General features: G+C 39.0%; 2 pseudogenes; one reads left to right on the forward strand and one right to left on the reverse strand.

The window, feature by feature from the left end:
- The first annotated feature begins 22,779 nt into the window (after nt 1–22,779).
- Nucleotides 22,780–100,793, forward strand: LOC149154577 (galactinol synthase 4-like; annotated as a pseudogene).
- On the reverse strand, nt 73,109–73,203 carry LOC149154578 (U6 spliceosomal RNA; annotated as a pseudogene).
- Nucleotides 100,794–135,578: the final 34,785 nt, after the last annotated feature.

Raw genomic sequence — 135,578 nt, forward strand, 5'->3', positions numbered from 1 at the left:
TTCCCTTTGTCACCATACTTCTTAAGCTTCAACTCTATATGGAGTTTCCAACAATTCTCCTCATCATTCCCTTCTTCATTGCAATGAGCATAAGATGGATTTTCTTCCTTTTTCTTTGTTGTCGTCATCTTCTTTGCATGGTCATTGTGTTCATTCTTTCCCCCGCTTTCAAGATGAAAATATTTCACACTAGCTTCATCAAGAGTAGTGGGATCAAACAACAACAATGAATTTCGAAGATAATTGTGTAAAGCGACAATATATTTCATCAAAATAGCAAGTGAGTCTAAAGGAATATTTAATTCCAATGCTTGCTTCCTAAAATCCTTTGTAAAACTTTGAACATCTTGACATTTTCTTTGTCTCAGATTTTTTCATTCCATGATGGCTTTCTCTTGGTAACCCAATGGATAAAATTTCCCTCTTAATGCATAAACAAATCCACACCGAGAAGAAAGGAGTTTACCCATATTCTTGCTACATTTCTAAAGTTTTCTCTCCCGCCATATAAGAGTTATGCCTCTCAGTCAAAGAGTTGTCAAGTGGATCTTCGCCTTATCCTCTTCGATATGTTGTGTTCAGTAATATACTTCAACCTGTATGATCTAATTGTTTAGCCTTTCTACATAATATTATCCATTAAACATGGGAAAATCAAATTTTACATCCAACTTAGAAAAATGGTTTTTAGAAGCATCTCTATGTTGCCTATTAGAATGATGAGAAGAATATGAAGAAGTAAAACATTCACTTGAATATGGAGAAGGAGGTTCTTGAGGGTCTCCTCCATTTCTTTGATTTACCAAAGCATTATCCTCTGATCTCTCTTTCTTCTTCTTTTACTTCTTTGCTATTCTCTTCTTATAATCTGCAAATAATTTATCTACCTTATTTTCCATGTTGTAGAAGCTTTATGGAAATCTTACTCATTCTTAGTATGAGCATTGTCATCTTCCATTTTACTTCTTCGTGTTGAACCTCCAATCTCTAGGTCAAAAGGCTTAAGCTTTCCTTCACCCTTTTTGAGTTTGGCCTTGGTTTACATCTACACTCATAATTCACATCAGCAAGAATGCTGCTCTAATACCAACATAATCTAGGATCTTTTCTTTAGTTGATGTTAGCATAATTGCATGAAAGAGCATGTAAATAACCATATATGCAAACATTTAAAGAAGAATCAACATAAAGGAGACCATAAAGATAATGCACCCAATGTTTCATAATGGAGTTCGTCCCATGTAGACTACATCTCTAAACCCTGCTTTAATAGTGGAGAGATCGCTTCATTCACCTCAACAAAAATGAAAATTATTACATGGAAAAATACATCAATATACCTCCATTTTTTACGATGACCTGAAAATGGTCTTCTCATATCCAAAAACAGACTGCACCAGCGAAATCATAGTGAAATTGTGGTTAAAATGAATATAAATGCAGCTACATTCTGCAATCATCAACTTGGACCCCCCGGAGAATATTTTAGATTCCACAATAGATTCCTTTGGAATATTTTGCAAATATTCTAGGGAATATACCCCTATGAATATTCCCTTGGGAATCATACCCATAGGGTTCCACCTTAGAGTTCTGCCCCTACTTCCAGGTTTTGTTCTGACCTCCAATTTCCTCTGCTCGATGTTATGTTGGCCCTGCCGCGTTTTTTTTTCTCCCCTCGTTGAATCAATGGGAAATAGTTTATATGAAATGTGTTGGTGGGCTTATGAACATCTAGTCATTGGCACATTGGTTGGAATATTATAAAAGTGGCATCGGTTGGGTGGGGATCGTGAGTTCCAACTCCGTGGACCCTTGTTTTAATATACTGTTGGTTGATATAATATAATCGTTGACTATAATTAAACTGTCCACTAACAATTGTTGAACCAGTCATCGTTAAACACTATATTTTGTAAAGTTCTTTTAACCACTTACTGAATAAACCAAAATTCCACTAGTTAGGTCAGTTGGGGACCAATTTACTCACCCCTTGTGTTCCACATGGCACCATTTGATTGGACTACATGGCCGCATTTTATTGGGCCACTTAATCTGCCTCCAATCTTTGTGGGGTGTCGCCATATGTGGTGGTTCCGCCAAATTTATCCATGACTAAAACCTCCTCCAATTTGATCAAATTTCCCCTAATTTTACCGCCAGTTTGGTCAGACCACCAACTTGGTGACAACCCAAATTTATCTGGTGCCAACTAAGTCTTTGTCATTTTTGCTAAGTTTGACTAGAACTTTAACTGGGCATAATTTTCGCATACGAACTCGGATTGATGCGTTGTTTGCACCATTGGATTCCATGTGATGAGCTCTTCGACTTGGCCTTGGTTTTGTTGAGTTTTGAAGACTTTTATTTTCAAGCCATTAGGGATCCTCCTGGATCACTATGGCTAATGATTATGAGCTGATTGCAGACTATGTCATGGTGGCTAGCCTTGGTAAAAGGATGACTTTAAAATTTTATGATGCTAGTATTGGTAAACGACTTATTTTAAATTTGATGATGTTATTCTTGGTAAAAGAATGATTTTAATTTGATGATTCTAGTCATGGTAAAAGGTTGATTTCAAACTAATATAAATGATGACTTGATCCTTGGAACATTGAATTGACATGTGTGAATAGTTGTAGTGAAACATTCTTGGTATTAGCATGGAAAGGTAACAATTGATTTATTTATGTTGATATAACTAATAGATAGGTGAGTGTGATTGCACATAACAAGACTCAGTCGCATCAAGGTAAAAAGGTAAAAGAAAGGAATTCGGTGTGAATTCCTTTGGCTATGTTTGGAAACTGTTGTTCGAAATGAATTTTTGCTTTGCACAAATACAAGAGGTTTTCTTAACCTTGATTTTGTCTGACATTATGTGAATATGTGTTATATTCGTGAACATGTAGATGATTAAATGAGTATATGCAATGCCATTGTATTTGACATGTTGTTGCCATTCTTGTGGAAGAATGATTGATTATGCTTATAAATATACATGAGTATATGAATGTCATGTTTGGGATAACACAATGAGGTTATCCAATGACATTCCATATTTTGTGAGGAATCCAATGAGCAAGTGGGAATTCTTGTTGTTAATTATTTCTATTATCATGTGATTATGGAATTCATGTGCCTATGTTTGTATTATGTTTATGACCAGAAAAATATTGATTGTGATGTCAACAAGTATACTAATTACCAATTAGAATCCTTGGTCAAATAATTGGACATATATTCCATTGAGTGTTATGCCTTGGGGTTGATAAACCACTTAGAAGGTTGGTTGGGTCCATGGGAAATAATGGATAGCTTAATGGCAGTCATGGAAATGGAACAAACTAGGTTCTCTAAACCTTGACCCTACTTGATATGTATATGAATATGTGTTATATTCATGAACATGATTCATTACTAAGGTTATGTTAATCCATTTTTATTGACAGGTTCTTATTAGGGATAATTCTCATAGGAGAATGATGGTATAGATGGCATGAAAAGATCCTTGGGTGTATGGGGAATCAATTGGGCAAGAGATAGCCCTATTTGATTTATGATTTTGATATCATGTGCTTATAATTATGCCCATGTTTATTCCATGAAAAGGGAATGTTAAAGGATACATCAACATAATGAAAACATTGTGACTTGTGGCATGTTGGGACAAGCATGGATATTGGAAGAAACCACAGATTAGGGATTTGGATTATGGATGCATGCGGTAAGGTGTGAGAAATACATTGGAGGTAGGGTTTCTTTTTGTCTATGGATAGAGGCAGTGTGGTCTTTGGATGCACACAGTAAGGTGTGGGAAAGACACTAGAGGCAAGGTTGCCTAGTAGAGACAGTGTGGTCTTTGGTTGCATGCAATAAGGTGTGGAAAAGAGACTAGAGGCAAGGTTTCCTGGTAAGACAGTGTGGTCTCTAGATGCACATAGTAAGGCATGGGAAAGACACTAGAGGAAAGGTTTCCTGGTTGAGATAGTGTGGTCTCTGAATCTACAATACTATTGTGTACATGTTTTATTGTGACGTGCATTGTGTATGCATTTTGTTGTAACGTGTATTCATTATGATGTAACATGTGTATTTGTTCTGTTGTATCATGTGTATATGTAAATGTGTTTTGTTGTACACTGTGCATATGTGCATGTGATGTGTAATTAGTTAGGATAGATAGCTATGTGACTGTCTTGGCCTATGTAATGTGTAATGTGTGGGACAGGCAAGTATGGGAGTCCCCGAGCCCATGTGTTGTGAAATAAGTTTAGAAAAGGAAGGTATGGGACCATTTGGGCATGTGTTGATTAGGACAGGTAGATCACTCATAATTGGGATTTCTCGGGCCTTTGAAGGTGCATGATAAACCTATATTCGAGTTTACAAAAGACTATTGAGTTGGTAGTACCCATATTTATGAGGTAGCAAATGAGAATTTATATCCCTATATCCCATATACATCCACCACTAGATGATTGCAGAGTGGGGCAACTGATATAGTTTGTGGGAATATATTTTCCATGTCACTAAGAGTGTTTTTTTATCTGTAAGACCCTCACGTGAGCTAGAATTGGTGAAAAGAGGAGAAGGAAATGAATGCTTGCCAGAGTTGGACAATCAATCATGTGTGTGTATGAGGTCAAAGAGAAGAGAAGGGATCAAATGTTTTCCAAAGTTGGGAAAACAAACCAGTGTGTGTACGAGGTCAAAGAGAAGAGAAGGAAACATATGCTTCCATACTTGGGCAACCAATCCAATGTGTGTACGAGACGAAAGAAGGCCACTGGGTACTTGATGAGTTTGGAAATTAACCCTGTGTGCGTAAAGTAAAGAGAAATCCAAATATAAGTATCAACATTTCATTACTTATTATTAATTTCCAAATTATGAAAATTAATAGATATTCTAATTTATGATAGTTGGTTTCTGAGCTAACTTGACTTGTTATGATAGGAAGCAAAATGAAATTACAAGGTTCACATCATGAATAAGTTTTTAATGAGGTATGATTTAAATGATTGTAATTTCCTTATGATCAAACTCATGGAGATTTATGTGCTATGATGTAGGAAATCATGGAATTTCCTAGTTTGGGTGGATGGACTTGGCTACAAGGTGAATAACAACAGCTTGTAGATATCATAGCGCACAATGGCATGCTAATTAAATATTTTAGGAACAGGGCCATTGTAGGACAACTAGCACCCAATGGTGTCTACTAATTTCCATGAAGCATGATATGACATATATGAAAATGTTGAGGCAGGGATATGCCTTGGTTATGAGACTCTTTTGATGCAAGGAAGCCTTTCCAAGGAATGTATCGCCTAAGGGACTGAGAAGTGGAGAAGGGGATACCTAAACTTGGAAGGTGAGTGACTGCATAGAAGGGGGATCCGATCGCCTGAGGGATTGGGAAGCAAAGAAGGGGATGCTAGAAAATGATTTTGGTTATAAAGGGTCATAAGCATAGCTGATTGGAATCAAAAGCACATTGGGGGTGCTCCAAGAAGAAATGGGTTGGGAATTGTTCGCTAAAGGAGCAAGAAGCGCAAGGATAGTAGTGTTGGATATTATAGGAAGGAAGCACTCTATAAAAAACCAAGTTATCAAGCCAAACTAGGTGCAATGGAAGCACTTTGGACCTGATGAGACCACCTGGGAGATGGTTGAGAAAATAAGGGTGATGTTGGGACAAGAAAAAGGTATGATTTCTCTTCATAAAATGCTTCATTTACCATTCATCCTTATACAATTATCTTTGTTTATAGATTAAAATGAGGAAAATATCGGCTAAAGTTGGATGAAATCATTTGGTGATAGAATAGGCAAATCTAGTACAAGAAACTAATTTTTTGCTATCTTTGTTTGCAGAGATGCGGACCAGGCAAATTCCGTTTAGTTGACATAACAACACGAGGCCATAAAAGGGAAAAGCTACAGCATCTTGGGTAGACAAGGAAGTGGGACATCAGCTCGAACAATGCTATTTTATCACATGATTAGATTATGTATGGTGAAATCTTCAGGATCCCTTGATCTTGAGGATTCACTTTTATCCAGTTACTCTTTTATGTTATATATAGGGCCGAAAGGCAATTAGATATAGTTCAGACTTGGATAATCTGTAATTATTCTTTTTGAAAATATACATGTTGTTATATCAGTGACTCTGTAAGCTGTTACTTGCAATTAATGAAAGAAGGTTGCGTTTGATACATCTTCATATTATGAGTTTTTATTAAGCAGAGGCTTAGGACGACTCTGGGCCCAGTCACGAGAAGTTCTACTGCTCCCTTGTGTTACAGTTTTTATATTTAGTCTTTGCTATTGATTTAATGTTCAGTCATTGGTTATTTCATTTATCATAAAGATTTGTGATATTGATTCATACTGTTGTTCAATTAGATTCAGAGTGAAGTCGTGTGACATACTTAAGTAGCGCTTTGATTGAATGAGTGAATTAGTGTTAATAGAAGATTATTGTTCATTTGAATTAATGTTTTCATAGATCCTATAGATAATACTGATTAACTTCTACAGATTGCAATATAGATCGTTTGCTATTTAGGAATCCTTTATTGTTAGTTGTTGTTCAATTGTCGATTGCTGTTCAATTATTTTTGTTGTTCAATTGGGAATTGCAAGTTGATTTGGGTTGCTATAGATTAACAGTGTTGTTAAATAGTTATAGTTTCTTTCCTTGATTGAGTAAGTTAGCCTTAAGTCTATTTGAGCAATTCTAAGTATGATTCTTATTTGCATTCAGTTTCAATTGATTTCGGAACAAGTTGCATAGAATTGCATAGTGTGTTAAGAGTATTTCTTCCATAGATAGTTCTTTCCAGAATTGTGTGAATTGAATTGAAGAATTAACCATTAGTGATTGCAACAATTCATCATTAGATAACCTCTAGATTCACTGCATATACTATGCTGGCACTCTTGAGATAAAAAGACTAACCTCGGGTTGACAACTAATGTAGGGATTAAGATTGCCTGTAAAAAGACATCTTAGTGAGCCAACATTTTGGCGATGTTGCCGGGGAGAGTGTTTCAAGTGATTATTTTCATTTTTGTTGTGGATGAATTGGGTTTTAAAAATGGAAGGTAAGAACCTGTGTACCTAGCAAGTAAAATGCTTGCTTACCTGCCCGCTTTACAACAAAACCTTAGAGGTTAAATAGGAATTTGTTTTTGTGAATGACTAGAAATTGAAATAGAAAACGAGTAGAATCCTCCACCAAAGCCCACAAAACCCAAAGGATCGGTGAACCTTGGGAGAACAACCTCTATAGACAAAATTGTAAGAAGAGCAAAGTCTCAAGCATCAGTGGGATTCCAGGTTATACCTGGAAAAAGTTCTACTGTTAGCCCTCAAGAAGTAGGCTCACCATATGCAACTTATACTGAGATTCAAAGCCAAGTAGGAGGATCGTAACAGAGTCTTCAAGCTACAATAAGTTTATACTCTGATCCTCTACAGGAGGGACAATCTTGTAACTTAAGAGAAGGAAAAGGAGAAACTAGTGGGGCTGCTAAAGTAGAACCACAACTATCTGAACTGTAGGTTTTAACCTCATACAGAAATTACCTGCATATGAATGCTAAAACATAGAAAATAAACAAAGAGAGAGCATAACAAATAAAACACATATACAGAGAGATTTTCCCCTGGATCCCAAAACTGGGACTACTAGATTGAGTTTTCATTATGTTCCTTTCAATGTTACAATACATATTTATACATGTCGAAGCATCAAATACCACGGACCAAAAAAAACCCTCGTGTCCAAAACCATGGATCGAAAACCATTGCATCCAAAACCATGTGTGTAAACCATGCATAAAACCATAGGTAGGTCCGCCCAACCTAATATAGGGTCCAAAAAAAAAATTTCCCCGGGGCGCCGCCCCTGACCCTGTAGAGGGGGGCTACTCCCCCCCCTCAAACCCCCTGGACAAGGGGGCCTGCCACCCCCGCTACGCAGTAGGCACAACGAAGGGGGGGCTCTGCCCCCCTCTAACCCCCCGGTTAACTACGTGGGCTAGTCGTGGAAAGAATATAACACAACCCAACATTCTCCCACTTGTTGTTTTCTTTCCACAGGGGGCCACAGGAGAGCTTAGTCATTTATCTAGCCCTGAAATGCCCATTGTTTCTCTACACCAAGAGAACTTCTTAGAGCTCACATATTTTGTCAATGCATCTGCAATATTCTTCAAAGTGTCCACCTTTACCAGCAACACCTTTTTGTCTTCTATCATATCCCTCACAAAGTGATACTGAACATCAATATACTTTGTCTTTGAAAGATAAGCAAGGTTCTTTGCCAAGAATATTGCACTTTGGCTGTCACAGCCTATCCTTATAGCTCCCTATACTAACTCCATACTTCAACACAATCTCTACAACCAAACTGATTCCTTGCTTGCATGAGTGGTTGCCATGTATTCTGCCTCTGTAGTTGATAATGCCACTACAGATTGTTTCTCACTCATCCAAGTAACTACACCTCCAAATAGGTTAAACACATACCCACTTGTAGATCTTCTTTGATCTAGATCTCCAGCCCAGTCTGCATCAAAAAAGCCACAGATATCAAAAACTCTGTCCAATCCTAGTCTTCCTTGGTAGCACAAACCACAATCACTAATGCCACACAAATACCTGAAAACCCGCTTCATTGCTATCCAGTGCTCCTTTCCTAGTTTTGAAATAAACCTGCTCAATACTCCCATTGCATGTGCAATGTCTGGTCTAGTATAGACCATTTCATACATCAGGCTACCGAATGCACTTGCATATGGAACATGGGACGTGTCCTCTTCCTCTTCTTTTGTATTGGGACACTGTTCAGCAGATAACTTTACACCTACAGGAATAGGAACCTTCACCGGTTTACTATCCTACATATTAAACCTCTCTAATATTGTCTCAACATACTTCCTCTGATTTAACCATAACTTCGTCTTTGCCCGATCTCTTTTAATTTCCATTCCCAAAATATAGTTTGCAGCACCAAGATCTTTCATGTCGAATTTGGAGGACAATTTGGTCTTCAAATCCTGGATAATTTATTTGTCATTTCCAACCAGCAACATGTCATCCAAATACAAGACCAGATAAATAACACAGTCACCAATTAATTTAAAATACACACAGTGATCTTCTTTGCTTCTTGTGAAGCCAAATCCCCGTATAATTGTATGAAATTTCTGATACCACATCCTTGGTGACTATTTTAGCCCATACAGGGACTTCTTTAACTTGCATACCAGTTATTTCTTATCCTTCACCGCAAAGCCTTAATTGATTCATGTAGATCTCCTCTTCCACATCGCTGTGAAGAAATGTTGTCTTCACATCCATTTGTTTTACCTCAAAATCAAAAGCAGCAACAACAAATAACAGTAATCTAATAGAAGCTATCTTGGAAACATGAGAAAAAATATCACCAAAATCAATTCCCGATACTTGGGAATAACCTTTTGCTACCAACCAAGCTTTGTATTTCTCCACCTTTCCTTTTGCATTTGTCTTCTTCTTGAACACCCATTTTCTGCCAATGGGTTTCCTTCTAGCCGGCAACTCCACTAGATCCCAAGCCTCATTTTTGTGCAAAGATGTCATTTCATAAACCATGGCCTCTTTCCAGAGTTTTCCATCCTCTGAATCTACTGCTTCCTTCATAGTTCTAGGATCATCATCAGTGATAGATAAAGAAAAATTTGAACAGAAAGTAGATGGCCTTTCTGGTTGCCTTCTTTCTTGAACTGATCTTCTCACACCCGGCGTTTGTGGCTCTTCATTTTTTGATTCCTCTTCTACTGTAGAGTCTGATTATTCCTCCTTACGCTCAAACTCTATCTTCTCAGGTTCCGTTGATGGGGCTTCATGTTTAATAACATCTTTCAACTCTTTGAACACCACATCTCGGCTGTACACAACCTTCCTTGTTACTGGGTTCCAAAGCTTATAACCCTTTAAACCATCCTTATACCTAGTAAATATGCACTTTTCATATTTACTATCCAACTTGGTTCTTTTCTCCTTTGGAACATGTACATATTCATCACATCCAAATACCCTCAGATGTGAAAGAGAGGTTTTCTTACCATTCCATACCTCTTGTGGAGTCTTATCCTCCAACGCTGATGAAGGTGATCTATTGACCAGGTAACATGTTGTCTCCAATGCCTCTGCCCAGAATTCCTGTCCTAACCCGGCACCACTGAGCATGCTTCTTGCCCTTTCCATCAATGCCTTGTTCATTCTTTCTATAACTCCATTTTACTTAGGTGTGTATGGAGTAGTCTTCTGTTGTGCTATACCACACTTCTTATAGAATTCTTCAAATTCCTTACTACAAAACTCCCCACCATTATCTGACCTCAACACCTTTATCTTATTCTCTGTTTGGTTTTCCACTAGAGCCTTAAATTCTTTAAACCTGTCAAAGACTTCAGATTTCTTCTTAAGGAAATATATCCATGAATTCCTTGAGAATTCATCTGTAAATGATACATAGTACACAGACTTACCCAGTGATTGAACCTTCACACGTCCAAACACATCACTGTGCACAAGCTCTAATATCTGTTTTGCCCTCTTACCACCAGAGGGGAAACTCACCCAATTCTACTTCCCATACACACAATTTTCACATAAATCAAAATCTAGAGAGATATTACTCATACTTTCTACCATACCTTTACCATGAAGTATTTGAAGGCCCTTCTCTCCAATATGTCCAAGCCTTTGATTCCACATCATGGTCTTCTCTCCAAAGACCACTAGATTTTCTGCTCCACTTTCAGGAACCACATAACTGTTGCACCCATCAACAACAGTGCTACCTTGCAGCTTGTACAGAGTTCCAATTTGAACTCCCCGCATCAATACCAGTGCTCCCTGAACCATCTTGGAGGTATCCTTCTCGAACACTGTTTTTACACCTACATCATCCAACTTTCTTATAGAAATCAGATTTCTGGCTAATGCAGGAATATGCAGAACACCCGAAAGTGTTCGAACCCTTCCACCTTGCAACTTCAACTTTACTTTTCTGCGACCAACGATTCTAGCCTTCCTGTCATCCCCCAAGAAGACATCACCACCAACATATTTCTCATACTCGCAAAACCACTCTATATGGGGAGTGAAGTGAAAGGATGCACCTGAGTCAATTAACCATGCCTCATGATTTACATGTGTACTTGAAGAAGCCAAGTACACATCCCCACCTTCATCTGAGGTGGTTTTCACCTCTACAGAAGGAGCATCATCAGATCCCTTTCCTTTTTCAAGAGCTTTAGATTTACAGTCCCTTTTGTAGTACCCTTCCTTTCTGCATTTCTAGCAAACCACCTTTACAAGTTTTCTTGGAGATTTAGATCTCCCTCTAGATTTAGATCTCCCACTCGATGACTTATTTTTGTTTCTGTTGTGGGACCATCCTCGTACAAACAAGGCATCACCATTCTGGCTCTCCATATTTTTCGGTCTCATCTCCTTTGTTAGCAAGGATGAGACTATTTCATCAAACTGTGAGGTAGTTGCATTGCTACCTATTGCAATAACCAGACTATCCCATGAATCTGGTAGAGAACACAGAAAACTGATGCAATTATCTTTATCTAAAATTTTAATATCAACAGACAATAACTGACTTACCACAGTATTAAATGTGTTCAGATTCTTTGTCACCGAGTCTCCATATTTCATCCTCAGGTTATACAACTTTTTCCGCAGGAACAGATTATTCACCAAAGACTTAGATTGGTACAAAGTCCCTAACTTGTCCCACAAAGCCTTCGTCGTAGCGTCCCCTAATACATTCAGCAATACTGAATCTGAGACACATAATCGTATTGTGCTCTTTGACTTTCGATCCAACTTATTCCATTCTTCATCGGATACTCCCATTGGTTTAGTACCTGGATCTACTGCAATCCACTAATCTTTAACCACCAACAAATCCTCCATCTTGAGTTTCCAAAACTCAAAACTCTGACCATTAAATTTCTCAATCTCTATATTTCCACTACTCGCCATCTTCTTTCACCACTAGAATCGATCTTGCAGATCTCCCACTAAATAGGGTCTACCATAGGCTCGAGCAAAACCCCTCAGCTACAAAGGCGTCCCCTTGAAGCCAAAACAGCTCTGATACCAAATGTAGGTTTTAACCCTGTACATAAATTACCTACATACGAATTCTAAAACGTAGAAAATAAACAATGCGAGAGCATAACACATAAAACACATATACACAGGGATTTTCCCCTGGATCCGAAAACTGGGACTACCATATTGATTTTTCATTATGTTCCTTTCAATGTTACAATACATATTTATACATGTCGAAGCATCCAATACCATGGACCAAAGAAAACCATCGCGTCCAAAACCTTGGACCGAAAGCCATCGCATCCAAAACCATGTGTGTAAACCATGCACAAAACCATAGGTAGGTCCGCCCAACCTAATATAGGGTCCAAATTTTTTTTTCTCCAGGGCGCTGCCTCAAACCCTGTAGAGGGGGGCTACCCACCCCCTTCAAACCCACTGGACTGCGAGGGCTCCGCCCCCCCCTAACCCCCCAGTTAACTACGTGGGCTAGTTGTGGAAAGAATATGAACAAGGATCTCCTGAGATCCCAGACCTAGGTAGTGTTGTAAAGCCAACTCAGGTTGCTAACTCTCTGCTTACTCCAGAAGCACCCCTTGAAATCCTCGAAGATTATTGGCACATCTTTGATCAAATGGCATATCAGCCACCCCAAGGTCAAACCTCAACATTAGAGTACCCCATAGTCGACCAGGTGGCCAATGCTCCTATGAAGGCTATTCCTCTGCAGAGCATCCCAACCTTCCATGGGATGATCACAGAGGATCCTGATGCTTTCCTGTTTGAGTTTGATGTCCTCTGTAGAGGGTATGACTATACCACCGACCCCCAAAAGCTAAAACTATTCCCTTCCACTCTGAAAGGGGCAGCTCTAAGATGGTTTATGGGTCTAGGTGGGCGAACCATCAATTCTTGGGATGAAATGAAAACCTCCTTCCTCAAAAGATACCAGGACTTTTGTAAAACTAGGGAACTGAAAGATGAGATTTTCAAGATGACTACAAAATATAATGAAACACTAGAAGAATATGTAGAACGATTTAATTATAATTTGCAGAGGTCTCCACACACTGCCCTACCAAAAGAAGTCCTAAGAGCTATCTTAATTAAAGGAATGAAAGAGGAATGGGTAGAAACTCTAAACTTAATGGGAAAAGGAGATATTTCTCAAGAAGATTATGATGAAATTATTCGTTTGTGTATCAGGTGTTCGCGGGGAAGCACACGCACAGGAGCAGCTAGCCAAGATCCCATGAGCAGAGGAAGCAAACCACATAGTGGAGGTGTAACACGGATGGAGATCGGTAACCTCCTAGAAGATTTTAAGACAGACATCCTGGGCACTCTTACAACACAATTGGACGTCCTACAGGCTAAACAAAAATAGGCTTTAGCAGAACAAAATTTGGCCATCTTCTGCCCACGTTGTCGAAAGAAGCACAACCAACGGGAATGCCCGTTAGACATGGTTCAGACGTGCGCCATCTGTACTAAAGATCACGACACTGAACAATGTCCATCATTACCCAGGCTGAAAGCAGTATTCAAAGAAGCAGAGGAAGAAACATAACTAGTATATCTGATGAACCAGCGTCGAAAATGGCAAGCTAAACCTACAGGTATGTCACAAGATGCACCCCAATTCTTTCCTTCCTCGCAGTTTAATCAACAATAGAACCTTGGGGCAGCTTGGCAAGGCCAATCACCCTACCCAAATTGGCAGAGCCTGCCATTTCCTATGACATCTTCACCAACACAATCGTTTCCAGGAAATGGTTGACCGAATTCTCCTTTTACTCCTATTTGGCAAGGCAATCCCTATCAATCCCAGTGGCCTACTTCCACCTCTCAAAATTTGAATTGGTCTAAAAATTGGCAGTGACCTCTGGGGATATCTAATGTACCCATGGGGATAGGCCCTCAGCCTCAACCTGCATTGTCAGCTCCTTATACATTACAATAGAATTCTCAACCTCCTCTACAGTCGCAATTACCAGCTCAGCCGAACCTGAATCCTAATAACAAATCAGTCCAGTTGGTACAGATTATTGAAAACCCAAACTATGAGATTGAGTAGAAAGAATGTAATGATCTCATATTGAGGTCAGGACGTGTCATCACCCTTGAGGAAAATAGGGACCAACCTTCAATTGAAAATGTAACTCCACCTGTACATATTCCACCGCCTGTAAATAATACTGAACCAAAGCAAGGGGAAGAAACAGATCAACATGATGACCCTAAAAAACTTATAGTCACTTCTCCTCCGTTCCCTGAAAGACTAACGATACCTAAACCGATCGCCTACCCTAATTTCGATCTTGTAGGGGAACTAAAAAAATTGTGTATTAAGATCCCTCTCCTCCAGGCCATTCAAGACATTCCCATCTATGCCAAAACAATCAAAGAATTGTGTGTAAGGAAGCCTGTGAGGAAGGTAAAAACCTCACCCACTATCCATGTTGTAGGAACCTTATCTGATTTACTCTTGGGAGAGGAAACTCCAATAAAGTATGAAGATCTTGGAAACCCCATAGTAACAGTTCAGATATATGGTCGCTCTTTTCAAAATACACTAGTTGATCTAGGAGCTGCCATTAACATATTAACAACAGAAACTTGTCAAGCACTTGGTATTACAGCCCTAGAACTGACCACCACTTTATTAGAACTTGCTGACCAATCGGAGATAAGACCGTAAGGGACTTTACAAGACGTCATAGTTTCTGTTGACTCATGAGAATATCCTGTAGATTTCTTGGTTATAAACCCAAGGAGCAGGTTGGATGGGCATCCTTTGATTTTGGGCCGACCTTGGTTGGAAACAGTTGATGCTATATTGGCTATCGAGAAGGCAACATGACTATTACAAAGGCGGATGCTGTAAAAAATATGGTGTTATATACTCCTGCCAAGCCAAGTTTGCCCATTGTAAAAATATGTAAGCAACCACCAGCATACCTGGAAGAGAGCATCCATTCACCACTCACAGTAGCGGAGGCACTGGAATTTAAAGATCAGACTGAAGATGATGTTATCAACAATTTTATAAATCAGCCAGCTAATGTGAGTAATGTACAGTGTCAGATGTTGAAAGCAATCCTTGATAACGAAGCCATGGAAGATCCCCTGAAGGATATAGACGACAACATATTCAGATGACTATTGTTCATAACAGCAAACCCATTGAGATCAAGCCAGGAAAAGTTCTAAATATCAATGACAATCTAGATAGCAAACAACAACAAAATCTTATCCAGGTATTATAGAAAAATAAAGGGGCTTTTGCCTAGGATTATCCTAATATGAAAGGGATAGACCCACAACTATGTACACACCACATTTATATAGAGAAGGATGCTCGACCCATCTGGCAGCCTCAACAGAGGTTGAACCCACACCTCAAGGATATCGTGAAAGAGGAATTGCAGAAGCTATTGGATGTAAATTTTATTTATCCTATCTCGGACAGTAAATGGGTCTCTCCATTAGTGGTCGTCCCTAAGAAAAATGGGAAGTGGCGTATTTGTGTGGACTATCAAGAGCCAAACAAGGCAACACAGAAATATCACTTCCCCTTCCCATTCATTGATCAAGTCCTCGATACGTTGGTAGGGAAGAAGTTCTTCTCCTTTTTAGACGGCTTCGGCGGTTACAATCAAATTCAGATTACCCCTGAAGACCAGGATAAAACAACCTTCACCTTTCCCTGGGGCACATTCACATACAGGGTATTTCCATTTGGCTTGTGTAATGCCCCAGCCATGTTCCAGAGAGCTATACTCAACATCTTTGCTGACCTAATAAATGAAGGACTTGAGGTATATATGGATGACTTTACTCCATATGGGGATGACTTTGATCAAGCATTGCAAACACTAGAAAAGGTCTTGGAACGATTCATTGCTACCAAGTTATGTTTAAGCAATGTCAAGTGTCACATGATATGACTGAGGGTGTGATCTTGGGACATTATATCTCTGCAGGAGGAATACGGGTAGATCCAGCAAAAATACTAGAAATTCTTTTACTGCCTACCCCCTGCACTCAAACAGAGGTACGTAGCTTCTTAGGATATGCAAGTTATTATTGTAGGTTTATTAAAAAAAAATCACAGATTACGGCACCCTTATATCCTCTAACTGGAAATGTTGATTTCAATTGGTTTGACAAGTGTGACACAACTTTTACAGGTTTAAAGAAACTAGTCTCAACAGCACCGGTATTACGTGGACCAAACTGGGAGCTACCTTTCCACATCTCCACGGACGCATCAGATGTAGCTATAGGCGTTGTCCTTGGCCAGGAGGAGGACAAGAAACCTTATGCTATATATTATATTAGCAAAAATCTCACTTCTGTAGAACTTAATTATACAGTGACAGAAAAAGAATTCTTAGTTGTTATTTATGCAATAAACAAATTTAGACACTATATAACTGGCTACCAAGTCTTTTTGTACACTGATCACTCTGCCATTCGGTATCTAGCTAATAAACCAATCACAAATGGTCAAGTAACACGGTGGCTATTGCTTTTGCAGGAGTTCGACATTACCATTAAAGATCATTCGGGGAAGGAAAACCTAGTTGCTGATTTTCTATCTCAAATCCTGAAGGTGAATGATCCACTGGCGGTAGATGACCAATTTCCGGATGAACACCTATTTTCCATGGTAGTTAGAACGCTGTGGTACGTAGATGTGGCAAATTATTTGGCAATAGGGAAGCTACCTAAACATTTAACGACAAGAGAAAGAAAATTGATTGTTCAGTGCAATGCCCAGTTCTCTTGGATAGGTGGATATCTTTTTCATACAGGGGCCAACATGTGTATACACAGATGTATCCACGAGGATGAGATCCATGACATTCTGAAGGCTTGCCATGATGAACCCTGTGGGGGACATTTCGTAGATCGAAGGACAGGACATAAGGTATTACAAATGGGCTATTATTGGCCCACTATTTTTAAGGATGCTAAAAAATATGCCCAGGCCTGTAATAGTTGCCAAAGGATGGGCCGACCTGGCCAATCTGATGAAATGCCTCTATAGCCCCAATTAGTCATAGAACCCTTCGAGCATTGGGCATTAGACTTCGTAGGTCCATTCCATCCATCATCTAATCAGAAGGCCTACATACTGGTAGCCACAGATTATGTGACAAAATGGGTGGAAACAATAGATTTACCAAGAGCCACAGAGGAAGCAGTGATTAACTTCCTTTTTGGGCTATTTGTGCGATATGGATTACCGCAAGAAGTGATCACAGATGGGGGAAAGCAATTCACAGGGCACAAGATTACTGCCACTCTCAGAAACCATCATATTATGCACAGGATCACTTCTCCATATCACCTGCAAGCGAATGGGTAGGTCGAAAGCACCAATAAGGTTATAGAAGCGATTCTAACCAAGACAGTCTCAACACACCGGTGAGATTGGGCTACTAGACTGCCAGAGGCCTTGTGGGCCTATCATATGACTTGGAGGAATACTATTGGATACTCTCCATACCAGCTTGTGTTCGGTAAAGAACCAATTTTTCCAATCGAATTCGAAATAAAGACTCTAAGAACAGCCTAGGAAGTGGGGCTGGATTTAACAAAAGCCCAAACCAAGCGTCTTCAACAGATTAATGAACTAGATGAGGCTCGATTGCTTGCTTTGCAATGAACTACAATAATCCATTAGCAATGGGCAAAATCAAATGATAGCCTTATCAAGAAGAAAATGTTTCAAAAATGGGATTGGGAACTTCTGTATGATTCCAGATTCCAGGACTTCCTGGGCAAGTTGCAAACAAGATGGCTCGGCCCTTATGAGATTCAAGAAGTGCATAATAATGGTACTCTTACCTTGACTACCATAGATGGATCTGACCATTCTTTTAAGGTAAATGGGCATCGAGTGCGCCTCTATCATCAACCGCTTACCAAGGAGTCTTTCTGCGAGTAGGTACGTGAGGACCCCTCCATGCAACTTCTCACTGTAGGGAATGAGAACCCATCAGCTTTTCCTTAAAAAAATTGAAATTGCTTGAGAAATTGTAAATAATGTACATACATTTTTAGGCATTTCCATGTAAATATGTTTTTTTAAGGAAGTTTCACAAAGTTTGGAAGTTTTATTTTCCTCTTTTTGTTTTTGTTTTTTGATGTTCAAACAATTGAATTTCCACCGTTCAATTGATTGAACAACACATTTTCTTCTTTTTTGTTTTTTGTTGTTCAAACAATTGAATGTTTTCCGTTCAATTGATTGAACAACACATTTTGTTCTTCTTCTTCTTTTTTTCGCTGTTCAAACAATTGCACATTTTCCGTTCAATTGATTGAATAACACATTTTCCTTTAGTTTTACTTTTCCGTTGTTCAAACAATTGAATGACTGCTGTTCAATTGATTGAACAACACATTTTGTTCTTCTTTTGTTTTTTGTTGTTCAAACAATTACACGTCTGTCGTTCAATTGATTGAACAACACATTTTCCTCTCATTTTGTATTTCGTTGTTAAAACAATTGAGCGTTTGTCGTTCAATTGATTGAACAACACATTTTCCTTTTTTTGTTTTTCATTATTCAAATTATTGAATGACTATCGTTCAATTGATTGAACAACGCATTTTCCTTATTTTGTTTTTGTTGTTCAAACAATTGAATGATTGCCATTCAATTGATTGAACAACACACTTTCCTTTTTGTTTTTCACGTTCAAACAATTGAGCGTTTTCTGTTCAATTGATTGAACAACACATTTTCCATTCATTTTGCTTTTTGTTGTTCAAACTATTGAACAATTGTCTTTCAATTGATTAAACAACACAATTTGTTTTCATTTTGTTTTCGCTATTCAAACTATTGAACGATTGTCGTTCAATTGAGTGAACAACACGATTTGTTTTCATTTTCTTTTCTATGTTAAAAATATTGAATGACTGCCATTCAATTGATTGAACAACACAATTCATTTTTTGATTTTATCATTCAAACAATTGAACGACTGTCATTCAACTGATTGAACAACACTTTTTTTTAATTGATTTCGTTGTGCAAATGATTGAACAATTGTCATTCAATTGATTGAACTTGATTTTTCCGTTCAAACGATTGAATGATTTCCTTTCAATCGATTGAACAACACCATTTTAAGAAGATAAATTGTGAATTTTCCTCATTTCTTTGATCATTATGCCATTCTCTCTTCTTCTTTTGTATTGCAAATAAGCACCATTTGAATTGATGTGTGCCTCTTCTAAAGAAAAATGGTAATAATAATATCATTATGACTTCTAAAAGCCTTTTGATCATTATCTTTATTCATAATCTAATATGGTGCATCTTTAGAATGACTGCCTAAACATCTTTTCTTCTGGACACATCATGAAATGATTCATTATTCTTAATCCATGTTGGCTTATGCTTATACTCCCAAATGGATAAAATTCATTGATATAATGATAAGAGGATAAGAGTATAACACTTTCATTGGCATCTTTTTACTTCTTACACCATCCCTGACTCTTAAGGAGCAAATGAGCCTCCCTTTTTCTACAATAAGAATTCCAAAAGAAAAATAAAATATCAAAATGCTTAAAACATTGTCTAAAGAGGATAGGGGGTCTCATCATGAGCTAGCCTACCATGATCATAAGGATGTAACAAGTGACATTCCAATTTGGCTACCAAACCAAGGCAATGACCTTCTTAATAATTAATATGTCAGAAGAATAGGGGGTCTCATCACGAGCCAGCCTGATCACTTTGTTACACCCTAGTGAGTGGCACTATGGTTATCTAGTCACCATGCCAGCATAGTGGTCTCTTTATGACAAATAAAAGAAGAATTAACTGTAAGAAGGACTCTGGCTCATTTGGGGGGGTTAAAAAGCAACCCTGCTGAGGCTATGAATGCCTGCTGGTAGCAGTGGCTCTGCTTGTGGTATTGGAGTATCATCTTATATTGCCATATGTCATCTAGCTCTTATCACCTATGGATTTATTTCTAATGAGAATTTCCATTTGAGTAGCACTTTTACAAGCCGAATAACATGGTGACTTTAATCTATATTCATTATATTCCATACGTCCAATCATTAAATGACAGTCATTAAACACATACCACTGATTATGCTGATGTGATTAATTCCACTCACAGTGAAGATCTTTGACATAATGAATTAACATTGATGTTTTTATTTGATTTGGCCAATTCACGTCTGACGACGAATATTGCTTAAATGCTTTACTGATTTGCATGTTGTGTTTTTTTAGATTGGTTGTCGGCATTTATTTCGCATTAGTATATTTTCTTGCTTTTCGCGTGCTGAAAGGACATGGATGCCCTTTTCTTGTCAGAGGGGGGATGGTCTGCGTATGCATGACATATATCACAGTTATGGATAATTGTATGACAATCATTCGGATTACCTCTGGAGTAAGAACTGCATGATGAGTATGAATGTGTAATAATTAGCTGGAAATTCTGATTGGACGAAGAATGGAAACCGTTATGGCGGGCATGTGCACTTACGATTTTGCGTTAAGTATGGCTGACAAGATAAATGACTTAACTAAAAATGATAATAATTGTCCAAACAACGTCATTTCCCTGTTAATTATTGTAACATACATTGCTACTATTTTGAATTACAGGGGTAAAACACAATTGTATACAGGTGAACTAGCCTCAGGTGTAGTAGCCATGGGTGGAAGAGCTATCTGGAGTGAACCTCCAATGCTGATGATGGCAGACCAAGTTCGCGAAATCCTTGAACGCGCTAGCTGGCTGCAGTATTTAAACAAATTGCAGGGATTTCATGAGGAGTTAACGCTGGAATTTCTGTAGAATCTGCAGAATGGTAGCACAGTAGTAAAAGGTATAAGCATGATGGTTTCTGATGAAGTCCTAGCTGAAGTAACTGGACTTCTAGTGGAAGGGGCAAAATGGACAGATAAAAGCATCCTTTTATACAACGGAATTGAAGTATTCCAGGACCCGGGCGAGCGGCTAGTACGAGCAGGAAAAGGAATTCATCCTTCGGCGTTATAGCAACCGTGGCAAGAACTGACAGTCATCATTCAAATATACATTACCTACGATGGCCGACATGATGTGGTAAAGACCCGAAAACTGAAACTTCTAGCCATTTTAAAGCAAAGAATTTTAGTTGATTTACTGTTTTATCTTAATTCCCTGTTACACGATGTCGCCTGATGGGTAAGGATAGCCAAATACCCACATAGTGTAGTCAACCATCATGGGTTAATTAAATTAATTATCACAAATAGATTGGCCCAGCAACAATTAACATGGGACAGTATCATAAATCCTACCTTGGCTCCACCCCTGGAAAATGCGGAAACATAGCAGCAAGGGCCAAGAACCCCAGGCCCAAAGAGAACACTAAAGAGAAAGAATCCCTCTACACCCTTAGAATCAGCAAAGTATAGGCGCTCTGTGCGAGTGAAAGCCCAGCGGCACATCCCAATCCAAGCAGAGGAAGCCAGACCATCCCGCACACCTCCTCTTAGTCCGCAAGACCCTCCTTTGCAAGACTATGAGGAGGAAGTGGCCAAGGTATTGGGAAGCATGGGAATGTTTGCTGAAGGTAGAGAATAGCCAGGGAGCATTGAAACACATAATTGTACCCCTGACCGATCATTCCCTATTGACAACCCTAGTCATGAGCAAACCTAGCCATGCACTGATGCCATGGACGAATAGAGGGAGTCAATTCCTTCTATAGAAACACCCCTGGAAGATGAGGTACATGAAGGAGAAGCTAATAGAAAAGAAACTCAGATAGTAGGCACCGGTCCAGTGGACCCCCCAGCAAAAGGAAACCCTGAAGATGAAAACTTGAGAGATGCTAATCAACTAGGTGATACTCCCTTTTCGAAGTCCCCTGCAGATGAGGCCTACCAAGGAGAAGACCCTGAAAATGATAATTATTCAGGAGATACCATTGCATTGGGATCTCCTGAAAATGAAATACATAATAACAATGAGTTAGAAGGAGACATTCCACCAGAAGACACAATTCCAATTGGGAACATCCCTGATGTTGACATAGTACAGCCTGTACAAGAAGCAGAAGATAACGCAGCTAACCCACCATCAGATGAAGGCCCTAGAGTAGAAAATTCCTACAGAGATAGGCTTAGAAAGATGCTCAGAAAGTATAGAAAACAGAAACAAGTAATCAGGCAGCTGAAACATTGGTTAAAAGAGGCAACCAGAACCAGGAAATTGAAAGTGGAAATGGAAATTGCAGGAACACAAACAGAACAATGTTCTAGGAAGGATGCTGAGACTCAGACAAAGTTTCTTGTGGTCTGTCCGAAAGAAACCCAAACTAAGCCAGCTATGATAGAAGACACTGCCATGCAAACTGAGGGCCCTTGTATCTTTTCGCAGGGAACCCAAATAGACCACCCCACTATGGATACTACTGTCCAAACAGATGTTGAAGAAGATGTCTGAGTTGATTGTATAATTCAAGAAGCAGTTGAAGCTGCTATGTAGACTGACCCTACGGAGACCCAGGATGGAGAGGCCCAAATAGATGAGACACCCCTTTACACCCCCTTGGTAAGAGAGGCCGTCATCAGAAAATTACAGAATGAGCTACTGATGGTTCAACAGGAACTAGCTCAGCACAAGGAAAAGGTGGTCCCTCTGCATGAACATCAAGGGTTAAGGAAGAAGTTTGAAGCACTTACCAGGATTGAAGATGAGATCTTTGCTCATTATAAGGTTGAGCAAAGAAGGTTGAAAGATTAAAGGGTCAATTGCAAAAATCTAGAGAGAAAATGGAGACCGTCTGCTCTCTTTATTCAGACACCCTATCTTGCTGAGCCCCCGCCACAAATTATGCTTTATTTCTCATGGAAATATACCTCCTGTTAAAAGTTAAGGCCACTAAGGCTGGAAAACCAGCAGAGATCAAAACCACTCTTGACTTTATCAAATGATTCAGAGAGCATGATGAGAAGATTCAATGCCTCCTTTGTGAACTCTATATGCATAATTTTGTTTTAAAAGATGACAGGGATAACCACCCTGGCCCTTTTATAGGAGACATCCAATTTCAGGCATTCCTCTCATTTGCTGCCAACTAACTAAAGTGGGCTAAGGCTCACAACACTTTCAGAAAACGTGAGTATCACATTGACCTATGGGTAAGAGGGGAGCCTACACAACCATTACTCATATCTATTAAGCATAAGCAGTTTATGCAGTGAGCAAGTGTTGTAGGAAAATTGGGGCCACTTAGGACATTAAGGAAGACGCCTTGTCTACATCAAGGCAGAGGTGGGAAGTCTCCAATAACACTGTGAGGAGCTGAGAGCCATTTGGATATCGAAACTTCCAAGCCACCTATTCTTGTTTCTACAAATATAGTAATATGATTTTAATGATGGGGCCAGATTGGATAGGATGTCATTACAGAACTCCAATCATATGGTATCCTCCTAATAAATACTGCAGTGGCTATAACTTGAAGGATCAGGAGGTAACCCAAGATTTCACTGTCCTTAAGTAGAAAAATGGTTTTAGAAAGTACAAGGAGGAAGTATATACTGCTTATTCCCTAACACAGTTGCATCTAAACTATTCTCTTGTACGAGGACGTACAACAAGGTAAGTTGGGGAGTATGTTGGGACAGGAAAAAGGTATGATTTCTCTTCATAAAATGCTTCATTTACCATTCATCCTTATACGATTATCTCTGTTTATAGATTAAAATGAGGAAAATATCGGCTAAAGTTGGATGAAAGCATTTGGTGATAGAATAGGCAAATCTAGTACAAGAAATTGATTTTTTGCTATCTTTGTGTGTAGAGATGCAAACTGAGCAAAAGTCGTTCAGTTGACAGGACAACACGAGGCCATAAAAGGGAAAAGCTACAGCGTCTTGGGCAGTGTTATAGACATATTTGGACACTACAACCCCAAACTCATATGTCCATAAACCAATGGCTCTTTAGTCCCTAAAAGTGTTGTTTCATACCCTAAAGGATCATGGTTAATTGATTACATCATTTCCCAGAAGTTCCACCTGAAAAAGCACTCAGAATTGGCCAAAACTGGATCATACTGACTGCTCCACGGTCAAAGTGCGATGCATACTGGCTGCCACACTAGCCAGGTGCGATGCATACTGAAATGGCCTTCTGTAGGGTGCGATGAGCGAGAATAGACAAATGGTAGAGACAATTTGCTAAGTGGATGAACATGGAATCCTCCAGAAACTTCCCCTGTGACACTTGCCTCTCTGAATTCGCCCGGGGATGAGTAAGAGATCAATGAAATCTCCAAGTGGAACCAAGAACTATCAGTGGAATGACACTAATCAAAAACCCAGAGCTGACTCACACCCTTGCAAGGCATCTATAAATGGATCCCTCATCTGAGAGATCTAGAGGCTGGAATTTTGTAATTTGTAAGGAAGTGTTGTTGGTTTATCTGTGAGAAAAGACATTGTATTGTTGGGTGATCTTGCTTTTCATGAGGTGAAGAGGGCTTCTATGCTGGGAGGATGATGTTGGATCAGACAACTGGGTTGTAATCCTCTCTTCTACTATTAATAAAGTTCTTTGAGTTTTCCTCCATATAATCGTTTATTTGTGAATCTTATTGTTTATGAATGCAATTGTATGGTTAATGTGTTTCTGATTCTGCATTTTTTATGATGTTTTATATAGAGATGCTTTGATGGTTTTCTGTTACTTTGACTCTACAGGTACTCTTTGAAGCGGGACAAGTAGGAGAGAAGTGGAAAATTCTATCAAGGGAAAGAGAAATCAAGCAAGGATCCAAGTGGAAGATCCAGGTTGGTCCTCTTTTCTTCCCTCTTATCTATTACACTTAAAGGAAATCTCAAATTGCTTTGATTGTTTGTTTCTAAGATATCTACCCATCTTAGTGGGACTAACAGTTCGAATCGACACTAGTTTTCCCTGAAACAGGCAGACAAGGAAGTGGGAGATCAGCTTGAACAATGCTATTTTATCACATGATCAAATTATGTATGGCGAAATCCTCAGGATCCCCTGATCTTGAGGATTCGCTTTTATCCAGTTACTCTTTTATGTTATATATAGGGCCGAAAGGCAATTAGATTAAAAACTTGGATAATCTGTAATTATTCTTTTTGAAAACATATGCGTTGTTATATCAGTGACTCTATAAGATGTTACTTTCAATTAATGAAAGAAGGTTGTGTTTGATACATCTTCATATTCTAAGTTTTTATTAAGCGGAGGCTTTTGGCGACTCTGGGCCTAGTCACGAGAAGTTCTATTGTTCCCTTGTGTTATAGTTTTTATATTTAGTCTTTGCTATTGATTTAATGTCCAGTCATTGGTTATTTCATTTATCATAAAGATTTGTGATATTGATTCATACTGTTGTTCAATTAGATTCAGAGTGAAGCCGTGTGACATACTTAAGTAGCACTTTGATTGAATGAGTGAATTAGTGTTAATAGCAGTTTGTTGTTCTTTTGAATTAATGTTATCATAGATCCTGAAGATAAGATTGATTAACTTCTACAGATTTCAATATAGATCGTTTGCTATTTAGGAATCCTTTATCGCTAGTTGTTGTTCAATTACTGATTGTTATTCAATTACCAATTGCTGTTCAATTATTGTTGTTGTTCAATTGGGAATTGCAAGGTTATTTGGGTTGCTATAGATTAACGGTGTTGTTCAATAGTTATAGTTTCTTTCCTTGATTGAGTAAGTTAGTCTTAAGTCTATTTGAGCAATTCTAAGTGTGATTCTTATTTTCATTCAGTTTCAATTGATTTCGGAACAAGTTGCATAGAATTGCATAGTGTGTTAAGAGTATTTCTTCCATAGATAGTTCTTTCCAGAATTGTGTGAATTGAATTGAAGAATTAACCATTAATGATTGCAACGATTCATCGTTAACCTCTAGATTCACTGCATATACTGTGCTAGTACTTTTGAGATAAAAAGACTTACCCCAGGTTGACAACTAATGTAAGGATTTAGATTGCCTGGAAAAAGACATCTTAGTGAGCCAACAGGTGAAATTCCCATATTTTGTTTGTTGAATAAGTGGACCTAAGTGCCATGTGTGAAGCTCAATTTTTTTTGGTTTATGCTAATAAGAACACCCAAGACGGTGTTCCCTTTAAGGAGGTGGGGTTTGTGACACCCCTAGTACTATAATTCCCCTGAATTTCATAATAATTTAATAATGTAATGACTTGAAGTATGGGACCATAGATACATGATCTAAGATGGAAGAGGAAAGATGAACCCAAGTGGGGTTAGTTGGCACCTTAAATTATTTTTAATGAGAAAAAGAAGAGGAAGATTCCAAGAGGAATATGAAGGGACCCCTGGGGAAATGATAAAAAGGAGAATGCAAAACAATATGGGGTTGGACCTTTTCTTGGTGGAGCTCATGATCAAAGTTAGATTAAGTTATGAGATGAGGGAATGAGATTTCCCAGAGAGAAATAAGTGTGACTAATGGGAATGGGATGTAGTTCGTTCTATGGGATAATAAACCACTCATGGAGTGCTTCAGACAACTGTAAACCACATAGGGTGCTTGACTAAATGAAAAACCACACACTATCACAATTTCCCATCCTTTATGTTTTGAAGAAGACTTTCTGCACAAGGATGCTGAGAAAGAAATTCCCCTTAGATCGTGGATCTGGCTCAGGGGTCACTGCTATAAATAATCTTGGCTATACTAGGTCTATGGTTGGATGGAAAATCAAAGTCCCATTTTCAAATGCATTTCTTTTCTAAATTGTAAATGAAAAAGATCAGAGTTGAAAGTTGTGAATTTAAAGAAAATCCTTTGTAAAATATTGCATGATATTGTTGCATGAGTCTTTCTATTGGAAATACTTGAATATTGTTATGATTTTTTTTATGATCCTTTTCCATGCAACTGTGTGAATCGTTCACGGTTCATTGTGATTAGAATGGGCAATTATGATGAATTTGTGCTCTGATGCTATAGTGTTTCCCTAACACTCTTGATGGAGGAAATACATAAGTACAACTATCTTTACGAGTGTCGTGTGCACTGAGTAGCATCTTTGTGTGTGGTATGAGCATTGGATTCTCATCATGCGGTTTTCGACCTATGTTAATGTTCTTTTATGCTCACTATGTGGCTCTTGTCTAAAAAATAAATACTTGTAAGGCTAGAGGAAATGTTTATTTATGCATCTGCATATATGGTTTATATTTGTAGTAGGAATATAAAGAGGTATTCCCTTGTTATTTCATGGAATGTTGATGTTCTAGTGGTCTTCTTGGCACCACATGCCTTCCACCTACTGTTACAAGCTTTCTATGCTTAATTATTTTCCAAAGGGAACCTATACAACTCTAAGAGTTTGAATGGACAAATCCTTGGTTTGTATAGACAACTCCCTGTGTCATGTTTTGTATTTCTATCATCAAGAACCCTAAGAAGGCATTCTTGCTAGAAGCTCAAGAGGGATAGCACTATGTGTGCTTCATCAGATTTTGAGGGCATGAACCAGATTTTGTTGCAAGTACACACTCTTATTGAATCCACCATGGTCAAGCCATGGTCAAATCCAATTTTTAATGGAACAAGCACGGACCTTTTACTTAGCCCCTTCAAACCTCATCCATGGTCACAGTGGTATTTATCGAGATGAGTATGGGTTGGTTCCAAGGCAGGATCGCTAAGTCATATGACTACAAGACATGAACATGCAGGGAGTTTGTATAAGGGTTGGCATAGAATTAGAAAGAGAGATCAATGGACGAGATTTATTGGGAGAGATTAATCATCGAAGGGACACTCAGGATGACATCAGCCCAAAGGTCTTGTTTTCGGATGCATGGAGCAGGGTGCTCATTAATGAGGAGACGGGGTAATGGGGCTGGGGTGGCCGAACAAAATATCCATCCCAAAGATTTTTCCCCAGATGAATGAAGTGGGAGCACCAGAGGTTTCGTTCCTGAATTAATGAAGCGAGCGCACTAGAGGCTATTCCCCATATGAATGAAGTGATTGCACCGAAGGTTATTCCCAAGATGAATGAAGTGGGTGCACCCAAGGTTATTTCCCAAGATGAATGAAGAGGGAGCACCAAAGGCCTCAATCCTGGATGAATTAAGCGGAAGCACCATAATTTAATCCCCAGACATTTGGAGTGGGGTGCATCAGAAGTTACTCCCCATACATTTGAAGTGGGTTGCACTAGAGGATACTCCCCAGATGTTTGAATCAGGGTGCACCGGAGGTTACTCCCCGGATGTATGAAGCAAAGCTTCCGAGAAGCATAATTCGGGGTCGTGGAACCTAAACCCATGAATGGGTCAACATCCAACCATTAATTTCCAAGTGGTGCTAGGATATTAACTAGGTGGGTATAGCTACATGGTTGCCATGTGGCCAAGATATTGATGTGGCAATCCCTAATTCACTAGAATTATAATGGTCATATCTCTTGTTCTGAAGGATGGATTGAGGTAAATTTTTATATCATTGGAGTCATCTTGACGAGGCGAACACAATGGTGATGTCAAACAAGGGTCTAAGTGAGTTGAAAGGATCAAAATTTTAGACCCCATTTCCATAATGACATCTTGGATATTAGGTCAGCATAGTAACCACCTCCTCTTAAGTTATGTTATGATGAGGATTAGGATGGGGTGTGTTATAAAAGAATTGATATCTCTTCAATGATGGGAGATCTTATGTCCCTTAGAGGTAAGCTAGAATGTTGGCCCTCAATTTATGAAAGTGTAAGTTGAAAGTGTGATGTTGGTAGTTTGCAGTCCAAAGGAGTGAGAGTATTTCATCTTAATTGGACCGAGTTGAGAAGAATGGTATACTGTGCATCCCTATAAAATCATAAAATTTGAGACCACCTTAGTATGAGTTGTAAACCTTATATTTTATGAGGTTTTCTCATGATCCACCGAATAGTTGTCAATAATATCTAGATCTAGAATGGTCCAATTTATGTACTAAAAATTCACATCATAAGGTCCATACAATGAGTTAAGAGAATAGCTTAAGGATTTTTCTACCATTTTCCTGTCTTGTCTTTCTTGCTCCAATTCTTAACATAGAATTGTAGCTATGGTTAAAAGAGCCATTACTTTGATATGGTTAATGAAACCTACATTACCAGAGGATCCAATAATCTTCAAGAAGGCATAGAATACCATAAATTCAATTTGTCTATTATAGATGAGATCTAGTTAATATGAGTGAGAGTTGGTTGATAATTCAATCTTCTATTTCAAATCAATTATCAAATCCACACTTCTTCAAACCTCAAGTGTAATAAATTTATCCATTTCAAGTGTCTTATTCAAATACATCTCTCTACAATGCTTGGAAAATTAGAATGGATGAAAATTATAAAAGCGAAAGGTGGCAAGTGCAAGATCTTGAATTACATTAGCATTGATTCAACAATATATTATACAAAATCTATAGTTTTTATTGTATTTTGTAAGGATCCATAAATACCATATGGAAAAGACATTGAATACGTTCTAATTTTTGCATTGAATGATTTTGGGCATTGATATGATAAAAAAATCTGAAGACATTTTGAGTTTATCAGGATTGTTTTACTACAAGTTGGGTATTTTCATTAAAGAATTTGGAAAAGAGTAAAATTGATTGGCTTATAGAAATCCAACTTTTTCTTTTCTCGTTTCCATCTATTTTACTCTTTCAAAATAAAATAAAATAAACTTGTGTGATGTACCATCACTTTTAGACGTACCTTACCACTTTTTGCAATCACTTTGATCATTATTCCCATGGACCAACAAATGAGAATCATATCGGGCACATTCTCTCTGGATATAAAAGAATCTCGCACACATCTAGAATACAAACAAAACTACGAGATATGAAATTAGTGTTGTAATATATGGGAAAATTTGAATGATTTTCCTGTACAAACTTCCTAAATACTTTGTGCGGACTTACAGTCTTTCCAACACACCCTACATTTTTTAATTTTTGGAGAAGTAAAGACCGGCCTTTTCCTTTACAAGCATGATATTTTCCCAAAAGAAACCACATTTAAGTGTTTTAGGACTATGTGGATTGAATGTGTGACCTTCATCCCATCTCTAAAATCATTCTAGTTACTTTGCATTAGTGATCCTAACGCAAGAGTCCCACATGAAAGCCTGAATAATTAATTTTATTTTACGTTCTCCACATCCAATTATCTATTGTTCATTGGTAGACCACTTAATATCATCAATCCTTCTAGAGAGATCTTTGTACTCATATTTTAGAGTATGATCTGAACCTTATCCCAAGTTTCAACCTATGACAAAAGTGTTTGTGGATGCAACCTACTCTCCATTTGATGAGAAACAAGCCACAACTACAAGAATTGTGGCCTAGAATTTTGGAAGTTACAAAACACATGTCCACAAAGAGAAAGCCACACATCCATTGAAATATTATGCTCATTGATTGATCAAATGCATTGGCATCCAATTGCTAGAGAAACAATGATTCCCATATTTCTTGAGAAGACAAACAATGAGTAGGAGATTTTAGATTTGGATTTTTTTTCTATACCAACAAAACACATATAGGTCCCATGCGCAACATTTTATCTCTAATATTCAAATCATCCAATCACCCCCATGCCATATTTAAATCATGAATGTGGGATCTCACGGGATAAACCAATCCATAAACAACCAAGGGAATACAGAGGTTAAACCACCTCCAAACTCACCCTAACATGATCTCACTTAAACCAGTCCTGAGATCACAAAAGCAAACCAAGCTTGGAGACCTCAGAATTCCTTCACCATCCCTTGAGGAATTTTCCTGTCTCCAACCACCTATTGAGAGCTTCCCAGAGAAAACCATCTCCAGCCCAACACTTGGGATTTTCCTGAGACACGTCACCCAAATAAAAAACCTTCTAGCAATCCAAAGCTCAACCAAGAATGAATCCCATCACACCATGGTTATCTGGAAATGGAAAGGCAAGGTTGAAACCACTGTCAAACTTGGCAAAACCCATGCCAATGACAACAAATGAAACAAATACACACATGCATGTACCATGCATGCCAAAACGAGCTAGGAAATCATACATGAAACCTGTTACCTAAAATTATTCCCGTTGAAGTCGCTTGATCCAACTTTTCCTTGCTTGATACTTGCTATCCTTTGCTTTATTATCCTTCCTTTGCTTTCCTTGTCCTTCCTTTGCTTTTTTTCTTTCCTTCTGCTCTTGGTGCTATTTTTCCTCTCTGAAACCAATTTTGAAACTCAACTGAAAAAAGGCCCCAAACTGACTCTCTGATGCATTTTTATTATTGATACCTCTAATTTCTTGATTTTTCCTTAAATTTCCTCCTCATGCAATCTGTGACCTTTTACCTTCATTTTCTCCTAATTTCCTTTATTTTCATCAATAAAATGTTGATAATTCCTTTCTTCCTTTTCAAATCCTTTTCCAGTGCCTTTTCCAATTTCCCTTTATCCATAATAAATAACAAGTGACTCCCACAAGGATACTTTTCCCAACATTCAGCTTCGAATATGTGTCCCATGACCTTGGTCTTATTTTTTCCTTTATTAACTTTATTACATGAACTTTTAACTTGAGGTTATTACAGGTCATGACAAAGAGATTAGCTAAACAAAGCCAAGTTCCAATGGATGGTATGTAAGGTTGTTGGTTGGGTGTCAATAATACATTGAACAACTATATTACAAAGCCTCGATACTAATAGATCCCAAATGTATATTGATTAATGGACACAATTATTATTGGTTGGTGTTCATTAATCAGATCGGGAAAGCGTCATGAAGTGAAATTTTTGTTTTTTTTCTCAATGGTCGAAGGCTTGATGGCCCAATGGCCCAGTGGATAGAATTCCAATTGACAAAAAAAATTGGAGTTGTGATAGTTGATGATCCATTGTCAAATTGAGTGAGATTTGTTGAAGGCTCTTTTAGTCTTTCCCGAATGATTCGATTAATAGGAAATCTTGGTAACTGATAGAGAAATTCCCATCAAGTAACTATTGGTTTATCAATTTTTTTAATGATCAGGTATTGTGTGTTAGAATATTGGGATGTAGGGTATCAATTTATCAATATATAAACTTTCGATATATCTAGAGATTAAGATACCGATTATTGGGTTTTCCTCTCAATATTGATGGAACTTGATATTTCCTTGACATGGCATGCCAACATGGAAAGTCAATGTGGTGAGATGATGTGGCATGGTGTTGTATAATGGTGACAAGTGGGAAAAAGGACCCCCACATGTATAGCATGTGGTAATGTTATGGATGTTAGCGTGGCACCTCGAAATAGACTTGCAAATTAATAAGCATAACCTTGTGTCCAAAGTTCAGATTTGGATGAAATTTACCCAGTCCCTTAATGCCCAATTAAGGATATAAGTTACTTGAAGTATCTAAGTTAAAATTTTAAAATCCCTTTATATTGTAATATACCTGCCATTTCTATGTTATCCTATTATAATTCTACTCTTCAAGAATAGAAGTCTACATTCCCATTGGCTAATTTTGTTAGTTATTTTATGTAATTTTGTCACAATAAATTCTTTATTTGAATCCTAACGGCAAGGTTCACTAGTCTACACATAAATGGTGAAGAAAGATGGACAAGGAGGAAAATTTAGGCTATGTGGAGGACCCATGTGAAATATATTTTTTTAGATACAATATTGTGTATTAGATTAGGCACAAACCTTCTCCTACATTCTTGTCTCCTCAAAGGACCTTGTACTTGGCTATTGATAATTGAAGACATGACAAGGGTATCATTTCTAGAACCAGGGCGTTAGAGGCATGTAATTCCATGTTACCCCCCACCCCCATGCAAGGAATCATATCTTTGGGGAACTGCCTTCCTTGCTAATGAAATCTAGTAGATGGATGGGGTAGTTAAGCCATACAAACACATAGTTATGTCAACACAATGAACTTATGACATGATCCACATGAAGGAGACTTTGCATCATTGGCACACGCAAGGTATAAATCTTGCATTCAAGTTTATCTTCAAGTTTCCATCATTGGTAGACCTACCTTAGACTTCCCTGAATGTTCACCTAGTAGGAAAAATTTCTTTGCGGAAAAGGTAGCATTCATTTGAGAAATATTTGCAAGAAGTTAAAATTATCTCCACATCTTAGAAGAGAGGGCCTCTCCTTTGAATAATATGTCGGAAATCTAGTGTATGGAGATAGATCTTCAACTTCTATAAATCATGGTGCTAGGGAAAAGAAGAAGAATATAAATCTAAGCATGAAAATAATGTAATTGGAGGTGGGAGAGGATATCATGTTTAGTTGAAAACCCTAGTAGAAGAAAATATATAGTTGGTAAATGTTGGCTTGTATGGGCCTGACCCAAGTTCAGAGGTGATTTAGCTAAGCAAATCCTGGTACTATTGGCCCTTTCGGCAATAGTCCGTGGAGCGCAGACTGAAGTCTCACGCGAAGTAATATGGGAGGGTGCTAGAACCAGGTTTCCGCACCCTGGGGATGTCTAATGAGCTTCTGGAGGTCCGCGGTTTGACCTTGTGCGCACGTCACTATGCACACTTGTTATTCCTTCGCAACCTATGATGTTGCTTCCGCGCAACCCGTATTATACCCAATTTCCTTGCTATTTAATCCATTAGTACCCGATTACTTAACTTATTTGTGTAAGACTAATGATTATTACAGCATATTCAGCAATCATATCAGTGTGCACGATATATAAAACAGTATAAATTTAAAGAAGGCAATGCACAAGCAGATACACAGAAATAGGAATCAACTTCTCTTTATTATTCTTCAATCAAGATTACAAACTCGACACCATGTTGCGCACTCAGCTGCAGGGGTTCGTGCACTCAGCTGTAGACTCTACTAGGCCTCTGTGCACTCAGCTGCAGAGCCTCTTCCTCCTACTACAACCCAATACACTTAGACTCCTACTCTATGCTCGAACCATTCGTATTCTTCTCTCCTATTTGCTATCTTTACCACTTAGAGCCTCACTCTATTTATACAATCCCATGGTCCACGAACCATGGGTAGGCCAACATGGCTTTACATTTCATTACAATACTTTAGGGCGGATAACCTTATGACTTAACCTATACTTCGCGCTCCGCGCCCGCAACTTGCGTAGTTTTACAAAACCTTTGACCAAAACTTGGGCTTTGAGCCCCAAAACATGTTGTGGGGGGATTCCATGCCCAACAGGCCCCCAACACAATCATCATGACTCGTCCCAAGTCACTTTGCTAGTGCAGCGACCTTGGCACGGAGCCCCTCCAACTGGTCCCATACTGCTCGGAGGTCCGCGGCGCACTGTTCTGTGATTTACTGGATCTATTGCATGCACTCTTTCGATGCTTCTTTCTGAGGATCAACTACTTGCCTTAGCGCATACAGTCCTTGCATCTGTGTGATCTTGCCCTCAATATCTGCCGTAATGGTGAAGGCCTCATCAATCCATTGCTGGACGCGTGCCTTGAGAAGTGCCTCTTTCTATCTTGCGGCATCGACCTTCTCTTTTAGTGCCCTTGCCTGCTGCATCTTTGCTAGCCGTTGGGTGGGGATGATTGTCTGCGTAGTTCCCCTTACATTATCATACTACTCCTGAAGCTCGCACGCCTCTGTTTCCAAGCGCTGTATGTTGGGGTCCTCCTGTAAGGATGTGAGGATGTCAAAGGCTTGGTCCAACATACCGGTACAATCCTGCACTACCCATCCAATTTCTTCCAGTCCTATTTGAATCATGCTAACGCGCTGCTCTCTAACTTCCGGAGGAGTGGAAGGCTGTGCCTTCAGCCGCAGCTCAGTAATCTGGAGGTTCAACTCCAGCTGCACTCACGTTGTTTCCTCGCACGTGCTTCGGACTCCACTTGCCAGATAGTGGATCCACATCTTTGTTGGTAGGCCTGCAGCGATCGACAACTCTAGGACTCGCCGGCATGCGTCGTCAACTATCTTCACGATCTGCTGATTCTGTGACACTAGTTCGTCATGTTACAGGCTGAGCTGTTAAATGTTGATCTTTTTCTCACTCATCACTTGGATCACGAGGCCCTCCCTGACGCAGAGCTTTGCTGTTATGCCATCCTACAGTTGACACAATGTGTCTCGCAGAAGGGCGGCCAAATTAAGGCCAAGTCCCTCGATCCTGCTCACCGCGGCTTTGTCGTCCTCATTCTCTGTTGTTAGCACTCCTTTTGGTAGCACTATGGTGTTGGCCATCTTTGCACGTAGCAACTGCTCCATTTCTAATGTGCCTATTGTGCCATAGGTGGCTACGGTTCCTTCCTGTGGGGGCCACAACTGTAGTTCCTGCAGCTGTGCCCTTAGGGTCCCCAAAACAATCTACTGCTCTGACATGGCTTCCTAGAGTGCTTCTTTGGTGACCTCACGAACCGTGTCGCTGATGTCGTAGAGGTCGCCTTCTGTTAGCGTGATCGGGTCAATGGCCAATTTGGATGCCTTGACCTTTTTTCCTGGGCCCGATCTCTCTATGATGCGCAGCCTTTTCAGCTGGGTGGAATTTGTGCTTGGGTCTGTGCCTTCTTCTGTGTCCTCTACTTCCTATCCTAAAGACAAGTCCTAGCCCTCCTCATCCTGCATTTTGGTGGCCCTTGTTGCCTACACTGTTGTTGCTTCTTTGGCGGACTTTGCCTGCTCCGCGACTTCCCTTGCTGCTTCGTGGAGAGCCCTTACCTCCACGGCTGCTTTTTCATTGTGCCTTTTCTTGGCCAACTTCGTGACCTGCAACTTGGCTTCATCATTTTGCTTCTGTGTTGTTGTTCTATCCAGCTCCGCCAGATTCAGGGCACACCATTCAGGGGGTCATGATTCTAGCACTGAAAAGATCGCATCATCAATGGCGAGGAAGGGGAGCTTGGTCCATTACTGCGTCAGATCCTTACACGCCTTGATGTAAACATTATCCATGTCTACCTTGAAGTCTGCAAAGCTCTACAGACAGTTGTGCAATGTGGGGGATAGGCGCGGTCATCTATTGATCCACATTCGGATGCTCGCCTCCATGAACACCCAGAAGATTTTTGTCTCGCGAATCTGCTTTGTGTCCTTGGTGGCCCAGAGCGACACATACTTTGCGGCCTCTTGTGAGTCCTTTTCAATGCTAGGGAATTGACTATCCTCAGGTGGTTCCCCTGTTACCAGTAAAATGGACAAGAGCAACCACACGTAGTGTAAGGTCTTGCCCTGCTCTTGGGCTTCCTTGCAGTTGGTCAAGAACTCCTCACAAAGGAACTCGGCCTAGTTGAATTGGACCCCCTCTGTGCATTGTTCGGCCAGCATAACTACCGGTGCTGATACCTCATCGTCGCGACATTTTCTCATTACCTTCCTAGCCAGGAGTTGGGTGGCTACACACACCCCTTTATCTTTGATGCTACTAATTGCGTAACCCCTCTTTTTCTTCTCAATCTTGTATTTTTTCTTCATGGCCTCCACAAGCGCCAAATCTCTGCTTTTTCCTACTATCGCCGCGGGGTGCTTTCCCTTACAAGGGAGCCAGGAAATCTTATGGATGAGATCCGTCGTGATGGGAATAGACTCCTCCAGCCATAAGTACCTATCGTGCACCAGTCAAAGCAGCTGCCTGATGATGAAAATAGTGATAGGCAAGTGGTGAAAGTGTGGAATCCACAACAGATGAAGTAATCCGGCCTTCTCCACATCGTGCAGTGATTTCCGCGGCTCTAGTGTTTTGTTTGGCCCCTCCATGCTCTGCTTCATGAGGCTCTCCATCTCTAAGTGTGGGAACTTCTCACTGTCCGCAAGGTCCCAGTCTTCAAAATTCATTGTGGGTACACGACCCATGTGCAAGCCTTCAAACACAATTCCATCGGGGAGGAGTGGTGTCTAGAGTACGCTCTTAGTGGCATCTAGGTCCTTTGGTATCTTAGCTTTCCCTTTTCGCGAAGGGACGTACTCGGGAAATTTCGCTACAGAGTGCACCAGCTAGATGTCCTCTTCCATATCTTCTACTTCCTCTATCTCATCGACGAGGGCCTGTAGGTCCTCCTCCTTGTCATCTGTCTCAATGGTGACAGCCTTTCCCTTTTCTTCCATTGAGAGTTTATCGAACTGCAGATTCCTCGGGGACATGTGAACTGGTCTCGCTGCCTGCTTATCTTTCTTGGGCCTCGACGTCTGAGGCGATTTCGGGATTTACAGCATGACCCCAATGTCTCTGGGAACATCATGTATCATGGGATTCTGCATGGTCTCGTCAGTGGTTCCTTTTGCAGAGCCCAAACCTCTCCTGGTAGTCGTCATCTTGTTTGAGCTATCTGTGGTCGTTCGTGAACTTCGAGGCTCAAATCTTGCTCGATGCTCAACACTTTGTGCTCTAATCGACTGCTTAAATCTCAAATGAACAAGTGTTGTCTTGTGGTTAGCCCCTGGAGTTTTATAGAACTTTTTGAAGTCAAATTCGACCATTCCCCCTAAATCTGGGCCATCAATGCTTTTTTGGCCGCAGATTGCCCCAAATATTACCCTTAATTTGTGTCTTAAATGCCCATTGCACGCTCCTTTTTTCCTTAAATCAGACATCTTGTCACGATTAATGACACCGACGGTCACTTCCCAGCCTACCCGCGCGGCAGTGCAACCCCCCGTGTGCGGGCGCAAACCTTGTGACATGTCGATTCTGCGCGCACCTCCCTCATCGCACACCTCCCAAACAGACTCTTTTATAGTCCCGCACTCTCTTTCAACTACCTGGAGCACTGAGACTATGCTCCCTATAGCTAGTCAGGTGGTCGCACCACCCGTGCGAGACTTCAGCTCGCCTTCTAGTATAGTCCGCGGAAACTCCTCAATTTCCTTTGCGACAGCCGGTGCTGCGCGTTCTACTTTATGTAGTGCACTCCCTTGGTTACTGCATTTGGTGAGGTGCGGTTGTAGCCATGGCAGCAAAGTCATAAATTCTCGGCGACAATCTTCTAATGCAGTGGTACGATCATCCATATCTTGCCTTGTCATCCTTGGGTTATCGACGAGACATGCTTGCGTGATCTCGTTTTCCAGCCTCTTGATCTCAGCGTCCATCAAAATGCTTTTCTTCCTCAATCACATACAGTCCTTTTCGAGTTTGCGAATTCTAAAGTTCCCTCACCAGATGGCTTCCTGAATCCTTATATGTTTGACCTCGCGTAGATGTGTGATTTCTTCCTCCTGGTCATCACGCACTGTCACAACTGCGGGAGCCATTACGTGCTGATTCCTTTTGTATTTTCTTCAGAAATTACGGTCTCTACTCTATTCCACACCTTGGAGATCCTCTCTGTGTTCAGGGTTTTGCACATGGTCCTATAGGCCCATCGAACTGCTGGCACGTGCAGGTCCCAATCAGTTCATCTCGCATGGTGAACCTTGTTCAATACTCCACACACCCTATTGAATGCTTTGTCGTGGAGAATTGGTAGCGCGCGTTGCCTTTCCTGTTGTTGCGGTTTGTCCCGATTCTCTATTCTGGGGGTGGTGTGCGCTTGTGCGGGCTGTACAACATATGTCTGTACCCATCGGGAAAGGTGGGCATGCAAGTTGTTCCACCCCTACTGATTGGCTTTCGTTTGGAGCTGGGGTTTTCCAAAACATAGGCGCATCATCCTTTTGCATGCGCGCCAGTCCTAAAAATTTCCTTGATGCATACCCCACCATCGTGCGAGTGTTGCGCGTAGTGCCCATTTTAGAGCATCAAATCGTTGTTGTTCTGGTACTGTGCTTTCAAATTTGCTCAAAAATTCATCCACCGCTGACAATCCATCATATGTCGGCAACTCCCTTGCCTTTGCTGTCATGCAACGTAGTGATCTAATCATCATGTTGCAATTCAGCGTTGTTACTTCGTGCAACCGATTCTGCCATCGTTCTACTTCTTCGTCTGAATCCAAGTTGCAGGAGCTTTTGCGCTCCCACGAAATCCTTCCATCTGCATTCGGATTCACCCTATCACGTCCTCGTGCAGTTATCTTGTAAATACAATCGAGATCGTCATCACTATCATCGTCGCGCACCGATTCAGTGTATCGCGCTCCTTCGGCTGGATCTAGCGGTACTACTACGCGTAGTGACTTTTTCTCAAATATCATTTTGCGCTTCTTTAGATTTATGACTCCATTCATATCGGTGGCCCAGTCTATTCCTAGTAGTGCGGGATAGGGATTACTGTCATCAACAATCTCTATCACTTCAAAATCCGCCTGCGCGCTCGCACCTTCAATATCGACTGTTACCCCTTGCAATCTTCCCATGGGAAAAATATTTTGTTGGTTTGCCATTCGTAACTGAATAGGGGACCATTGTAACACGGGTCTGCCCATGTGTTCCCATGTTTTCTTTGGTAGTACATTCGCGTCCGAACCCAGATCCAGGATTACTTGATCCATTTCATATTCACCTATTTGTGCAGTCAACCTCATTTCCCTTCCTGTGCGCAATGCATGCTTTCCAAGTTTTTGGACCACGCGCGGTTCTCCTGACCCTGCGCACCTAGTGATAAGTTCCTGTAGTCCTTTGACTGCCTTGCTATTGTGTAACAGTTTCATGCATGTCTCCATAAAGGTAGTGAGCATTGAAGGATCCATCCCTCGTTCTAGTTGTTCCTTACTACCTGAAGTGGAGGCCTCCGTGAAGCTCTTCTTAGCTTCCATGAATGTCTCCTTCGCGCGTTCTAAATCAAATTCAGGTTCCTTTTTAGGAGCCTTACGAACCCATGCACTTTCTTCTGACTGCTTCCCTTTATCATCTCTCGTGGTCATACCACTCCTAAGCATCATGTTTACATTTCGGTCTTCTTTGCGCGGCTTAGACCTCATCATTTGTAAATTCTGAGTCGGAGGGGGCTAGAGTACCCCCTTTTCGCGCATCCTCGCTATTAGAGAAGGGCAGTCTTCTACCTCATGATCAAACTGAGTATAGTACCAACATGATGTCCTTGTTAGGTCTGTACAATCGCGGGCATAGTGTCCTGGCCCTCCGCAATTGTGACAAATTAGTTTTCCACAACCCCTTCCTAGTCCCATTTCCCCTCGATCTCGACCGCGCCCCTGAAATCCAGTGCACGCCATCCCTACATTTGGGTCGAGGGCTCACATTTCGGCCTACACCCAGTAGGTAGGAGTTTGATCCATCATTAGTTCATAGTTGTGGCAGGTGCATTCATCATGGCCTACCGACCTACAGAAATTACAAAACAATTGCTGGGACGTGTGTGTATACTTCTACAATAGATGACAATTATCCATAGTGTATTTTCCTCCTATCTGACAGATCGTGCACCATAATGCAGATGTCGTGCTCGGCCCTACCTGTGCCTCCAGTCTTAACGGCATTGGCCCTCCTCCTGCCAAGTAGTTCGCGTACACTAGACAGTGGTCCTTTTCATGCCCTTGGCCTTTGCATTTTATGCAGCATACTTCCTCACGCACCTCCGGCCAAGGTGTCCTGTCCTGTTTCAAACTTTGCATTTCCAGACACAGATTCTATAGTTGCGCGTGGATTTATTGTAATCCCAACCTAGGGTCTTGTATAGGGGTCTCATGTAATCTCATTGCCATCTCCAACGCTTCGACCTGAGTGGAAAGTTTTTGTTGTGACAGCGTCATCCTTAAGTGTGTGTAAGTGATGCCACAAACCATGCATGATGTTTTCCATCTGTCAACATCATATTGGCTTCGTGAATCGTACTCTTCAGCCTTTGTTCTAGATCCTAGGGGGTCTCACCCGGGAGCATCGCGATATCCTTAAACCTGATGATTGATTGTGTTTTTGATTTTGGCCTACTAAATTCCCTGTTTAGCGGGGCCTGGATCTCTGCGATTCTTGATTTTGGGTGGTCATTAGAATGCTTGATATACCATGTTAATGTGCGATCCTGCAATGCGCTCACCAACGTAGCCTTTTTAATATTGTCATCCATTACGCCTTGCGCTTCCCATACTGCTCTTACCACGAACCAGAATTGGTCCGGATCTTCATTCCCCACTCCTATGAATACTAGTAGTTTGATCGCACTCGCCATACTGAACTATGGTGGCGGAGGTGAGGTGGATGGAGATGGAGGTGAGGAGGGTGAGACGGGTGGCAGTGTGGGTGGAGGTGGTAAACGCGGAATACGCTGCCTTATCAGACTAACCACACTTCTCGGAGAAACATTCGCGAGCTCTTCCTTGCTTTCCCGCAAGGGTGAAATTAAGGGATTGGTTTCCAACTCTTCACTACTTCCACTTTTGTAGATCTTCCCACTTCACGTAGTCCCAAACATTAATTTATTCGCATAACCCGCTTTTTACACAATAGCACCTTAATCAAAGTGTTCAAATATTTAATATACTTACCTCGCGGTCCCTTGAGGAAACATCGCTCTGCCTCACTACAGCTCACAGTCGTGTCTACTGCAAACTCAATGATAAATCCTCCTATTATTCGGTCAAGACAATGGTCCACAGTTCGTGCGATCTTATCTCCTGACGCTTCTAGTCTGCCCACTAATTTCGGAGTCCACACTATTGGTTTGTTGAGCCTACACCTTCCCTAATTTCCTGCCAACTTCGCGATCCACTCATACAACTCAGAAGGAAAGGATGCAAAGAAAATTTCATGGATTCCCGTATACAAGTAGCGCTCCAACCACTGTTCCTTAGATACTCGTAGATTTATGTTTTCCTGCGCCGCAAACTCATGAACCTTCTTTTCCAACCACTCTTCAATTTCTTTCTTTGTTGGATTCCAGTGGCACGACATTAGACATCCCTTATGCAGATCTCGGTCCCAGCAACGGAACCATTTGTTGGCTTGTATGGGCCTGACCCAAGTTCAGAGGTGATTTAGCCAAGAAAATCCTAGTACTACTGGCCCTTTCGGCAACAGTTCGCGGAGCACAGACTGAGGTGTCACCCAAAGTATCATGGGAGGGTGCTAGAGTCAGGTTTCCACACCTTGGGGATGTCTGATGAGCTTCTGGAGGTCCGCGGTTTGACCCTGTGTGCACGTCGCTACGCGCACTTGTTATTCCTTTGCAACCTGTGATGATGCTTCTGTGCAGCCCTACTCGGGGCGCAACCCGTATTATACCCAATTTCCTTGCTATTTAATCCGTTATTACCCAATTAATTAACTTATTTGTGTAAGACTCATGATTATTACAACATATTCAACAATCATATCAGTGCACACAATAAATAAAATAGTATAAATGTAAAGAAGGCAATAAATAAGAAAATACACAGAAATAGGAATCAACTTCTCTTTATTATTTTTCGATCAAGATTACAGACTCAAAACCGCCCTACACACTCAGCTACAGAGGTCCACGCACTCAGCTGCAGACTCTACTAGGCATCTTCGCACTCAGCTACAAGGTCTCTTCCTCCTACTACGACCCAATACACTTAGACTCCTACTCTATGCTCGAACCATTCATATTCTTCTCTTCTATTCGCTATTTTTACCACTTAGAGCCTCACTCTATTTATACAATCCCATGGTCTGCGGACCATGGGTAGGCTGACATGACTTTACATTTCATTACAATACTTTAGGGTGGACAACCCTATGACTTAACCTATACTTCGCACTTTGCGCTCGCAATTCATGGAGTTTTACAAAACCTTTGACAAAAACTTGGGCTTTGAGCCCTAAAACATGCTGTGGGGGGATTCCATGCCCATTAGTAGATTTTGGCGAAGGATAATGGTGGAGGAGAACTCTAAGACAATAGGTTGGGAAGTATGGTCAAGTATCCCTAGTTAGTTATAATTTTTCCATATTCCCTCACAGAGGTTGGATGACTTTTGTTTTCAGGAGTGAGGAGGAAGTGACAAAAATTAAGGAAGGTATTTGATGAATCCTCGCATTTTTTATTCAAACATTGTACAACCAAATTGATTCAAGGTCATACAATATCATGATTGTCCCTCTCTAGGTTACTTTTGTCACTTCCATTAAAATTGTGGAATAAGAAAATGTTAAAAGAAATTAGCAATTGCATAGGTGTCCTTTTAGACTTCAATGAAGAATGAAGTATTTTTATGGTGAGGATATTGGCACTAATATTTGTCTCGATGGATTTGTTGAAAAATGTAGCACGAAATTCTCAATTTGATTTTTTTTTATTAAATTGAGAAAATTCGAATTTCCACATCAACAAAAAACTTGGATGCAGTTAACTTGTGTGACATGGCTTGTGTCACCCAATTTACTCAGTAAATTTGCGTTGGAGGAGTTAGAGTCTAGTTAAGCATGTGTGATTCCTAATTTGTAGCAATCAAAGTCAGTTATCTCAAGTTGTTTTAAGTTAAGCTAGTTCCAATTGTTGGAGGAACTAGTGGAAGGTCAGTTGTGCTTTGCTAATATTCAAACTTAGTGATCATCCAATTAATTGACAAATCAAGCCAAAATAGCTAGTGCATACAGAGAATTCAAGTTCCCCAGTTGTGGTGGATATTCCAAGGCAGTGTAACATTAGTTGTAGACTAGACTTGAGTGTATAGGTGTTGCATGTATTCAGATGACCAACCTAAGGAATTGCACAATCCATTTTGGAGAAATTCCTAAATAATAGGGGCCTAATTTCTCAAGGAAAAACACAAGGAAATAGGAGCTCAAGTAGAAGTATAAATTAACTAAGTCTAGTTCAGAGCTTCTCAGTGACTAGAGAGATAGCATATGCACTTGCAGGTTGTTCTCAGTTGAGAAAAGAAATTTTAAATAATATATATTCATTAGGTTAATGCAACCAAGCACTGGGGATTTTAGCAAATTTCTTTCCCCAAGAAAAATATTGTGTGCATGTGTGTTATTTCTTATTGCATGTCTAAATTTTTTGTTCTAAATTGTGAATTAACTTCCATAGAGTAGGTTTGTGTCTTATGATTTTGATTAAAACTTCATGAATAGTTGCAAATCTAAACCATAATTTCTACATGGTATCAGAGTCGGATTCACATTAGAACAAGAATTTCAAAGTTGTTTCTCAGGAGGTTCAAATTTGGAGTTCAATGCAACAGGATCTCTTCAGAGCTGAGAAGATGGCCTTCAATGGACTAAGGCTAGAGTATGCCTTGGAAGGAACCTCTAATTTTGTTGCATGGAAGGATCGCATGGAGGTGGTATTGGATGACAATGGATTGCTAGAATACATCAAGACAAATGTTGCAAAACCACCGGATTTTGATGCCAAAAAACTTGTTCAGTGGAAGAAAGATGTAGCCAAGTCGAGGAGAATAATCTTGGAGGGAGTACAGGATCACATTGTCTCAAATATCCATGGAAAATAAAATTTGTTCGTAATCTGGAAAGCACTTATATAATTTTTCGAGAATAGTAGTGACCACAGGAAGTTGGTGCTCAAGGATAAACTTTGAAGTATCAATATGTAGAAGAATGACACTATTCCACAGTATCTGAGCAAGTTCACACAATGTTGTGATGAACTTGGTGGGGTCAATGTTAATGTCCCTGAAGAAGACTTGGTAAGCCTATCCCTTATAGGCCTTCCCAAGAGTTGGCATAGCTATGAAGATTCAGTGAATGGGAGGGAGAGACTACCGAATTGGGAGTGCTTATGGTGTGGTTTAGTATAGGAAGAATTGAGGTGGAATACCAGAGATGGGACTTTATCCAAGGGTGAGGATGAAGAAAATGTTGCATTGGTTGGAAAGGAAAAGAATGGAAAAGGGAAGAAATCTCAATCCAAACCAGAGTCCATCCAAGGGGGTAAGAAGAAATATTTGTCCAAAATTAAATGCTTCCATTGTCATGAATTCGGGAACTATGCCACGAAGTGTCCACACAAAACGCAAGCAAGAAGACCTCATGAGGATCGACAGGTGAAGCTTTGGCTTCACAGTTTAAGCTTGAATTTACCCTCATTGCATGCATGGTCAACACAGTGATGGCTACCGTGTGGTACTTGGACTGAAGTGCATTGTTCCGCATGACAAGGTGTAGAGATTTTTTCAGTGGCCTGGAGGAAAAATACTTGCAGATGCACACCGAGATGGGGGGCGACAGGAGGTCCATCACAACCAGGATTGGTACAATCACCTTTTAGAGGGATTCAAGCTCCTCTCTCAGGCTCAAGGATATCATGTTTGTTCCGAGCGTAAAGAAAAATCTCATACCTGTTGTAGTTTTGGAAGACCGTGGTTATGATGTCATCTTCAACAAAGGAAAGGAATTCCTGAAACACATACCCATGAGATAGGTGAAGAAAATTATGGTTCGTGTGAAGAAATTGTATAAGCTAGATGTGTAAGATTGTGTTGCTTTAAGCACAAAGGCGGAGAAGGTGCAGAGCCACGGTGAGCTTTGGCACAAAAGACTTGGAAATTTACATCATGGAATCCTGAAGATTATGCAGTAGATAACCACAAGCCTCCCCAAAGGAGCACTTGAGCAACATGATGTATGCAAAGGGTGTACTTTGGGGAAGTACACAGAATCAACATTCCATGATTGGGATAACAAAGCGCATGCAATCCTTGAAAGGATCCACTCTAATGTCTATGGACCTTTATTGACAACATCCATTGCAATACACAAATATTTTTTCATTTTTATTAATGACTTCTCATGGAAGTATTGGATCTTCTTCATGCGGAGGAAAGATGAGACATTCTCCAAGTTTGTAGAATTCAAGGCACCGGTTAAGACAAAAATTAACAAGAAGGTGAAGGATATCAAGAGCGATAATGGAGGTGAGTACATGTCGAATAAATTTAAAAGTTTATGTGCAAAAGAAGGCATTTGATGAGAGTTGACAACACCCCACAACTCACAGCAGAATGGGGTGGTCGAGAGAAAGAATTATAGCATTGTGGGAGCAGTGAGGGATATGTTGCATGGTCGAGAGAAAGAATTACAGCATTGTGGGAGCAGTGAGGGATATGTTGCATGACCAAGTCCTACCTCTGCATTTGTGGGTTGATGCATGAAACACAACAGTCTATTTGTAGAAATAGAGTCCTCATCGGATTCTGGGCATGATTATACCAGAGGAGGATTTCTCGGGGAGAAAGATGGATGTGTTGCACTTCAATATTTTTGGAGCCTTTATTTACTATCATGTCTCCAAAGAATGAAAGAAGAAGCTAGAGTTAATAACAAAATTTGGGGTATTTTTGGGTTACACATAAACTCCCCAAAATTACCGTGTATAATTTCCATCCCTCAGAATGACAATTGTGTGAAGGGATGTAAAATTTGATGAGGAGAAAGTGATGCGGTGCTCTCTTGAGAGGGATCTTCGGATCCCACCAAAAGAGAAGATTTTAGCTCCAAAAGAGGAACCCCAGGGAGTTCTGGAGTAGCCATAAATTGAGGAGTAGAGAGTGGAGACAACCACTCAAGTAGAACCATCCAGGGAAGGTAGAAAAAGAACGAGGGAAGTAGAGAGACTTGTGCAAGATGTGAGGGAGAATGTGGTTGCTCCTTCAAATTTGCATAGGCAGAGAAGGTCAACTAATTGGTACAATGGCTACATGACTCTAATGACTGAGCTTGTAGAGACCAAGCCATCCTCCATCGAGTAAGACGTATAACAACCTGTATAGGTTGATGCAATGGTGGATGAATACAAATCAATTGTAAAGAAAAGTGTTTGGGAAGTGATCCCAAGACCAGCAGATAGTCAGTTGTGAGCTCAATATGGATCTTCAAGGTAAAGTAGGCAGCAGACGGAAGCATAGAGAAGTGTACGGATAGATTTGCTACCAAGGGGTATTCTCAATTTGATGGAATTGAATATGACAAGACCTTTGCTCCTGTAGCAAGGTACTCATCCATTAGATCAATTTTTTCTTTGGTTTCACAGATGGGATGGAAGATCCACAAGATGGATGTAAAAACAAAATTTCTCAATGGACTAATTAAGGAGGAGGTGTACATTAAGCAACCAGAAGGATTTGAGACATTTGATCGAGAGTCTCATGTGTGCATACTCAAGCAAGTGTTGTACGATCTCAAACAAGAACCTCGTGCTTGGTACACGAGGATCGATAGATATCTCACTAGTTTGGGCTTCACCAAAAGTGAAATGGATGCAAACCTCTATCATATCTTGGTAGAAGGTAAATTACTCATTATTGTTTTATATGTCGATGATTTGATTTTAATTGGTGATGAACATCTAATTAGATCTTGCAAGGAGGACCTTGCAAGATAATTTGAAATGAAGGACATGGGTTTCATGCACTACTTCCTTAGGTTGGAAGTATGGAAAGACAATGGGGAACTGTTTGTCTCTCAAGGAAAGTATGCAAATGAGATACTACAGAGATTCTACATAGAAAGTTGCAAACATGTGGAGACACCTCTAGCAACCAACTAGAGGAAGGAGGATGCCACTTCAAGTGAGGAAGTGGATGCTACTATTTACAGGTAGCTAGTGGGTTCATTGATGTACCTTTTGAACACATGATTAGATATGTGTTATGTAGTCAACCAACTGAGCCAAGCTAAGGGTAGGACAACCAAATTATTTTGGAAGGGAGATAAGCATGTTTTCCGGTACCTTAGAGGCACTACCTAGTTTTGAATATGCTACAGATGGACAATGGGAGTGAAGTGCTATGGCTTCATAGATTAATATTGGGCGAGGATTCCATTAGAATGAAAGAGTAAATCCGGTGGAATTTTCAGTGTTGGGTTTGAAACTATTTCCTAGTACAACACGAAGAAAATATTTGTGGTGCCCAGCTCAGCAAAAGCATAATACATGGTTGTAAGTCAAGCAACATGTGAGGCAATCTGAATGAGAAATGCCTGGTCAAGAGGGAAGTTCAAGTTCCACAGGTGCAGGATATGGGTGGTTGATTATCCATTTCTTGCTGAGAGAGAGTGTTGAAAAATGCAACAAGAAAATTTCAATTTGATTTTGCCTTGATTAAATTGAGAAAATTTGAATTTCCACATCAACAGACAACTTGGATGCAATTAACTTGTGTGACATGGCTTGTGTCACCCAGTTTACTCAATAAATTCGAGTTGGAGGAGTTGGAGTTCAGTTAAGCATGTGTGATTGCTAATTTGTAACAATCAAAGTCAATTATCTCAAGTTGTTTTGGTTAAATTATTTCCAACTATTGGAGGAACTAGTGGAAGGTTAGTTTTGTAGTGGGACTTTAGTGAAACTCAATGATCATCTAGTTAACTAATCAATCGACCCAAAAAAGCTAGTGCATGCAGAGAATTTGAGTTCCCCTGTTGTGGTGGAGATTCCAAGGCAGTATAACATTAGTTGTAGACTAGTATTGAGTGTATAGGTGTTGCATGCAGTCAGATGATCAACCTAAGGAATTGTGCAATCCATTTTGGAGAAATTCCTAAATAATAGGGGCCTAATTTCTCAAGGAACAATGCAAGGAAATAGGGGCTCAAGCAAAGGTAGAAATTGACTATGGGTCAGAGATCCTCAGTGAGTAGAGAGATAGGTTATGCACTTGCAGGTTGATCCGAATTTAAGCAGGAACGCAACAAATTATAGATATACCCATAAATATAAAGATGCAACAGAAATAACACTTCATTTCATTAATATCAAACACTGAAATTTGCTTACAAATAGAATGGAAATAAGACTAGCTCGGGCGATGGTAGCTTATCTCTAAGAAGAGATGTGGTGGCTACAGGCCTCTAAACTGTGTTACAATGAGGCTCAAAGGCCTATTTATTACTGAGAAACAATTGAAAACCCTAAACATCCAGAAACCTAAACCTAGGAGATGAAGCACCAAACCTTGGGCCCCGTTTGGGTAATCTGGTACATCAACTTCCCAGGGTCATAACTTTGGTATACGGTCTCTATTTGACGTGCACAATACCTCGTTAGAAAGATCTATCCAAGGAATCCAAATTTAAAGTGGCCAATATCAATCAATGAACCATGTTGGCCCCGGTTTTCCCAAAAAAAACATTGTTTGGGGCCTCAAAACGACTTCGGAAGTTCAGAATAAAAAAACTGCCAAAAATAGTAAGTTGTGCTACAAATAAGGAAACTGAAAAGCTGAAAGCGATAATGGTGGGGGTCCAAGTGGAATAGACATGTGGCCAACAACATCCACCTCGATCACAGGTTGTGCTCAGTTGAGCAAAACAATTGTAATACATCTCTGTTCATCATATTAACACAAGCATGCATTGGGGTTTTAAGTAGATTGCTTTCCCTAGGAAAAATATTGTGTACATTTGTGTTATTTCTTATTTCGTCTGAAATTTTTGTTCTAAATTGTGAATTAACTTCTGTGGAGCAATAGAGTAGGTTTGTGTCTTCTGATTTTGATTAAAAATTCACGAGCAGTTGCAAATCTACACCATAATTTCTATGGGATTTGAGCTTAGGTCTTCTAAAAAAGGTTGAGATTGTACCAAGGACGTGGTCTTGTACACATGTCTTGGACTATGTTAAGGTACCATTTAGGTGTGACTATTTCCATTGTTATGATTGTTTGAAGGCCATTGCACAAACATGCATTTCGTTAAATGATGTACACCTTTATTGTTTTTACTAGTTGAAAAAGTTAAGAGTTGTAAATTTCTATAAAATTCCCACCTTAGAAGAAATAATCCCTAAATGGGGTTGTTATCCAAAGCATGTCTTAGAAAAAAAACTTAGATTGATGAAGGAATTTCATATACTAAGGACATAAATGCTCCCACCTCATACCATTAGATGGGTCTTTATAGGAGTCTAAATTATAAATTACTTAGTGTATAGAATGACGTTTCTAATAAACACACACCCCACATATAAAATGTATACACCTCTATTAGATTTTAGTAGTCAAATCATTGCACAAAGGTGAACTATTGTCTTAGAGACAAGGGAGTCTCATACACCAATTTAGTGTCTAACTTAATCGTTACCTAAAAATTGTCAAGGGTAGATTGAGTAGTTGAGATGTGTTGTTAACTCCATCACCACACATGTTCGATTCCCTCAAATGATATGCTTAACTTGTATTGATTAGGCTCAAGGAATAGGCAACTCCAAAAAGTTTCCACTTTATTGATGGTGAATACAAAGTGTCTTAGCTCCTTATTAGTCATTAGACCATTATTATCAACAACCAAAAAAAACAATTTCCTAAAAATTAGACTATTATTATTATAAAAAAAAAAAAAGCAACTCTATACTTTTAAATAAAATATTAATTATATTAACTTTACAAAAATATTATTATAACACAATTCAAAGAGAACAAATGTATATATAAGGATTCCACTTCATGTTTCTATATCATAACATCAAGATAGAACCTAACCTTTAACCAATACATGGAGAAGACACTTTTCTCTCTTAACAATATTTAAACGATTTAAAGTCAACTTCACGCAACCATCAAAGGGATGGCTCTTTGTTCAAAATATATAAAATAATATTTATATGATTTTATATAATACGTTACGTACAACAGAGACAAAAGTTACGGTCGGTGGCTTCACCCAACTGAAACCCGCCACGACTCGCTTCAAGGGAGCGTTGTAATGTTCTTCTGCTTCGTGGGTGATTTTATTTATATAATTTTATATAATACGTTACGTACCACAGAGAAAAAAAATAGCGTTGAAATCCAGTGACAAAAGTTACGGTCGGTGGCTTCACCCAACTGAAACCCGCCACGAGTCACTTCAAGTGGAGTGTTGTAATGTTCTTCTTCTTCGTGGGTGACCAAAACCACACACAGCATTTGGGTACCAAAAGATTATTGAATTTCACTTTGCAATTCACATGTATGTGGGCTCACACTACTAGTTGCCATTTCCCTTGAATCCCATCGTCTCAACTTTGCTTACCACTTCACACGATATGGGGTTACATTTTCGTTGCAATTTGGTGTTTTTTAAATATATTTGTTTTTGTTTAGATACATTTTTTTTAAATGTAATTTAATTATTAATAGATATTATATATACTTTATAGATTCTCGAGATTATTTTTTGCTAGCTCAAGTATAAAGCTTAATATTGAAGGTGCTAAGAGAATTAAACTTGCGACTTCTCAATAGCAAATGTGCTTTAACAACGAGGACTTGATCATTTGAGCTAACCTTCTGAGCTAATGATTATTGAATATTATTTATAAATGCAGAATTGATTTATTATTATTTAAAGTTATGTTATTTAAAATAATTTATTGGTGGTTGATAAGTGGTAGACTTTTACTTTTCTTAGATGTTATTTAGGTGTTATTCTTGGACATGACCATGATGTAGCCTCATTGTTGCCAAACTTACAAAAAGGAAGAAGAAGAAGATAGTTAACCTTCACACATAAAATAAACATTCAACTACTATTAAATCAATCAAGATGGGTTTGACACTGATTCATAAACAAGGGACTTATAACCAACTAATAAATCCTTTGTGAAAATGTTTGTTCATTGCAATCTTTGCTTAGGTTTAATTATATGGCATGTTCTTGGGTGTAACCATCTCAGAAGAAACCCACTTAAACAATTTCAAGTAGGACTTTGAGTTGGTTTTTGTTGTTGTTTACTACTAAGAAAGCACACAATAATGGATTATGCTTCTTTACTTTAAGGCTTATCCCTTTTGCGCTTACAATGCTTTATGTTCAAATACCACTAATTGACACCATCCAATTATATGTGTGTAAAAATTCTCCTTACTTTCTACCATTGTTGGACACATCAAAAATTACAGAGTAGTTGACACTGATAGAGCTCAACCTAGATTGCATTTAACATGCCACAATTTGATGAGATCATGGACACACATGTTAAGAGCACTCACCAACAAAAGGTCCAACTATATTGGGTTGTCAAAGCAAGACAACTCCTGCGCCAAGGCAAGTGGCTCACTAGGGGCCAAGTTCAGTAAAAGGTCCCCCATCTCATGGACGCACTGAACACAATGGAGACTATTGTTAGATATCAGTGTCCACCCACCTATTCCATTGTCTCATAACACAATTTTCTATTTTGGTAATTATTTCTATATTTTCTAGGTCCTGACCTTCCAGAGCAATTTTGAGGCCCTAAAGAATTTTTTTTGAGTAATGGGACAATGTTAGACTATGCTTGCCATCGGCAGTCAAAAAATGTACTTCTCGGGTATAAATTTCCAACAGGAAATTGTTCATGCCAAACATAGATCTTATGCCAAAATTATGACCTTGGGAAGTTGACATTCCAACTTATCCCATTAGGGCCCAAAAGTCTTTGGCGCTTCATCCCCTAGGGTTAGGTTTTTGGATGTTTATGGTTTCACATTACTTTTTTATGATAAAAATACTTCTGAGCCTCATTGTAACACATTTTAGCGAATGCAGTACTCGCACATCTCTTCTCAGATATAAGCTAACACCGTTCAAGCTAGTTTGTTTTCATTTTTCAATTATACAGTTTCAACATTTTCCATTTATTAATAGAAGTCAAGTTTCATTGTATCTTTGTGTTTTGGTTATAAATATGTATGTCATTTATTTCCCTTCCTAATCTCGGATCAATAATAAATAATCCACTACCAAAAGTGTGTTTGACAACTCAACACCTTCACCAGGAATACGGGGAACCCAAATCTAGAGGAGGGAAAATAGGTTTGAAGAGGAATCAGTCATGACCCAAACCAACCTTTACATTCTCTTTTAAATGAACAATTTTTTTGAGATCATCCACAGAGCTTAACCCTAATTTGTCGAAAGGAAACATACCCAGAAGAGCAGGTGACAACATAGGGGTAAAATTAGAAGCCCTATCATCAGACCTCACATTATCATTGAGAGACACCAAGTTTTCATTTTCTAAAACCTAAGACTCATTATTCGTCCCTCAATAAAAAAACCTTCTCTCATAGACCCAAAATAATTTTTTCTTCAACATTTACAAGGAATTTTAATTCTTCATAAAATAAAATTTATAGAAATTTGGGAATAGAAATTTTAACTTACATGTGAAAGTATCTCCATGTCTTTGTTTAATAGTAGGATTTTTCATCGCTTGGTGTTGATCTAAGGAGGTGATAAGCTTTCCCTCTTTCTAAACATCAAAATCCTCATCTTAAAAAGAAAAAAATGTCCAGAGGCTTCACAAAAATAACATGGGAGGGCTTTCGAGGAATATTAGAAGAATTCCTTAATGGTCACCTTAAAACATTAGAGAAATGGTCCTTCAAATGACCTGTGGCTTGAAACCACAGACAGTGAAAGTAGATTCTCTAGTAATATGAATGTTGAGTAAAAAATATATCACCCCAACAAATATCTAGTTCATTAAGAAAATGAGGCCATGTCAAACTCTACCAACACCCATACCATTCTTTTGATTTTTCACAAGAGACTTTTCTCATCATGTTATGAAACCAGCTCACAAAAAGATAGAAAAGATAGATCAACACCTTAGAAATAAGCCTCTTTGAGGGGGCAACCTCCTTTACATTACACAAATGAACAATTCTTAGATGATTCAAATGACAAAACCTCCTTTCTATATATAGGAGTCTAAGGGGTCACAATATAACCAAAACCGACCTAACAATAATAATATAAAGGCACAAAAAGAACAATAGTGGGATTCTATGGGGCACAATAATAACAATATGGGGACAATAGGGGCACAACAATAACAATAAGGGATACAATGACAATAGTAATGGGGGAATCACTAGTATTATAGGGACCTAACATGCCCCTTTCCTTCAAAAAAGTGTTGTCCTTGAGTAGTTTTGGGTGCTTTTGTATAAAATTCTCATCCTTCCATGTGGAATCTTCAACAGGTAAGTTCTTCCACTTGATGAGATACTCTGAAATTGATCGATTTCGTAGCTATCAAGTTCTTGTTTCTTTGAATGCTTCAGGTTCCAATATGATTTTTTTCTTCCTCATCAAGTTCTGGCAATATTGTTTGAACTGGAAGCTTGTCACCTATAACCCTCTTTAAGCATGAAACATGGAAAACTGGGTGCGCTCGGGAAGCTGCGGGATGTAGAAATTTTGAATAATAAACACTTATTCACAGAGATTATCCCGATTATACACTATTGTGGAATACATGCATAATACATAACCTCCTCTACGTTGATCATCAATTTAAGAGCATTAAAATCAATGAAACATCAATAGCATGTGCACATTAACACAGTATGTAACCCAGGGAAACAATACAGCTGAAAACCCCACACTATTTGTATATTATAATGATTTAAAACATGTAACGATACATAGTACAATACTCCTCACAAGTATCCAGCACTATCTCCACCTGTTACACACAAAACTAGCTCAGATCCGAACAAGTCACAGGTTCAAATCTCCTCCGCTGCTTTGCCTGCCTCCACTGCACAATCCTGCAAGAGAATCACGTGAGCACAAGCTACAATTTCCTTGATATTGGCCCACACTGCGCAGTCCTCATTGGCATTACTCAAATCCATGCATGTGCAAATCTCATGCACAACTGATAGTCACAACTCACCCTTTCACTTACCTCTAACACCTGTCTCTGTTGAACTGTCCATGCACTGAGTTAATTGATGTATTCTTTAGTTTCTTTATGAGTTAATAATTAGTGAATTAATTAATATTTAATTCACACAACTCATCACTAGTGTATTCTTTAGTTAGACTAAATACAACTAGTTTAACCAAGTCAAACTGAACACAACTCCATAATCAACTCCACAGAACTTACATGCATGAGTTCTAACTGAAGTCCTCCATGCAATAGCTCAACTCACATAAGAAACCACGTGATTCCTTTTTTCAGCTGCATGTGCCACATCCGTAGCTCAAACTGAAGTGCTCCAAGAGAATAAGATAATGTTTAGAGTCCAAATATTACTAAGGGCTAATAATATTTGACTGTTTCTATTTTTAGCCTGGCAGTCTAAAAATAGACTCTGATCACTCTACTATGAACCAAAAATAGAAGTCCATCTATTTTTCCCAACATGACCAATCATCCATAAACAACATCCTGCAACTCATAGACCATGATCCATATGTCTAAAAATAGACATAGTCTAAAAATAGACTTTGTGCCAAAAATAGCCTGCGGGCCCACTTAGTGAAGGCGACTCCTTTCCACTAAGCTCTATCATCTTGTTGCATTCTCAACACAGGAAGCTCCAATTTGTATTCCATAGTACCTATCTTTTGCAACACCTTGTACGGACCATAATACTTTGGTGATAATTTATTATCCTTCTTAGCTTGCTTGAGGGACATTTATTTATATGGTTGTAGCCGTAGGAATACCCAATCACATACATCAAAACTTCTTTCGCTGCGATGTTGATCTGCTTGTTGTTTCATTCTATTATGCACCAATGTGAGGTTATCTTTTAAGAGTTGGAGAACTTGTTGCTAATGCTCGATGTGATGTTCCACTGCTTGAACCTTAAAATTTTCTCTTAAATATGATGTGATGGATGGTGGATGATATCTATAAAGTGCCATAAATGGGGTCATTTTTGTTGTAGTATGGAATGAAGTGTTATACCACCATTCAACTAGAGGCAACCATTTGACCCATTGTATCTGTTTATCAGATACAAAGCAATGAAGATATCCTTCCAAACATTTGTTTACTGTCTCAGTTTGCCCATCAGATTGAGGATGATAAGATGAGCTATGAGCTAACTGAGTACCAAGACAAGAAAATATTTCTGTCCAAAAATTTCCAGTGAAAATGGGATCTCTGTCACTTACAATAATCTTTGGGTTTCCATGTAGCTTTTGAATTGTTTCCATAAATGCAGTAGAAACTGTACTCACTTTAAATGGATGAGATAATGCACAAAAGTGTGCATACTTAGTAAGTCTGTCAACTACCACCATCAAATCCATTGAAATGTCCTCCCAACATTGGCTTGGAATGGATAAAGGTTGTAATAGTCCTGGGGTCTTAATTGTTTCAAATTTATTTTGTTGGCAAACCAAACATTTTGCCACAAACTTTTGAATATCCGATTTAAGGCCATCCCAAAAAAAATCCTTCTTAACCCCTTGGTAGGTTTTTAGAAATCCTGAGTGCCCTCCTAAGGGAGAGGTGTGCAATTCCCTAAGAATCTTTTGTTTGAGTTGGGAATTCTTACATAGGTATAACCGATCCTTGTACCATAACGAATCATCTTTCCATATAAATGTATCAGAGTATTGGGATCTTGTTGTATCTTTTGAATGAGTGCCCACACTTCCTCGTCATTCTTCCATTCATCCCTTGCTTCATTTATCCAATCTGGTTGGATAATGGAAATGGAGCAAAGAAATGCTTCCACATCCTTATCCTTTCTTGAGAGTGCATCTGCCACAACATTTTGCATCCCTTTTTTGTAGATGATTTCAAGTCATAAACCAACATCTTTGTGACCCATTTTTGCTGCTCTTCTAAAGATAATCTTTGTTTTAAAAAGAATTTAAGACTATCATGATCTGTTTTTACCTTGAAGTGTCTTCCCAATAGGTAGGTTCGCCATTTCTTAAGTGCATGTAGTATTGCCAACATTTCCTTCTCATAAATAGCTTTGTGTAAATACTTTCCTTTGATTGGATGACTTTCGAAAGCAATGGGTCTTTCTTCTTGCATTAAAACAACACCAATTCCATTTCTTGAGGCATCACATTCCACAATAAAGGATTTTGTGAAGTTCGGTGTAGCTAAGACTACTGCTAGGCACATTGCCTCTTTAAGATTTTCAAAGGCCTTCGTTGCTTCTTTCTTGAAAATGCATCTTTCTTCAATAATGTTGTTAGAGGTGCTGCTATTCTCCCATAATTCTTAACAAACTTGCGATAATACCCTGTCAACCCGAGAAATGCTTTATGGATGTGGGGATTTTCCATTCCTTAATGGCTTTAATTTTGCTAGGGTCTACCTTAAAACGTTCATGAAATACAATATGACGCAGATATTCCACCTCTTGTACTCCAAAGAAATATTTAGAGGTTTTTACATATAATTGTTTCTCCTCCAATAGTTTGAGCACCATGTCAACATGTTGGATATGATCCTTCCAAGACTTGCTATAGATTAGTATATCATCAAAAAATACTAACACAAATTTTCTAAGGAAGGGTTTGAAAATGGAACTCATCAAACCTTGAAATGTAGAAGGTGCATTAGTAAGGCCAAAAGGCATGACCAAAAATTCATAATGACCCTCATGAGTTCTAAATGTTGTTTTTGGAATGTCTTCAGTGTTCATTCTGATTTGATGATATCCTAAATGAAGATCCAACTTGGTGAAGTAAATTGATCCATGCAATTCATCCAATAATTCATCAATGACAGGAATGGGAAATTTATCTTTAATAGTGAGCTTGTTGAGCTCCCTATAATCTGAACACATGTGCCATGATTCATACTTCTTGTGAACCAATACTACTGGAGCAGAGAAAGAACTTTGACTAGGTTGAATTATACCAGCCTCTAGCATTTCTGCAACCTATGTTCAATTTCACTCTTTTGGACATAGGGATATCAGTAAGGCCTGATGTTTGGAGGAACACTTCCTAGAATCAAATTAATAGCATGATCATGATCATGAATAGGTGGGAGGCCTTTGGGAGTCTCAAATACCTTGGAATGATTGTCCAAGACTTTTTGGAGATATGGAGAAATGGATGATTTCGACGTGGGAACCTCTAGTGAACATAATTGTGCAATTATGCCTCGTTGTTCTTTATTTAGAAGATTTGTCATTCTGTTAGAGCTGATTATCTTTCCCAGTTTCCCTGCAATACCCCTTAACTCAACTTCCTTTCCTTCTGAAGAGAATTTCATGAAAAGTTCTTGAAAATTAAAATCTATTGTACCCAAGGATTGTAGTCATTGGAATCCTAGTACAACATCAACACCACCCATTGGAATGGAAAGCATTGGGCTATTCTATATATATTCTCCCATGGATAGCTTGATATTATGGCACTTTCCTGAGCAATTTATGGTTCCTCCACTTGCAACCATCACTTGACACTCTGGTGCTGGATATAGGAAGCAATTCAATTCCTTGGCTATCTTACAATGAATAAAATTATGGGTACTTCCTGAATCAATCCACACTATTACCTTTTTCTTCTTGATATGCCCTTTTATCTTGATAGTCTGAGGAGTGGTAATTCCAGCCAATGCATTACAAGATATGGTCGGATTCATTTCTTATTTTTCTAGGGTTTTTTTCTGGTGTATATCCTCTTCTTTTAACGTTTCTTATTCATTTTGTTCCTCCTCTTCACAATCTATGTAAAATAATTTCTTCTTAGCACACTTATGACCTTTAGTGTATTTGCTATCACAACTGTAAAAAATCCCTTTTGCTCTTTTTTCTTCCAATTGTTGTGGTGTCAATCTTGTAGGTTGTGGATGGCTAGGGGTAGAAACACTTCCATCTTTATGATTGTGAGTGGTAGGCTTCCTTGTTGCCATAATTTTGCTTTCCATTTTTTTGCCAACCTGAATGCCTTCTCCAATGAATCTGGTTCCCAAAGGAGAACCTCATGTTGGATGTTGTCTTTTAAAGTCCCTATGAACACATCAATCATATGCTTCTCTGGAATATCTTTTACCCTATATTCAATTTTTGGAAGTCCTCAATGTGCTCCATCATTGAACCCTTTTGTTTGAGATTTATCAATTGGCTAGAAAAGGTGTTTCTTTTTGTATCCTCATAATGTGTTATCATTTCATCTGTAAAAATAGCCCAAGTGACAATTTGTTTACAAGAGCAAAGCCATCGATACCATACAAACTGATTTGGTTCCAAATATAAAGTTGATATAAGTAACTTTTGTGTGTTTTGCACATTATGGAGATCGAAAAATTGCTCCATCTGTAGTATCCATGTTCTAGGATCCTTGCCATCAAACTTCCTTATATTGATCTTTGTAACATAGTGGTTCTTCGATCCAACGTTAGAGTCTATGAAATCATGACTAACATTTATTTTGTTCTCATCATGAGTTTTCTTTACTACCCTTTTGCCATTAGTAAGCATTTCTCGTAGAAACTTTGTCAAATTTGTCTTCAAATCTTCCATGTCTTTCTTTAAATCATCCATCTTAGCTTCCACACCATCCATCTTAGCTTCCACACCGTCCATCTCAGCTTCCATGTCATTCATCTTAGCTTCTAAGCCTTTCATTAAACCATCCATCTTAGCTTCCACGCCATACATCTTAGCTTCTACGTCTTTCTTTAAACCATCCATCTTATCTTATGTTACTTTTTGTGCGAGTGAAATTTGTTGCACTTGGTCTCGTAATTTTGATATATCATGTTGCATTTCTTCCTTTTCTTCATGAGTCATGCAAGAGATTTCAGGTTGCTTACTAGGTGTTTCCATTTTCTTTCTTTAGGGCATCAATTACCAATAATAATGCTTCACTCTGCCCTTTGAATTCCTTCAAAATAATTTTTCAAACCAAGCTTATGCAAAAATTTAAAAAAAAACTACACACTTTTTTTCACTTTATAGGAGCTTGATATTGAATTTGATGTATCTCTGTAATTTTGGATCTCCAAGGTCTGAAATTTCTTCCTGCAGTAATCCTCTGAATAATATTTCTAACCCCACAAGTCTGATCAAGATTGGATTCTCTAATGAAGAGTTATGCTAAATCTCCCATGATGACCTGAGTATAGACTGGTTCAGTAGAGCGAACTTGTACGACGTGCCGCGGGTCACTGTTTCAACCTTAGGTTCTGAAAATGATACCAAAAAAACTACAGTTTATCCTATTTCTGTAACTTCTTACAAAAATTCAATCTGATGCTCAGAGCGAAAGTTATGATTATTTTCCCAAGGTCACCTATTTGAAATGTAATTCGGGGGTCTGCAAAAACCTTAACTTCCTCAGATTATATCTCCGAAAATATAGCGAGACAAGATCTAAAATTCAGGCCCGAGGTTCAGACCGATTCCATCTCAAATGATTTTTTTTTTTAGCTTCTGAAACTTTGTAGAAAAAAAGTTATAACAAAAATGCCACGATGACCTGTTTGGAGCAGCGAAACCCTAGAATCCAAAGCTCTGATACCAAATGTTATGAAACCAGCTCACAAAAAGATAGAAAATATAGATCAACGCCTTAGAAATAAGCCTCTTCGAGGGGGAAACCTCCTTTACATTACACAAATGAACAATTCTTAGATGATTCAAATGAAAAAACCTCCTTTCTATATATAGGAGTCTAAGGGTTCACAATATAACCAAAGCCGACCTAACAATAATAATATAAAGGCACAAAAATAACAATAGTGGGATTCTATGGGGCATAATAATAACAATATGGGAACAATAGGGGCACAACAATAACAATAAGCGATACACGACAATAGTAATGGGGGAATCACTGGTATTATAGGGACCTAACACATCGAAATACAAAAATTTAGTCACCTTATTAGTGATATCCAAAAAATCTTACCAAGACCTTAGTTCTAGAGGGAACCAAAGAAGCAAGAGCCATAAGTGACACAACAATATCTCTTCCTTTAGAGGATTAAAGTTAGGGTGCCTTTTTCACAAAATGGGAGAGCCATGATCAAGAATCCAAGGCTTAGACATGATCTTTTCGAAGTCTTCCATATATCTAGGGATTGGAAGCATAACCAATGGTTTACCAACTGGTTAACCCTAAGGCTATAACCTATAATGGGTTTCCAATGCACACAAATCTATTCTACCATTCTACCTAATTCATAAACTTGAAATTGATCTAGCTTATGAGAGCCCTAGAGGAAAACCTGTTAGGGTCCAACCCTAAACCCTTTATTTATATAATAGGGTCGAGTCATAGTTATAGTTAGTTAAAGAGTCAACAAAGCCCATATTAATAATTGTAAGTGGTTGACCCGCAATTAAGAAAGGGACCATAGTTAGTTGCAAACAGGCCATGGTATTAGATAGATGGTATTGAGAGAACCATCGTAACGACGCATGATATTGTATGTATGAATCCTATATAAAGGATAGAGACTCCCCATTGAGGGATATCGAGTCTTATTTTGTAATCGAGCTCTACTATGTTGGAGGTTTCCCCATCGAAGAGGCAAGTGAGAATTGCTTTCATCTCTGAATAATAAAATACCTGTTGTTTTTCTCATTTTGTTCTATGTTTTGGGTTGTATTTCTTCGCATATTTGGTATTCTAGAATTTCTCATAGGTCAAGCGCATAACAAGTGGTATCAGAGTGCTTTCCAAGGTTGGTGGTACCTCCATTTTCGGTAGATTTTTTTTTTTTAGGCTAGAGATGTGTTCTAACGTCTTTAAACCATGAGATCTGTCATTGAGCTCATAAACTTGTGGATTTGGGGAGGCATGCATGCGGGAAATACAAGAGGTGGTCACGTTTCTTGGACTCCCTTGTATCCCCTGTGAGTACCCCTTCAAGTAGTAGCGCATTAGACAGAACCATGCATGGACTGCCTTCCACGTACCCTCTAGGTATAACAAAAGCCCCCTAGGCTCACCTAAAACCTAGCCCTAGATAAACCATCGGTCGTCTTGATGCTACAGTACACCGAGAACAACACTCAGGGAGATTACTCATATGTATGATAGGTAGTCGGGTAGTATGGCTAAGGGTACGATTGATCCTCCTTAGTTAGTGCCCTGAAAGATTGGGTCGAGTACTATTGTTGGACCCTTATGTATATTGCAATCTATAGCACCTGACACTCCTTTTAGACCATAGTTCCCTCGACTCTCGGAAGATCGCCCATTATCTTATTTTCCAGATCAGATCTAGCAATTAGGGTTCTATCGCCGCTGCAACAATTAGATCCACCAGTTGAGGTTCTACTGCCACAATACCATTCAGATCTAGCAGTTGGGATTCTGTCGCCGCCACAATCCAATTCACATTCAACAGTTGGGGGTTTCGTAGGCAGATTTGACCATTTGCGTAGTGAGGCTTCTGGCTCCTATAGCCTGGGGCGATTCTCGTAGGACATTGGGAAGGATCAAGTTTTTTGGAATTTGGCCACTGCAATATTGATAAGCGGGGAGTAAAAAAAAAAACGAGTTTGGGCCTTCTTGGGATGCTTATAAGAGACTTAGCCCATAAGAATCAGGATGACGAGCTAATCGTAGTGGTACCATTCACTTGTCGGCTTCAATTTTCGGAAGGTCCCAACTTTTTTTCAAAGTGACGACAAGTGTCCAAGATCTATGTATGGTAGAAACTAGAGCTCAAGCCATGGCCAATGAGAAGATTGAGCGCCTTGAAAAATAGTTGGATTCTTTCAAGGAACTAGCAGCCCAGATGAGGGAATTCATGGAAATTTTCCAAGTGAGCAAGTCAGGGTTGCGTCTGGAGGCACATGGTCTTAATGAAGACCTTGAAGGAGAATCTAGCCATCATATTCACTTCCATGTAAATCACCAACATTCCCATCCTCGGCAACTCACGCTGGACATGTATAAATTTGATGGCTCTAATTTGACAGTATGGGTATCACAAATGGAACAATATTTCCTTCTGAATGTTATCCGAGATGATGAAACTAAAATACGTGTGGGATCCCTTTACTTGGACCAGGAGAGATGAAAATGGTGGTAGTGGCATCGGAAATGCTATCTCGGAAACATAACTTGGCAGGTGTTCTCAAAATCTCTTTGTGACCGCTTTGATAGAGACTCTAATTTTTTGGGTCGTCTTACTAAGCTTCGACAAACAGGCACAATAAAAGAATACATTGCAGCCTTTGAGACATTGGCCATCTGCATGGAAGGTCTAGGATATGAATTATACTTGGAATGTTTTATAAGTGGTCTCAAAGAAGCCATCCAAGCACATATCAGGATGCACCACCCACCTACCTGGATAGACACTTGCAACAAGGCTATCGAAGTGGAACATGCTTTAGCTTCCCAGTCTCCTCGTCCAAATTTCATAGCCAAGGGACACCCCACCCAGGCTCAGGGCCCTACCCAAACACTTAAGGTTCAAAAGGTGTCTCTAGCAGAAATGGTTGAAAGACGAAAACAAGGATTGTGCTACTACTGTGATGAGAAATACTTCCCCAGGCATAAATGCAAGGAACCCAAATTCTTTCAAATTGATGTTACTGATCATAGCTCATCTGAGGAAGCCCCACCCCTTGAGGTACCAAAGGACGAAGTTGAGGAAACCCAACAAGATAATGAACTCCCAGCTACGCTAGAGGAACTAGTTATCTTGCTACATGCTTTGGCGAGCATTTTTGTGCCCCAAACTCTCAAAATTAGAGGCTTTATTAAACATCACCATGTAGTAGTACTGATTGATAGTGGCAGCACTCATAACTTTATCCATCAGCAAGTCACCGAAGCTCTTCATTGTTTTGTCAGGGTAGTCTCTAATTTCTAGATCCAAATCGTTGATTGGGGGGCAATGAAATGTGAGGGCCGTTGCGAAAATATCAAACTTCATATGGGAGACTACCACCTAAAGACCCACATGTTTGCGATTAACATGGGTGGTTGTGACACTGTCTTGGGTGTTGAATGGCTTCGCACACTAGGCCCAATCACCATGGATTTCTAAGAGTTATATATGAGCTTTAAGAAGAATGACCACATGAATACCCTCTGTGGACTCCAGGCATGTGCTCCTTTTATCATCAGCACGCATCGTATGGAAAAGTTGTTGAAAAAGGGCCATCATGGAGTTATGGCCCAGTTTAATGTCATCCAGGCCATTGAGCCCATGACTCTTCCTATTCATCCTGATATGAAACAGGTCTTGAATTGACACCAACAGGTATTAACAAACCTAAAGAGATTCCACCCTCTATAGGGGAACATGATCATAGCATCAGTTTGGTCCTAGGGGTAGAACTGCTGAATGTGTGGCCATATCGATATCCTTTCACGCAAAAGAATGAAATTGAAAAAATCATCAAGTAACTCCTTGAAGCTGGTGTCATTCGTCCTAGCACAGTCCTTATTCATCACCAGTGGTCATGGTGCTCAAGAAAGATGGGGAATGGCACATGTGTCTAGACTTCAGGGCCCTCAACAAGCTCACGGTCAAAGATAAATTCCATATCCCAGTTGTTGATGATCTGTTGGATGAATTACATGGTGCTCAATTCTTTACTAAGCCAGATCTTCGCTTTGACTATCACCAAATATGCATGAGAGAAGTAGACATTCCCAAAACTGCTTTATGAACTCATGAAGGCTATTATGAAATTCTTGGTCATGCCATTTGGTCTCTGTAATGCTCCATCCACTTTTCAAAGCCTCATGAATCACCTGCTGAAACCATATCTCTAAAAATTTGTCCTCGTTTTCTTTGATGACATTCTCATCTCAACCTCACTTGGGAAAAACATCTTGAGCATGTAGACCTGCTCTTGAAATTTCTTCGGAATCATAAATTATTTTTCAAATTGTCCAAGTGTTCTTTTGGCATGGAAGAAGTCAAGTACTTGGGCCACATTGTGAGTCATGAAGGTGTTAGGGTGGATCCTAAAAAGATACAGGCAATGCAAGATTGGCCCCAACCAAAAACCTTGAAGAGTCTGAGGGGATTCTTGGGTCTCACCGACTACTATCGCAAATTTGTATGCAATTATGGCTGCATTGCAAGACCCCTCACTAACCTTCTCAAGAAAAATTTATTCCTCTGGATTGATGCAGCACAATAGGTGTTTATGGTTCTTAGACAGGCCATGTGTTCCACTCCAATATTGGCACTACCCGACTTCACCAAAGCTTTTTTGATTGAATGTGATACTTCAGGTATTGGTATTGGTGCTATCCTAATGTAGGAAAGTAGAACCTTGGCTTTCACCAGCCAACAATTGTGTGGGAAACATCTGGGACAATCTAACTATGAGAAGTAGATGATGGACATCTTACATGCAGTAGATACCTAGCCACCATACTTATTGGGGTGGCGTTTCCAAATCCGCACAGACCATCAAAGCCTCAAATTTTTTTGGAGCAATGTCTATCTTCGCCCCAGCAAAATAAATGGCTGGCCAAAATGTTGGGATATGATTATGAGCTAATTTACAATAAAGGGCGTGAAAATGTAGTAGCGGATGCTTTATCACGCCAATTTGAGGATGAAAGCACCTTGCTATCAATCTCTCTTCCCATACCAGATTGATTGAAGAAGCCCACAAGGAATGGTTTTCACATTCCTCTCTCTCCCAACTCATTAATAACTTGAGAGCAGATCCTAATTCCTAAGTTGGCTACTCTTGGAAGGATGAGATTCTTCGCTACAAGTATAGAGTAGTTATATCACCGACATCCACCCTCAAAATGCGCATTTTGGCAAAGTTTCACTCATCTCCCACTGTAGGCCATGTAGGCTTTGAGAAGACTTATGCTCGCACTCGTCGTTCTTTCTTTTGGACAAGCATGAAAACTGACATTCTTACTTTTGTAGCTAAATGTGATGTGTGTCAATGCCACAAAGGAGAAACAATCAAGTCACTAGGCACCTTACAACCATTGCCCATCCTTGCTTCAATCTGGACGGATGTTTCTATGGATTTTATTACTGGTCTTCCGAAGTCAGGCAACAAGTCAGTGATCATGGTGGTTGTGGACAAACTCTCTAAATATGCTCATTTTTGCACTCTACCCCACCCATTTACCCCCACTTTGGTGGCTCAAGCTTTCATGGGCCAGATCTTCAAACTGCATGGCATGCCCACTTCCATTGTGTCTGATCGTGACCTGACTTTTAACAGTAACTTTTGGCAAGAAATTTTCAAGCTACAAGGCACCCAGCTCCAACTAAGTAATTCCTATCATCCCCAAACTGATGGTCAAACTGAAGCAGTCAACAAATGTTTGGAAACATACCTAAGGTGCTTCACTTCAGAAAACAAATATCAATGGGTACAATGGCTACCTCTAGAAACTCACCTAGGTTGTATATCAGTGATGCTCTGGAACATTACAAACTCAACAAAGTGTTGGAAAAATAGGTGGATGAATGAAAGAAATGTTGCATATTCAAGCTAGATAACCACTTCTAATATGATTGACCCTAGACATGGGTGAGCACCCCCAGGCTACAAGGCTTTTAACCACCAATTACTCACAGTTTTAGAGACAATGTGATGATGGAGAATACTAATCACACCAGCAGATGCACAGGACCATGTGATGGCTAGCTGCAATCAGTTAAAAGGTCTGTAAATCTGTTTTCTAATACACAGACAAGATGGCAGCTCTCTGGCATTAAAACAACAGAAACCTACAAGAAAATTCAATGATACATGACAAATCCTAACACAGAGGTGGGATGACAGCCCCTCTAATGCTAAACATTAACAACACATGAACATCTGCAAAATAGGCACAGCCTGGAACAAGAAGAAGAAGTGGAAAGCGAGCAATTAACAACAAAAGAAGCTTGTATTAGCTGGAAATGTAGACCAGAAGCTGCAGGTTACAAAGCGGTTACAGTCTCTAGAAGTTCAAGCTTGCAACAGATAAACACTCATCAACTGATTGCATCTTGTTTCTTGGTATCTATAGAGGTTGGTTTCAAAATATCTCTGCTACTAAGCGTGGAGGAGTCAATAAATAACCACCAACCACATTTACAATTAGAAATGGGCCTTTGCTGTAATTCTCAGAGCTTTAATGGATGAATTTAATCTTTCTGGTGCTCTGCAGTCCTTCCTGAACAGGTGTAGTGAATAATGGATGAAATCCCATGTTTGATAAATGCTCCTCACTGCTCGAGGCCGTTTTGTTTATCCTCAGCCATGTTCTTCTTTAAATGCAGTTGTTGAGGCTTTAACTATGCAGGTACAGGTAGCTAATCATTTTCTTTCTCCTTTGGGAGCTCAAGACAGGTTACGGGCGAGAACAGAATGGTGGAAACAGACTTGAATGAGAAAAATGAATCTCAGCTGTTGGATTATACAAATCAACGGCGAAGATCGAATTACGCGGGGTATCGGAGGTCAATGGGAACGGGAGAGCGAGAGCCGTCGGATCATAAGCGGGGATAATCGGACGACCATCGCACGGGGAAGATGCGCAACAGATAGTCGGCGGGGAGACGTACGAGATGAGTGGTTTTGGGAGGTGGGCGGTATTCCCCGCACTGCCTTCCAGGGCTCGGCGGTATCCGTATAGCGGGGCATGATCCAACAAAAAGGCGCCGCGTGGCTTCCGCGACCGGCGGGAAACCACTCTCCCCGCGCATTAACAAGCGGGCAGGTTGCGGCGGGAGACGGTGCGACTGTCGTCGGATCTCCGATGGACGGTTGGATGATGCGGAAGGCGCGCGATGTTTAATGCGCGGGCAAAAGAACGATGACCGTTAGATCGCGGCAGATACGATCAACGGCTCAGATTAAAAGCGACAAGAAGGGCTATGGCACGGGTTATATGAATATGGTCAGATGGACTTAAACCTTGCACCTGAGGGTTAAAACAAAAATAGGTTAATATGGGGTGTTCAACAGGTTTTATATAAAAAGACCGGGTGCTGGGAAAAGAAGGGATTACGATGGGGTTTTGCAGTATTAAAACAAATTAATAGAGGTGCTGGGGTAAAGAGAGATTAAACAGAGGAATATGGATAAGGCAAGGAACAAAGAAGTTTCAAGAGGAAAACAGAGAACGAGAGGTTAAGAGGGTATAGGGAAACCTGCAGGAGCAGAAGGGGAAAGACTGCCGTGAAGCCCTTCAAGCATCAACAATACTGCTAAACTGTCATTGACCCTCAAAAATGCTCAAACATGTAGCAGAGCTAACATTGGCTCCTTCTGGGGATGAGATCCTCCCTGTGAGGTCTCAAGAACCTGCAGACCAATGCCTTCATGCAAAAACAGCTATAAAAACACTTGCCTAGTATCCATTGGGCATGGAGTCAACTAAGCATACAATAGGAAACTGTAAAAGAACTTGATTACAATCATTAAAGCCTGAAAACTTAAACTTCAAAAATTGCCCATTTGCTGGGCCACCAAAATTGTTGCCTGTCAGCCGGTTCATCATAGATCAGCAGGACAGGATTTATTTGATCCTCCACCTCAAATAGTTTAGGACATTTGAGCTTCACAGGCAGATATGGATCAAATTTCAATTCCCTTCTGTATATTTTCTTCCTTGGATATTCTTTATGTGAGCTTCTGTACACCTGTTGAATAATCAGTGTTGCTGTGTACTTATTTGTGTCATCTATGGTTAGCACAACTAATATGAAAGATGCACCATTGAATTTTGTGCAGGGGACACAGAAACAACATCTGCTCCTGAATCTTTCTTTGAACAATCCTCATCCAAGGAGGAGTCCCATGACTGTGCATTTTCTTCCTCTGTCATCTGTAAAGCTGCCCTTTCATTCTGTGTGGAAGCCATCTGAGCAGGTTTCAAGATATCAAGACTGAGATGATCAGCTTCAGCCTTAATCATTGAATTATGTTCTGCCTCAGTGTTCAAGGGGCAACTATGAGGGAATTTCACTTGAGCAGACAGAGAAGCAAAAGATGATGGAGAGCTATCCTCTCCCTTTTTAATCACTGGACTGGGAATGATAGTAGGCTGGCTAATTTGCAGATTTGCATAGCCATGCAAAGATGTGCTGGCCTCAAGCTCAGATTCTTGGAGGAAGGGATCTGCTGCTGGCTGCCCCTGCTGGTCAACTTGTTGTTCTGCAGCTACAACAAATTGGTGAGCAGTACCTCTTGATAATGCTTCTTCATAAGCAGCCCATGTTAGGAAAGGAGCACCTTCCAAAACATGGACCTCCTCCTCTTCAGAATACTGCTCAACTTCTAGTTTGGAAACTTCAGAGGTCAAAAACTCAATCATCCTAGCTAATTCATCTATTTCATAATCATAGGATGAAGAGGATTCACCTCCCTGTCTTCTCCTTTCAGCATCACCTTCGAGTCTTTCTGCAACAATAATATTTGCTTCTACTTCAAAGGCTGCAGCTTGCATCTCAACCAAAGAAGCACATTTTCTTTCTCTTAACAGCAGGCAGAATTGAGAATCAAAGGCATGACATAAGTAAGCATGGCAGAAGTAGGGGTGGGTTTTACTTCAGCTGGCATTTTGCTATAGAAATGATTGAATCTGATATTGAAATCAGACAGCAGCTCACCATCTTCTCTCTGCAAGTTCCCAAATTCTTCATGATAAAAGAGCAGATCTTTGTTATTTCCCCAGTGCTTTAAAAATACATCATCTAGAGCATCAATGTCTGCAATAAACCTAGGGGATAAATTTCTGAACCATTTTCTAGCTTCCCCATCTAGGATTTGAACAAAAACCCTCATCCAGACATCCTATTCATTGATATCCAAGTTATCAGCATAAGCTATAAAAGGACTCAAGGTGCTCTTCAGCTGATAGTTCTTCTAAACCAGTAAACTTAGGCATAAACTCTTGATAATCTCTTGCGGGCATGGCATTCAAAGGGGTAGGCAAGACTAAAGGTGCATACCTAGCAGCAACTATTCATTCTATCTTTGTAAGGGCTTGCTGGCCTGCCATGACTAAGGTATACAAAAAGGATACTGGTGGATTGAGAGAAATGAATCAGTGAAAAGGATAATGGAGACAGAGGAATATGATGGACAACATGGAAAGCTTCTTTCTTCTGAGGTCCAAAAGGAAATGAATGTCTAAGGAGCTGTATGAATCTCTGAAGGTGACATTCACTAACAGAGAAACATGGAATTTTTAAGGCTTACCTGATCCTGATGCTCCTTTCTGTGATACTTTCTTGTGTTGAATGATCTTCTCAGGATCAGGCACTGGTTCAGCTGATGGTTTCTGAATATTTCTTCGAGCATGCCTCACCAACTGCACCAGAACTGCAATGTGGAGTCGCCAAAATATGGTCTTCCTCCAGTGGAGTCGCCAGATAGATGATTACAACCAAAATATGTGTTCAAACCTTGTCTATCATCAAAGCTTGAAGCTGTGTCGTTCTCCCAGGGAAGTTGAGCTTCAATTCTCCTCTCCCCGGCAACGACGCCAATTAATGTTATCACCCCAAGAAACTCACCTAGGTTGTATATCAGTGATGCTCAGGAACATTACAAACTCAACAAAGTGTTGGAAAAATAGGTGGATGAATGAAAGAAATGCTGCATATTCAAGCTAGATAACCACTTCTACTATGATTGACCCTAGACATGGGTGAGCACCTCCAGGCTACAAGGCTTTTAACCACCAATTACTCATAGTTTTAGAGATAATGTGATGATGGAGAATACTAATCACACCAGTAGATGCACATGACCCTGTGATGGCCAGCTGCAATCAGTTAAAAGGTCTGTAAATCTGTTTTCTAATACACAGACAGGATGACAGCTCTCTGGCATTAAAACAACAGAAACCTGCAAGCAAATTCAACGATACATGATAAATCATAACACAGAGGTGGGATGATAGCCCCTCTAATGTTAAACATTAACAACACATGAACAACTGCAAAATAGGCACAGCCTTGAACAAGAAGAAGAAGTGGAAAGTGGGCAATTAACAGCAAAAGAAGCTTGTATTAGCTGGAAATGTAGACCAGAAGCTGCAGGTTACAAAGCAGTTACAGTCTCCATGAGTTGAAGCTTGCAACAGATAAACACTCATCAACTGATTACATCTTGTTTCTTGGTATATATAGAGGTTGGTTTCAAAATATCTCTACTACTAAGCGTGGAGGAGTCAATAAATAACTACCAACCACATTTACAATTAGAAATGGGCCTTTGCTACAATTCTCAGAGCTTTAATGGATGAATTTAATATTTCTGGTGCTCTGCAGTCCTTCCTGAACAGGTGCAGTGAATAATGGATGAAATCCCATGCCTGATAAATGCTCCTCACTGCTTGAGGCCATTCTGTTTGTCCTCAGCCATGTTTTTCTTTAAATGCAGTTGTTGAGGCTTTAACTATGCAGGTACAGGTAGCTGATCATTTTCTTTCTCCTTTGGGAGCTCAAGACAGGTTACGGGCGAGAACAAAATGGTGGAAACAGACTTGAATGACTGAAATGAATCTCAGCCGTTGGATTATAAAAATCAACGGCGGAGAGCGAATTACGCGGGGTATCAGAGGTCAACGGGAACGGGAGAGTGAGAGCCGTCGGATCATAAGCGGGGATAATTGGACAACCATCGCACGGGGAAGATGCGCAATAGATAGTCGGCGAGGAGACGTACGAGATGAGCGATTTTGGGAGGCGGGCAGTATTCCCCGCACCACCTTCCAGGGCTCGGCGGTATCCGTATAGCGGGGCGCGATCCAACAAAAAGGCATCGCGTGGCTTCCGCGACCGGCAGGAAACCACTCTCCCCACGCATTAACAAGCGGGCAGGTTGCAGTAGGAGACGGTGCGACTGCCGTCGGATCTCCGATGGATGGTTGGATGATGCGGAAGGCGCACGATGTTTAATGCATGGGAAAAAGAACGATGACCGTTAGATCGCGGCAGATACGATCAACGGCTCAGATTAAAAGCGACAAGAAGGGCTATGGCGCGGGTTATATGAATATGGTCGGATGGACTTAAACCTTGCGCCTGGGGGTTAAAACAAAAATAGGTTAATACGGGGGGTTCAACAGGTTTTATATAAAAAGACCGGGTGCTGGGAAAAGAAGGGATTACGGCGGGGTTTTGCAGTATTAAAACAAATTAACAGAGGCGTTGGGGTAAAGAGAGATTAAACAGAGGAATATGGATAAGGCAAGGAACGAAGAAGTTTCAGGAGGAAAACAGAGAACGAGAGGTTAAGAGGGTATAGGGAAACCTGCAGGAGCAGAAGGGGAAAGACTGCCGCGAAGCCCTTCAAGCATCAACAATACTGCTAAACTGTCATTGACCCTCAAAAATGCTCAAACATGTAGCAGAGCTAACAGGTCCAACCCTAACCCCTTTATTTATGTAAGAGGGTCAATTCATAGCTATAGTTAGTTAAAGAGTCAATTAAGCCCGTATTAATAATTTTAAGTGGTTGACCCACAATTAAGAAAGGGACTATAGTTAGTTGAAAACAGGCCATGGTATTAGATAGATGGTATTGAGAGAACCATGGTAATGACCCATGGTATTGTATGTATGAATCCTATATAAAGGATAGAGACTCCCCATTGAGGGATATCAAGTCTTATTTTGTAATCGAGCTCTGCTCTGTTGGAGGTTGTCCCCTCGAAGAGGCAAGTGAACATTGCTTTCATCTCTGAATAATAAAATACTTGTTGTTTTTCTCATTTTGTTCTGTGTTCTGGGTTGTATTTCTTCACATATTTGGTATTCTGGAATTTCTTGCAAGTCAAGAGCATAAAAAAATCTCTCCACCCTATCCATACTGACATCCTTCCCCAACATTAATGAGAGCTTCTTTTTCATTGATGAATATGTCTTTTGTGCTTTGTGCTCACGAGCTATGAACCCTCTCTTCTTCTGTCACAGAGAGTAAAGCCTCTTCAGGGAAATGTCCAAAGATTTATCAGGAGAGGAAGCCACTAGTTTTTATGTTGAAGATAATGCCCCAGCTGACCCTACCTTTATCAACACGTTAATTATGTAATGAGAGTAGTTTCCAGCTCATGAACCGAAAATTTACATGGAGAAAGTAAGGACCTGCTTCCAATACCAATACCTCGAGAGCCACAAACCAAATTAGAATAGTCCATATTTTTGAGGTCATCATCTGACCCGAAAAAAACTAGCTCGGGCCCAAACCTTTTATTCTCATGTATGAGCATCCCTATCCACCATTGAATGCCGTCCAAAAGAAAATTTTGAAAAACATTACATAGAAATGTTACTGCCAACACAAAACCCATATTCCTCCAGGATGAACCCACAAATGGAAGCCCTAAAATCTAGTAGAGTTTCCATGGCTATTACTCACTTCCTATTGAAACCTACCACATTATTCTTTGCTTCATTTACCAAGGGTATTGAATGGAAGGTGGGGATAACCGAGCCAAAATATTTGGACCATTTCTTAATTTGTATGTGTCATCCTTACGCGGGGGGCATGGTAATATTTTGTTTATTGTTCCCATTTTATTAGGTTCATAATTGTTGGTTGTTTTGGAGGACACTAAATTTCTTGGGAAACTATCTGGTGCCCTCAATACAAATTTTATTGTACTAGTACCTAAATTCTCTAATTCCCCATGTTTCAATGATTTTAGACCAAATTTCTTTTTGTAATCTAGTCTAAAAAATCATTGCCAAAGTGATTGCTAATTGAATCAAAAGTAAGCTAGTTGAGTGCATGACAAAGGAACAATTTGGTTTTCTAGAGAATCATCAAATTTTGGATGTTGTGGAAGTTGTACAAGAATGTCTACATTCAGTAAAAGTTAAAAACCTAGAAGATTTAGTTCTAGAAGTGGACCTACTCAAATCCTATGATAGAGTGGCTTGGGGATTCTTGAGACTTGTACTTTTACAAATTGGTTTGGGCCTTGCGGTAAGAGACTAGATAATGGGGTGTATATCTTCAACTAATTTTGTTGTTCTTATCAATGGATCTCCTTTCATTTTTTTCATAAGCAATAGGGGTTTGCAAATAGGGTGTACTCTATCACCTTTGTTGTTTTTATTAGTCATGGAAGGCTTGAGAAAATTGATTGGGAAGGCTTAGATGGATGGCAAGATCAAAGGGGTAAAGGTGGCTACTAGGATTTTTATAGGTCATTTATTGTTTCTAGATGATGGGCTGCTATTTGGGAGAGCATATATGGAAGAATGGTTAGCCTTTGAATAATTTCATCAATTTTTTTGTGTGGCATCTAGAATGGAAATCAATGGTAAAAAATCTTGCTTCTTAACTCATTTTGTAGAAGAACAAACCTTATCTCAGATAGTATTCTTGCTACCTTTCCAACATGACTCTATTGATTCAAGTTTTAAGAATCTAGGTTACTTTATAAATCCAAACAATTATTTGAAGGAAGATTGGTTTTGGCTTCTAAAAAAGGTGGAAAAGAAAGTGGAAATTTGATGTTTCAGATGGCTATCTCTTGGTGGCAAGATGACACTTTCCAAAATTTTCTTGGAAAACACACTTGTTTATTGGCTCTCTCTATTTAAGATTCCCAAGTACATCTTAAAATCAATCAATAAAGAAGGTTCAACTTCTTATGGTTTGGTAATAAAGCTAAGAAAGGAGTGCATTTAGTTAGTTGGGAGAGTCTACCACTTCCAAAAAAACTAGGGTTAAGGGGCTTTAAAATATCCTCAGTTTGGGAAAGATCTATGTATGAAGAGTTTCTGGGGAGTGATCACTGATGTTGGTCTTTGGAGTGATTTCATGATATCCAAATGCTTTAAGAAGTTATCTCTTATTGACTAGATTGGGAAACCTTGTAAACTTAATTCATGTGCTTCAAACAGTTGGAGATCTTTAATGGACTCTTTTCTTTGAATTTGGAGAATGTTGGAGATGGCAAAAACATCCTTCTAGGTTTGGATCCATTTATTGGAGGAGAGAAATTATATAGGTTACCCTTGGATCTTGTTCTTCTTTTAAATAGAAATGGTTTTATATTTTTTGTCAAATAAAAACACTTACACCAGACGAAACAATTAGTGGCTAATTACAAGCTAGTGATTTGGGACTTCAAGGAATCTTTATAGAGGACTAGAACATATATAAATAAATGAGTTGTCACAATATGGTATTTATTTTACAGGAAGGAAATATGAAATAGTATGGAGTTGGAATGTATCCATTGGTCTCATAACAATGAAAGAATCATATGAAGCAATTTCTTATTCCTTTGTGACTATTAAGGAAAAATGGTGGCATATGTATATTTGGAAATGGATTTGCACCTTAAAGCTCAAGTGCTTTAGTTAGCTAGTACTTGAAAACAAGATATTGGCTTGGGACAACTACATAAAGAGGGGAGTTTGTGGTCGTAGCTTGTGTGTCCTTTGTAGTCAACAAACTAAATATATTGATCACTTATTTGTTTCGTGTGAGTTCTCCAAACATGTGTGGAAGGATATATTATAGATCTTAAAGCTTTCCGTTGTCTGGGAAGCTTTTACCTTTCAAGAGAATCTATTGAAGTTGTATTTTTTAGTTAACAAAGTTAGAGTTCTTACTATTTTTGTGATTGGTGCATCTGGAGACAAAGGAATTATGCTTTATTTGAAAACTCACATATATTTGCATCAATTGTTAGTTTGAAATTTGTTGGTTACTTTAAGGAATTTCATAGAGAATATATGCACAATGTAGTCAGATACTCTTTCTCATATCAATTTTCAAACTAGTTTCTTATTGGTTTTCTTGATGGTGCAGGTCAGCTGGATTCATGTGGAAGAGGTATGCAAATAGTTGTGAACAAAAATCATAGATGCTTTCAATATGAGTAGGCTATGAGGTATGAAAATAGTTGTGAACAAAAATCATAGATACTTTCAATATGAGGAGGCTATGAGGTATGAAAATAGTTGTGAACAAAAATCATAGATACTTTCAATATGAGGAGGCTATGATACAAACACTAGAGCATAATTGATAGTTTTAGGGGGTTTAATGTACTTTTCAAAAATGGATTTTATTTAAACAATTCTTTGGTGATTTCAAGGTAATTATTGATTGGGTAAATGGACATGCTCAGTTCCAAGTGCTTTCATGTCTCAATATTCAAACGCTGAAAGTAAAGTTTTAGGCCAATTCTTTTAGACATATTTTTAGCGAAAATAACTCACAAGTTGATAGGTTTTCCAAGCTAACATTAAATAAGCTAGAAAGTCTAATCAAGGTTGAAATTTTGTCATAGATAAAGGCTCTTTACAGGTTTTCTAATTTTTTTAGCTTTCTACGAGAGTTGAACTTTTTACAAGTTATTGTATTGATATGTAAGTGAATTAGTGTCTTTAAATTAAATTTTTAGTATAAAAAAAATGTAACTGTTTTTTACGACTATATTAAGAAATTTTAAAATTTTTATGATTATATTAAGAATTTTTTTAATTAGAAATGGATCTAAATCTAAATCAGTGAAACTATCTGTAAAAGGATTAAAATCTATTTCGATCCATTGATTCTCTTTAATTCACCCCATGAATCTTAAGGTTGTTTATTTTAAAAAAACTACACTTATCAACCCACACTAACCAATAACAACTTATAATGACCATGTCAAATCACATTCAATTACAATGAATTTTACAATCTGACCAATCTGTCTTCTCCACATATTCAAACACTAGCTAGAGGAGAGACGAGTAGTTGGTACCATTAGTTACGCCTTCAAATGCAAAAGTACTCTCCATATCCACTTAATAAATATTCACATCGGACTCAATGCCATTTCTTTACCCGGAAGAAACCGTTTCATAAGTCGGTCGACCGTTGCTATGTGTTACCTTTCTCAAACTTCTGTATCTGTGTATCCAACTTTCCTTTCATTCCAACCATTCCAGTGACGTCTTTTCAACACTTCGAAGTTTCAGAGAGCTATGTCTGGACTTTCCGAATTCCACTCCTGACAGTGGAATTTCTCATAGACCATAGGGGATTTGACACGTCCATGCTATCCTGTCATCTGACTATTGGCTATTACATTCTCGATATTATCATTTTCAACTTACTTTTCTGTAATAGTCGATCCCTTTTGTCTATAAAACACATGCTCCCATTGAAGCAAACACACACTACACTTCTACTCTCTTGTTCTGCAAATTCATTCCTCTTCTTTCCAATAAATTATTCAATTCCAACATACTTACTATCGATTCTTCTCTTCTCGCCATGAATCCATAAATTACTCCTGTAGATTAGTTCTTCAGTGCAAAGGTTGCGGCGACCAAGAAGAAATGCAAAGCGTACGTCACTTTCTTGGTGGGATGTGCCGAATATGTGAAAGGTCTTATCGGTCTTGCAAAGGGTCTCCGCAAGGTGAAGAGTGCATATCCTCTCGTCGTTGCTATGTTGGCCCATGTTTCGAAGGATCATCACCTGCAACTGCGAAGACAAGGTTTTATTGTTTGCTAGATTCAACCCATCCATCCTTTCGAGAATGAAGTGCACTTTTCAATGCCTTATTATGCCCTCAACTACTCCAAACTCCACATTTGGGAGGTGTTGTAGTGGCTGCAACCACCCTCCAAAATTTTGGCTTAGCTTCATTTTGGAGCTTCCCTTCCAACCTTCACAATAGCTTGCCTTGCTTTGTCAAGTTCATAAGCTTTAGTGTTTTTCTTGCACAAAGCCATCCTATCGATCACAGCCCGATGCACTCCCCTCACCGGCTGTTCACCCAAACTTGGTCCAGCTGCAGGCGGAGCAACCTCCCCAAGAAAATTGCACATTTCTAGAGGGAAACCAACCCTCCCTCCAGAAATTGCATAATCATGTCTGGTAGCTTGCTGGGCTCCAAGATTGCGCAATCGTGCCAGTCAACACTCCTAGCAGGAATTGTGCAATTTTCCCAGCAAGATTGCTCAGCCCAGAATTTGTGCAAATTTGGGCAGAGTCAACTGCTCTACCCATAAATTGTGCAAATGTTATGAAACCAGCTCAAGAAAAGATAGAAAAGATAGATCAATGTCTTAGAATTCAGCCTCTTCGAGGGGGCAACCTCCTTTACATTACATAAATGAACAATTCTTGGATGATTCAAATGAAAAAACCTCCTTTCTATATATAGGAGTCTAAGGAGTCACAATATAACCCAGCCGACCTAACAATAATAATATAAAGCCACAAAAATAACAATAGAGGGATTCTATGGGGCACAGTAATAACAATATGGGGGCAATAGGGGCACAACAATATTAATAAGGGGTATAAATACAATAGTAATGGGGTAATCACTAGTATTATAGGGACCCAACATGCCCCTCTCCTTCAAAAAAGTGTTGTCCTCAACGCTTGAGTAGTTCTGGATACTTCTGCATAAAATTCTCATCCTCCCATGTGGAATCTTCAGCGGATAAGTTCTTCCACTTGATAAGATACTCTGAAATTGATCGATTTCGTAGCTGTCGAGTTCTTGTTTCTGTGACTGCTTCCGGTTCCAATATAATTTTTCCTTCCTCGTCAAGTTCTGGAAATATTGTTTGAACTGGGAGCTTGTCTCCTATAACCTTCTTTAAACATGAAACATGGAAAACTGGGTGCAATCGAGAAGCTGCAGGAAGCTCCAATTTGTATGCCATAGTACCAATCTTTTGCAACACCTTGTACGGACCATAATACTTTGGTGATAATTTATTATCCTTCTTAGCTTGCTTGAGGGACATTTGCTTATATGGTTGTAGCCGTAGGAATACCCAATCACCTACATCAAAACTTCTTTCACTGCGATGTTGATCTGCCTGTTGTTTCATTCTATTTTGTGCCAACACGAGGTTATCCTTTAAGAGTTGGAGGACTTGTTGTTGATGTTCGATGTGATGTTCCACTGCCTGAACCTTAGAATTTTCTCTTAAATATGATGTGATGGATGGTGGTTGATACCCATAAAGTGCCATAAATGGGGTCATTTTTGTTGCTGTATGGAAGGAAGTGTTATACCACCATTCAGCTAGAGGCAACCATTTGACCCATTGTGTCTGTTTATCAGATACAAAGCAACGAAGATATCCTTCCAAACATTTGTTTACTATCTCAGTTTGCCCATCAGATTGAGGATGATAAGATGAGCTATGAGCTAACTGAGTACCAAGACAAGAAAATAATTATGTCCAAAAATTTTCAGTGAAAATGGGATCTCTGTCACTTACAATAATCTTTGGGTTTCCATGTAGCTTTTGATTGTTTCCATAAATGCAGTAGAAACTGTACTGGCTTTAAATGGATGTGATAATGCACAAAAGTGTGCATACTTGGTAAGTCTGTCAACTACCACCATGATGACACTCTTTCCCTCAGACTTGGGTAAACCTGTGATAAAATCCATTGAAACCTCCTCCCAACGTTGGCTTGGAATGGATAAAGGTTGTAATAGACCCGGTGTCTTAATTGTTTCAACTTTATTTTGTTGGCAAACCAAACATTCCGCCACAAACTTTTGAATATCTGATTTAAGGCCATCCCAAAAAAATTCCTTCTTAACCCTGTGGTAAGTTTTTAAAAATCCTGAGTGCCCTCCTAAGGGAGAAGTGTGCAATTCCATAAGAATCTTTTGTTTTAGCTGGGAATTCTTACAGAGGTATAAGCGATCTTTGTACCATAACGAATCATTTTGCCAGCTAAATGTATCAGACGTACTGGAATCTTGTTGTAACTTTCGAATAAGTGCCCACACTTCTTCGTCATTCTTCCATTCCTCCCTTGCTTTGTTTATCCAATCTGGTTGGATAATAGAAATGGCGCACAACAATGCTTCCACATCCTCATCCTTTCTTGAGAGTGCATCTGCCACCACATTTTGCTTCCCTTTTTTGTAGATGATTTCAAAGTCATAACCCAACATCTTTGTGACCCACTTTTGTTGCTCTTCAGAGGATAATCTTTGTTCTAAAAAGTATTTAAGGCTATCATGATCCGTTTTTACCTTGAAGTGTCTTCCCATTAGGTAGGGTCGCCATTTCTTAAGTGCATGGAGTATTGCCAACATTTCCTTCTCATAAATAGCTTTGCTTAAAAACTTTCCCTTGATTGGACGACTTTCAAAAGCAATGGGTCTTTCATCTTGCATTAGAACAGCACCAATTCCATTTCCTGAAGCATCACATTCCACAATAAAGGTTTTTGTGAAGTCCGGTGTAGCTAAGACCGGTGCTTGGCACATTGCCTCTTTAAGATGTTCAAAGGCCTTTGTTGCTTCCGAAGTCCATGAAAATGCATCTTTCTTCAATAATGTTGTTAGAGGTGCTGCTATTCTCCCATAATTCTTAACAAACTTGCGATAATACCCTGTCAACCCGAGAAATCCTCGCAGATGCTTTATGGATGTGGGGATTTTCCATTCCTTAATGGCTTTAATTTTGCTAGGGTCTACCTTAACTCCTTCATGAGATACAATATGACCCAGATATTCCACCTCCTGGACTCCAAAGAAACATTTGGATCTTTTTGCATATAATTGTTTCTCCTCCAATAGTTGTAGCACCCTGTCAACATGTTCAACATGATCCTTCCAAGACTTGCTGTAGATTAGTATATCATCAAAAAATACTAACACAAATTTTCTAAGGAATGGTTTGAAAATTGAATTCATCAAACCTTGAAATGTTGAAGGTGCATTGGTAAGGCCAAAAGGCATGACCAAAAATTCATAATGACCCTCATGAGTTCTAAATGCTTTTTTTGGAATGTCTTCAGTCTTCATTCTGATTTGATGATATCCTGAACGAAGATCCAACTTGGTGAAGTAAATTGATCCATGCAATTCATCCAGTAATTCATCAATGACAGGAATGGGGAACTTATCTTTAATAGTGAGCTTGTTGAGCTCCCTATAATCTGGACACATGCGCCATGATCCATCCTTCTTGTGCACCAATACTACTGGAGCAGAGAAAGAACTTTGACTCGGTTGAATTATACCAGCCTCTAGCATTTCTGCAACCATACGTTCAATTTCACTCTTTTGGACATAGGGATATCTGTACGGCCTGATGTTTGGAGGAACACTTCCTGGAATCAGATGAATAGCATGATCATGATCACGCATAGGTGGGAGACCTTTGGGAGTCTCAAATACCTTGGAATGATTGTCCAGGACTTTTTGGAGATCTGGAGAAATAGATGATTCCAATGTGGAAACATCTAGCGAACATAATTGTGCAATTACACCTCTTTGCTCCTTTTTTAGAAGCTTTGTCATACCATTAGAGCTGATTATCTTTCCTGGTTTCCCTGCAATACCCCTTAATTCAACTTCCTTTCCTTCCGTAGAAAATTTGATGAAAATTTCTTGAAAATTAAAAGCTATTGTACCCAAGGATTGTAGCCATTGGACTCCTAGTACAACATCAGCACCTCCCATTGGAATGGAAAGCATTGGGCTAGTCAATACATATTCTCCCATGGATAGCTTGATATTATGGCACTTTCCAGAGCAATTTATTGTTCCTCCATTTGCAATCATCACTTGACACTCTGGTGCTGGATATAGGAAGCAATTCAATTCTTTTGCTACCTTACAATGAATAAAATTGTGGGTGCTTCCTGAATCAATCAACACTATTACCTTTTTCTTCTTGATTTGTCCTTCTATCTTGATGGTTTGAGGAGTGGTAATTCCCTGCCAATGCATTACAAGATATGGTCGGATTTATTTTTTCTTCATCTAGGCTTTGTTCCTGGAGTATATCCTCTTCTTTTGACCTTTCTTGCTCCTTTTCTTCTTCCTCTTCACAATCTATGTAGAATAATTTCTTCTCAGCACACTTATGACCTTTAGTGTATTTGCTATCACAACTGTAACAAAGCCCTTTTGCTCTTTTTTCTTCCAATTGTTGTGGTGTCAACCTTATAGGTTGTGGAAGACTAGGGGCAACAACACTTCCGTCTTTATAGTTGTGAGTGGTATGCTTCCTGGTTGCCATAATTTTGCTTTCCATTTTTCTTGCTAACCTGAATGCCTTCTCTAATGAATCAGGTTCCCAAAGGCGAACATCATGTTGGATATTATCCTTTAAAGACCCTATGAACACATCAATCCTATGCTCCTCTGGAATATCTTTTACCCTTATGTTCAATTTTTGGAACTCCTCAATGTGCTCCATTATTGAACCCTTTTGTTTGAGACTTATCAATTGGCTAAAAAAAGTGTTGCTTTTTGTATCCTCATAATGTGCTATCAATTCTTCCGTAAAAATTGCCCAAGTGATAAATTGTTTACGAGAGCAAAGCCATTGATACCATACAAACTGATTTGGTTCCAAATATAAAGTTTCCATACGTACCTTTTGTGTGTTTTGCACATTATTGAGATCGAAGAATTGCTCCATCTGTAATATCCATGTGGCGGGATCCTTGCCATCAAACTTCCTCATATCGATTTTTGGAATATGGTGAGTCTTTGATCCAACATTAGAGTCTATGGAATCATGATTAACATTTCTTTTGTTCTCATCATGAGTTTCCTTTAGTACCCTTTCACCATTAGTGACCATTTCTTGTAGCAACTTATTCATGTTTATCTTCAATTCTTCCATCTTATCATCCATGCCATCAATTTTAGCGTCCACGCCATTCACCTTAGCTTCCATGCCATCCATCTTAGCTTCTACGACTTTCTTTAAACAATCCATCTTAGCTTCTACACCTTTCTTTAAACCATCCATCTTAGCTTCTACATCTTTCCTTAAACCATCCATCTTAGATTCTGTTGCTTTTTGTGCAAGTGACACTTGTTGCACTTGTTCTTGTAATTTTGATATATCATATAACATTTCTTCTTCTTCTTCATGAGTCATGCTAGAGCTTTCAGGTTCCTTACTAGGTGTTTGCATTTTCTTTCCTCGGGGCATCAGTTACCGATAATAATGCTCTACTAGCCCTTTGAATTCCTTCAAAATAAATTTTCAAACCACTCTTAAGCAAAAAATTTAAAAGAATCTACACACCTTTTTTTTCACTTTGTAGGAGCTCGATATTGCCTCTGATGTATCTCTATATTTTTAGATCATCCAGTTCTGAAATTGCAACCTATGGTAGCCCTCTGTGTCCTCTTTCCAATGCCACCAGTCTGATCCAATTTGGATTCTCCAAGGAAGAGTTATGCGAAATCTCCCACAGTGACCTGATTATAGACTAGTTTAATAAAGCGAACTTGTACGACGTGCCACGAGTCACTGTTTCGTCCTTTGGCTCTGAAAAATATATACAAGAAACTAAAGTCCATCCTCTTTCTACGACTTCTTACGAAATTTCAATCCAATGCTCAGGGAAAAAGTTATGATGATTTTCCCCAGGTCACCTGTTTGGAATGTAATTCAGGAGTCTGCAAAAAGACCAACGTCCTCAGATCATATCTCCGTAAATATAGCGCAAAAAGCTCTGAAATTCGGACCCGAGATTCGACGTGATGTCTTCTCAAATGAGTTTTTTTTTTTAGCATCTGAAACGTCGCAGAAAAAAAGTTATAGCGAAAATACCACGATGACCTGTTTGGAGCAGTGAAACCCTAGAATCCAAAGCTCTGATACCAAATGTTATGAAACTAGGTCAAGAAAAGATAGAAAAGATAGATCAACGTCTTAGAATTCAGCCTCTTCGAGGGGGAAACCTCCTTTACATTACATAAATGAACAATTCTTGGATGATTCAAATGACAAAAACTCCTTTCTATATATAGGAGTCTAAGGAGTCACAATATAACCCAGCCGACCTAACAATAATAATATAAAGCCACAAAAATAACAATAGAGGGATTCTATGGGGCACAGTAATAACAATATGGGGGCAATAGGGGCACAACAATATTAATAAGGGGTATAAATACAATAGTAATGGGGTAATCACTAGTATTATAGGGACCCAACAACAAATCTCTTTGGCAGTCAGCCCAACGCCTAGCCAGAAATGTGCATTTCCTTCAAGCAGTCGAGTTGTCTCTTGCATGTGCAACTAATTTAACCAGTTCCCTCTAGTACCAAGCAAAACAGACTTGCATGCATGGACTGCTTCTCCCAAGGCAACATGTAAAGGCATCCCTTGTTTCAAGGATCTATTTTTAGCAGCTGGAGGTTACATGCAAGGATCAATTCAGAAACCTCCCACCAAGTGTCGCTTTCCCTAGATTTAAGGCATGCACATCACAACCTCGATGTTATCAAAAATCATCAACTGGATGCTACAGAGCTCATTCCTCACATCAACCTTGCAGCTCTGACGTCCCACATCACATCTAGGGGTAGTCGGCACATTCAACTCAACTATTTTGGGGTAAGCCCGCTTCCCATGCCTTGTGTTGCATTTTGTGTTTTCACTTGTATGAGTATTGTTTGCTTGTTTTCTTCGAATGCCTGTTGTCGCTTACATGTATTTTAGCTTGTCCTAGAACTGTTTCAGTTTTCATCAACATCTCACTATTGTCGTATGCATGAAACTGTTTTTCGCAAACGATCACCAATTCGGTGACTCGCCTCACCCACATGCATGTTGTTCCATTTTATGAATATTTCATTCATCATTTGCATGCATGATCATTCCCTTATGCTTACACTTAGTATCAACATACATTCACACTCACATTCACCTTTAGTTGCCCGTCGGCGAGTCTGGCCAACCTCGGCCTAGACTCTGCCCTACTGAGAGCCTCACAAAGACAACATTGCACAATCATGAGGGAAGGCTCTTCCTTCCTCTCCAGAAATGCGCATTTATGCCCGACAGCTATTCCCTAGGTCTGGTTTGTGCAATCCTTAGGGATAGTGACTGTTGGCCAAGAAAATTGCACAATGCAGTCATTGAGATTATAGCCATTGCCAGTTGAGATTGCACATTGTGCAATCCCAAGAGTCATTAGCCATATTGAACTATGCATTGCATAGTTCCAGCAGTTAGTCAGTCTCATAGTAGCCCAGAGTATGCCTTGTGCAGTCTTGGCAATCGGTCTCCTGACCTCCTGGCCGAAATTGTGCAACCTTCGTGATTAGTCACGTAGCTATGTTGCAAGTCAACCCTCAAGTTCATTTTGGTTTTCGACTGACATATTTCTTGCCATGAGTGTTTCCATGTCTCCGGGTATTGCAGGTGTTCATCTTCCTCTCAGCAATGTAGGTACAATGGTTTCCAAGAGAGCAGAGTCGAAGACACCGTTCAGAGCACACTTGGAGATACAGTCGACCAAATGTCTATGAGATTTCCTACTCACGAAGACATCAATTTTTTCATAGAAAATAACATCAAGATATCACAGAAAGAAGCATCATGAGTAGCAGCTGAAGGCAGCATACCAAACACAATGAATGCAGCGGATGCAATGAATGTAAGAAGAAGGTTGTTGACAACACAGAGGCAGAACAAAGTTGCAAGATCAAGCAGATCCATTGATAATGAAAGAAACTTTGGAGACTCAGGGTACGAGGTGATGATGCGACATGAAGATCGCACAAAGATAGACAATGGAACAAAGAAGGAGTTCCATGTGCTGAAGCAGCAACTCAAGGAAGAACATGAAGCTGCACAAATAGGCAAATGAGTTGCAGCAGGAACAAGAATAGCAGTGGGCGCACTACCCACAGATGAAACTGCACCCATACAAGTTAAAGATTCATCCCAGCAGCTAGCATGAAGCAGACATGGTGAGCAGTGTTTTTGATCGCATGCAATGGATTCAACAACATGCATGTCATTGTGTGCACGCATGTAATCTATCCCACTCAACACATCACCAAAATGAAGACAAGAAGCAAGTCCGACTAGAGCTGAACATGTACTTCGACAAGTTGATGCACATGACCACTAGCATACACTTTAAGATCAACACATATACTATGCATCGGTGTGTTGTCGATTTAGCCGCACCCATGAAGACCATGCGCATGTTAGCAGATGAGTTGGATGAAGGGGCCGAACCAATGCACCAGTTGCAATGGAGGTAAGAGTTCACTTCAGCAAGATGTCACCATGAGATGCATGCGCACCATCACGGATGACCAAGCTTGGAATCGGCTCACCACCTTCACCATCACAAGCATGTCAAAGAGTTGGTCGCATCACAACAGATCGAGTGTCAGTTATGTATTTCATGGCTTTCTCAAGTCATGTTGTCTCACATGAGTACATGTGCATTTTAATGTTGAGCCATGTCAAGTGTAAGTCAAATGTCAATAGTTGGATGTAACAGTCATAGAGTAGGTGAAGAGTCATGAGGGTAGTTGAACTATCATAAAGGGGAATGTCAAGGGTCACCCCACCCTTTGCTATAAATAGTCCCTCATAACTCATTGTATAGGATTTTGGTTAGCCAAGCTTCTGATAAGACTATCTTGGAAAGAGCTTGGACAGTATTGTAATGCGCCTTGGCTTCTCCACTGCACGGAGCTAGTTCATCTCTTTGGAGGAGCGGGAAGATGTGGCTGTAGCATTCCACTATTGGGGCTAGCGGGTTTACATGGATGTATTGTATGATTGGAACTTACACTTCTTTAACCTGTGTTCTACATATGACCTGATTCATTTGTTGTAATGCATAATCTATTAATGGAAATGTGTTGTATATGATGTTAATGTTGTCCCGTCCATCTCGACTGCTCTGTCTAACATTAGACGGACCTTTCACATGAACCTTGCTGTAACAACCGTTGCACTTGTTTGGACTGATCTGTGAGTGTTGTACTTGTTATCTTACCTTGTATGGTGTGACTACCGCATCCAAGTGGACTACTCCGCCGAAAGCTGTGTATGTCCTATGTGTTGTGTGTTCCTAGCAGAGTTGGGACTGATCCCTTTCAACCTGGAACTCACCTTCACCCTTATCTCAACCCACCTGCGTTAGAACCTTTCATACGCCTTCCTTGACTCACTGCAATAATCACACCCTTGCTACTGATAGAGTTTTCTTACTTGCCTCTGTGTGACATCGCGGTCAAGGCATTGCTTTACGACCCACTGCTGCGACTTCTACACCAAACAGTTTGAGGTCTAATTGGGACTTCTTACCTGGGAGATCCCCTTACATTTTCGTCGCAGGTCCAACACCGTCAACATTTTGGCTCTAGAAGGAGGGCCAGATGACAAGCTGAATCCTCACATATGTTTTGAATCTCTTCACATCTATCATGACTAACTATCGAGTTTCTCTTCCGGAATGCAAGTTTTATGGAAATGATTTCATCATACCGAAAAGGCTCTCGGATAACTTGTCTCATAAAACATTTTATGGTGGAGGCTATGTAGCCTTAGTAAGGCACGCAATATTCGTTGTAGGCTCATGCGAAATATATGGATTCTTTGAGAAATACATGAGTTGTGCATTGTTCATCTCCACACTTCAAGGGCACCCAATGCACTGGTGTGCCACGCTGCCCGAAAAATCTATTCATTCTCTTGCTCATCTGGTCGCAGAGATAGACCGTGCTTTCAATCACTATGACCGTAAAGCACTCAACAAAGAAATTTTGAAATTACGAAAATCACCCGATGAATCCGTTGAATAGTTTCACACACGCTTTTGTAATCTTTCATACCGATTCCTCGAAGATGATATTGATTGGGAATTTCTTGATGGAAGATTTGAGTATCTTCTTCACATATCCAAACACCACTCAGCACACTTCAGTGATGGAGCTGTGCAATCATAGGCAGGCACAGTCGTTGTCACAAGTGACTATCCGCCTTCACCTCATCAAACACCTCCACCAGAGTGGAGTGATGTGGGAGATCATGCACATGCCTCTGTTGAACTGTCACACTCTCCCACCCCACCTTCTCTTGAGATTTGTGTAGATTTGGCTAGAAAGCATGTTGGTTGTCACATGGAATCTTTCCCTTGACTTCCATCCTTGCGTTTTGTTGATCCTCTGGATTGTACTATCTTGTGTTCTCCCATTTCAGACTCCTCACTTGTTGTGAACGAGGATCAAGTTGTCGACGGAGTTGGTGTTATGCAACTAACATGTGCCATCATTCATGATGAGTGTGTGCGGGAATCTAAAGAAGAGCCTGCGGTGAAAGATGACCCCCTTCCATCCGCGCCTCATACGATTCATCCTGACATCCCTTGTGATTCTGCCACTCCTGATTTCCCCTATGAAAACTCATTTCTGGATGCTTCTAGTTCCAATCATTCACAGGACACGTTGGATGTCAGTTTGTCATTACAGTGTAGAGAGGACACATCTTCCTTGGAACATCCGTCCAATCTGTCATCTATCTTTCTTGAAAACACAGAGGGTGAACATCTTTGCTTCTCATCTACCCCTCTACTCGATTAATCAAATCATGAGGATGCCAACGAACATCAAGAATTTTCTAATCTTGGTTGTCATGATCTATTCACTTCCTCATCTGATCACGATGTTGATTCAACCATTGTTAATCTATCCAAGACATTGGTCTACAATGATCTATCTGTCAGCAAAGTCGAAACCCCCAGACTATCGAGGCACTTCATCTCGAGCTAATGGTTATGTCAGGCCCTCGTTGTCCCGAGGTTGGCTTCACTTCCGGTCAGGAAATTGTTGAAACACTCAAGGCTGCTTATCACTCTCTTCTTTGCATATAAGATCAACCAAACACCCAGATTTTTCTTCCTCCACTCAGACTACACAATCCCATTGCTCATGCATTGAAGGAATCTTACACAGCAAACACACATGCACAACACAAGTGGTCTACCTTTCTCACGTTTTCTTGCATGTCATAGTCAAGAGGATGCATACACTCAACATCTCTACGAGGCGTAGCACAACATCATGGCAGTGCCACAGAATGCATGTCATGCACTTTCACTCATATTTGTTCTATTGTCACTTGTAAGCTCAGAGTGTGTTTGTCTTCATTGCTATATCTTTCTTGTTTGCTGGTTCACATAGCTATCTTGTTCGTGAACCATGCCTTCACCAACATGGGTCAATCAATGCGCCGATGGCTGCATTGGAAGTATCACTTCACGTGAGATGACCCATGCACTGTTAGCTTAGGAGTAGGAGTAGTGTTTGCTTTTGAGTTGTTTTCTTGCATGCTTGTTTTCTTACTTTGTTTGTTTGTTTGTTTGTTTGCTTGCTTGTTTGCTTACTTTCTTTGCTTTCGCTTTTGCTTTTGCTTTTGCTTTGCTTTGTTGTTTGTTAGTTCGCTTGTTTCGTTTCATAGGATAGTTTCGCATGAAACCATGTATGACTCTTGAAGAAAGCTGGGTAAAGTACAAGAGACCTTGTACTGCTATCACTACTTGGTTATCTGTCATCCTGTCTCTACATGAAGAACTTGTTACTTTCAATCCATGATATGTTGATGGAAAATACGTACTGTTCGAAGTGAAACTTGGTGAAAACACAATGCTTGCGCACTAGTTGGTTGTTTTTGGGTTAACCCTTGTCAGCTCAGTCAAGTAGAATAAGGTCAGGGGGAAGACCTTAATAGGCACGTCAGAGGGATAATAAACTACTTCTCTACTGGAGCAACCTCTTCTACTCTCAATAAGTCGGGATCTCTTTTCTGCCTCTGAAATGAATAAGTGCTATGGAAGAGAAAGACTTCTTGCACAGAGAGGTGATTTAAGTAACTCCATCGAGGTACTGACCAGGCTCACTAGCAGCAGAGGCATGCTTGTGTTCCTATGTGACCCCGCCGGGGTACTGTCCAGGCTTGCTGGCAGCGGAGCAACACTAGAGATGAAACTAAGACTTTGACGACTATATTTCTTGTGCACCAATATAGCCCTCAACCCTAATCAAAACAGTTGTGTTGCCTTGGCTTGGAATGTGTGTCAATCGACCAAGAGATTGGTAGATGCTACATCTTGCAATCAAGCTAGTGTGAATCCAAGACGAACTGAGAACTGAACAATACTTCCAGAGGTGTTAGACTTGCTTTTCACGAACAAGGTCCATTCAGAGAGCTGGAGTTCTACCAGTGTGTCGCCAAGTGTTTTAGCGGCTAAAACCACCCTCCAAAACTGTTGTAACTACTACAACCACCCTCCAAAATTTTGCCTTAGCTTCATTTTGGAGCCTCCCTTCCAACCTTGATAGTAGCTTGCCTTGTTTCGTCAAGTTCATAAGCTTCAGTGTTTTTCTTGCACAAAGGAAGCCTGTTGATCACAACCCGATGCACTCCCCTCATAGGTTGTTCACCCGGACTTGGTCCAACTGTAGGCTAAGCAGCTTCCCCAAGAAAATTGCGCATTTCTAGAGGGAAACCATCCTTCCCTCCAAAAATTGTGCAATCCTGTCTAGTAGCCTACTGGGCTCTAAGATTGCATAATCTTGCCAGTCAACGCTCCCAATAGGAACTGCACAATTTTCCCCAGCAGGGCTACTCAGTCTAGAATTTGCGCAAATCTAGGCAACAATCAGCTGCTCTGCCTAGAAATTGCGCAAATCTCCTGGGCAGTTAGCCCAACTCCCAGCCAGAAATGTGCATGTCCTTCAAGCAGTCAAGCTATCTCTTGCATGTGAAGTTGACTTGACCGGTTCCCTCTGATATCGAGAAAAATAGAGTTGCATGCATGGGATGCTTCTTCCAAGGCAGCATGCAAAGGCATCCCTTGTTTCAGGGATCTATTTTTAGTAGTTGGAGGTTACATGCAAGGATCAGTTCAGAAACCTCCCACCAAGTGTCGCTTTCCCTAGATTTGAGGCATGCACGTCACAACCTCGATGTTATCAAAACTCATCAACTGTACGCTGCAGAGCTCTTTCCTCACATCAACCTTGCAGCTTTGACATCCCACATCACAACTAGGGGCAGTCGGCACATTCAACTCAACAGTTTTTGGGTAAGCCCTCCTCCCATGTCTTATGTCACATTTCTGTCGCTTTTTGTGTTTTCACTTGTATGAGTATTATTTGCTAGTTTTCTTTGAACGCTTGTTGTTGTTTACATGTATATTAGCTTTTCTTAGCACCATTTCAGTTTTTTTGAACATCTCACTACTGTTGCATGCATGAAACTGTTTTTCAAGAACGGTCACTGATTCGGTGACTTGCCTCACCCACATGCATGTTGTTCCATTTTCTGAATCTGTCATTCATCATTTGCATGCATGATCATTCCCTTATGCTTACACTTTTTATAACCATGCATTCACACTCACATTCACCTTTAGTTGCCCATCGATGAGTTTTCCCAACCTTAGTCCAGACTCTGCCCCACCTAGAGCCTCACCAAGACAGCAATGCACAATCCTGAGAGGGAAGGCTCTTGCTTCCTCTCCAAAAATGCACATTTTTGCTCAACAGTTATTCCCCAGGTCTTCTTTGCGTAATCCTGAGGGACAATGACTGTTGGCCAAGAAAATTGTGCAATGCAATCACTAAGCCTGCAACCATTGCCAACTGAGATTGTGCATTGCACAATCCAAGTAGTCAACATCCAGAATGGAGTGTGCATTGCGTAATTCCAGCATTCAGGCAGTCTCCCAGCAACCCAGACTGTGCCTTGTGTAGTCTTGGTAGTTGGTCTCCCGACCTCCCGACTGAAATTGTGCAACCTTCGTGATCAGTCACGGAGTTATGTTGCAAGTCATCTCTCAAGTTCATTTTGGTTTTCGACTCAAAGAGTGTTTCCATGAGTGTTTCCATGTCTCCAGGTATTGCAGGTGTTCATCTTCCTCTCAACAGTTCAGGTACAATGGTTTCCAAGGTAACAAAGTCGAAGACACCGTTAAGAGCACACTTGGAGATGCAGTTGATCAAATGTATATGAACTTGCCTACTCACGAAGACATCAATTTGTTCGTAAACAAGAACATCAAGATATCAAAGCAAGAAAGATCATGAACAACAGCTGAAGGCAACATACCAAATGCAGCGAATGTATCAGATGCAATGAATGCAAGAGGAAGGTTTTTGACAACACAGAGACAGAACAAAGTTGCAAGATCAAGCAGATCCAAAGTCTGTCTTCGTGTGATCTTCATGTCGCGCAGTCATCTTGTAGCATGACTCTCCAAATTTGCATGTACTGAAGCAGCAACTCAAGGAAGAACATGAAGCTGCACAAACAGACGAATGAATTGTAGCAGGAACAAGAATAACAGTGGGCGCAACACCCACGGATGAAACTGCGCCCGTACAAGTTAAATATTCGTCTTGGTAGCTGGCACGAAGCAGACATGGCGAGTAGTGTTTTTGATTGCATGCAAGGTATTCGGTAGCATGCATGTCATTATGCACATGCATGCAATCCAGCCCACTCAACAGACTCACCAAGGTGAAGACAAGAAGCAAGTCCAACTGGAGCTGAACATGTACTTTGACAAGTTGATGTGCATGACCACCAGCACACACTTGAAGATTAGCACGAACATTATGCATCAGTGTGTTGTCAGTTCAGCTGCACCCAAGAAGACCATGCGCATGTTAGTAGACGAGTTGGATGAAGGGGTTGAACCAATGCATCGGTTGCAATGGAGGTAAGAGTTCGCTTCAGCAATATGTCACCATGAGGTGCATGCGCACCATCATGGATGACCAAGCTTGGCATCAACTCACCACCTTCACCATCACAAGCATGTCAAAGAGTTGGTCTTATCACAACGGACCGAGTGTCAGTGATGTCTTGCATGGCTTGCTCAAGCCATGTTAACTCACATGAGTACATGTGCATTGTAATGTTGATTCATGTCAAGTGTAAGTAAAGTGTCAATAGTTGGATGTAACAATCATAGAGTAGGTGAAGAGTCATGAGGGTAGTTGAACTGTCACAAAGGGGAATGTCAAGGGTCACCCCACCCTTTGCTATAAATAGTTCCTCATAACTCATTGTATAGGCTTTTGGTCAGCGAAGATTCTGATAAGATTATCTTGGAAAGAGCTTGGACAGTATTGTAATGTGCTTGGCTTCTCCACTGCACAGAGCTAGTTCATCTCTTTGGAGGAGCAGGTGGATGTGGTTGTAACGTTCCACTGTTGGGGCTAGCAGGTTTACATGGATGTATTGTATGATTGGAACTTACACTTCTTTATATAATAAGAGCCAACATGTTTTCACGCATGTATTCTACATGTTGTAAGACTAATCTTTAACACTTGTAATGCATGTTGCTTTAACCTATGTTCTACATTTGAACTGATTCATTTGTTGTAATGCATAATCTATTAATGGAAATGTGTTGTATATGCTATTAATGTTGTCTCGTCCGTGTCGACTGCTCTGCCGGACATCAGATAGACCTTTCACATGAACCTTGATGTAACAACCGTTGCACTCGTTCGGACTGATCTGTGAGTGTTGTATGTGTTACCTTAAATTGTATGTTGTGATTACTGCATCCAAGTGGACTGCTCCGTCAGAAGCTGTGTATGTTTTGTGTGTTGTGTGTTTCTAGCCGAGTTGGGACTGGTCCCTTTCAACCTGGAACTCACCTTCACCCTCATCTCAACCCACCTGTGTTAGAACTTCTCATACACCTTCCTTGACTCACTGTAGCAGTCACACCCTTGCTACTGACAGAGTTATCTTACTTGCCTCTATGCAACATCATGGTCAAGGCATTGCTTTACGACCCACTGCTGGTACTCCTACACCAAATGGTATAAGGTCTAATTGGGAATTCTTACCAGTGAGATCCCCTTACATGTTGGTGGTTCCAGCACTGTCAATAGGAGGTATTTTCATTTCTTGCAAATTTGGATGCATGCATAGATTTTAACATCAATACCTTTCCTAATTACTTGAATATACTTAGTTATTAACAATCTTGTTTCGTTTTGAGTGATGAGTAGTTTGAGGAGTACAACAAGTTGGTATATCTAGATGTAGACATCCATGTCTTTGACAACATTGACAATCTCTTTGAAATGCGGGATGGATATTTTTATGCGGTGATGGATTACTTCTGCAAGTAGACATGGAGTTGCACTCCGCAATACAAAATTGGATACTGCCAGTAGTGCCCGGAGAAGGTATCATGGCCCATGGAATTAGGGCAATGATCCTCTCCATAGTTCAATGCTGGAATGTTCGTGTTTGAGCCGAGTCAGCAAACCTTCGACCGCCTTTTGGAAGCTCTGATGGCCACTATGTCAATGCCCTTCATAGAACAAGTTTGCTTCTGTTCTCGGTTTCAGTCAGGCTCATCTAAAATTTTGTTTGGTTTACTGGAATCGGTTATAACTAAATTGTGGTATATGTATGTTTTGTAGGATTTCTTGAACGCGTTTTTTGAGAAGATATACAAGCCCATCCCTTTGGTGTACAATATAGTTCTGGCCATGCTGTGGCGATGTCCCCAGAATGTGGACTTGGACACTATCAAAGTTGTTCACTATTGTGCTGTTATATGCTTTCTTTTCACTCAAAATTTCTGCAATTGCATTTTTACTCAAAATTTCTGCAACTACATTTCCGATAGAAACAATATGATTCATATATCGAAGACGAGATCGATGTTCTAAGCATGCAGGGTTATGGGCAGGGATAGAAGTCGTGGAGGTACAGTGGGAAGGAGGAAAATATGGAGAGAGAAGATATAAAGATGTTGGTGCACAAATGGTGGGACATACATAATGACCCCTCTCTCGATCATTTGGGATGAGAAGATACTACAATTCCATATCCAACTTTAGAGGCAGATGAAAAATCCAACGATCAGCAACGAGTGGCTGCCAATTCATTCCTCGCTGCGATGCCAACAAACCCCAACTTAATACCTCCACCGCTCGCAGCTTAGGGGATTTCAAATTTCTAGAAGTCGTGTGTAGTGAAATATATGTGTATATATTATAATCCATTGGAAGACGCGGGGGCAATTTTTTGCATATGATATGAAAGATCATACTATATATACTCAAATATCAATGATTTTGTTGTTGCGCAACTGCACTGCTTTATTATTGATTGTAAATTAATTCAGTTAATATTTGTAAAAACACAAATTTCCATTTGTATGATTCGATGTCCATGGTTACTCTTTTATTTTCTCCATTTTTTAATTTAATTGTACATCAACAAAAAATATTAAACTCATGAAATTTGATTTGATTATGAATTATTATAAAACTTACAAAACCTGGGATAGCACTGATTTCTTTTGTAGCATGTGATGCAAAGTCATATTTGATGATTAACCGTCTCATTTTTCTTTTGAAAATGATTTACCAATTGCAAAAAGGTCCTCATAACAATCACACTTTTGCTTCCTATATAAAAATAGGTAGAAACTCAGCTCATCAGAGCTTTGTAGAAATCATGTCACGCATCTCGGCCCTGTGGAAACCCTTATGGCGTTAAACCTTAATGGACCGACAATCTTGTGCCTTGAATATTGGCTCATTAGATCCCTGTAGAAATCCTATCAGCGTCAACCCTAACAAGCCTACAAGCCCTAAAGACGCATCTGGTGTAGTTAACCTTTCTCAGTGTTTCTCTATGACTGCGTCAGAGAATCTCGGAAATCTACTTCTTCTTTTTTTTTTAATAGAAAAAATGCCACCTTTTATATATGGAATTTATATATGGAAAAGAAATTACATTTACATAGTTCTTTCACAGTATATTTCATCCAGTCTCTACAAAATCTCGGAAATCTACTAATACCTATGGCTTCCTTAGCGATATGCTCCTAGCATCCCCGCAACTTTACCCATATGACCTAAGCCGACTGAAATGCTCTCTCTCCTGAGTCCTATAGAAACCCTTATGACGCCTATCCCTAATGAACCAATGAAATTTTGACCTATTTTCCAGCTCATTAGAGACCTGCAGAAACCTATCAGCGACATCCCTATCAGCCCTACTATCCCTAAAGACGCATCCAGTGTAGTATCTTTAATTGATTCACAGTGTTTTTTTTCTGTGTGGGAGTCAGAGTACCTCAGTTACTTATTACCCTATGGCATCTTAGTAGCTATACCCAACTAAAAAACGGTCTGGTTGTTTTTGTAGTGGCGGTCATTTGCTTGCTGCTCGTTTTTCTAGCATTGATAATATGACTCCCTCACTTGATGAATGGTCACCGGGAGAATCCCCTAAAGCCAAATCTTCTTTCCTCTAAGATATTTTGGGTCTACCAAGCTATATCTCTCCTAATGATAGTAGGGGGAAGTTTTCTGAGGAGGAGGACAACCCAATATGTGCCAGTCAGCACCAGCCTGCAGAGGAAGCTAGGTAGGAGTCTGGAGCGGGAGGAGAGGGATATTCTACAAAGCCCCTCAATCCCAAACAAAGGAGGGCCCAGAAGCACATGAAGGCATCGTCGGCCATGAAATAACTTACCCTGAGACTTGATATCAACATGGATAGAGTCAAATCCCTATCTAAGATGGCTAAGCTCAGCTACGTCAAGATGCCTTATGAAAAACTACTAATTTGGGTCAAAGACCTAGAATCCATTAGTTGGATACAAGCCAATAATTAATATTCTGGTAAATTAAGTAACTAGTTGCACTTTCATTTTATATCTGAGGTGGACCTGGAGCTCATTCTTGCGAGAACATAGTTCATAGGAATTGGTTTGCTATGGCTTCAGTTGTGGCTCCTATCTTTCTTCCCTAGGACTGATCCACAATACTTCAAGCATCTATGGGTTTTACTTCTAGGTTTTCCACTCGAACTTTGGTCAAAAGAAACCATAATGAAGGTTGAAAACTCCTTGGGTAGACTCATTTTCTTTGATAAAGCTTCCTTATTTACTGCAGACACTGATCAAAATGGATACCTTCGAGGGCTTACCAGAAACCCTTAAAATTTCTTTGGGAGATAAAATTATTTTTCAACCTCTGGATTATTGGAAGGTACCTTTCAGGTGTTTAAACTATAGAGGTGTCAGGCATTTAATCAACACTTGTACAACACCCTTGCGGCCACGAGAAGGTACTAAAAACTCTGGGAAAGACATAACTTCATCGCATTTGGGTGATCAAAATTACAAAAGAACACGAAACACTGCATGGGATCCTTCTCGGAAACACCTCAGTACAACACCTACTCAATCGTCATATCAGACAACGTCTGCATTAGGAAGCCAGAATGAAATTGTGATATTGTCCCCGTCGTTAGAACTGGGACTGCTGAAGGAGAATGGGCTTCTTGTCGAGACTATGATTAGAGGGGATGCTACTAGTACAACAGACAAATCCAACTCTATCCAATTATCCAAACCACTTCTGGATCATGGTCCTTGCTCTATCAGCCCCCTCAGTTGGCAACAAAAAATTAACATGTAAGTCTTCTTCTGACTTGGTTATGTTCATTAAAGAGCTATCAATTGAGGATATGTTATTAATTGATGGTTTAGAGATGAATGTTGTTAACTATTTATCTAATTTTCCATCTTTACCTATTTCAAACAAAGAAATTTCTATCTTGCATGACAATCCATTGCAATCTCCTGAATTTGGCAAACAAAATTTTACATCCTCTACTCTCTGTCATAACCCATTCTTCCACATAATGGAAAATATATGGCATCCATATTCAATGTCTCTCTCGATTCTCGTAGTTGAGAACCCTCTACCCCCTCTAGTGTGGATGCTCCGGTCCTATCCAGCACAACCTCCTTGACTTCAAAAAGGGATGCCCTTAAGATGTCATTGATTCCCACCTTTCCTAAGACTTCCTCTTATGATCGTATTTCGTTGAAACCCTCATTTTCTTTCCAAAATGTCACGACTAGGACTAAGAAACGAAACAAAAAAACTCTAGCTAGGGAGGGCCTCTCCCCGTTGTAGATCCTGGGTGGTTTAAGCCTCACACCGACTGTTAAACCATGCACTACTTCTTGGGCCCTTAGAGCACAATTGCCTTCACCTTCCTACCCTTAATGATTATTTTATCCCTATATATTCAAGGGGTAGCCCCCCCCCCCCAAAAAAAAAGAATATGGCCTCCTTTAAAAGACTACTTGACCTTCATCGTCCCTCTATCATCTTACTTCAAGAAAATATGGTGTCAAGCGTAAAGGCTAGAGAGATTTTCAAGAAGATATGCCCGGACTGACACTCATGTGCCATTGACTCAAATGGTCTGAGGGCCTCTTTTAAAGTTTTTTCATCCATTGTTGGCATCATTCTTAAAGGTCATTCAGGTGTTTATCCTCTCCCATCACTCTAGTGAATTGTTATGGCCCATATAGTGACAGGGAGAGTTTATGGGACCACGTACAAGCAAATGGTCTGCTTGAGGATTGCTCTTTACTTATGGCAAGAGACCTAAACTTAACTATTATGGATGGTGAATCTTGGGGTACTAATCTCGACATGATACACTGATCCACTATCTCTCAGCTATGTTGATTGATCATTCTCTTTGTGACTTAGCTCTTTTTCCCTTGGCTCCCACTTGGAGGAACATAGAATTGGAGTGGAGGGAATTGCAAAGGGGCTAGACAAATTTCTGATGGAAGATCAGTTGGTTGAATGCTGGGGCAATTGAAATCCTAGATAGTACAAGATAAATTATTTTATCATCTACCTATTTTACTAGAGCTGGATTATAACAACCATAAATACTTTTACCTCTTCATATTTAACCACTCTTGGCTAGAAGACGAGCCTTTTATAATTCTGGGTAGAGACTCCTGGCAGAAAGACATCAGTGATAATAGAAACTCTGCTATGATTTCCTTGAGTAGGAAACTTTTTGCGCTTAGGAAGGTTGTTATAACCTGGGAAAAGAATAGAAAATTGGAACTACAAAAGGAATTGCTGACTATTGAGACAAAATATGAGCACTTGTCTCAGATCTTCCCCTTAGAAAACTTTCCAGTTGAATTGGCGAAGAGATTAAGTTTGCTAGAAATTAGGAAAAAACAGATTTTAATTTGGAGTGTGACTTGTGGCAACTAAAAAGTAGGGTGACGTGGATTAACAAGGGAGATTCCAATACTAAATTCTTCCACAAATATGCAAATCACAGAAGAAATATCAACACCATCTGGGAATTAGAAACTATAGAAAGGAAGAAGGCCCCAAGTACAAAAGAATTGAAGATGGCAGCTTCATCACATTTCTTCAACCTCTTTAGAGATCAGGGAACATCAAATATTAACCCCAGCTACAACTCATTCAACATTACCCTCGCTTTTTCAGTCAAGGGGATTCTATCTGAATTGACTATCCTGTTTCAGTAGAGGAAATCAAAGAGGTCCTTAAACACTTTGCTAAAGACAAAAGTCTTGGGCCGAATGGATGGATGGTCAAACTTTTCCTCTATTTTTTTGATCTAATGGAACCCAATCTTCTAGAAATGGTGGAAGAATCTAGGACCACAGGGGAAGTTTCTAAGGCAATCAATGCTACTTATATTGCACTGATCTCTAAGACCTCCAAACCCAAAACCTTCCTGGATTAGAGACCCATTTCTCTGTGTAATATGGTTTACAAAATCATTAGGAAGGTGATCTCAAATAGGATCAAGCTTCTCCTTGCTGTGAAAATATCCCCTAATCAATTTGGCTTTCTAAATGATAGACATATACGCGAGGCCATTGGGATTTCATAGGAGGCTCTTCATTCTATTAAAACCATAAAACATAATGCTTTGATTTTTAAAATGGATTTAAATAAAGCATTTGATAAAGTCAATTGGACTTATCTTACACTAGTCCTTCTTTAGATATGAATGGCATTGGAGGTCGTAAATTGTATAATGGGTTGTGTGACCTCGGAAAATCTCTCAATATTAATCAATGGATCTCCCTCTAGAAACATCGCTTTCTCTAGAGGTTTTAGACAAGTATGTTTGTTGTCACCTATTCTATTTCTACAATTAATGGAAGAATTGAGTCGCCTCCTCTTGGAAGAAAAACAAAAGGGAAATATCACTGGTATAAAAATTTCTTCAAACTATCACATCACACATATTCTGTGTGTGGACGATGTCCTCTTTATGGGTATAGGCACTATTGCAAAATGGAAATATTATTACAAATCTATCAATCTTTTCTTCAACGCTACAGGTATGGAGATAAACTTGAACAAATCAACCTTCCACTACTATTCTATCAATCCACATAACTTGTCATATAGTCAGACTTTTCTTCCCCTTCAATCTATCACTCTAGAAAGTGGCTTTAAATATCTTGGTTATTTTCTTAAAATAAATGACTACCATATTGGAGACTAGAAATGGTTGATCAGAAAATTAATCTTTGGTGCTATAATTGGCTTTCATTAGGGGGCAGAGTGATTTTTGTCAAATCGGTTCTGGAAAACATCCCTCTTTACTAGCTATCTTTACCTAAGATTCCCTCTTCCGCTCTAAATGTTATTAGACAATTGATTTTTAGATTTTTATGGTCAGGGAAACACTCCAAGGTGGGATTTCATCTTGCTAGCTAGAAATCATTATCGTCTGCTAAGCATCATGGAGGATGGGGTTTCAAAAACCTCTCTTGTTTGGCCAAAGCCTTATCTCTTAAAAATTTGTGGAGGGCCTTATTTGGTATGGGGATATGGACTCAGACTATAAGAAGGAAATATATACAACAAAATCCCATGGTGGATTAGATCAGAAATTATGCAAAATAAACAATCAAAGGAGCCTCTATAGTATGGAAAGCCCTCGTAGCTTCTTTTCCTTACCTCTTTAGCTGGCTTTCTTGGAAAGTTGGGGATGGAGGAAAAGTTGTTCTAGGTAATGATCCCTTTATTAGAGGGGTACGAGTCTATATGTTCTCCCTTGAATTATCCTCTATTCTCACCTCCAAAGCACTGGTCTACCTACATGACATCAAATTAGGGGACTCTTCTGGGTCTAGGATAAATTACTAGCTTTCTACAACAGATTTGGGCTAAAAGATAACCTAGGTGAGGAATGGACACATTTCACATCATAACTATATTTAAACAAAGTTAAGCTATAAAACTCAAAGGACTTATTAACTTGGAGTTGGGACACAGCTTCTGGGGAAGTAAAATCACACCTGGCTTATGAAGCTATAACATCGAGTCAGAAGTTGAGCCAATCAATAAATGGTGGAATACGTATATTTGGAAATGGCACATCCTAGAAAAACTAAAATTCTTCTCTTGCTTTGTCCTCCATAACAAAATTTTAACTTGGGAGAATCTTCAAAAGAGAGGTTTTATTAGACCAAATTGATGTAGTCTTTGTAATCAACATGAAGAAACTGTAGACCACTTGTTTACATATTGCCATATTGCACAGGAAATTTGGGATAATGTTTGCATGATGATGGGCAACAACACCTGCATCAGATGGTCCTCCTTTGAAGATTCACTCCACTTTTGGAGCAAGAAATCAAAATAACTTGGTCCTCTCCCCATCTTTGTGGCCTGGGGTATTTGGCTCCTCAGAAATAACATCATTTTTAGGAATGATAGAACTTTCCCTCTTTCTCAATCTTCCAAAATTATTGCTCACTTCAGAGACTATATCCACGAATTCCCCATAAAGTTTTCTAGAACACAAATGTTACTCTGATCCCTTCAGATGTTCCTATTGGTTTTTTCGATGGGGCTGCACATGATAATCAGGGTGGTGGAGGGGAGTTGATCAAACTACCTAAGAACAGATCCATATTATATAAAATTGGTATTGGTCCTGGAACTCATACCAAAGCATAAATCATTGCTGCTTAGACCCTTATGTAAATTGCAAAGTATAGAAACATAAGAAATATCATGATCTTGGGGGATTTAAAATGCGTTATAGATTGGCTTACAGTTGCAGCCAAGCTAGAGGTATTAAATTTAGCTACCTAGAAAATCAGAATTGGATAAATCATAGGTTTCTTCTAGGATATCCAATTTCAACATATCTACATGGAATACAACAATTGTGTAGACATGTTATAAAAAAGAGCATTATCACTGACGTCTAGACACATTAAAATTGATGAACTGTCTGACAGTCAGAATATAAATACTTTCCACACTTCTCTAGAACAACTAGATTGCCTTACAACGATCCAACAGGAGTAGAAGAAAATACCACTTCAAAGAGATATGAAAACAAAAACAAATCTTCTTCAGAACACAAAAAACAAATTACAGAAATCAAACAGATATGCACGTTTTTCCTTTATACAAAATATACGTAATATTTCTCTTTCCTTTATTCAGAATATAGTCAACTTGCATATCATTGTAATTGATGTAACCAAAATGATCAAACTAGTCCCACTAGTAGTAGTTCAACAACTTTACACGTCCCACCCAATAGTTCAACTTCAGTCCAACTAGTTCTAATTAGCTGTAGTGAACTCTGCCAATAGTTGAAATGATACTTCTTTTTCAAAATGACAACTTCTTCCAATTTGGTGTTGTTGCTCAATGAAACCTCTTTTTAGGGGGTTTGGATTAGCTATATCGGGGAACTAAAATGGATTCGATTCTTTAGTCAGAATGCCAATTAAGGCACTTATTTACTTAGAACTAGTGCACTAGATAGAAGAGACTCTACTTTGATGACTAGCCTTTGTTTGTTTAATGAATTGTGTCGGAGCCTATTGCTATTGCAAAGGAAGGAGCCTTTCTCACTACTAATGAAACTAATCCTACTAATTGAAATAATCGGAACTTACACTAACGGAGGAACTTTTATAACTACTCAAAAATTGGGAGACTATGTATACTATGGTATACTATGTAGGGACTCTACTTTCTTACTTTTTTTATGACACTCTTTTATGCACTTACATAGGCAATACAAATTGATGTGAACAAAATGATGCATACTGCCGAGATTTTTTATGCACTTACGAAGGCAGTACAAAAAATAGTATGAATTAGAAAAACATAGAAGTATAAAACCCTCTTACAGGGTGAAATGACATGATATGTAGAATTGTTGTTGTGACCCTCAAGACTGGGGACAAATATTAGTTGTTCTCAACAAAAAAATGTATTTTTTTTTTATTCGAAATGAATAACAAAAAAGTAATTATTTTCAGGTGAAAAAAAATCACACCTTTGTTCCCACATTAAGCCTTTTTACCAGCCAAATAAGGAAAATGGAAATTTGAGTGTGTGTGTGTGTGTGTATAGATATTGTTTTCTCACTACACATACACGTGTAAATTATGTAATTTAATGTTATGTTGAGTTGGTCAAATTAATTAAAATAAAATTAAAATTAAAAAATAATATTTTTTAAGAGAAGTTTGATTTATTCATTTGATGGGTTTATTCACAAGTCCATGTATTGCATAACTCATAGTATTTGTTATGGTGAAGTTTATTTGAAGGTTTGATGAAATCCATTATGGAATGCAAGAGTACTAATTTAGATCTATCTTAACTCTAGAACTCTAGACTTGATCCCTCTAAGTGCACTTGGTAGATCCATATTTAATATGAAACTCCAAACTTATCTCTCTGAGATGAATTTAGGTTGGTTATATTTTTTCTTGTATGATATATTTGTAATTTGATATGTATGTATTTATTTAAGTAAAATTCCTTTTAGATAAAAGTGTGTGTGTCTATATATATATATATATATATATATATATATATATATATATATATATATATAGATATAGATATATATATATATATATATATATCTATTCAACAAAGTTTTATTTGCAAGTTTTGGATTATAAGAATGTAACATTTTAAAATAAATTTATAGGGTGTTTTTTTTGTATGTTAAATTAAGAAATATGTATATTATTTCATGGATAAAAATATATAGAGTTGGTTATACCTATTGGTTTGTTACTAGGGAAACCCCACTAATGGAATAATAATAAAGCTTTATTCCTTACACACAATTTAATCTTGTTGACAAAAATGAAAAGATAATTCACTATTTGTCTACTTAATATTCTGTTGTCAAACATATTACTATCTATACCTATGAATGTAGCCTTGTTGCTATCACTATTTATATAAGAATCTAACAAAGAAAAGCATCTACTTAGATGGCGAATAAACTTGAATGGTGTTAAGGTAAGCATCCTCTTCTTCGGAGGCTAGAAATTCTAGGTTTGATAATGTATTCACCATTATGGATACTATATTAGTGAGTTTCCTTGTTTGAATTTGCATCTCATCGATGAAAAATAGGATTTCCTACTAAGTTTCAAAGTGTTCCACCAGAAATTTCCCCATAATAGTCTTCAATTTCTAGTAGATAGCAATGGTTTTCATGCATTAGGTTTGTCTGGTCCTGATGTTCCTAGTATCTGATATACAACCCCCACCTTCCTCCTCCACTTCAACATAAGTAATAATTTTTCTTTCATCGTAGCCTCCCTCTCATCCTCTCAAATCTCTACCCTAATTTCAGGAGTGAAGTGCAAAAAAATAGTTATTGAATGTTTGATAGTGCATTGGGCTCGTGAGATGGAGGGGAGAGAGTCATTTATTCTTCCCCTCCAACTTCCAAGGTGGACTGGTCTGACCATGTAAGAGGGAGAAAAAGAATAATCTATAAGATTAGGCCTTGAAAAACACTCAAAGATGAAGGAAAATCTGTATAGTTGGAAAAAAGGCTTGACGTATTCAGGGAAATAGAAGGGGTCATTGGGGCTAAAGAAAAAACAAAGATATTGCAAGCTAGAGCAAAGGAGACCTTAACCCAAGAACTCCTCCTAAGGAGAGACTAAGACCAAATTTTACACAATCAAAAGTAGTGAACAACTACCATTGAGGAGAGATAAACCAAGAGTGAGTGGGAGGAGTATATACATAGAAGGTGAAAGCCTTAAATATAACACCCTCCACCAGAAACGACAAGAATACAGTTGTAAAAGGAAAAATAAAGAAGAGACTTCACAAGAATAAAGATGAAAAGATGAGGACCTACCTAGAACTAAAATTTTGCAGGATGGTGCGCTACCACTTTGGAACTTGATGCCAAAATAAAACTACCAAAGACTCCAGCTAATTTTTTTTCCAAATATGCCACCCAAACTTTCTTTATGTGTGACTTGAACACCATCCAAAGGCTTGTACGATAACCAAATCCATCATAGTAGAAGGCTACATCACTCCCACCTCTAAGAGCCTCACCAAAGAAGTAAAATCACCATATAAATGAACTATAACAAAGTTGATAAGTCGAAGAGATTCTTATTCCTACAAGCCCTCAAAAATATAAACACATTTTGTTTATACCCAACATCCATGAAAGTTCCATAGCTTCCAATACACTTCCTACAATTTTCCATCAAAGCACTTCCAGTTCTCATAACACCTTCGCAGTGATATTTCAATACTAGATCGATTATTATTTGAGACCACCATACTACAATTACCAACTAATTCCTTGGGTGATTGCATGTCGACCCATGATTAAACCTTCTTCGCTAAGTCATGGGTGGCACAAATCCCCACCAACCCCAGGTGCCTCACCCCATCATTTTTTTCCATATGTGAACCATGGTTACCCATTTTTTTTTATTTTTTTTTAAGATTTCAGACAGTGAAACTTAACGAAGATTGAAAAGGCATCTCAAAAAATATTTGGTTTATGTTTTAGATCTTGTTTCACTATATTTTTGGAGATATGGTCCAAGGAAGTTAGGGATTTTGAATGCTCCTAAATTTTGTTTCAAACTTGGGTCAGTTCAACATTTTCACTATAATATTTTTTAAGGCATTAGTTTGTGAAACTTTGACCACGTTGAAGAAAAATTGTGTTGAACATCTGGTCCAATTTACAAATCTTCATTCACTATATTTTCGAAGTTATGCTCCAAGGAAGTTAGGGTTTCTTTATGCTCCAAAAATCAGTCTCAAATAGGTTAGTTTGGAATTTATGGTATAATTTTTTTCTGTAAGGCTTCATAAAGTGAAACTTGGACTGTACTAAGGAGAAATCTTGGGAAATAGTTGTTTCCATTTTCAAAAGTTGGTTCGCTATACTTTTGGATTTATATGTTATGGAAGTTAGGGTTTGTGAACAGTCATGAAATAAATTTTAAACATAACAACTTGGTATATTTGCTATATCTTCTTGTATATAAATTTTCAGACTATGAAATATTCATAATTTCTAGAGGCATATAGAAGTACCTCAAGTACAAATTTTATAGTTATATTTCAAGAATTGGACACGTGGCATGTTATACAAGTTTTCTCATGGGAAGAGGCCAAAAAATAAGTAAGTTTTGGGAAAGTTACTATAAATTTCAGTTGACACATCAAATTTAGTTCACACCTATGGAATTGCATAATCTACATATCAGAGTATTACAAAACAATTTTTCAAATCCAAAATGCCTCAAATACCATTATAGATATATCAATAAAGATTCATCCATTCTGATATCCTCCAAATTAAGGTACGTAACTTACTAGTGACATAATTGTTCATTAGAAGGTCCCTTTTGAGGAGGGATATTATTATTTTCCAACATGCCTCAAAATAAATCTACTACACCAATTAAATATATTGAAGTCCCATCCTTGACTCATAAAGAATGTGAAGACTTAGAATTTAGGTTATCTCAATTAGAGAAGAAAGTTAATGAAATAGATAGTAGTATGTTGAAAAAGGTGGATTTCTGAGGTTCTTGAGAAAAGCTTAAGAGAGAAATGGAAAAGAAGATGAATTAAAATAAGGAAGGAATAGAAAAGAAGTTGAATGAAAATAAGGAAAAAATACAAAAATCCATGATTTCCATAGAAAATATTCTTTTGGAGAGACCTCCTAAAAGGGATGTGGAGATGCAAGGAAATCACGATTATAAGGAGAAACATGTTGTTGAGAACCAATCTCATATGGGGAGTATGCTATCACAATTAGAGAGCACAAATTTTGAATCGCAGAACCATGATCATGAATTTTCAATCCAAGATCCACATCATTAAGGCTTCAATTTAGTACCAAGGAACTACTATATTCCAAAGATTGATATGAAGAAATCTTATGGGAATGATCCTATAAAATGGATATTTCAAATGGAGCAATACTTTGATGTACACCAAGTGACATCCTTACAAAAGGTAAATATTGCATCCATGTTTTCAGAACAAGACCAACATGTATGATAACAATGGCTTTGTGAAATAAAAAATGACTATGTTATATATTGGTCCATTTTTATAGAGGAATTGATGGTACATTTGATCAGGAGCTAAAAATTTGCCAAAAATTCAAAGTGTTAGAATTTTGATAAGATTAGCTTCAGATTGAAGATCTCGTCATTTTGAACTCAAACCTAAGCTCGTATATAGAAGTTAGAGCAAGTCAAAGTCCAGGGTTGACTTGATGACATGGCAGGATTGGATGACATGGCATAGCCCTTGAGCGAATGACGAGGCGCCAAGTGGCAGCCCACCATTGGCCCTCACATATCACATATTGTAGTGAAAAGTGGTTCTATTAAAAAATCGGCCCCCAAAAAATCTTAGGTGCGATGCTAAAGAATCGGCCCCCGACGCAAAGGATTGCGATGCAATATATTGCAATCACATATCGCACCCAGTACCCTCTGATATGTAGATAGATGATACATGGATTAATGTTGATTGCAATGAGACCCTGAACACGGGATTTTATATGTCACAGTTTAAGTCCCCATCAGGTCTGTCGATATCGCATCGCACAACATTCCACCGTTAACATTATGAAATGTGATAGACTTCTTGGATACGGTATTGTTATACGTTGTATTTTATAACCTTGGCGGGTCTGCTGATATCACAGTATAAGGACTTTAATATCCGCCGAGGGAAAGTTCCGATTGCGATCAAAGATGAGTTCCAATAGCGATAAGACCCCAGATGCGATGTTTTATGCATTGAGGTTTATACTCCTGGAAGGTTCACTAGATCAGCGATCATAGTTTCTGAAGGAGTGTAAAGAAGGTCCCTCCGCCAATAGCCGATTGTGATAGTCTACAGGTTGCAAAACCGTTGCCTTAACCGCCGGACCACCACTCCGCATGTGATCACTCGGCCCTTAACCGCGAGATAGGCGGAAATGATGGTGGAACCACTGGTTTCGACATAATTGCCATTTTTTACTGTGGATATTGAAGTTAACTGGCAGTAAGCCATATTTGGAGGAGAAAAATGTGGGGAGACTGGCAGAAGTCATAACTAAGGCAATTTTCGACCAAATGGGATGCAAAAAGAGGCTAGATAGCCATTTTTGGGCATTCTGAACCAATTGGAAGAGGTTTCAAAGTCAAAGGAGAACTTTTGGATATGCTTTTTGCAAAGTGAAGCATATGGGTGCCCTAGTAAACTAGAGTGTTGATTCAGTTTATGGAGGAGTATGAAGATGGAGATAACCTTGTAGGGGTATTTCGGCCTTCATATGTTTTCTGCAACAGCCATTACAACAGTGTTGTAGTTTTATTTCTTCTTTGATCTATATGTGTATGGAGAAAGAGTCTTGTTTAAGTACTTCAAGTGGATTGTTGTACTTGTTTATTCTCTTGGAAGTTGGAGTACAGGGTCTTGTTTTGAGAGCCCTTAGCTTGCTGATTGTTTCATGACTAACTATAGGTTGTCATGTGTTCAGAGTGAGAATTCTTTGTAGAAGAATGATTCCTTGAAGGGGAAACTAGCCACTCTTTTTGTCAGCACATTTATGTACTCTTTACCATTGAATAATTGAGCATAATGAGAAGGGGTCATGCCTTTAGAGTTGATCCAAGGAGATATAGCCCAGGAGGGGTGAACTCCTTTATCAATGGCTGGTGTATTATTGTTTGATACATGCTTTCATTCGGTGTTTTGGTTTCATGTTTTATGTTTTCTTCATGAAACTAACTTAAGTAAAAACACATAAAATTCATGCTTTTACTTGCTATTTTGGAGTCAAACCTCAAGCACATTTTTATATTATGGTGAAGGGAATTAGCACAACATTACTAATCTTCCCCAATTCAGATCAAGTTGGTGTCAGAGCTAAGGTTTGCTTTGTGCGAGGAATTGACCATTGTTTGCAAGTAAATATGTTTTGAAGCTCATTGAGGAGAAGGTTTTGGAAAGGACAGCAAGATTGTTTCAATCTCTACCACCAATTTCTACCTCAAATTGCAGTAGAAGCTTCAAACAAAGCATGTCCCAAGGAGGTGAGCCTGCAAGAATGTCAAAGGATGTAAAGGCTTTTAGAAAGGCTTCCTTAAACATGGCAGAAATGGTGAAAATCCTCTATGAAGAGAGGAATACCAAATTGCAAGGTGAAATCTCTAAACCTCCAAGAGGAGAATGTTCTCTAAGGGAAGAAGGTAACAAGAATGGTGATAAACCACCATCTTCTCCATAATCTTCATGTTTTTCTACAACTCTTATGGAAGATGCTAGTGTAGAAAGTCCTTCAGAGAAGGTAGATGGACAAGTTGGTACCTTTTGTCCACATGATGTGGAAGATGAGGTTCTATTAGCACCCAAATCTGAGGAGTTGAAAGAAGAGAGTTGAATAGTCCAGGAGGGCACATCTCGAATCAAAAAGGAATTCAAAAGCATCTTCGTGTGTCAATCAAAAGATGAATTAAATGGTAAGAATTTGCGTGCTTCTTCCTTATGCGAAAGTTTTGATGTAAATTCATTTGCGACCTTTGAAAAACACAATAAAGGCATTGGATCCAAACTCTTGACCAAGATGGGTTATAAGGGAGGAGGCCTTGGAGTAAACTAGCAAGGCATTAAAAATCCAATTGCGGCCAAGGAGAGGTCTAAATACAAGGCTTAGGCTATGTCGCAAAAGAAGAATAGAATTCTAGCGATGGCTCATGGGTATCGCGTTCCTTTTGCCGTAAGGGAGGACTCGAGGAGACAAGATGTTGGAGTTTGCACCCATAACTAGTTCCCGCAAAACTAGTTCCTGCTTGGTTCCTCAAGCGTAAGAAGGACTTGCAGTGCAGAACATCTCCAAAGAGAGATGTAAAAGTTGAAGAAGAAGGAAAGTGGAGTTCTTCTCGCCACGCAAGTTCCTCACGAAGGCATCATAAGCCAAAGGACAAAAAACAAAGGTATAACCATTCTATTAATTCAAATGTTGTTCATGATGGAAAACAACATGAAAATTTGAATAACATGTTGAGGAAAATGTTTCCATGCAACTTTTACCTTTCATCTAACCATTGTGTAGATAAGTGCGAAAAAGGAAAGCAATCATCGAGAGGATGTTTATGTCTACTGGAATTGAGACCAAAGGAGAATATATCGTCCAAGGATAAAGGTAATTGAGTTGAGAGGAGCTCAAAAGAACTTCTGTACTCACTGCAATATCAGTGGGCATTGGGTCGAGAAGTGTTGGAGATTGTTTCCACAACTTAATCCTGGTAAGGGCAAGCAAAGCATGCAAGCACCAGAAGAGGAAGTGACAACATAAAAAGTGGTTTAAGATGCAACCATCCCTGAAGCAGCTTCAGAAGAAGAGATAGTTCAAATAAAGGGTTCATTTGCCTAGTTGGGTAAGAAATGGGCAGACTATTTGTCCAACTGAAGTTTGTAAATTTCTGTTTTGCACTAGTTGCATATCCCCATAGTTGGGTAATTTGTAAAAGTGATGTTCATAAATAAATCACTTATATGCACCATTGTTTTCTTTAAGCATTACATTACTAGTTTGGCTTGTTGATAGTCAATTTGAATGGAGAAATTTGGGAGTCAATTTTATTCCATTTTGTAAAATGCATTTCTACTTGTAGTTTGAAAAAGCATTTTAAGACTGTTGTATGAGTAGTTGCAGCACATTTAGTATGTTCCAAATGTGTTTAACACTCAAGTTATACAAGTATTCACTATGTGAAGCTTGTTTGGGTTCATTTGGCAAAGTCTTTTAGGATCTTATCCTTGATAAGGATTTTGCAAATAAGCAATTCCAAAGTGATCATATTCTTGGAATTCTTCTTGGGAAGGATGTTGTTGTGGATGGCCATAGTGACATGGACAGGTCGAGAAGAACATCAAACTTGAATTCTTTGGTTGCATAGCAAAACATGTAATTTGCAAGATATTGTACTACAGGTTTGCAGAGGATGCAGGTGTCGGCTCATCGCTTATGGATCTGAAGAACAAAGGTGAAGCAAAAGGAAGGATGACCTATAGGAAATTTGCAGTGTAGATAAAGTACAAATCAGTTGCAGATTATTTAAACTTTTGGAGACCAAAATTTTTTCAGTGGGGAAGAGTGATCAAGAGCTCAAAATTTGTCAAAAAATCAAAAGTGTTAGAATTTTGATAAGCTTAGCTTCAAATCGAAGAGCTCATCATTCTAAATCCAACGATGTGAACATAACTCAAATCCGAGCTTGTATTCAGAAGTTAGAGCAAGTCAAAGTTCAGGGTTGACTTGATGACATGGCAAGATTGGATGACAATGCATAGCCCTTCAGAGAATGAGGAGGCGCTAAGTGGCAGCCCGCCATTTTCCTTCGCATATCGCATATCGCAATGAAAAGTGGTCCAGGTAAAGAATCGACCCCTGACAGAGCTTAGGTGTGATGCTAAAGAATCAGCCCCCGATGCAGAGGGTTGTGATGTGATATATCGCAATTGCATATCGCACCCGGTACCCGCCGATATGTATATAGATGATACATGGATTAACGTTGAATGCAATGAGACCCCAGACGCGGGATTTTATATGTCACAGTTTAAGTCCCCATTGGGTCCACCGATATCGCATCGCACAACATTCCGTCATTAACATTGTGAAATGCGATAGACTACCTGGATGCAATATTGTTATACGTTGTATTTTATAGCCTTGGCGGGTCTGCTGATATCATAGTGTATGGAATTTGATATCCACCGAGGGAAAGTGCCGATTATGATAAGCGATGAGTTCCAATAGAGATAAGACCCTGGATGCGATGTTTTATGCATTAAGGTTTATAATCCCGGTGGGTCCGGTAGATTGGCGATCACAATTTTTGAAGGAGTGTTAACAAGACCGTCCCTCCTCCGATATCCGATTGTGATATCTGACAGGCTGCGAAACCATCAACTTAACCGTCGGACCACCACTTCGCATGTGATCACTTGGCCATTAACCACGAGATAGGTGAGAATGATGGCAGAACCGCTGATTTCGACGGAACTGCCAGTTTTGACTGCGGATATTGTATTTAACTGGCAGTAAGCCAGATTTGGAGGAGAAAATTGTGGGGAGACTGGAAGAAGTCATAACTAAGGCAAATTTTGACCAAATGGGATGCAAAAAGAGGCTAGATATCGATTTTTTGATATTCTGAACCAATTGGAAGAGGTTTTAGAGTCAAAGGAGCACTTTCGGATAGAACTTTTGCAAAGTGAAGCCTATGGGTGCCCTGGTCAACTAGAGTGTTGATTCAGTTTATGGAGGAGTATGAAGATGGAGATAAACTTGTAGGGGTATTCCATCCTCCATATTTTTTATGTAGTAGCCATTACAACATTGTTGTAGTTTTATTTCTTCTTTTCTCTATATGTGTATGGAGAAAGAGTCTTGTTTAAGTACTTCAAGTGGATTGTTGTACTTGTTTATTCTCTTGGAAGTTGGAGTATGGGGTCTTGATTTGAGAGCCCTCAGCTTACTAATTGTTTCATGACTAACTGTAGGTTGTCATGTGTTTAGAGTGAGAATTATTTGTAAAAGAATGATTCCTTGGAGGGGAAACTAGTTGCTCTTTTTGTTAGCACATTTATGTACTCTTTACCATTGAAGAATTGAGCATAATGAGAAGGGGTCATGCCTTTAGAGCTGATCTAAGGAGATGTAGCCCTGGAGGGGCGAACTCCTTTATCAATGGCTGGTGTATTATTGTTTGATACATGCTTCCATTCAGTGTTTTAGTTTCATGTTTTGAGTTTTCTTCATGAAACTAACTTAAGTAAAAACACATAAAATTCGTGCTTTTACTTGCTATTTTGGAGTCAAACCTCAAGCACATTTTTATATTTTGATGAGGGGAATTAGCACAACATTACTAATCTGCCCCAATTTAGATCAACATCACGGGAATATTAAGAGAAACACTTATTTATTCAATTGGTAAATCTTCGACAAAAAGGTCCAATTGTAGAGCACATTCAACAATTTCAAAAGTTTAGTCTAATGGTAAAGAATATTTCAAGGGATAACTTGTTAGAATTATTTATGGGAACTTTAAGGGAAAAAATCTAACATGAGGTATCTCTTTGAACCTAAATCTCCATAGCATGCTTTCAATCTGGCAGGGAAGTTGAACGTAAAAATATGGGCACTAAAAAATTGGTCACTAATAACTATAGAAAAAATCATGCTCCATTTTTTAAACTGAAAAGATTGACTCCTTGACAAATGGATGAAAGAAGAGAAAAGGGACTATGTTTCAACTATGATAGAAATTATAGTAAAAAGCATAAATGTAGCAAGAATAAATTATTCTACATAGACTGTGAAGATCAAGAAGATCAAGAAGTGGAAACTTCACAAGGTCTAGAGCTAGAAGAGACTACTCCAACAATCTCTTATCATGCATTGGTCAACATCAATACTCCACAAGCCCTCAATATAGAAGGATATATCAAAAGCCAAAGGTTAACAATATTGATTGATTTAGGTAGTACCCATAACTTCATCAATTACAAATTGGAAGAAATTCCCAATTGCTTTGTATATCCAGCACTAGAATTTCAAGTGATGATTGTAGATGGAGGTAACATAAATTGTTGAGGGAATTGTAATAATGTTAAGTTGAATACGGGGGAGTATTTATTTTGTATTATCATGAGTTTGCAATATAAATGGGTGGTGTTGATGTTATGTTAGGGGTCCAATGGTTATAATCATTAAGAACAATGACCTTTAATTTCCAAGATATTTTCATAAGATTTTTCTCTGAAGGAAAAGAAATTAAGCTTAGAGGTATCCAAGGGAAACCCTATAAAGTGATAATCTCTAATAACAAGTAAAAATTGCTAAAATGGGGACACCAAGGTGTAGTTTCATAATTGTGTTCATTAGATGTTCAAACATCTATACCCTTCCTCTAGTGGATCTTCAAAAAATTATCAACAATCATGTTTAGGTATTTGAAGAAATGCATAAGGGTCCTCATTTTCAAGCTGTAAGTGTACTGCCAAACATTAGGCTTTATAAACATACACATGCACATAAGAGTGATATTGAGTGTATGATTCAAGAAATGTTAGAGGCGAGCATCGTTCAACCTATCCAGAGTGCTTACTCTTCACTAGTGGTGATGGTTATAAAAATGAATGGTTCATGGCATATATCTCCAAATTATAGACAACTCAAAAAAATGACATCAAAGATAAGTTTCCTATTCCCATCATTGATGAATTGTTATATGCATTGCATGGAAAAAATTTCTTTACTAAGTTGAATCTTCATTTTGGATATCATCAAATTAGAATGAGGTAAGAAGAAATTCCCAAAACAACGTTTAGAACACATGAAGGTCATTATGAGTTTTTGGTTATGCCATTTGGACTTACAAATGAACCTTCCACATTTCAAAACTTGATGAATTCTATTTTCAAACCCTTCCTTATAAAACTTGTGGTAGTATTTTTTGATGACATACTAATTTACAAAAAATGTTTGGAAGAGCATGTATGACATGTTAACAAGGCCTTGAGACTATTGGAAGAGGAACAACTATATGCAAAGCCTTCCGAGTGTGCCTTTAGGGTTCAAGAAGTGAAATATTTGGGTCATATTGTATCACATGATGACGTCAAGGTGGATCCTAACAAAATCAAAGCTATGAGGAAATGACCAATCCCTATTACTTGAAGAAGCTCAGAGGATTCTTAGGATTGACAATAAATTACCAATTATTTTCAAGAATTATGGTCAAATAACAACACCTCTAACAAATTTATTGAATAAGTAAGATTTTTCTTGGACTAAAGAAGCAACCAAAGCATTTAAAGAACTTAAAGAGGTTATGCGTACAACTCCCATCACATGGCGAAACCTAACTTCACAAAAGTATTCATTGTGGAGTACGATGCCTCAAGCCATGAAATTGGTGTAGCTTTAATGCAAGAAGGAAGGCATCTTTCCTTTGAAGGTAGCAAAATTAAAGGAATGAAATTACTGAAACCCATCTATGAAAAAGAAATGGCGGCCATACTACATGTAGTTAGAAAAATGGTGTCCATACCTAATAGGAAGACACTTGAAAGTAGAAATCGATCATGATACTTTGAAGTAATTCTTGGAGCAAAGACTATCTTTAGAAGAGCAACAAAAATGTGTCACAAATATGTTGGGTTATGAGTGTGAAATTATCTACAAAAATAGGAAAAAAAAATATTGTGGAAGATGCACTCTCAAGGAAAGAGGGTGACACAAATGGCTTACTATGTGCTATTTCCATTCCACAATCTGATTGGGTGGAAGAAGCAAGGATATAATGGCAGAAAGATGAGAAGATATGCAATATCATTCAATAGCTATAGGAGGACCCTGATGCAGTAGAAAATTTACATGGAAGAATAATTTGTTATGGTATCAATATTTCTTATAATCATGTAATAATTATCAACTCAAATAGAAGGACCTATTGGAATTACACAATTTTCCTATAGGAGGATATTCATGGTTCTTAAAGACATATCATTCGATCAATAAATATTTTTTTAGGAATGTCTTAAAGCATATTGATGAGCCTCTTAAATAGGTAAAACATAAGGCCCATATAACCACTCCTAGGCACATAAAGGTTACATTAAACCTTCCTTTTTGCACTTAATAACACTTTGCTAGCTTAATGAGTTCTTAGGAAGGTCAAGGAGATTTTTCATGCTTTATGTGCCTAACATGATTATTTTGCGGGGTATTAAGGGGATTTCACACATATTTTGAGGAGACCTAACCAGGTATATTCATGGGGCTTGCTCCCTACTACAGAAAACTTCCAACTCAACTAGCTAAGGATAATAAGTACTCCTTCCTTCTACTACGTGGTGACCTAGGAAACATGATCCATATTTTTAGGGATTTTGGAGGAAAGCAGTCATCCCTTCAAATAGGTTTCTACCTACCCATTTTGTATAAATAGAGGGATCAAGTAGCCCAGTAGAACAAATAGAAGCAAGAGAATAACAATGTAGAGCATTGGGAGGTTTAGGCTTCAAGTTTTGCAAATTTTGTCATGTACAAGCAATTCTTCAGTTAATGAAATTCGTCTTTAGTTTCAGTTCTTAGTCTACTTTTCCTTAAGGGTTCTGAATTCCTTGGTTTAGAGACCACCCTAGGTGCTCAATATTTCTCTTGTACCATTATGCTTTATGGATTTGTTTATCTCTGTAGTTTATTTTTTAATGCTACTTTATACATGGTTACTTAGCTACTTTTTGAACAATCATTTATTGCAGAGTAGTTGAGAATTAGACGATAACATTGGTAATGGTTATATTGTTGAAATGAAATTCATATTTATGCATTTAAGTTCACTTTGATTGCTACTATTATTTATTTTCCATCATTTACTATTTTACTCTATTTGTGAAATCCCTTGTTTTGCAACTACAAGAAACCCTACAACCATTCATGTTGTTGAATAAACCCTTCTACTGCTAATGTGGTGACTTGGACATGAGTTCCTTATCATTTCTTAGCATTTCCTTAGCTTCCTTTTCTTTCCAACCTTTCCTTTAGCATATTTTTCTACTCATTGGACTATCTCCTGTAGCAAAATAGAGACTCCTATGGCAGTTCGAAACTTTCTTCCAAAACTTGCCCAACTTCACATCCAACTCATGATTTACCTTTTTTGATGCGTTACAATGCTCCTGGAACCCTAAAGATGTAATTTATAAGTGGAGATACCAAGTAGATGCCTTGACCTATATTACTGTATGTTGAAAATAGCAATAAGAAATGCTAAATATAGAAGTGCTAAATTTAGCACTGCTATAAATAGCATTTTGGGATACCTTTCTATTTTAGTTAGTCCCTGAACTAAAATAGAGAAGTAAAAATTCGAATTTGACCTTAGCAGCTGTTTGTAAAATAATTAATTAATTCATCTTGAGTTAATTAGTTGTAGAAAATCAAACATGAAGTCTATGTGAAGACATGGAACCATTTCTCCATTGCTTGAGGAATTTATCCATCAGTTAAAGAGATAAGGATGAGTTGTAATTTGAGTTGTAATTAGTTGGCTTAATTAACGAGTCAAGTCCACTTAGATTAGTTCAAATAGTTTGTTGAACTAATATTGAGTTCAGTTAGTTAATGCATGCATGCATGTAACTGCGACACTTCAGATAACTAAATATTCTCTCATAAATAACTCATGCACGTCAGTTTAGTCAAAGACCCAGTTGAGATCAGATGGAGGGATAGTGTACTATAAGTTGTAGGAATATTCCATTGTGAATATCTCTTGCATGTAGAAAGAATTCATTCCTTAGAGATTGCATAGTTACTTCTTCAGTTTAGTGAGTGTGTGATGAGGCCAATCACACAGGTGGCATCATTGGACCCCAAGAAAAATTGCGCAAGGAAATAGGAGGCTTGGAGGGCTGAGAGAAGGCATATCTTGTGTTTATTCAGTCTGTGTGTTGTATTGTTTTGATTGCAGAGAGAGCAGGATAACTTGTGAGCTGATTCTTTTTGTAATCTGAACATATTTCCACTTGTATGATAATACAGATATTGGGGTTTTAGGCTGAGGCTTTCCCTGGGTTATTCTTCTGTGTTCATGTGTGATTGATTTCTCATTCTCAGTTATATGTGTTCTAAATGATCTTGCTCATATTCGATTAAGCTTCCACAAAGTTTGTTGTAGAAGTAGATCTTGTATTTTGCTTTAGTATATTGCATAATTTGTTGATCTACAGTGAGAATTTCTACATTGTAGAGATTGCTTCTTTCCTGCATAATTAAGGTTTTACTATTTGCAAGATTTACTTCAGTGGAGCTTTTCTTTCCTTACACAACAAAATAGGTATGCTTTCATTTAATTATAGTTGGGATGTTTTTCCTTCCTTCATTTCAATTAGCACAGGTTTTCTACTTATTTTTCATTCCTTGCATTTTCAATTTTTGCATGTAGCATAGAACAATTAGAACGGTCTTTGCATAACCAGATTTCATCTCAGTACTTCCACCTATATAAAAGTTAGAAGAAGAAAGAGATAGTGTTTATTGCACATATAGTGTCAACCATTCTAAAGTTTGTATGGAACTCAGGTTGAAAATTAAAGCTAAGACCCTTGGGAGTTGCAGCAGTGTTTTTGCAATATTGGGGGCCATCACTTTTTGGCACTGTTACCAGGGAGGTGTCAAAGTATGTAATGTCTTTTTCCCTATTTTATCTACTACTTATCTCATTTCACTTCCTACAGAAAGAGAAATTGCATTAGCATTTTCATTTCAAAACTAAATTACAAAAACAAAACAAAAATTAATTAGCATTTTCATTTAAAAATAAATAAAAAATAAAACAGAAAAAATATATGTCTTTCATTTATGCCTTGAAGAGTTATGGATAGAATATGAAAATTCTTACAAAAAACCCCCACTTCCACTAGTATCAATTCTCTTTTTTTTGGTTGTGAACCTCCTACCTTGTCCATGGGTAGTATTGAGGCCCTTTTTGGTGAGCAAGCGAAAATATATGAGGAGCTTGTAGAAGGAGAAAGACCTTCACAACCCACCAATACCATGGCTGAAAATAAACAACCAGAAGTGTTCACATTCCCCATTAGACAAATAGATGGAGAGGCCAAAATGAAAAACATTAATCCATCTATCCTTCTAGACTTCTATGGTATAATCATAGAAGATCTTGACACTTTCATGTTTAAGTTTGTTGTAGTATGAAGGACTTATGACTACATAACTAATGAGCAGAAGCTCAAATTGTTCCCTTCCACTCTTAAGGATGCACCCCTTCGATGGTTCATGAGACTATAAGGGAACATCATCACCTCATGGGATCCTACATACAATTGTATGGCACAAATTTAAAGCTTTGTGTCTATCAAGGCTCTCAGTTGTATGCAATACAAGGTTTGGATGCCTTTTTTTAAACACAAACCACCATGATTTACCAGGAAACCCACCTTTGAACGGGTTTGGCCTCCCTTGACAGATTTGAGCAACTGTGGATTTGAGTTGTATCAACTCTAGAACATGTCCCAATTGGTCCATCTCCTTACACCACTCAACCACCTCGATCTCCTCCTCTTCAATCATAATTGTAAGAGGGCCTCCACGTTTTGTATAAGTGAGCCCATTTATCCAATAATGTATAAATGAGGGAGCAATACCATGCTTCTTTGCAGATGCCTGAACTGAATATCCATTAAACTCTATATCGTCAATTGCAACTAACATATCTTCTTTTGTCCAACCTCTTATAACGCTGATCTTCTTAGTTGAACTTGTCGCTTGGATTGTGGTTGATGGTGGGACATCAACTTTTGCCTCATGGCCATCAACGACAACATTGCTGGGAGCATTGTTTACATTCACATGAACTGTCTTGCCTCATCTGATGAAGGGCATCACAACTGGGCACCCTTGGTCACTCGCCTTCCACTTCTCCTTGTATGAGAAACATAACTAACTCTTGCCATAGATGCAACTACCTGCATATTTATTGCATGCATTTAGTTAACAATAATTGAAATTTTGAATTCATACAAGCTAATAGTATTTTTGTTTTCCTACAGGCAATTAACAACATGTATGTTAGTAGCAACTTAATAAATACATGTCTTTTTGACAGTATCCTTGAAAAATCAAATCTACAGAAGGAATTTGTTGTATGTCTTCAAATATATCAATGGTTTCTTTTTTGATAACTTGTTTTCACACTTAAAATACCATGATTGTATTTGCACTTGGAAAATTACTACCAGTGTGTTGAAATTGACCTAGAATTGGTTGTATGTCTTCAATTATATCAATATATGTTTTGGATAAAGTGTTTTATGCGTTATAATAAAATGATGTAGACGTTGGAGGAATTTCAACTAAAAAAAGTGACACTTGGTTCCTTTTCTGGTTAAGATGTTGATCTGGTCTAGTTCTTTTTTATAAATTGTTGTTTGACTTAAATTGTTTAGCCTCATGTTTGTCAATATTGTTATAGTATAAATAACAATCTCTAGGCATGAAGGAAGTTGTAGACTTGCCTTGCTAAAGGAATTTAGCAGCTCAATAGAAGCTCTAGGCTTGCCTTAGTAATGGTTAGTGATTCTCCTATTGTGGGAATGGTTATGAGTTTGTCAATATTGTTATTCCTATAGATAACACTCTCTAGGCATGAAGGAAGCTCTAGGCTTGCCTTAGTAAAGGTTTGATTGAGCTGCTAATTTCCTTTAAAAATGTTGAGCCTCATACAGGTTGAGTTTATACAGGTTGTCTTGGAAAAAAAAAACCAGTAAGGTGCACTGTCATGACAGTAAGGTGCTTATACAAGTTGTTTATACACACCTATTATTCATGACATTATTTGGTAGTGCTTATGGTGGTGAGACTCGATCTACAAGGACATTACTTGGATCTATTTTCTTTCACACTAGATATGGATTTGTGCCTTGGTCTCAATCCGAGAACACCTGGGAAAACATTCTCTGATATGCTGCCCTGATCGAGGGAAGCATGTTAAGGCATATGAGGATATGAAGGATATATGTTGTTTGATTTTATTTCAAAAGATAATTTGTTTCAAAGGGTTTTCCATTTTGATGAGAACTCCAACCTCAAATTGTCTCTTTCTCCTCCAAATTGTCATGTTGATGAAAATGGAGATGGTGATGACAATTTTGGTTGTGTAGAATAATAAGATGATTAAGAAGATGAAAATTAGCCTTCAACACCAACAAAAAATGAACAACCTGAAATCATGAACAACCTTTGAGGAGGGTATTTTGTAAGTAAAAAGGCCTCACATGTATGGCTATGACCCAACTGATTTTAACTATTTTTCCTCTATTCCTCACCATATTCAATCACCAACCACTACTGTCTCCCTTTTGAGTCATGCCATTTCACATTTTCCAGAATAACTCTCCCATACATGAATGGAATCTTTCCATGAAAGAGGAGTATTCTTCCTCAATGAAGAATTACACATGGATTTCATTCCTCTTCCGAATGGATGAAACTTGGTTCATTCTAAATGGTTCTACAAACCCACTAATCCGAATGGATGAAACTTGGTTCCTTCTAAATGGTTTTACAAACCCACTAATGTAGCAAATGAGTTTATTGACAAACTTAAGGCATGTCTTGTGGAAAAGAGATTTTCACAAATTAATTAAACTATGCAAAAAACTGAAATAAATAAACTAAATATACTGTGAAATGTTCTGTGATGGAGAAATGAAAACAAAATTGTAATTAAACTATGCAAAAACTGAAATAACTAACTTGAATATATTGTGAAATGTTTTGTGATGGTATGTCTCCAGGGCTGGTGAATAGTTTGAATGTTAAAAATGCAACTTCAGCAAGGGTTGAACTTCTTTTATAGTTTTTTGCACTTGAATTTAATTGGTGGCAAGAATTGACATGGATTGCAATCTCTCAATTTTGAATGTGTGATCTAGATTGATTTGGATGTGATCCAATGGTTGAGAATTTGTTATGGTTGATCCATGTGCTTTGATCTGTTTTAATGAGAAATTTAATGGCTTTAGTGTCATTTATTGAATTTAATGGGTTGGGTGTCATTTATTGAACATAGTGGGTTGAATTGTTGAATAACACAACAATTATGGCTGACATACATCAACTTTTATTATGTGCAAGTATGAATGTGCATTTGGGATACATAGCTTTGGGGGTTGAAGTGATGGTACTTTGTACTTTTAGAATAGATCATTTTAGAAGGATTTATGGTTTTATTTGTTTTCTAGTTGGGACAAGATGTTTTGTACTCTTGACACTTAAAAGGCTATTTATGGACAGTTGTGACCCAGTCAATATTTTGAGAAATTTTAGACATAAATTAAAAAATATTTACACTTAATGTTATATATATATTTTTTAAATCTTGATTGCACATTTCTCAATTTCTGCTGACTTAAATGACCACTACTATAACAACAACTAGTCCAGCAACATTAAACATCTCTCCTCTAAATCCCCTTTCCCTTTTTAAATTCTAACCCAAAAAAAAAACTTACCACTATCCAAAGTGGAAAACTTTTTCTCTTTATATTTTTAGATAAATTACCTCCATCTTACACCATTGTTTTTATATTTCTTGAATCAACTTTACGTAACCTTTAAAAAGAGGGCTCCGGTGTCAAAATAAATTAATTAATCCTTAATTTTAATTATATTATCTAATGTAATAATGAGTCCTAACGAGAAAATTAGCATTTAAGTCCACCAACTAAAGTTATGGTCGGTGGTCTCACCCAATTGAAACTCGGCACGAGTCACTTTGGGAGCGCCTTCCAATGCACTTCGTCGTGAATGTCGTACACGACACTTTGGCATTGAGTTGACGTTTATTAGTAGTTGCGGTTCTCCGCCATGTGCAATTCGCTCACCGCTTCATCCTAGTCGAGGGGAAAACGTTGAAATTTCGAAATCATAACCCTACGTTAAATTTAGTTTGATCGTTTTAAGAACTTTGTTGTTATGTGTTCTCATATATTTAATAAAAAATTGAACTTTGTTGTTACGTCTTCTCATATATTTAATTAAAAATGTTTATTATTATTATTATTATTATTTTTATTTTTTTAATTAAAGGAATTTTTAATATAAATAAATATATAAATAAAAGAGTAAATTATTTTATGATGGGCAATTTGATTCTCAATATTTTTGTTATAATTAGTTGGTTTTTGAAATGGTATATATTTTTTAAATTAATATAAAATTTGTAGAATTTATTATAATTTTTTTGGACAAGTTTAAGGTGAAGTTAGCTCGTTTATTTGATGGAATTAATGATTACCTATAATGGGATGCTTATCACTAGGATTGTGGGAGACTCGATCGAGCCTGGATGCCCTTTGAGAAGTTTAATTCCCCCATAATGGCTTCCATCCTCAACCTCTCCCATGAGATTTGAAGTTGTGACTTTGCGATGACTAAACTCCATCTACACCTCATGGGTAAAATTTATTATAACTTAGTTGTTAATCGAGAGTGAGGACATTGATTATATACCATAATTTATTGAATGTAGGTTGATTTATCATGTTACTTAAAATAATTCACAAATGAACCATGAGGGGGCAAAGTTTTTCTCTTGCCAAATGTTTCTAGTTCCTGAGCTATTAACATATTTTCTTATTTCTAAGGGAGATAATTGCTTACCCAATCAAGTGTAGTTTAAGGTGTTACTCCAAGACCCCAGGGAATTTCAACTTATATAGAATACACAAGAAAGTGTGTATCCCATGTGGCCATTGGCAATGGCACCTCCAGTGGGTCATGTGCTTTGGAATAACATTTAATGATATTCTTATACATGAGAGTAGAACTACCCCTAGTTGTAATTTAACCTTTTAATTGATTTATTCGTTACAACTTGATTGATATGCTCTTTATATTTATATTCAATTCTTATGATAGTACACCATTTTTTTCTAAATTGGAAGTATTAGAAAAAGTGTAACTTTTGTAAATGGGAATTTGTCCTTTTAGATGATAAAATTAGAAATAATTTTTTGCTACCAAAGTTAATGTCACTACAATAATATGTTAGAACACTACGTCAATAATATTACTAGGAATATTAGAAAATCCCTCCAAAATGATCGCTAAATCACATTCTAAGAAATAATCAATGTGTTCTATTCAAATAAAAAAAATAACAAAATAATTGTAAATGATTGTATTTATTTTATTATGAGCAATAGCTAATCTCAAACCATAAAATAAACATTCGACTATTATTGAATCAAGATATGTGTTTGATATTAATTTGCAAATGAGGAATTGATAACCTATTCTTTTCACCAACATAATTCCTTTATGAAAAATGTATTTTTTCACTGGAACCTTTTGTTGTGATTGATTATATGGCATGTTCTTGGGTGCAACCTTCTCATGAGAAACTACTTGACAATGAAATTAATAATCAAGACTCTAAGTTGGTTTCCCCATTATTTATCACTAGGAAAGCATGCAAAAGGATTGATTCGTAAACTATCATGGATATTCCACTGGTGCGTTTGTCACAAGAAATCTACTAAAATGTATTTGAAAAATATAAAATCAACGTTATGAGGGTTAATATTTCCTTGGATTTTCGTATTCATTGATTATTGTGTTATGCTTATGCATGCAATAGATAAAATATGGAAAGTAGAGAATAGTGAAATAAAACTCACAAACCAAAATGAAAAAAAAAAGAATATGATTTGGGAAACCCTTATAAGAGAAAACCCAATTGGAAGGTGAGGCAACTCTACACTCTCTTTTTTTAAATGCAAAGAGATGCAAATACGAAGGAGTGAGATTTGTGGCTTGTGAGCTGCTACAATACATAAACCCTCTCTATTTTCTCTCTCTCTATCCACTATCAGCCACTACGTTCATCTATGAAAAATTATGCACTCAAGTAGAGTGGAACCCCTTTTCATCTTGGTGACCCAGTTATAACATAGCTCGATAGCCAACTAGGGGTTAAATTTGACCCATTCAACCCTCAATATATGTTACAACTCAACCCTTCTAGAGTTGTTTCTAACCCCTTTTCCATGAATAACATGGGCTAATATGGCATCCTCTCGAATTATGGTGGTCACTTTTGATAGGTCAACTTTTGGGAAGCATAATTTTCTCATACGAGATCCAATTAAGGAAATTCTTATGTTGTTGGAAAGGTATCGATGTGCAGATTATGGAATCTAGGTTCATAGTAAGGTTGGGACCACAAAATGTGACTATTCAAGGCCTCAAAATGGCGTATGAATTTCTTCACCCAAAATTTTCCAAACTGGGATTGTTGGTAAAAATGACCCAACACACTAATTTCTAGAAAATTTCCACTCTAAAAGCATCAATATGGATTAAAAATAATATATTAATCTAATTCAGATCATACCTCCCCATTTTGGGAGGCTTTTGGTCCCGAAAATCTTTTACTAAATGAAGTGAGGAAATTCTTCCTCTATCTTCTCCCTAGAGTACCATTTAGCCTTACTTGGATGTTGGACCTCTTTTGACAAATTGTAGCCTCTCTTAACTTTGCCTTAGAATCTAGTGCTAAATTCTCTATAGAAGTTTGTACCTTCTCCTCTTCTTATTCCAACATGGAAGGCTCATAGAGTTTCAAATTCTCCATATTCACTACTAAGTAAATGTGCATGTGTGGGCGTAGAATGAGTTTATAGACATTATCTCCCACCTTCTCTTTTATCTCAAGGGGACCATATCACAGAACCTTAATTTTCTTACCAAGACCCTCCAACCTCTCCTTGTTCAATTGCAACCATATTTTGTCTCCCACCTTGAATGAATTCTTTGTTATGTGTTGGTCACGCTCGACCATGCAATTTTCCTGTGTGTTCTACAATGTCTCGGTAATAGCCCTAGTGAAAATTCCATGTAATAAAAGTCAATAAATGAAAAATAATAACCATGGTTGATGGGACATGTATTCGAAGCTGAATGTTGGGCATAAACATAGTGATGGGGATCACTTGTGGTTAATTAATAGCTAAAGAAATTAGAAAAGGCAATGGCAAAGGCTTTGGAAAGGTAAATGCATTTTTGGTACATTTATTTATGAAAATAATGGAAATTAGGAGAAAAGGGAGGTGAAAGGTCACAAGTTGCATATGAGGAAGAAAATGAAGGAAAATAATGGAAAATGAAGAAAATAGAGGCCTCATTAATAAAAAGGCTTATGAGGACCAGTACATATACTTTTTTCAGTTCAATTGTGGAGCTCTCTCTCTCTGATACTCTTGGACACTTAGAGTTTTCTTGGAGCACTCTCTGAGAGTGTGGCATACTTGGAGTTTTGGAGCAAGAAGGCAAAGGAAGAGCAGGAAAGTGCAAGAGGACATCAAGATCAACAACTACAATTGGTTTTTCTTGCAGGTACTGAGTTTCATGTATGATTTCCTCACTAGTTTTGGCATGCATGGCATATGCATGCAGTTTACTGGTCATGATCTGTCACTGGCATGGAGGATTTCCTGGATTGACAATGGATTTGCCTAGCCTTGCTATTATTTCCTGGATAGTCATGGTGTTTTGGGTATATTTCTTTGTTTTATGGTTGGTTCTCATGTTTCCTTTAGGTCGGCTTGAGTTACTAGTTTCTAGAACCTTGGTTGGACAAATGCTCTGGAGCCCTGCAACATCTTGGGTTCATTTATTAGTTCTGGAGCCTTGGTTGGAAAAATGCTTTGGAGCCCTTGGTGGGTTAAGTTACTAGTCCTAGAGCCTTGGTTGGAACAAATGCCCTAGAGCCCTGGAAGGCTTGGGTAGAGACCAATCTGGTGATGGTTTTGTGATGTCCAGTAGTGAGGTGGAATCATTGTTTGATGGGTTGAGGTGGTTGGCCTCTGGAAGCCCTGGATGGTTTTAGATTGACGTGTTCTATGAGATCCCACATTCAAGCTTGGAATATGGCATGGGGGTGACTGGATGAAGAGAGTTTTGGCTCAACCATGTCTATGGTCGAGTGGTTCATGGAAGTCCCACAACTGGTTGGCCTTTGCATCATTAATATGAGTTTATTTCTCCTTGTTATTTTATGAGTATTGTACTGGTTTTTATGTGGATCATATGGTTATAGTTTCCTTGGTATTTTTGTTGTTATTATGTTTGTAAGTGAATACAGCCATGAATGGGAAGTATTAGCTACAAGAAAAAGAGGATTTGGTGATGAACAACTACTTAAAATGTATAAATGTGGACTTAAGGATTATATATGTGCAGAATTGAAATTATACAAACCTAAAACTATCGAAGAAGCTAGACATATGAAAAGACTTATTAAACAAAAGCATAATTTCAAAATGTCATCATTCAAGGAAGGCGATGACTAATAACAATACTCACGTAAAATATATGCAAAGAAATGTAGGTATTGTGGAGACAAATGGACATTAGGACACAAATTCCTTAACAAGAAATTGTATACTTATGAATTTGAGAAGGGATCAGACACTTCCAGTACTAAGTTAGAAAAGAAGATAAAAAATAAAAATAATTGTCACAAGTGTGGAGAAAGCTAGATGCTATGACATAAATGTGAAGGCACATCCTTACACAACTATAAAATAGTAGATGGAAGGAAATTTGAAGTACAAGAACTTGATGAAGAAATCATTATCACACACATAGAAGATTCATATCCCGAGGAACCGTCATTAGCTGCAATTTCATGTGATTGGAAAAACCATGATGAAAATAACAATTCTTTAAAAGATGACGAACAACAAGAAACTGCAAAATATGTTCCACCACGTCTTTGAAAGAAGAGAAACTAGTCTCCAAGAAGAAGGAATATTAAGCTTATTACACCACCAAGAAACATGATGAGGAGATTACACCCTAAAAGCTTAAAGGACTCATAAGAGGCAGAAATATCAATATACTTGTAGATTTTGGAAGTACTCACAATTGTATAAAAATTGATCTTGCTAAACAAATTGATCTTTGTATATGCCCAATCAAGGACCTGAGCATGACTGTAGCTACTAGGAAAAATTTCAAAAAGGTAGGAGAATGTCTTAAAGTTTCAATCCAGATACAAGGACTAGAGTTACAGATAGAATTGTATTCCCTACCACTCAAGGAAATGGATATAGTGCTAGGTGAAAAATGGTTAGTACAATTAGGAAGCTATACTAAGAGCCTTGAAGAACAATTCGTGGAGTTTAGTTAGCAAGGACAACATTATAAATTATATGGTGTTAACGCTTCCAACTTCAAGGAAGGTGAAAATACACATGAGGATTTCACCAACTCACAAGGCACAAACAAATTCAAAATAAAGGATGTCATTCCATAGCAGCATGTTCAACTAGAGAAAACCCTTCTTGTTATGCATTGAGGACAAAACATCTCTAAAGGGGTGGAAATGTTATGAATAAAATATTCATAAAAAACATTAACTAAATAAAATATTAATAATAAATTAAATAATTTTCTTTTTGTTAAGCTTGGTAGGTCCTCTTTTTTCCATTCATTTATAAGAAAATTTACACCACATAGATTGGCTAGGTGGCCTCAACTTTCCCATTGGGAAACCAAGTCTGTTGGCCACCTATCCGCATTGTATGCCATCCAAAAATAAAAAAGTTTCAGTCTTTCTATCCAAGCTATATAAGTCTTTGTTTCATGACCATACTCTAGATTTCTACCTATACATATTCTTGCATAAGGAAAAGTAAAAGCTATCCGCATATAAAACAAAATTAAACAAAGGATATTATCTAGTCATTTTGTTCCTCCGAGGCCGATTCCACAGGCACAAGGTCTTTGACATTCGATCCCAACATCTCAAATAGTTCCAAGATGCATGGGATGTGCTTTTCAATTCTACTAAGCCTGATATCTTGCTTATGGAGTTGAAACTGAACTTTCTAGAATTCCTATTTGTAGCTCAGCATGCCTTGGGTAGAAATATCGATGCCTACCAAGATCTGCTCCATGGCCTTGCCCTGCAATATTTTCATCAGCCAATAAAGGTATAAGGTTTGCTTAAATTGTGTTATCCTACCTCTAGTGTTAGCAGGGTCCAGGGCAAGGGTCCTCTAGTCATCCATGTCCTCCTCAGTCTCACTGCCTTGCTTAACTTCCTCTTTCCACTTATCTAAAATTTTCTGAATACCTTCATCTGTGCCCTCGCGATATGCCTCAGCAGCCTCACTGATAAGCCTTTCCACTGATTTTCTACACCTGCGAGGCTCAGATGCGCTCGATTTATTTTTGTTTCTAGGCACCTGGGCCCGTCTTCCATAGCCACGACTTTTCACAGGTCGAGCCATGACAGAGATGCCCCAAACCTGTTCAGAGCAGCAATTCGTTAACCAAAAACAATTCAACATGGTATAACAATGCTCTTGTCCCTGGGTTGGATTACCACTGATAACCACCCCACCTTGCTCCTCCCCTTTCCCTTTGGTATCGGTGCCAGGGCCTTCGTGGTCATAGGTCCATTCCCCAGGAGGGGTCGACCTACTTCTACCAGCAATGAGACCCCGTCGCCACACCCAACTCCTCACGGCCGCAGACCGGTTCTCTTCCCCTCGCCAATTCCAAGTTGGTGAGCACTGCCGCTTGCCAGCGTTAGGCCAGCCATGGTTTGCAGACCCCTTCCCCTCTGCCCAAGACACTAGCGTATAGCCTCTGATATTTTCATGCTTGACTTCCCACCCGTGATTCCTAGCAGTTCCCTATCTGCATTGGTTTCTATCTACTTCCCTAAAGCTACATTGGCGTCAACAATAGGGGACCACACCTAGGCAGCTGCTTAACTGACACCCATGCCCCTCCACGCCAGGCTCGCGACCTCTACCCACAAGACCCCTATAGGCATCCCCACTCAGCCCTTGGCCCACAGTTCCCAAGATCCCCATGCGGGACAGTAAGAGTTCGAACCAGAGGGAAATTGTAGCAATACCCGGCAGTAGCAGAATATAGACACAGGACTGAGCCAACACAACCAGGTGCCACCCCCAATTCCACCAACAATTCTCAACTTCCCAATTATCCTTCCTAATTTCCCCCGCTCCCTCCAACAGAAACCCAAACAGGTCAACATTACAATGGAAGAGAGATACCAGAAAACATACCCGTTGATATTTGCAGGCCGTTGACAAGATTGAAGCTGAGGATGGCATCGCCAGACCCGTCGAGTGCACCAGCTCCCTATTCGCGAACAAAATCATCGAAATCACCCACTTGCCTACCCTTTCTCCCATTAAAACCTTCTCCTTCACCACCCTTGCTGCCACCTTTCCCACCTCCCTTGCATGCAATCATGCCAAGGGCCACCGCACCCATCGCCTCAAGCGTGTGGGGGGTGGTGGTACAGTACTCAGGTGTACTCAACATTAATCTCTGTTTGTTGTCCCAACCACCAGCTCACACCCTGATCGGGGTTCTGGTCTTCTGGGAGGCCGTATTGTTGGATTTTCCTGTGATCTTGTACCAAGATTTCCGCCAGGGTTCTATATCTGTCATCCCAGGGCTGGACTGGCCATAGTTTTTCCATCGGGCCATTTTGATGATTGCATCCCAAATTGGCAAGAAAGTCTGCCCCTTTATTCCCTTCTCTCCTGACATGTCTGACCATAATGTAATCAAACTTTTGTATTAGTTCACCGATCTCTTGGATTAGTCTAGCTATCCTCCAACTGTGGTTGAGCTTGTCCCATTTAGTTCCATGGTTCAACTTTGTCAGGGTGTTTATGACCAGACTTGAGTCACCTTCCACCACAAGGTTTCAGTATCCCATCCAGACAACTATTTGAAGACATTGCCTGGCTGCAACAAATTCTGCCTCATTGTTACTTGAGATCCCATAGAAGTCAACATATATTAGCCGAGTGTTGGCCTGAGCATCTTGAAGAGGCCACCTAGGCCTGCCAGTCCAGGATTACCTTTTGAATCCCTATCGAAACTAAGTGTTATGAATCCCTCCCCCAGGGTAGTGAAGTGTACCAGGGATGTCATTCCTGCCCGACTTGTTTTCCAAGTGGTAGGGGCTATCAATTCCGACGATAAGTAATATTTTTCAAAATTCGAGCTTCCTGAGGGGGTACCTGCCAATCCACTTGGTGCCATTGCTCTGCTAAGATTATTTCCCTAATGTTCTAGATTATTCCTTCCCAGACCTGCTCTTGAGTTGAGGATTGATTCTTAAAGACCCTACGATTTTGTTCCTTCCATATGGCCCATAAATTTAGCCCTAAGGCCAGTCCCCAAGCTCGATTTATCACCAGGCTGGAGAAGATATGGCTTCTCCAAAGGATGATTGTTTCCTTGATACTATGGTGATCTCAATCCATTCTTCCAAAAACTCCTTGCATTTGCCTCCATTTTTGTTCTGCAAATGGGCATGTGTTGAGCATATGCTCCAGATCTTCCCTATGCTGATGACAAAGCCAACAGAAGGAAGGGCCCTGAAATCCCCTTTTCTGTAGTTGGTCCCAGGTTAGGATCCATCCTTTACTAACCAACCATAAGAAGTGGGTTACCTTTGGCCACCATCCTCCCTTCCATATTTTTTTCCATATTATATTATGTCCGTCCTGGGCTTGTCCTGCTTGAAGGTCATATGCTTCTTTTATGGTGAAGGTTCCTTTTGTAGTATGCCCCCATCTCAAGATATCAGGATCATCTTGAACCATTAATTGTCTCGATCTCAGTTCTTTGTCTAGCTCTGTCCATTGTTCGGTCTCAATGGCCTGGCACCAATCTTCCTTCTTTTTCCATCGTCTCCAGCCTCCCCCTCCTTGTTCTTCTTTCCAGAACTGCTCTACCAAGTGAATATTCCTATCTCTGGTGTATATATATATGTGTGTGTGTGTGTGTATGTCCCTAAGGTCTTTCCTTTCTATCAGTCGTTCTCTTTGTTTCCATGAGTCATGCTAGAATCTAGTTGTTTTTCCATCACGGATTTCCCAGAAAGCATGTTGGTTGATGAGGTTCCTGTTTTGGGTTGCCAGATTCCACACTACCGATCCTTTAGGAGGGTCTCTATATTGTAGAATATCACTGGTTCTCTCTATCATGTTGTATTTTATTTTCCATATTTTCATCCAAGATCCCTCCCACCTCCTATCCATCTCCACCATAATTTTGCGCCCATAACTTGATTTAGAGTATAAGGATCTCTGAGGCCTAGCCCTCCTTCCATTTTATTTTTCACCAGGCCCTGCCAAGATACCCAAACCCATTTTCTAACTTGTTGAGCCCCTCCCCATAGGAATATTTTAAAAATGTCAACCATTTTGGAGCACACCCCTTTAGGGGTAGCCATACCAGATAATTGATAAATGGGTATCGACTGAAGCACTGCTTTGAGAAAAATTGTCCTGCCTGCTAAGTTAAGGAATCAAAAAGCCCAACTGCTTAGCTTTCCCTAGAGCTTCTGGAGGATCACCTATGAGCAGGATGTCTTTAGGGAATTATCAGATAGGGGCATTTCTAGATATTTGGATGGGAGGTTCCCCGTGCCAAACCCCAGGATCCTAGCAAGGTAGGTCCGGACATTCACCTGAGTATTAAAAAAGAATATACAAGATTTGTCGTTGTTTATCTTCGTCCCTGAGGCCTCCATGAAGGTGCTAAGTATCTCTTTTATTCTCCGCACTTCTCTTAGGGATACCTAGCAGAATAGCATGATATCATCCATGAATTGCTGGTGAGTAATGGCTAGGTCATTACCCCAGATCCTCAGGCCCCTAAGCCTAGAGTCCCTGACTTCATTTTTGATAAAATGGCCTAGCCCTTCCGTAGCAAGAATGAAGAGAAAAGGAGATATTGGATCTCCTTGCCTTAAGCCATGGGTTGGGTTGAAAGTGGGGGTAGGAGTCCCATTCAGCAATATGGAGATAACAAGGGAGGAGATCATGGCATAAATCCAGTTTATCCATCTTTGATCAAAACCATAGGCTTTAAGGATACCATTCAGATAGGCCCAACTTAGCCAATTGTAAGCCTTAGATAGGTCCAACTTAATCATCATTCCTGGGAGCTTTCTCGACTTTAATGAGTGCACTATTTCTTGAGAGGTTATGAACCCATCTTGGATTTGTCTTCCTTCTACAAATCCCATTTGCTCTAGGGAAATGAGGTTAGGAAGAAGGGGTTTGAGGCATTTTACAATGAGCGTAGCAATGATTTTGTAAATTACATTACACAAAGCAATAGGTTGAAACCCTTGCAGATCTTCAGATTTCGAAGTTTTGGGAATAAGAGCAATAAAAGTGGAGTTCAAGCTGGGGCATACCTTTTGATTTCGACGTGATTCCTCTACCACCTCTAGAATGTCCTGTCCCATGAATTTCCAGGTAGCTTGAAATAATTCCACTGTGAACCCATCCGGGCCTGGGGCCTTATTTTTTTGCATTCCATTGACAATCTCTTCCACCTCTTCCAATGTGGCTGCTCTCATCAGGGCTATATTTTGATCCCGAGTTACCAGATGAGGGATATTATTCGTGATTCTTTGTATGGCTTCCGTTCTGTTCTCCAGTGGTTCCATGAGGAGGTCTTTGAAATGGTTCACAAGAAGCTCCTCCATTTCCTCATGTTGCACTCTGCGATTCCCCTCCTCATCTTTCAAAGAGTAAATTCTGTTGTGCTACCTGTGTTGGACCATGGCTTTATGGAAGAATTGGGTGTTGCGTTCGCCTTCCTGCAACCAGTTTACCCTTGATTTCTGTTTCCAAATGATTTCTTCTTGCTTTCTTCTTTCCTCGAGCTGGTTTATTAGCAATCCTTCTTCCTTTATTAGAGTTTCAGTTCTCCCTTCCTGTATGATTTGTTGTTGCAGCTCCATCATACACTTATTGATTTTGTGTTGAACATTCATAACATGTCCAAATTCTTCCTTGTTCCATTTCCTTATTTTTTTTTTAATTCCTTTAGTTTGAGTTGGAAGGTATGCATGCAGTTCCGCCCTTGCTCCTTATTTGTTGTCCACCATTCCTCTATTCTTTTTAGGGGACTCGGTTCTCTTAACCAGAATGCCTAAAATTTGAAAGGTTGGTTCTTGGGTCACTCTTTCAGATCTACCTCCAGCCTTATCGGCCAATGGTCCGAGCCCATGCATGGGAGGATCGAGGCTTCCGTGAAGATATCTTTTCTTATGGCTTGTTCTGAGATTAGATATCTATCTAGGGGTGGTCAATTTGATGGATTCCTCCCCTTCTATTATTCCAGGTGTGGATTCCATTAATTGTTGGAAGGTCCACTGAGTGGAGTTCTGCAATGAGGTCTCCAAAGGCTTCCATATCAACATTTGTTCTTCTCATTCCTCCCTTCTTCTCAGCTAGAGAGGTAATCATGTTGAAGTCTTCTCCTACTACCCATAGGTCTTCTAGGTATATGTTTCTCATTTTTGCTAGATTCTGGAGGAATGCTCCTCTCTCCCTCAGGGTGTGTGGTTTGTAAACCCTTGTAAGCATCACCCATTCTTTGGATCCGATATTCCAGAACTTGCCTAATAGTATTCTTGGGAGGTTGATCCAGTCCTCAAACCTAACCTCTTCAGGGTTCTATATGATCGATAGCCCTCCCGTGCTACCATTGGCATCCTGAGCCATGACTTGGTACTGGGGTTTGAAATTTTCCAAAATTCCTTTCAACTTTCTTTCACTGATTTTAGTTTCCTATATTATCATGATGTTTGGATTGTCTTTCTTCAGTCTCTCTTTAAGGTACCTATGTTTTCCTCTGCTATTGAGGCCTCTTATATTCCAGGATGTGATGATCATTTCAACAATTTGGGGGGTTGTTGAAATACCTCTGACAATGGAACTACCCTTCCAGAATTTACTAATAGCTCCCCAACCATCTGTATGGATTCATTCAATCTTCTTCTTCCCTTCTTTCCTCCTTTTCCTTGTGTTTTTGGTTCTTGCCCTTGGCTAACTTGTGAACCCAGATGTTTCGGCTGGACTATGATAGATGAACCTCGTTTGGCTTTGTATTGTTGGAAGGTTTCCTTATAGAGTTGCTTTTGGTCTTTTGGAATGAAGCATTCATCAAGGTTCCTCCATTCTTGCAATAAGTGCTTCATCACTTGTTCTTCAACACTGAGGTCCTCATTCGGGTTATCGATCTCCTTTGGGTTATGATCTATCATTTGCGTAGGAATATCCTTTCACGGGGCTTTTATTACCTCCTTTCTATTCTTTTTATTTCCTTATGGGGCCTTTTTTTGCGAGATTTTTCAACCTCCATGGTAATGTCAGGTATTAACTCTCCCGATTCCTCCTCCCTAAGTACTACAAACCGATGCTTGGTTCGTTTCTCTTTTTCATTTTCGCTTTCTCTTTGATTTCGTGTCTATCTCTGATTCCGTTTCCTCCCAGGAACCTCTTGGAATCCTTCCCCATCTTCTCTTGCCGTCATTTCTCCCACTCTTTTCTCCTCGACAGGGTTTTCATTTGGGTTTAACAGGAAAGCTCGGTACAAATGGTCGTATTCATGGAAATGACGACATCTAAAAGGGATGTGTTCATAGTCTGTGGGTTATTGTCAAATCTCATCATGGTATTCCGGTTCTATGAAGTCTGGAAGAGGTTCAATGATGTTCATGTATACACAAATTTTGGCGTATGAGGTGTACTTGGCTTTTCGCGTAGATTCTTCCACTTTGAAAAAGGTTCCAATAAAATTACCAATCCCTTCTAGGATTTATGTGTCCCAGAAATCCGGTGGTAGGGTAAAAAGTTAAACCCAAACTGGGGCTACAAGGAGCTTTTCCTAATCTGGGTTATAACATTCCTCCCAATGTCTTATGAAGAGTCCAACATTGTTAAATAAATAGGGCCCATACTCAAAAACCTACTCCTTGTCTTCTAGGTTAGAAAAAATCATTGTAAAGAACCCTTTTTCTCCTAGCTTGAGCTCGATGTGACCCTTCCGCTACGATCATTGTTGAATCAATTTGATCAGTTCCTTCTCTATAGATAATTTTGCAGATAAGGGCATGATCCTTCATGTATTTTAGATATTCCTCTAGCTTATTTTTGGTATGAAAAATCTTGGTTTCTTAGCTGTCATCGATAGACATTTACCTCCCATCCCCGCTTGCCATTTAGCTCCCAAGATTGGAGGTCCTTTTCCATGGCCGACGTTGCTGCCAAATGTTGCGTTGTTCTGGTTGGATTCCCTTGCTGCTATATTTCAGTAGGAGGGGATCTCTGCCCCCCCTGCCAGTCCACTCATGGGCCCTGTCAGCAGATCCTCTTTATGAAGTTGTTGCGATCCCTTCGCACTCAGGTATGCCTGCAGGGTTGTCAGATTGGTTTTGTTGAAACCCTAGCTATTCGCTCCACCGAAAAGAGATTGAAATTTGAAAACTACACTATAATAAATTAAATAATTTAATTAATTAATGGTCCATTAATTATGAAGGGGC

The sequence above is a fragment of the Pinus tabuliformis genome, chromosome 9 (assembly GCF_031772625.1).
Source record: "Pinus tabuliformis cultivar Carrire ecotype Pingquan chromosome 9, CPIR1, whole genome shotgun sequence".
Lineage (NCBI taxonomy): Eukaryota > Viridiplantae > Streptophyta > Pinopsida > Pinales > Pinaceae > Pinus > Pinus tabuliformis.